This window comes from Narcine bancroftii, chromosome 1, assembly GCF_036971445.1.
Source record: "Narcine bancroftii isolate sNarBan1 chromosome 1, sNarBan1.hap1, whole genome shotgun sequence".
In the NCBI taxonomy this organism is placed as follows: Eukaryota; Metazoa; Chordata; class Chondrichthyes; order Torpediniformes; family Narcinidae; genus Narcine; species Narcine bancroftii.
The window spans coordinates 316014461-316158639 of NC_091469.1; the positions used below are offsets into that span (position 1 = coordinate 316014461).

The 144179-nt window shown below is 43.7% G+C and overlaps 1 protein-coding gene, 1 long non-coding RNA gene and 2 pseudogenes across 9 annotated transcripts in view; 1 reads left to right on the plus strand and 3 right to left on the minus strand.

Annotated features, from left to right (window-relative positions):
- Positions 1–1234: 1234 nt before the first annotated feature.
- LOC138747195 (zinc finger protein 91-like) lies at positions 1235–120843 on the minus strand (annotated as a pseudogene).
- LOC138747226 (uncharacterized) lies at positions 22459–30735 on the minus strand. The gene is made up of 2 exons (XR_011347380.1): positions 29448–30735; positions 22459–24393 (listed from the first exon to the last, which is right to left on the minus strand). It is a non-coding gene; the product is annotated as an uncharacterized lncRNA (long non-coding RNA).
- On the plus strand, positions 30763–35515 carry LOC138747114 (zinc finger protein 420-like; annotated as a pseudogene).
- A 7516-nt stretch (positions 120844–128359) lies between the features above and the next one.
- LOC138747238 (solute carrier family 12 member 7-like) overlaps positions 128360–144179 on the minus strand; it is a 252551-nt gene continuing 236731 nt past the window's right edge. For 5 of the 8 annotated variants that reach the window (XM_069906322.1, XM_069906295.1, XM_069906313.1 and 2 more), the window contains 3 exons: positions 139141–139155; positions 133249–133382; positions 128360–129347 (listed from right to left, as the gene is read on the minus strand). In XM_069906322.1, coding sequence (XP_069762423.1) covers positions 129256–129347; positions 133249–133382; positions 139141–139155 — 241 coding nt within the window. In that variant the 3' untranslated portion in view covers positions 128360–129255. The remainder of the gene's footprint in view (positions 129348–133248; positions 133383–139140; positions 139156–144179) is intronic. The other 3 variants (XM_069906337.1, XM_069906327.1, XM_069906292.1) reach the window with 1 other exon arrangement.

Genomic DNA, 144179 nt, shown 5'->3' on the forward strand with positions numbered 1-144179 from the left:
GGTCTTGCTATAAGGTACAAACATTTTGGGAAAAGGTTAGGTTGGTTTTGGAGAAATTATTTAAAATTAAATTACCATTAGATCCAGTGATTTTTTTGTTGGGTTACATGGTTTCTTTGTCTGGATTAGGGTTGGATCAGTTTCAAATTGCATTTGTTCATTTGGTGTTATCTGTGGTATGAAAATATGTAGCAATTACTTGGAAAGACAATGTAGAGATTAATATAGTACGTTGGCATAATGAAGTGAGATCTTGTGTGTATATATATATATATATGGAGAAAATAACATACAATTTACATGATAATTACTCATTTTTTTGTTAAAATGTGGTCATCTTATTTAGAATATATGGGTTTGGAAATATCTTAAAATACTGTATATGTTTTATGCTTTTTTTTTGGCTCCCCTTACGGGGACTGGCTGAGGGAGAGAGAGGGAGGGTTTATATTATATAAAAATCTTTTTTTTTTGTTGTTGCTATTGATTTTACATTTGTTTTAAAAGTTTTTAAATATATATTTTTAAAGAGTTTGATCCTGTTTTCATGTTTAAAGATAATTAAAAGCAACTTTTGTTTTATGTAATCATTTGTCTTGGTGAATTTCTATTACTGCTGGGTTTAGGAATCCTCTGGGCCAATGACAACTTTTTTCAAATAAAATATTTCAATAACAATTGGGTCTAAAGCAGTGATTCTCAACCTTCCGTTCCCACCCACATACCACCTTAAACAATCCCTTACTAATCACAGAGCACTGATGGCATAAAGAACAAGGTTCAGAACAACTGGTTTAAAAGCCTTTGTAAAGTGGAAACACAACTTCTATATTCTGAGTATGTTCTTTCAAGACCTCTGCGGGGTAGTCGTCAACGATCGAATGGTTTGTTCATGATACTGCAACATCCCTCTACGCTGGGATTCTCATACGAGTTGGTAGTTAATCTGAAAACAGTGTACACAGAGAATAATTGAGCTGGTTTAGGAATTGGCGATCTGTGCGCTCTGTCAACTTCTGGTACTGTAGGCAGCAAGTCCTAACCAAACACTTCACAAAGAAATTCAGGAAAGAATTTGGCAAGGTGGCCAGATTCAGTTTCTTCCTTGATTCTTAAATTGTTTCTTCTGGTCCTGGCGCCCAAATGTGAGTTCCTTCAGTAAAATAAGATTAGATCTATTTAACACAGTATTATCTCGTGGCAAGCCCCGAAGTTGCACTTCCACAAGTTCACATGAAGTTTCCAGAACCTTTTATTTTATTTTTGGACTCAGCGAATTTCTGTATGAGCAAATACAAATATATAAAAAACTTTATCTTTAAAATGAAAATTGAGCCCAGAAATGACCCGTCTGTACCTTAGAGAAAGGAAAAGAAACGGTGGACAGAGGAAGAAAAAAGTAAAGGGGAAAGAGCTGGTATAAACATTTAATACAATCAAATAAAGAAATAAAAATATTAAATTACTAATAAGGGATGAAGATTAAATATAAAATATTTAATAAATAGACTAGACTATCTGGACATTTAAATAATTCAAATAAGACTGTCAAATATCAATACATTTCTACGATTATAAGTAATTTTCTCCAGGGGTTTACAACTTTGCATTTCTATATTCCAACGATCAAGATGTAAGCGCGAATTGGATTTCCATGTTACTGCCATATATTTCCTGGCAATTGCCAAATTAATTTTAATAAATTTGGATTTATTTTTGGGGGCGTTAACATTCATTACGGCAAATTCCCCAAAAGGAACAATTGCGGATCAAGAGAGATGTCCACCCCTGTCATTTTTGTTCATATTCCCCCAAATCTATCCAAAAGGGTCTTAATTTCATGCATATCCAGGTAGAATGTATAAAAGTACCAATATCTATGTCACACCCAAAACACAGATTTGTAATTTCCAATTTCCAATGATGTAACTTTGAGGTGTGAAATAGAGTTGATGTAAAAAATTGAAATGGATCATTCTATACCTTGAATTAATAAGAGCTGTCACACTATCTAAGCATAAATTTGACCAACATTGTTGATCAATAACAATGCCCAAGTCTGATTCCCTACTCTCCAGAGATCTATGTAACCCAATTTTTGGGCTTTGGGCAGGAAATACAGAGTAGAAAGGAATGTAATTGCATTGCCCTTTCGAACGAGAATCTCCATGTCTGTGTACATTGGCAGGGCTATTAGTCAAATTGTATTTATTTTTTAGTTTCTCAAAAGACACGAGTTGCCTCTGTCGATTGTAACAACCCTCAATACATCTGATACCATTTTGGAACGAGGAGCTTAAAATATTATTCCCAAAAGTCATGGATATCATATTATTTTGAAATAAAGGCATCTTTTAAATCCCTCTTTTAGTGCCGTAAATTGTTTCATCTTGTCCCAGACATAAAATACATGCCTCAATAGAGGGTTATTTGCTTTTTTCCTGATTAGTTTAGAGTCCCATTTATATACAAATTCTTCTGCCATCTCTTCTACGTTGCTCAACCCAATTGTAACCCAGGAAAGAATGGCCATCTGATTAAAAAAGGAAGCAGCAAATCCAGTTTGCAGATCCTAATTTTGGTATCATGAATATCATTAACAGTCCGTAACTTGTCCAGTTTATCGACAATGTGAGCAATAGATTTTTTGATATTTTTCCCATAATTTTTAGATTCGTTAACACCCTTCCTCAGGTCTTTAATGTCTTGCAGAATAATAGAGAACGATTCCCTAGAGGTGGAGATTTCCTCTTTTCTTTCCACCCTTTGAACTTATTTAAAAAGAGTTTTAGGGAGGAATAAAACAAAAGAAAGGAAAAAAAATGACTTTGGGGAAAAGGAGTGGAGGTTGGAAGGATTTAAAAGGTCAGGAGCAGCTAATAGAAGCTGTTATCCCATGGGCTGCCAACCGGGAACTCCCCCGGTGCCCACATTTAAGCCCCTGCTACCCCGTTCCCTTCACCTATTTATTCGGGGATCTGTCTCATTTTTGTAACTCCTGGCAAAAGGCTCAGCCCCAAAATGCCCACCAACTTTTACTTTTTATAGATGCTGAAACCATCTGAGAATCCCGAGGTGGCAGAGCTTCAAACAATCAACTGCAAACATCAAAGGGAACTTGCACGGCAAAGTCTCGTCAAACAGTTAACGACGCTGACATCTTCTCTCTGCTTTATGATCTCAACAATGAAGCCTAGCCACAGACCAGAGAGCTGAGTTAACACCTCCTCACACAGGGAGGTGAACAGCTCTACCCAGTGCAAATTCAACAGTGGGACTGCGGAGAGGAGGAATCGGAGAATCCCTTTCCGCACCTGCTGAGAGACAATAGTCTCTCCCCGGTGTGAACTATCCGGTGCATCTGCACATGGGAGGACTCAGTGAATCCGATCCCACACAGGGAGCAGGTGAACAGTTTCTACCCAGCATGAACCCGCTGGTGTGCCTGCAGGCCAGAGAGCCGAGAGAACGCCTTCCCACACAGGGAACAGTCGAACGGTTTCTCCCCGGTGTGAACATGCCGGTGTGCCTGCAGGCTTGAGGGCTGAGAGAACCCCTTCCCGCACAGGGAGCAGGTGAAAGGTTTCTCTCCTGTGTGAACTCGTTGATGTACCTGCAGGTTGAAGGGCTGAGAGAAACCTTTCCCACATAGGGAGCAGATGAATGGCTTCTCCCCAGTATGAACCCGCTGGTGTGCCTGTAGGATAGAGGATTGGGAAAACCCCTTCCCGCATAGGGAGCAAGTGAATGGTTTCTCCCCAGTGTGAACCCGCTGGTGTGTCCGCAGGCTAGATACCTGAGAGAACCCCTTCCCGCAGAGGGAGCAAGTAAATGGTTTCTCTCTGGTATGAACCCGCTGGTGTGCCTGCAGGCTGGAGGACTGAGAGAACCCCTTCCCACACAGGGAGCAGGAAAACGGTTTCTCCCCGGTGTGAACCCGCTGGTGTGCCTGCAGGTTTGAGGGGTGAGAGAATCCCTTCCCACACAGGGAGCAGATAAACGGTTTCTTCCCATCGTGAACCCGCTGGTGTTTCTGCAGATTGGAGGGGTCAGAGAACCCCTTCCCACACAGGGAGCAGGTAAACGGTTTCTCCCTGGTGTGAACACTCTGGTGTGCCTGCAGGATGGAGGGCTGAGAGAACCTCTTTCCGCACAGGGAGCAAGTAAACGGTTTTTCTCCTGTGTGAATCCGCTGGTGTACCTGCAGGCCGGAGGCCTGAGAGAACCCCTTCCCACACAGAGAGCAGATAAATGGTTTCTCCCTGGTGTGAACACTCTGGTGTGCTTGCAGGTTGGAGGGGTGAGAGAAACCCTTCCCACACAGGGAGCAGGTAAATGGTTTCTCTCCGGTGTGAACCCGCTGATGTGCCTGCAGGCCAGAGAGCTGAGAGAACCCCTTCCCACACAAGGAGCAGGTGAATGGTTTCTCCCCAGTATGAACCCTCTGGTGCACCTGCAGCCCAGAGAGCTGAGAGAACCCCTTCCCGCACAGGGAGCAGTCAAACGGTTTCTCTCCGGTGTGAACCCGCTGGTGTACCTGCAGGCTGGAGGGATGAGAGAACCCCTTCCCACACACACTGCATTTAAAGGCTCTTTCCCTGGAGTGAATGTTCTGGTGCTTCATGAGGCTGGAGGACCCACGTGGCAGGTGAACGGACACTCGCCAGGGGGAACACACCCCTTCTCACACACGCGGCAGGTGAACGGACTCTCCCCAAAGGGAACACACCCGTGCTCCTCCAAGCCCTTGGAGGTTTGAAAGCTCTTCCCACAGTCAGGGCAGGGGAATGGGCTCCCCTAGTGGAGACATAATCGTGCTGCAGCAGTGCGTCAAAGCTGGCAAATCTCCCCACACTTGGAACAGGGGAACGGTCTCTCCCCAGTGAGAGCGCAGTGATCTCTGTCCAGCAAGTCCAAAGAAAGCCCCACTTCACCGCACACTTCACTTTGGAGTGTTTTATCTGGCTTATCACTGGTCACCTGATCCTCCACGTCAGCCAATCAACTGAAGTCCAGTTCAATAGCTGTAGAGATTCTCCCTGGAGTGATCTCTGTGCTTCTGATCCACCCCTAAATCTGGCTGATACCATGGTCCTGAGGTATCCAGTCGTTCACCCTGTGAAGAGAAGATGGTGAAGTGAGAGGGAGCAAGGCATTCTCTACAGCCAATGTTCCAGGACGACACACCCTGGAGGCAAGACCAGCTACACGACAAACCGTGGAAGTGTCCTGATCTGTGAGAAGGGTCAGTATGGACAGGTAGATACATGAGGGTGAAATTTAGCAGAGAAACAAGGGTGATACATTTTGATGGAAAGGAGAAGCTACAAACCAAGGAACATATTATGAACCCAGTGTATATTGTTATATGGGGGAGCAACATTTTAGTGAACCCGTGACGATCTGTGGGAGGGCACAAGAATTATTTCACATTTTTAAGCAGAAGGCTCAAGGTAGTTTTTGTTTCGGAGATTGAGGACCGCATTAATACCCAGAATCCTTAACAGTCCAGAAACCCTTCTGTCCAAAGAGCCTCAATGGCTCTCACATGTAAACTGTGTCCCCATGTCACTTTTCCATTGGGACGTTAAAAGGATGTGCAGCTTCCAACCAATCGGAACCACCCAATCCACCTACAGTCACACTATAGACCTGTCGCTGAATCACTCACTCCCCACTGTACAAAGGGCTCCCTGAGCAGCAATGTTGGGGGATGGGAAATGGGGTTCCTTTGCACAGACAGTGTTGGTGGCAGGAATTCAGAGGCATCCAGGAACTGAGTACGGTCAGGGGTCAGATAATGGGGTGTGGATGGGCAAGGAACGGGGAGAGTACACAGACCTGGATGTTGGCACTGTGAAACCCACTGTGAAAGAATATAATTAATTAAGGGAACAGGTTTCTGTTGTTGGGTGTAGGCTCATGAAGATTTGCTGGTGTTTGCAGATGAAGAACCATGATTAAGAATATACATGAACAAGGTTGTACAAATATTAGGTCGCACGATATGACTGAAAACAAAGCCACAAGACTATGGTGTAACTTGACAAGGATAGCTTGACAAGACCCGAACAAGATTAGTGCATCTGAAGTTGATACAACTGCATGGTTAAGATGTAACAAAAACAAGAATATCCAGATGCAAGATGAAGAACAACCAGCTCCAACAAACATGTACAGTTGCATGTAATACCCATCTAAAAATCTAAATAAGAGGAACTAAAACGCTGTATGAGTTCAGTAAGGCTCAGTGCAGGGAACGAGTGACATTGTCTACTCATAATAGGATTATCAGTACAGATGTTCACAGAACAACCGGCCCTTAAAATGCACACACAGATGAGTGCAAGAAGTTCAGCTTTTGGAGCAGATATGGGTGAAGAGAAAAAAGCACTTTCAGGACCTTCAGAATCAGAAGCACCAGCACAGACAAAGTATCGCTAACCAGTATCATCAATAAAAGAGCTGCCATCCACACAAAGGGTTAAGTCAGTCACACAGGGAGAAGAAGTTGGAGGAAAGGTTTCTCTCTCTTCCTCTGTGAAGTGACAAGGGAAACTGAAGGGGAACCAAGAATGACAGAAGCAGTCAATGCGGGGGGGCGTGGCAAAATGGCGTAAGGAACAGACATGCCTTCCAGTCCTCTCCTGACTCTTTGTTATTGTTTTGTCTATAAGTGCCCGTTAAAACTTTTTAAAAGCTTAGAAACAGTTAGAGGTGTTGAATCAGTTTCTAATGGTACAACTGCTAAAAAGAAGTAAAAAAAAACAGCAACAGATCGTTAAGAAACTGCATTTCCTGAGGTTATCTGAGCCTACCTGTTTACAAGAAGCCAGGACTCAGCGTGGAATGGATCCAGGAAGAGAGGTACAAGATTCGGCAACGGAGTTCCGCCCTTTATCGGTAGGGCTCTTTAAAGATGGCGCCTGGCAGCCCTTGGAACAAAGGGCTAGCCAGGCGCATGCACGTGAATCAACGCCTGCTGTGAGCGCTGTCAGTGAATCTTTGACAGTTAGAACAGCTGGGACGCTGCCAGCTGAAGACCCGACTCTGAAGACGCTTACCGATTGATGTAGCGGTGGCGCTACGAAATGCACCACCAGTAATGAAGACGTCAACAGACATCGATGTAATGAAGGCATTTGACATAATATGGGTTAAGGATAACCCTGGCCATCATCCTCCAGATACTGCTGAGGAGGTTGTGGCAGGGGTTTCCACACGCAGTCATACTGTAAGAAAAGCAGTTAAATCAAGGGAAGGAATAGAAGACCCTTTGGCTACACAGAAACAGCAGGATCCTATTTTGCCTGAATCTATACCAGTAGATATGCTTATTAAGAATCTTGAATCTAAGTTATCCTCTACAATAAAAGAAATAGGTAAGGCTTTAGTTCAAGTTAATACTAAGCTTAATACTTTGCTGGACATTAATACCCAACAGATGGTTGATTATGGAGCTTTTAAGCTTGAAACGAGCGAAAGACTTGATGTTTGTGACCAAGGCATAGTCGAGGTACGAGATCAAATACAAGATGTAAATAAAACAATTGAAATTTTACATATTCAGAATAAAAATTTAGCGAAAAAGGTTGATTATTTGGAGAATCAATCTAGACGGAATAATATAAAAATTGTTGGTTTGCCAGAAGATATGAAAGGATCAGATCCAAGAAAATTCTTCACTGAATGAATTCCACAAGTGTTAGGACAAGATAAGTTTCCGGAAGGCTTAATATTGGAATGTGCCCATGGAGCTTTAAGAAGAAAGCCTTTTCCAGGACAAAATCCAAGACCTGTTCTGGTTCGTTGTTTAAATTATTATGATAGAGAGACAATTTTGCGTGTGGCTATAAGAAACGCACAACAAAGAAGATCTCCTTTGATGGTTCAGAACAATCGTGTTTTTTTTTATCCGGATTTGAGTCAAGAAGTTATGTCTCAATTATGTGAATTTAATCCTGTGAAAGAAGTGTTGTGGAAAAAAGGATATAAAGCAACATTTAGATACCCTGCAGTATTGAAGATTTTTCAAGATGGCTATCAACCAAAATTTTTTGATAATCCTAAGGAAGCTATGGACTTTGCTCAATTATTGCCAATTACGCAATTTCAGGAAAGACGTAGTCCACCACGGTCTCCAAAGAGAGTGGAGACGCAAGATGGGAACCGAATTCCAAGAAGAAATGGAAACAATGGTGGTTGGAATGATAAAGTTGATTAAAAAAAAAAAAAAATTTCTGAGAAGATTTTAGACCATGATGATAGTTTAATATGAAACGGGAGTTGGGAGAGGGAGCTGGGCGGGCATCATTTTCCAGGAGTCATCAGCTACGTGTGAGTTATCTCATACCCAATACCTTGAGCGGTTGAGACAGGAGGAGGTGGTTGCAACCTCCTATCTGTTTTTTTTTCATCAATTTTTGGATTAAGGAGTGAAGTTTTTTTTTATTATTATCTTTAGATTTTTTTTCCTCTCTTTTTGTAGTTTTAGGAGGGGATAAGGGAAGGGGGTGTTTTTCTTTTCTTTTATTTTCTTTTTTTTCTCCTTCTCTTTTTCTTTGTGTTATTGTAAGTAATGTCTAAACTTAAGTTTGCCTCTCTTAATGTTCAGGGTTTAAATAATCCTATTAAGCGTAAGAAAGTACTTGCTTACTTAAAAAAATTAAAAGTTGATGTGGCTTTTTTGCAGGAAACTCATTTAACAGATAGGGAACATTTGAAACTTAAACGTGAATGGGTTGGACAAGTTTTCTATTCTTCATTTAGTTCAAAGGCGAAAGGAGTGGCAATTCTGGTGCATAAGAATTTACCATTTCAGTTACAGAATGAAGAGAAAAATGGAGGAAGATTATTAAAACTGAATTGTACAATTTTTAATGAGGCTTGGAGTCTGCTTGATGTTTATGCTCCAAATGTTGAAGATACAGCTTTTATTTTAGATGTGTCTTTATTACTTGGACAAAAAAATTCTAATGTGATGATTGGGGGAGATTTAAATGTGGTATTGGAGCCTTAATTGGACAAGTATCCAAGAGTAATTAAGAAATCTAAGATGGCAGTACAAGTGACTAATATGATGAAAGATTTGAATTTAGTTGATATCTGGCGAAGACTTAATCCTACAGAGAAAGATTTTTCTTTTTATTCTTCACGTCATAATTCCTTTTCAAGAATTGATTATTTTTTAATTTCAACACATTTGCAGGATAAGATTATATCTGTGGATTATAAGGCAAGGTTGGTCTCAGAACATTCATTATTATTATTAGAATATCAGAGTTCACAAGATGTTCAGAGAACCCCAAGATGGAGATTTAACACTATGTTATTACAAAAAGCAGAATTTATTAGTTATTTAAATAAACAAATTGAGGACTTTATTAGTAATAATGTTAATTCTGTTTCTAGTCATTTTGTTTTATGGGACGCAATGAAAGCTTTTTTACGAGGTCAAATTATTAGCTATGCATCTAAAGTAAAGAAAGAGAGAATTAGAGAGATTGAAGATTTCGAGAAAAAGATAACTGTTAGTGAAAAAGAATTTCAAAAAAATGCTACTGAAATGCAAAAGAACCAGTTAACTAATTTAAAATTAAAGTATAATGAATTACAAACATATCAATTTGAATGTTTAATGAATCGAACTAAACATAAGTTTTATGAATGGGGCGAGAAAGCTCATAAAGTTTTATCATGGCAGTTAAAAAAAAACTAATTATCCAGGATTATACCAGTAATTAGAAAAAAATTGGGTATTACTTTTAGACAAAAAGAAATTAATGAGGAATTTTGCAATTTTTATAAAAAATTATATACGTCTGAGTGTAAAGATGTAAGTAAAGATGCAATAGATTCTTTTTTGAAAAATATTAATTTGCCACAGCTGAATCAAGAAGATAGACAAGAGTTGGATAAATCTTTTACAGAGAATGAAATTGAAATGGCTATAAGAGATATGCCAAATGGAAAGGCAACCGGTGAAGATGGGTTTTCTATAGAATTTTATAAAACTTTTTATGTTGATATATCTTCTATTTATAAGAATGTAATACAGCAAATTTATAAAACTTTTCAATTACCTGAATCTTGTTCTAATGCAATAATTACGGTTATACCAAAAAAAAGATAAAGATCCTTTACAGGTATCTTCTTATCGACCAATATTGTTGTTAAATGTAGATTATAAAATTGTAGCTAAAGTTATGGCTAATAGATTGGCTCAATATTTACCTAAAATAATACATAAAGACCAAACAGGATTTATAAAAAACAGATATGCGTCTGATAATATTTTGCGACTAATTACTTTGATAAATAAATTTAAATTTCAAATGAATTATCCAATAGTGGTTTCATTAGATGCAGAAAAGGCTTTTGATAGAGTGGAATGGAAGTTTTTATTCAAAGTACTTGAGAAATTTTGTTTTGGTTCTTCGTTTATTGGATTTATAAAGGCTTTATATAATAGTCCGAAGGCTAGAGTTGCTACTAATGGACAGATCTCAGAATCTTTTGATTTAACAAGGTCTACTAGACAAGGATATCCATTGTCACCTGCTTTATTTGCTATAGTTATTGAACCTTTGGCACAGTTAATACGTCAAAATGAAAATGTTAAGGGTATGAGAGTTTTGAATGAGGAATATAAGATTAATTTATTAGCAGATGATGTTTTATTATACCTGGTGGACCCTAATATTTCTTTACCAGCAATTCAAGAATCTTTACAAAATTATCTGGCTATAAGGTAAATTGGGCTAAAAGTGAAATTTTGTCAATTTTTAAAGATGATTATTCGATATATAAAAATATTACGAAATTGAAGTGGACAAAACAAATTAAATATTTGGGAATTAATGTCAATACAGAATATCAAGATTTATATTCAATTAATTACCTTCCCTTAATAAAAAAGATTAAACTAGACTTGATTAGGTGGAAGGACTTACCTTTAGGTTTATTGGGGAGGATTAATACATAAAAATGAATATTTTTCCTCGGATGCAATATTTATTTCAATCGATTCCTTATTTAAAAAAAAAAGTTTTTTTAAGGATTTATACAAAGTAGTTAGAGAATTTTTATGGAAGGGAAAATTTCCGAGGGTAGCAATGAAAAAATTGATGTGGTACTTTCAATTTGGAGGTTTGAGATTACCCAATTTTCGATATTATTATGAGGCAGCTCAATTTAAATTTCTTAGTGCACTAATGAATATGGAGGATCTGCCCAGTTGGGCAAAGATAGAACTGGCAGTTATTTTAGAAAAATCTCCACATGAATTTTTGTTTCGATGGAATAAAAATTTGTTACGAACTTATGATGTACCAATATTGAAACATTTATTGAATCTATGGACAAGTAAACTTGATAAAATGGGGCTTAAAAATAAATGGTCTGGGCGATTGCCATTATATAATAATTAACTTGTTCCTTTTACGGTCTCCAATATCACCTTGAAACAATGGGAAAGGAAAGGAATAAAAAACTTATCTGATTGTTTTTTTGAAGGACATTTTTGTTCTTTTCAGGAATTACAAAGGAAATTTGGTATTAGTGGAAATTCTGTATTTGTGTACTATCAGTTAAGATCATTTGTAAAACAGATATGTGGTCGGCAAATGACTTTATTGCCCGAAACTAGCTTTGTGAAATATGTACTTTCAATACCAGAAAAGGGGTATATATCTGATTTGTAATGTATTTTACAAGAAAATAAAAGTAAGAAAGATTGGGATAAAGATAAGTTGAAATGGGAAAAAGATTTAGGTTCTACAATAGCTGAAGAAGCATGGATGGAAATTTGTCAAAACAGTATTCGGAAATTGATTAATGCTAGATTAGCGATGATTAATTATAATTTTATACATCAATTATATTTAACACCAGAAAAATTTAAAAAATTTGGTCTTAGTAAGTCAGATTGTTGTTTTCGTTGTGACCATACAGCCAGTACTTTTTTTACATACTGTCTGGCCCTGTGACCGATTACAACAGTTTTGGAAAGGTATTCAATCTATATTTAATAGATTATATAATATTTGTGTTGTATTAGATCCTGATATATTTTTATTAGGGAATATCCAATCATTAATTGATTCAGGATTAAATGATTATCAGATTTCTTTTATCTATTTAGCTTTAGCAGCGGCCAAGAAATGTATAGCGTCTACTTGGAAAGATAGAAATATACTAACTTTGGATAGGTGGTATTTAGAGATGAAGTCTTGTTTAATTATGGAAAGGATATCTTTTTCAATTCAAGATAAGATGTCTTTTTATAAGTTGAAGTGGACTCCATTTGATAAGTATATGCAATTAAGTTTGATTTAAGTATGTTCTTAGATGTGATATTTTAGATCTGATAAATCTTTTTATTATTTTTATTTGTCATTTTTTGTGTGTTTTTTTAATACATAATATTAATTTTACTAATTCTTCACTCTTTATTTTGGGGAGGGGAAGGGTGGGTTTTTTTAATATATATATAGATTTTTAGTTCTTGTATATGTAGGGGGGTTAAACTGAATTAAGTTAGGTTATTAATGTTGTATTGTAATTATATTATTTTATTTTATATCTTTTCTTTAAATGTAATCTTTCTTTTTATTCCTGTGAGAAAACCTTTAAATAAAGTTTTAAAAAAAGCAGTCAATGCAGGGAAAGCAGCAGGGGGAGCAGAGATACAGCAGAGCACAAACGAGGACATTGTGCACTTCAATGATCATCAGTCTGTTCCAAATCGCTTCCCTCAAACAACACAAGTGAGCCAGCCTTGACCGTGGGTTGGGATATCACGGTGATTTTTCCTGCCAGCATGGACCGGTCCTTTCTTTCTTGTGTTTTTTCTTTCCTGGTGTTTCGCACGAACCATGATCTTTGTCATCAAGCTCACTCAGCGTGTTCCTCACCCATCCTCCACCCCATCCCCCACAGGCCATACTTCTTAGCCCAGTCAGTCAGCGCTGCATTTAATCTCATCTATGTTCTTATCATATATTTTTCTCTGTATTCTCCTGGCTGCCTCGCCAAACGTCTCCTTATCTGGATCCTCTACCTTCTCTTTAATCTAGTAACTACACGACACCAAACATTATGAACTCACTGCCCAGTTATCCCCACTCTGAATAGACCAAATCCTCAGTCCAAATCCCCCAATAGTCTGAGTCCTGATTCTACCCCCAAAAGACTCAGTCCTCGACGCACTGTCCAATTCACCACCCACATAGACCAAGTCCCGATTCATTGTCAAATACCCCACCACAAGACTAAGTACCCTGACTCTCTGTTCAATTCCCCACCCCCCAAAACTGAGGCATCTGTCTCATAGACAATTCCCCAACGCCAAAGAAACCGAGTCCCTCAATCACTGTCTAATCCCCTCCTTACACCGAGTCCCTTATTCACTGTCCAATTTACCCCCCCCCCACAAAAGACTGCACCCCTCAGTTCACTGTCCAATTTCCACCCCCAAGAGAGTGGGTCCCCAACTCACTGTCCAATTCCCCATGTGAGAATTATCCAAAGTGCTGTTTCAGAAAAATGTAATAATCAGTGTTAACAATGGCTCTACAGAGATGAGACGTGAAAGAGGAAAAGGGGGGAGGGGGCGTCTGCTAGAATACAAAGGAAGGACAGTTCCTGCAAGAGATTGCAGGCAAGGCCAACTTGATATATTAAAAATCTGTGAAAGAACGGGAACATGTGACAAAGTATCATAAAAAATAAGGATAAGAATAAATAAGAGTTGGGGTCGCAAAAATCATGGGAATGGGAGAAGAAAACAAGGGTGGGCTTTAAGACAAGGAGCGGAACAGTTTTTGATAGGTTAAACTAACATATCAATTAATCAGTTAACTAACCAATTAAATTAACAAAGGAGTAGTTATGAACACAAAGAAATGTATAAACAGATTGTTGAGTATCAGTGAGTGTGCCTTCTCTGAAGGACACCCGTTCTTGCAAGAACTTTGAATAAAAGGTTATATCACGTCACCTACTGACTCTGAGAAATTATTTAATCAGTGAGCTGGGTTTCTCACAACCACCACCCAATAGACTGAGTCCCCTAATTCACTGTCCAATTTATCCTCCCCTCCCAGAGACTGATCCTCAACTCACAGTCCAATTCCCCTCCTTCCAAAAGAGTGAAGCCCATGACTCTGCATCCAATTCCCACCCCCCAAAAGACTGTCCCTAACTCACTGTCCAATTCCCCACCCTCCCAATAGATTTTCCCCTGACTTTCTGTCCAATATTCCCCCCCCTCAATAGACTGAGAGCTCTGACTCACTGTCCAATTACAAACCCCCCCTTTCGACTGATCCTCGACTCATATCCAAATGCCCCCCCCCCAACAAAAGACAGGTCCTTGACTCGCTATCCAATTCACCCCACCAATACATTGAGGCCCCTGACTCACTGTCCAATTCCTCCCCTATAGATGAGACCCCTTCTTTCTTTGGCTTGACTTCGCGGACGAAGATTTATGGAGGGGTATGTCCATGTCAGCTGCAGGCTCGTTTGTGACTGACACGGATGCAGTGGTTGCAAGGGAAAATTGGTTGGTTGGGGTTGGGTGTTGGGTTTTTCCTCCTTTGTCTTTTGTCAGTGAGGTGGGCTCTGCGGTCTTCTTCAAAGGAGGTTACTGCCTGCTGAAATGTGAGACGCCAAGATGCACGGTTTGAGGCGATATCAGCCCACTGGCGGTGGTCAATGTGACAGGCACCAAGAGATTTCTTTAAGGAGTCCTTGTACCTCTTCTTTGGTGCACCTCTGTCTCGGTGGCCAGTGGAGAGCTCGCCATATAACACGATCTTGGGAAGGCGATGGTCCTCCATTCTGGAGACGTGACCTACCAGCGCAGTTGGATCTTCAGCAGCATGGATTCGATGCTTTCAACTCTGCCAGCTCAAGTACTTCGATGTTGGTGATGAAGTCGCTCCAATGAATGTTGAGGATGGAGTGGAGACAATGCTGATGGAAGCGTTCTAGGAGTCGTAGGTGATGCCGGTAGAGGACCCATGATTCGGAGCCGAACAGGAGCGTGGGTATGACAACGGCTCTGTACACGCTGATCTTTGTGAGGCTTTTCAGGTGGTTGTTTTTCCAGACTCTTTTGTGTAGTCTTCCAAAGGCGCTATTTGCCTTGGCCAGTCTGTTGTCTATCTCGTTGTCGATCCTTGCATCAGATGAAATGGTGCAGCCGAGATAGGTAAACTGGTTGACCGTTTTGAGTTCTGTGTGCCCGATGGAGATGTGGGGGGGCTGGTAGTCATGGTGGGGAGCTGGCTGATGGAGGACCTCAGTTTTCTTCAGGCTGACTTCCAGGCCAAACATTTTGGCAGTTCCGCAAAACAGGACGTCAAGCGCTGGAGAGCTGGCTCTGAATGGGCAACTAAAGTGGCATCGTCTGCAAAGAGTAGTTCACGGATAAGTTGCTCTTGTGCCTTGGTGTGAGCTTGCAGGCGCCTCAGATTGAAGAGACTGCCATCCGTGCGGTACAGGATGTCAACAGCATCTTGATTGTTGAGGTCTTTCATGGCTTGTTTCAGCATCATGCTGAAGAAGATAGTAAAGAGGGTTGGTGCGAGGACGCAGCCTTGCTTCACGCCGTTGTCAATGGAGAAGGGTTCGGAGAGCTCATTGCTGTATCTAACCCGACCTTGTTGGTTTTCGTGCAGTTGGATAACCATGTTGAGGAACTTAGGGGGGCATCCGAGGCGCTCTAGTATTTGCCAAAGCCCTTTCCTACTCACGGTGTCGAAGGCTTTGGTGAGGTCAACAAAGGTGATGTAGAGTCCTTTGTTTTGTTCTCTGCACTTTTCTTGGAGCTGTCTGAGGGCAAAGACCATGTCAGTAGTTCCTCTGTTTGCGCGAAAGCCACACTGTGATTCTGGGAGGACATTTTCGGGGACACTAGGTATTATTCTATTAAGGAGAATCCTAGCAAAGATTTTGCCTGCAATGGAGAGCAGCGTGATTCCCCTGTAGTTTGAGCAGTTTGATATCTCGCCTTTGTTTTTGTACACGAAGGTCCTGAAGCAGCTTTCCTTGGTCCCAGCAGAGCTTGAAAAACTCATGCAGTTTGGCATGCAGAGTTTTGCCGCCAGCCTTCCAGACCTTTGTGGGGGATTCTATCCATACCTGCTGCTTTGCCACTTTTCAGTTGTTCAATTGCCTTATATATCTCTTCCTGGGTAAGGACCTCATCCAGCTCTAGCCTTGAGGGAGACCCCTAATGTTGTCTAATTACCCACCTATAGACTGATCCTTGACTCGCTGCCCCCATATGAGAATGTGGTCCCTGACTCGCTGTCTAATTCCCCACCTCTCAATAGACAGAGGCCCCTATCTCACAATCCAATTCCCAATCCCCAATAGACTGAGGCCCCAGACTCTCTGTCCAATTCCCCCCCCCCCAAAAAAAAGACCAAGTTCCTAATTCACTGGCTAATTCCCCATCCGCCAATAGACTGTCCCCTAATTTACTGTCCAATTCCCCAGCCTCTGACACGCTGACCAATTCCCCAGCCCCCAAAGGTCTGAGGTCCCTGATTCACTGTCCAATTCCCCCCCCAAAAGGCTGAGACCCCTGACTCTCTGTCCAAATTCCACCCCCCCTCCCCCCCCCGCAATGGTCTGAGGCCCCTGACTCACTAGCTAATTCCCTATCCCCTAATAGAATGAGATCTCTAACTCACTGGCCAATTCCCCAACTCCCAATAGACTGTCCTCTAATTCGCTGACCAATTCCCCCTCCCCCAATAGACTGAGGCCCCTGACATTGTCCAATTCCCAATCCCCCAATACAGTCCCAATTCGTTTTCCAGTTCCCTCCCATAGAATGAGGCCCTAAAAATCCACTGTCCAATTCCCCAGCCCCCAACAGACTGGTCCCCTGAATCACTGTCCAATTTCCCCCCCAATAGACTGAGGCCCTTGACTCGCGGTCCAATTCCAAATTTTCCCGCATAGACTGAGCTCTACCAGACTCACTATCCCATCCTTCCCACTGATAATAGGAGTCATCCTGCTTGCTGCCCAATTCCCAAATAGACTTGAGTTCAGTTCAATTGACTGAGTATCCCGAACTCACTGCCCCATTAAAATACACTAACCTCGTGCAACCCATATTCCTTCCTGCAGGTCCCATCAGGGCATTCCAGTCAACCTTGGGCAAGGGAATGTTCCACCAGGTGATTGACAGTGAGAGATATAATGCAAATTAATGCTGGATCCCTCTCTCCCTCTGTTTCTCCATCACTGGCCAGGCCACTTCCTCAGTCTGGCTTGATCCGTGATTCCTGTCTTGGGATCCTTCCGACTACACCAAATGTTGAAGGTGGACCTGAAGTTGCTCCAAAACAAATAAGAATACAGCTGTATAAACAAACTTTGAAAAACTTTACAAAGTGTGAGAAGTCTGTTACAGCAAGAAAACAGCCATGAGTTGCATAAAGGAGCTACTCGTGGCTTTAAAAAAAAAACACAGAATTTTTAGTTTCCTATCTTTAGTTTCTGGAACCACCAAAGAGACTGCTCCCTACACAAACACATTCCTTAAAATTCTCTCATGATTCATCAGTCTAAAACCACTCCAGCAAATGAGGAGTTCCATATCAGCTCCTTGAATCCTCTTTGGCCACAGGGAATCCTTCAACAGAGGATTGGAGAACGGCAAATGTAATCTCCTTGTTTAAAAAAGAATAAAAGACCAGCGAATCTAACATCAATGGTGCACAAACTAATGGAGAGGATTCTTAAGGATAGGATCTATGAGCATTTGGAGAAGTACAGTCGACTCAAGGATAGTCAGCATAGCTTTGTGAAGGGAAGGTCGTACCTCATGAGTCTAATTGAGTATTGTGAGGAGGTAACAAAAGAAATTGATGAGGGTAGGGTGGTACATGTAGTCTAAATGGATTTTAGACAGGCATTTGACAAGGTCCCCCACGAGAGACTCATCCAGAAAGTCACAAGACACATCAACTTGCCTGTGTAGATAAATAATTGGCTTGTCAGAAGAAAACAGAGTAGTAGTGGAAGGAAAGTATTCTGTCTGGATATCAGTGACTCGTGGACCCCCAGCACTTTGTGATTTTTATAAATGACCTGGATGATGAAGCAGAAAAATGGGACATTAAGTTTGCGGATGACAGGAAAGATAGAGGAATTGTAGATGGAGCTGAAGGTTGTTGTAGTTTACAAGAGGATACAGACAGGATGCAGAGTTGGATAAAAAAAGTGGAAGATGGATTTCAATCCAGATAAGTGTGAGGTGATGCATTTTGGAAGGACTAAGCAAATGATTGAGTACAGGGTTAATGGTCGGTTACTTAAGAGTGTGGATGAACAGAGGGCCTTGGGGTTCAAATCCATACATCCCTCAAGGTCACCACACAGGTTGATAGGATAGTGAAGAAGGCTGATTGGATGCTGGGCTTCATTAATAGGGGGATTGAGTTCAGGAATAGAGAGGTCATGTTGCAACTCTACAAATCTCTGGTGAGACCACATTTAGACTATTGTGTTCGGATCTGATCACCTCATTATCGAAGAATGTGGAAGCCATGGAGAGGGTGCAGAGCAAATTTACCAGGATATTGCCTGGATTGTCAAACAAGTCTAATGAGGCAAGGTTAGCAGGGCTGGGACTTTTCTCTTTGTAGCGTAGAAGGATAAGAGGAGACTTGATAGAGGCAGAGATAGGGTGGACAGTCAGCGCCCGTTTCCCAGGGCAAGATCAACAAACACAAGAGAACATATGTACAAAGTTAAAGGTGGTAAGTTTAGGGGAGACATCAGGGGTAAGTATTTTCTTAACACAGAGTGTGCCTGGAATGTCTTGCTGGGGATGGTGGTGAAGGCTGAAACATTGAGAGGAATTTAAGAGACTCTTTGACAGATGGATGAAAGGAAAATAGAGGGTTATAGGGTAGGGGGGAGGGGGTTGAGTACTTTTTTTTAAAAAGGAATAAACAGGTCAGAACATCATTGAGGGTTGAATGGTCAATACTGTGCTGTATTGATCAATGTTTTATTCTAAAGGTAAATAACAAGGAACGAACCCTAAAAGCAGTCTTCACCCCCAACAAAATGGCCCCCACCCACCAAGGCAGAAACCCCCCTCACCCACACCACCGCCAAGGCAATACCCCTTTCCCCTCCCAGTCCCCAGTGTAATGATCCCCCCACTTCCCCTCCCAGTCCCCAGTGTAATGTCCTCCCTTTCCCCTCCCAGTCCCCAGTGTAATGACCCCCCCAGTCCCCAATTTAATGTCCATCCATTCCCCTCCTAGTCCTCAGTGTAATGTACCTTTCCCCTCCCAGTCCCCCCATAATGTCCCCCCCTTCCCCAGTGTAATATCACCCCCTTCACCCCAGTCCCCAGTGTAATCACTCCCAGTCCCCAGTGTAATGTCACTCCCAGTCCCCAGTGTAATGTCACTCCCAGTCCCCAGTGTAATGTCACTCCCAGTCCCCAGTGTAATGTCACTCCCAGTCCCCAGTGTAATGTCACTCCCAGTCCCCAGTGTAATGTCACTCCCAGTCCCCAGTGTAATGTCACTCCCAGTCCCCCAGTCCCCAGTGTAAAGTCCCCCCTTCCCCTCCCAGTCCCCAGTGTAATGTCCCCCCCCTTCCCCTCCCAGTTCCCAGTGTAATGTCCCCCCTTCCCCTCCCAGTCCCCAGTGTAATGTCCCCCCTTTCCCCTCCCAGTCCCCAGACTAATGTCCCCCTTTCCCCCATCCCCAGTGTAATGACCCCCTTCCCCTCCCAGTCCCCCGTGTTATGTCCCCCCTATACTCCAGTCCCCACTGTAATATCCCTTTCCCTTCCCAGTTAATGTAATGTCCCCCCTTTTCCCCAGTGTAATATCCCCCACTTTCCCCTCCCAGTCCCCAGTGTAATGTCCCCCCTTTCCCCCATCCCCAGTGTAATGTCCCCCCTCTTCCCCCCAATCCCCAGTGTAATGTCCCCCCTATTCCCCCAATCCAGTGTAATGTCCCCCCTTTCCCCCCAGTCCCCAGTGTAATGCCCCACCCCACAGTGAACAGCGGACAGGGTGATAATAGGGACAGGGCCGATAGGAGAGCTGCCCTTGTTGAGCCCAAATTCCTGCCGGGAAGAAGGGCCCCGTCTCCGGGCCTTTGGACCCAGTGAAGTTGGGCCCAATGTGGGTTTATGTGGCTCAGACACAACCAACAACCGACCCAGTCACAGCCCCACGGATCAGCGGCTGCCCCTCGGACCACCCGCTCCCATCGCCAAGTAAATTCAAGCTCTTACACATCGACAGCGCTGACTCGCATCAAGGACCAGCGAAGCCTCCTTCCCCACAGCACAGAGGGACTAACATGGCCAGACCGACATGTGATCAGAAAGGACCAATCACATCAACGCTCAACCCGACCTGCACATACAAAGGGCGGCCAGCAGGTGGTGATGTGTACAAACAGGGTCCATGACGTCACCTCCTTCCTGATCTCACCAGTTCATTCAACCTCCTGCTCCCCACAAACAAGATCATCTCCCACTGTCACCGTGATCCCACTCTGAATCAATAGGGCTTCCCCACCTCCCCCATCTGCAAAATTCCCCTCCCACAAATTAGATCATCATCCACTGTCACCCTGACCCCACCCTGAATCAACAGGGCTTCCCCACCTTCCCAATCTCCAACATTCCCCTCCCCACAAACTAGATAATTTCCCACTCTCACCCTGATCCCACCCTGAATCAACAGGACTTCCCCACCTCCCCCATCTCCAGCATTCTGCATGGTTGTAGGTTGAAAATGAATGGGAATTAAAAACCTAGGGGTATAAGATAATTTGGAAGGACAGACAGGAAGATGTCGGAGGTGTTGATTCAGGGTGAAATCGGGGGAACAGTGGGAGATGATCTAGTTTGTGGGGAGGGGAATGTTGGAGATGGGGAAGCCCTGTTGATTCAGGGTGAGATCAGAATAACAGTGGGAGATGATCTAGTTTGTGGGAAGGGGCATGTTGGTGCTGGGTGAGGTGTGGAAGCCCTGTTGATTCAGGATGAGATCAGTGTGCCAGTGGGAGATTATCTACTTTGTGGGTAGACGAATGTTGGAGCCATCAAGGTAGAGATTAGAAATAATAAGAGTGCAAAACACTGGTGGGAGTCGTGCACAGATTATCAAATAATAGGTTTACAGGGGAGCAGGCACTGGCCCAGGCATTTTGCAAGGACATTGAGGCAGCTGTTGGGTCTGAAGATAGTGTCGCTCAGAAGGCGTTTCAGAAGTCAAGAATGAGGCCAAAATCTTCTCATTACAATTATTTTATTCAATATCCATCAAGGTCCAGGTCAGACAGGTTCATCTGTACCAGCCAGGCCAGCAAGTACAAAGGGGAAGTGACCCAGGAGATCTGATGCATTTTAGGTGAAAATGGCCAACTGGGGAGTATACAAACACACAGAGATCTGGAGTCTGCAAGGAAAACCCCATCGCAACAACAATCTGGACCCCAAATGTTGACATTTGGAAACTGGAGTAACCACCCTCTATATTCCGTCTCTGCAGTTTGCAACCAAATGGCACAAACATTGACATCCGATTTCTATTGGCCCCTTTTCCAAGTCTCTTTTTCCCCTCACCTGTCTCCTTTCCTTCAGCTCCCTACCCCCATCCCTGCCTTGCACTCTCCTGTATTGTGAAGGGTCATGGCTGTCACGTGACAGCACTGCCCACAACTTCTTCGGAAGACACACCACTTACCAATCAAGGTTTGGCACCAATCATTAGTGCACGCCTTTCCACTGGTCAACTTCAATTCTTTTGTACTTGCTCTTGGGCCATGATATCGGCCTAACCTTTCTGGCGACAAGCAATTGCCTGGGCTGGATTCTCCAGCCCTCCTGTATTTGGCCTTGGGCTGTTCTAATCAGAATAACCTTGCTGGCATTGAATTAATGACACTGTGAACAACCTGGGCTGGACCACCAAGGCCTACAAAGGGGGGAATGAGTACCACCTTCTGCCCAGTCCACAGTGGGGAGTGGGGGGAATGAGTAGCATCTTCTACCCTGTTGACAGATGGAGGGGGAGAATGAGAACCTCCTTCTGCCCTGTTCACAGAGGGGGAGGGTTTGACAACCAGCTTCTGCCCTGTCCACAGTGGGGATGGGGGTGGAGGGGGGAAAAATGAGAACCACCTTCTACCCTGACAACAGTGGGGGGGTGGGGGAATAAGAGAAACACCTCCGACCGACCCTGTCTACAGATGGAGGGGGAGAATGAGAATCTCCTTCTACCCTGTCCACAGTGGGGATGAGGGGAGGGGGAATGAGAACCACCTTCTACCTGACAACAGTGGGGGGTGGGGGAATAAGAGAAAAACCTCCAACCCTGTCTACAGATGGAGGGGGAGAATGAGAGCCTCTTTCTACCCTGTGTCAGAAATAAAACTTCTCACACATGAGTCTCTTTAAAACTGATGACACGACAAGCTTTATTTACAAGTCTGCAGAGTTGGACTCAACTGGCTTCTCACCAGTTAAGCCCCGATACATACAGTGCATTGATTTTTATACCCTTGTTGTTTGCCCTTCCCCTTCTTATTAATACTGTTTTAATTGGTTAGTATTGCAAAAGCATTCTAAGTACAACTGCATTTTTAATTATCATGTTCGTTACGTACGCTGCGAACTCTACATACACTAAATTCTGTTTCTCACCCTTCTTATCAATCTTTTGTCTCCTGCATGTCTCTCACTATGACCATGAAAAGATATGTTTAAAAAAAAACATATCCAGCTGAACTTTTTTGTCCTTGGCTGCTAGTAAGCTCCCTGTCCGTTCTGGCTTCCCTTTTTATGATTAATCATCACATTTTAACTTAAGCCATTTTAACCTAAATTCTCTATCTCTAACAATCCACCCCTTTCTCTCTTTAAAATGTGTGTATTATATATGTATATATATATATATATATATATATATAAATGGGGATTTTAACTCAGGGAAGAGAAACGTCTCATGATAAATTAATTTCGTGCTGAAGTAAAATTCTAACGGGATCTCCCAGTTCCCCTGGTTGCATAGCCTGTTGGACCATGGAAATCACCAGGCTGCGTAGACAGGGAATAATACAGGGCAAAACAAGTATTACCACATACCCAGAATAATCCATTTGGGGATACTCCATATCCCCGTTCCCAAACTCTTTTAAGAGTGGGGTTTGATTGGTATGGTCCTGTGATGGTGGAACTGGTACAATTCCAAAGCTGAATACTGCTATTAGACAGGGGTAGGCAATTAGTTTTAAAAACAGTGGATAAGAACCAAGTCAGCGGTTTAGGAAACCAAATGAAATTACCAGGCGAAATGCGAATCCATACAGCCTTGCAGGGACTTTTTCCTACTGGGTATTTGCTGGTTCGTGAGAGACAATAAAAACCAGAGGGGACGTTAGAGAGAGACCAAGTTTCTCTTGATCTCGTTCGGTTAGTTGTCCAAATTCGGGAAATCATGGTCAATGAATTGAGGGACTCCCCCCACCAAGGCCATTGCTCTGACATCCGTGGACCCCCGCAGACCCAACAATTGGTTACATTAAAAGTTCCTGCAATTCTAGTTGCAAGATCAACAAAAAGGTTATCTCCCCCAACTGCGTGACCGAAACTTTCATGGTTATTTGGATGGACTCGAACTAAGTCCGGCTGTCTTAAAGGGGCAGGCACTTTTGACTGTGGAGTGGAATTTCTTATTGGAACAGTACGCTGGTGAATGCAAAACCAGAGTCCATCAGGGCATGGTGGGCCTGAGTCACCCTTCCAACCGTTAAGAGGGAAAGGAGTGGTATTAGGAATCTGTATAAAATGACCCATATTATTTCCTTCTTTTTCCACACAAGGGGTATATAGATGTTGGGTGGTATTTTCTGCCCAGCATTTCTCAGGAACTGAGGTATGGGAAATAAAATTACCCTCCTTTCTTCCCCAAATGCGGTCCTGAAACAGGACCACTGTGTCTCTGCATTTCTTACATTTCACACCTGATAAAGACATAGGCAAACTAAGAAAAATCAAAGAACATAACAATAACATTGTGAATCAAGTCTTTCTGCGAAATCGCAAGGTAAGAGGTTTTTCTCCAGGAACAAAGTCCAATCTGAGTTCGTATCAGGGTCCTGAGGCGCCTCTACAGGTCCCTTAAATCTGGATGCGGTGTCCACCCCTTCTCTCTTGTTCGTGCTGCAGCCTCTGTAGTTAAGAGAACTTGGTATGGACCTTCCCACTGGGGCTGGAGTTTTTCAGTTTTCCAGGTCTTGATGAGAATCCAGTCTCCTGGTTCCACTTTGTGTAAAGAAAAGTCTAGAGGCGGTGTTTGTGCCAATAGTCCTCTCTTTCGTAAATCTGTAAGAGTGCGTGACAGTGCCTGTAAATAGTTCCTAACAAATATATCCCCTTCCCCCAAGGTGGGACACCCCTCAACTGTACTCCAGAAGGGAAGTCCAAACATCATTTCATAAGGGGACAACCCTACATCTTTTCGTGGGGCAGTACGAATTCTCAATAAAGCCAGGGGCAGACACTTTATCCAAGGCATTTTAGTTTCCACCATTAATTTTGTCAATTGCATTTTTAGGGTTCCATTCATACGTTCAACCCTCCCTGAGCTTTGTGGATGCCAAGGGGTATGCAATTTCCAAGAGACCTGTAATGCATTACAAATCAATTGCTGGATTTTTGAACAAAAATGAGGACCCCTGTCTGAGTCTATAGAATCCATTATACCATATCTGGGGATTATCTGCTCTAGGAGGAGGCGAGCTACTGTAGAGGCTGTAGCATTTACTGTTGGGAAGGTTTCCACCCATCGGGTAAAGTGATCTATTACCACCAACAGATACTTCCATCTTTGGACCTGAGGTAACTCTGTGAAGTCGATCTGGATACTTTGAAAAGGGCGTATGGCTAATGGTTGACCTCCCATGGTCCCTGTCCTTATTATCTTCTTATTAATTTTTGTGCATAGGTGACAGTTCTGCACCTCCTGTTGGGCCAAGGTGTAGATTCCCTTACACACATATTCTCAAAGCACTGTGTCACATAAGGCTTGGGTGCCCCAGTGGCTCTGATGATGCAGGTGTTTTAAAATATTGCGAGTTATTTCTTTATTTAGAACCATTCTTCCATCTGGTGTCTTCCATGTTCCATCAGGCAGCTGGCTTGCGCCCAGCTGAGCCATGTCCTTTTCTTCCTTAGCAGTGAAAATGGGAGCCTTCTTTATGCCTTGTCTTATTGGGATTAAGGTCAGCAAACGGACTTCTCATTGCATGGCTGCCCTTTTGGCTTCTTCATCAGCCAGTCTGTTTCCAATTGCTGTCGGGGTATCTCCCCTCTGATGACCTGGTATGTAGACCACTGCTATTTCCTGGGGTAATGTCAAGGCTTCTAAAGTCAGAGTAATCATCTGTTCGTGTGCCAATTCCTTTCCTCTTGATGTAATTAGACCACGCTCCTTCCAGATCTTACCAAAGGTATGCACTACCCCGTATGCGTATTTGGAATCAGTGTAAATCGTTCCAGTTTTCTCTGCCAGTATTCTGAGGGCTCTCTGCAAGACATATAGTTCACAGGATTGTGCTGACCAGCTTCCGGGTAGTCTCGTGGATTCTACTACTTTCCAAGTATTTCCTTCTATTATAGCATACCCACTTCTTCTCATTCCGTTAACACATCTGGCAGAGCCGTCAATGTAGAATTCATATCCTTCTCCCAGCGGAGTATCGCAAAGGTCTTCTCGGGTCTTGGTCTGAAGATCCGTCAACTCGACACAGTCGTGCTCCACCTCTCTCTCTGTTTCACTGCCGTATAAAAACTGAGCTGGGTTGCAGCTATTAATCTTTGCAAACTGTAAATCTTCTCCGACCATTAAAATGGTTTCATACTTTAATATGCGAGAATCAGTCAGCCATCGATGGGCAGTTTGTGTTAATAAAACACTCACAGAATGGGAGGTGTACACAGTCATCTTTCCTCCAAAAGTAAGTTTACGTGCTTCCTCTACCAACAGAGCAGCAGCCGCTACTCCCTGGATACATGTCGGCCATCCGCGAGACACTGGGTCCATCATTTTGGAAAGGAAAGCCACTGGGTGTCGCTGACCGCCTTTTTCCTGTGTTAAAACTCCCACAGCTGTTCCTTGGTTATGAGTGACAAATAGCTGGAAGGGCTGTTTTAAAGAGGGCAGAGTGAGTACCGGGGCTCGTGTCAGGCGATGCTTCAAGTCCTCAAACCATCCCTCCTCCTCCTGGGTCCATTTCAATGGATATTCATTTTCATTTGTCAGTTTTTCATACATAAACTTCACCAAAGCTGAGTAGTCCTCTATCCATAACCTACAGTAACCTAAGAGTCCCAGGAATTGTCTTATTTCCTTCTTATTACGGGGTAACGGCATTCTAGTGATTCCCGCAATCCGTTCAGGGGTAATCCGTTTCTGTCCTTTACTTATCTGGTGTCCCAGATATACCACAGTTCTCTCAACGAACTGTAACTTGTTCCTGGACACCCGTAGACCCTTTTTCCCCAGATAATTCAAGAGTCTAATTGTATCTCCCCTCATTTCTTGTTCCTTGGGTCCTGATAATAGTAAATCGTCCACATACTGCATTAGTTGGGAATCATCAGATTGTGGATAGTCCGCCAGGATTTGTTCTAGCATTTGTCCAAACAGGTTCGAAGATTCAGTGAACCCTTGGGGCAATACAGTCCACCGAAGCTGTCTCCGTCTACCTGTCCATGGATTTTCCCATTCAAACGCGAACATATCTCTACTTTCCTCTTCTAATGGACACGTCCAGAAGGCATCCTTCAAGTCGATAACACTAAACCACTCATGCTCTGGGGGAATCCGACTCATAATAGTATAGGGATTAGGCACCACTGGGTGGCGGGTCTGAACAATAGCATTCAAACTTCTTAGATCCTGAACTAGGCGATAGGATCCATCTGACTTTTTCACTGGGAGTATAGGGGTGTTATAAGGTGACATGCATTCTTCTAATAGTCCGTCTCATATTAGAGTCTCAATTACCAGCTGTAGCCCTTTTCTCCCTTCCAAAGAAATAGGATACTGACGTTTCCTTACCGGCTGATGACCTGGTATTAATGTGACATGTAAAGGTGGGATGTCCAGACCTCCTCGATTTTCCTCCTTATACCAGACTCTCTCGTCAATCTGCCGTTCATCCTCTTCCTTTAGAGCACAGAGGTGGACTCGCACTTCTCCGTCCACAGGGAGAGCACCCAAACCTAGGAGAGCCTGTAAGTCCCTTCCTAGGAGGTTAAATCCAGCCGACGGTAACAAGAGGTCTTGTACCCCTTCTCTTTCTTCCAGTTTCACTGTTACTTGGGGAATTATTGATACCATTCTGGCAGCCCCTTCTATCCCAGAAATTTTTAAATTACTTTTTACAGGTTCAGTCCCGATTGGCACAGTTATTACACTACTTCGTTCCGCTCCTGTGTCCACCATAAACACCACCTCTTCTCCCTTGGGACCAATTTTTAGTTTTACCAGGGGTTCCCTCTTATACTTGGTCCCCAACATTTGGAACCCCTGACCCCCCTAATCTTCTTCCATAAGTTCGAGGGCACGCAATTCCCTCTTGTATCGGGGGCATTCCCTCTTAAAGTGTCCTTCCTCATTGCAGTAATAGCACTTAACGAACCTCCGGGGTCTTCCCTCTCTTGGATATCTTGGATTGTTTAGAGGAAGGTTTTGTTTTCTTTCCCCTCTGGATTCGGCATTCATCTGTCGGATAGTCTGTACCATAACCTTTGTCGCCCTCTTTTGATCTTCTTCTTCTCTCTGCACATATACTTTTTGCGCCTTTTTTAACAGGTTGCTTAGGGGTTTTTCGCTCCAGTCCTCCTCCTTTTCTAGTTTCTTTCTAATGTCCTGCCATGATTTAGAAACAAATTCAATTCGAATAAGCTGTTCACCCATTGGTGTACTAGGGTCCACGCCTGCATACTGTTGGACATTCTTTCTCACCCTCTCCAAGAAATCAGTAGGGGACTCGTTTTTCCCCTGGTGGTTCCCAAATGCCTTGGTGAAATTGTGACCCTTTGGCACAGCCTCCCGTATCCCTTTAATTGTCCACTCTCTATATTGTCTCATACTTGCCAATCCCTCGGGTGTTCGTTTGTCCCACCTGGGTTCATTTAAGGGATATTTTTGTTCATGGGGTCTGGGGTCCCCAGGTTGTTCATATTCCCACATGAGGAGGGCAGCCCGTCGAATCATCTGCCTCTCCTGGGGTGAGAATAATGTTCCCATTATTGCCTGCATCTCTTCCCACGTATGTGTTTGGTCCCAGGAATTGGTCGAGCTGTTCGGCCAGTCCTATAGGATCTTCCAATAACTTTTTCATTTCTTTCTTAAATCCCCACACCTCTGTACTAGTTAGGGGAACATTCACATATCCCGTTCCCCCTCCCGGTCCTCCCATAGGAACTTCCCTCAGGGGATTTAGGCTTACTGAAAACTTTGATGGTCCTGGACCAGTCTGGGATCTTGTCCAGGGTCGGTTTACCGGTGGAAGTTTAGGGTCCGACTCCCTTAATTCATTCTTTTTTTCCCGGCCCCTTTCGGGGCAATCAGATTCATCACCTTTCCCCTCCGGTAATGAGCTTTCCTCGGGCGCAGTAGGCACCGGGGGAATATAAGGAGGGGGAAGGTTGTCCAGAGGTTCCCACTTCTTTTCTCCCGCTACCCTCAATTTAAAACATTTTGTTAAGGATCCTGGCCAGGGAACCCAACAAAATGCATATGCTGACTCTTCTTGATTCACCTTTGGTCTCGAATTTACATATATGTTTAATGCTTGTCTAACCCAATCCTCATCAGATCCAAATTTCGGCCACCAGACCGAGGAACCTTTAATAGGTTGTTTCGACCAAAGGAGACAATATTGAACCATCTTTTTCTTGTTTTTGTCTCGATATCTTTTACTATCCCAATTTTCAAACATTCTCCCCAAAGGGCTGTCAAGGGGAACTCCCAGGAATTGTCCTGAATTTTCAGACGAGCCCTTAGATTTTGATCCTCCCATTTTCCCACCTAGATCTGTTTATCGTTGCTGAGGACCCTCTCGTTCTGGACCCTACTCCCTTCTTCTCAGACGCCTCGTCGGAGGTACTGTCCCTCCTTCGGTTACCGCTGAGGTTTCCCTGGGGTCGACCCCTCTCTTCTCGGCACTTCGTCGGAGGTGCTGTCCCTCCTTCGGTTACCGCCGAGGTTTCCCTGGGGTCTATCCTAGAGTCCCACGACAGGGTCCTCACGCCACGACAAAAGCTCTATACCTGATCTATTACGTTAGGTTTTTTTTATCCAAACAGGTGTATCCCGTTACACCTGTTACCCAATCCCCACACCACAATCGTAAGTCGTCACTTACCGGTGTCTTCTCGGGGATTGAACCGTCACCCTTCTCCTCTCCGTTTTGTCGTGTCACCTTGTCCGGATACCACTCGCTCAAGCCGCCCGAAGCGATGAGCAAGGGACTAGGAGCCGCTGAACTCAGCGGGGTGCACCACCTCCGATGTCCCTCTTCTCGCCTCCCCTCACGGCTGGAGTGTAGATCCCGGACGAGCCCCCATTTGTCAGAAATAAAACTTCTCACACATGAGTCTCTTTAAAACTGATGACACGACAAGCTTTATTTACAAGTCTGCAGAGTTGGACTCAACTGGCTTCTCACCAGTTAAGCCCCGATACATACAGTGCATTGATTTTTATACCCTTGTTGTTTGCCCTTCCCCTTCTTATTAATACTGTTTTAATTGGTTAGTATTGCAAAAGCATTCTAAGTACAACTGCATTTTTAATTATCACGTTCATTACGTACGCTGCGAACTCTACATACACTAAATTCTGTTTCTCACCCTTCTTATCAATCTTTTGTCTCCTGCATGTCTCTCACTATGACCATGAAAAGATATGTTTAAAAAAAAACATATCCAGCTGAACTTTTTTGTCCTTGGCTGCTAGTAAGCTCCCTGTCCGTTCTGGCTTCCCTTTTTATGATTAATCATCACATTTTAACTTAAGCCATTTTAACCTAAATTCTCTATCTCTAACACCCTGTCCACAGTGGGGATGGGGTTGGGGGGGGGGGGGGGGAAGAATGAGAACCATCTTCTACCTGACAAGAGTGGGAGGTGGGGGAATAAGAGAAACACCTCCGACCCTGTCTACAGATGGAGGGGGAGAATGAGAACCTCCTTCTACCCTGTCCACAGTGGGGATGAGGGGAGGGGGAACGAGAACCACCTTCCACCCTGACAACAGTGGGGGGGTGGGGGAATAAGAGAAACACCTCCGACCGACTCTGTCTACAGATGGAGGGGGAGAATGAGAACCTCCTTCTACCCTGTCCACAGTGGGGATGGGGGGAATGAGAATGAGAACCACCTTCTACCTTGACAACAGTGGGGGGGGGGGGGAATAAAAGAAACACTTCCGACCCTGTCTACAGATGGAGGGGGAGAATGAGAACCTCTTACTACCCTGTCCACAGAGGGGATGGGGGGAGGGGGAATGAGAACCACCTTCTACCCTGTCCACAGTGGGGGGAAACCAACAATTAACCTGGAAGGATTGGTGACGCCCCGAGCGCTGCAGCTCCGATGATTAACAGCTCCCTCCACCTCCCTCCCAGACTGCCGCCGGCGGTCACGTGATGGCGTGCCACCTACCTGCGTTTCACGTCACAGCCGTTCCCTCAGCAACGGGCCTGTCCACGGACGAGTCCGCAGTGCGCGCGGTTGGAGGTGAGACTTGTTCCGTTGGATCCGGTTTTGCCGGAGGGTGAGGGCGGCCTTGGGGAGGAGGGCAGGGGGAGGGAGGAGTAAGGGGCATGGGGGGGAGAGGGGAGGGGAGACCCGCCTACTGCCGGTGTGGAGCGAGGGGGGGGGGGGGGGGTGCCATCAAGGAGAAGGGTCCCTGACAACGGGCAGCGAGTGTGTTCTCCTTTCCCCCCCCCCCCCCCCACTCCCTGGCCGCAGCCCCTGTCCCTCCCTCTTCCCCGCCTGCACGGGTTGGTGGGGGGGGGGGATGGTTGGAGCAGGAGTTGGACTGAGAGAGGGAGGGTGGGTAGAGACGGGGAGAGTAGAACAAGGGGGCAGGGAGGTATAGTGGAGAGAAGGAAAGGGAGGGTTGGGGGAATGGGGTGGGGGAGGGAGGAGGGGAGGGAGGAGGGGAGGGGGAGCAGATGGAGGGAGAGGGAGGGGGATTGGAGGAAGGAGGGCGACTTTGAGATGACTTATTCTAAGTTATTGATAGAACTTCTAACTGTATTTCCACTTTGGTAAATTTAGTGTGTTAAGTTGTTCATGTTTAGTCATAAATTTGAATTTTAATGCTAGTTGGACACAACAATCGTACCCAAAACAAAAACATTTTTTTCATTTATAGTTTTAGGGATCCAGCATGGTAACAGACCCTTCTGGCTCTCGAACCCGGCTGCCTGGCGCTGTGATACGGCTGGTCTAGTCTCTCCGCTCTGCTGGAGGAACTCAGCAGGTCGAGCACCATCGGTGGAAGAGGGAAAGAATCCCCAATGTTACGGGCCAGCGCCCTTTCAACGTTCCCTCTCCTCGCGTTGATACAAAATATTGCCTGATATTTTCCAAGGACGCACTGGGAAATAATCCTGGAATATTTATTCCTCAATCAACATGAAAACAATGACTGTCATCATTGACAGGATCTTTCTATGCATTGATTGACAGCTGTGTTTCCTCCATTGTAGCAGTTGCATTATGGGAGATTGATTTGGGAGACACTGGCCCGAGAACTGCTTTGTTTAAAGACAATCGCTCAACGCCTTTCATGGCAATGATCATTACTCAGAAATCTCTTTGCCCAAGAAAGTACCCCATCACCATGTGAAAGAAGAGAGGGTACAGGCACGCGTGAAGTGACGTCACGTGTATGTAAACGACCCCAAAGGCCCCGGCACTTGTTGGGGACTGCAGGAAATTCAGCACCGGGTGCCGGGTCTCTGGGAGTAGAGTCCCAGAACAGAGGGCTCTATGGTTCTGAGGCTTGCAACACCTGGCAAGAGGATGATTTTTCCCAGATTCCAGCCAAGTCCCAGCCTCAATGTTGATTTAATCCACTGTCCAGCTCTCCAAGACCCTCCATCAGTCTAAGCACGCACTGTGTACTGCATTGATTTATCCCCTGGTCACAACCTCTCGGCTCCACAGCAATGAACCCATTTCAGTGCTCCGTCTGCGAGAAGAACTTTAAGTTGTTGAGTGAGTTAACGAAACATCAGCGGGTCCACACCGGGGAAAAACCATTCACCTGTCACAAGTGCAGGAAGGGCTTCACTCGGTTCTCCAACCTGCAAACCCACCAGCGGCTCCACACTGGGGAGAGGCCATTTGTCTGCTCTGAGTGCGGGAAGGGCTTCACTCGGTTCTCCAACCTACAGACCCACCAGCGGCTCCACACCGGGGAGAGGCCATTTGTCTGCACTGAGTGTGGTAAGGGCTTCACTCAGTCCTACACCCTGCAGGCCCATCAATGGGTCCACACTGGGGAAAAGCCATTCATCTGCCATGAGTGTGGAAAGGGCTTCACCCGGAGATCCCACCTGCAAACCCACCAGCGGCTCCACACTGGGGAGAGGCCATTTGTCTGCTCTGAATGCGGGAAGGACTTCACTCGGATTTCCAACCTACAGACCCACCAGCGGCTCCACAGTGGGGAAAGGCCATTTGTCTGCACTGAGTGCGGTAAGGGCTTCACTCAGTCCTACACCCTGCAGTCCCATCAACGGGTCCACACTGGGGAAAAGCCATTCACCTGCCATGAGTGTGGGAAGGGCTTCACCCGGAGATCCCACCTGCAAACCCACCAGCGGCTCCACACTGGGGAGAGGCCGTTTGTCTGCTCTGAGTGCGGGAAGGGCTTCACTCAGTTCTCCAACTTACAGACCCACCAGCGGCTCCACACCGGGGAGAGGCCATTTGTCTGCCCCGAGTGCGGTAAGGGCTTCACTCAGTGCTACACCCTGCAGTCCCATCAACGGGTCCACACTGGGGAAAAGCCATTCACCTGCCATGAGTGTGGGAAGGGCTTCACCCGGACCTCTCACCTGCAAACCCACCAGCGGCTCCACACTGGGGAGAGGCCATTTGTCTGCTCTGAGTGCGGGAAGGGCTTCACTCATTCCTCCAACCTACAGAACCACCAGCGGCTCCACACCGGGGAGAGGCCGTTCGTCTGCCCCGAGTGCGGCAGGAGCTTCAGTCAATCCTCCAACCTGGTGATCCACCAGCGGGTCCACACTGGGGAGAGGCCATTCATTTGCCCTGAGTGCGGGAAGCGTTTCACTGCGTCGTACAATCTGAGGAACCACCGGCGAATTCACACTGAGGGGAGGCCCTTCACCTGCTCAGCATGCGGGAAGAGCTTTACCAAGTCCTGCGACCTGATGGCCCACCAGCGTGTCCACTCTAGGAAGAGGCCGTTTGTCTGCCTTGAGTGCGGAAAGGGTTTCACCCAGTCCTATGAGCTGCTGTCCCACCAGTTGGTCCACACCGGTGAAAGGCCGTTTGTTTGCCTCGAGTGCGGAAAGGGGTTTGCCCGGTCCTCCAGCCTGCTGAGGCACCAGCGGACCCACACTGGGGAGAGGCTATTCATCTGTCCCAGGTGTGGAAAGGGGTTCACCCTGTCCTCACACCTGCAGACCCACCAACAAGTCCACTCTGGAGAGAGGCCATTTGTCACCTTGAGTGCAGAAAGGGCTATAACCGGTCCTCCTGCCTGCTGACCTACCAACAGGTCCATACTGGGAAGAGGCTGTTCATCTGTTCTGAGTCCGGGAAATCAAAAGGCCTGGTGAAACACCAGCGAGTTCACATAAAGTTTGCAATGTGGAATATTTAAACCACTCGTTCAAACAGCAGGAGGGACTGGAGTCTTGTTGTTATTGAGGCAACAAATCAAAACAGGTCATGGTATTGTTGTCAATTTGCAATTTGTTTTCAGGTTCAAGTTTGTTGTCACATTTACAAAGGTGAGGAAGTTTGTTTTGGAGCAGTTTAGCTGGACATCCCGTACATAGTCCAGCAAATAAGTCACAGTGCAGGGACAGACCAGTTGGTACAAGGCAAAAGCAGCATTATTCTACTAGTATGAGGATCATTCAAGAGTCTGATAACAGGGGAAGGAACAATCTGTGAATCTGGTGGGTGTGAGCTCACACTGGTGAATCTTCTCCATGGGGAGGGGGTAAAGGGAGTGTGTCTGGGGAGGGGTGAGCCTTTTAGTATGTTGGTTGATTTTCCAAGTCAGCGGGAAGTGGAGGTGGAGATGGATTCTCTCCCTCAATGTTAGTGACTCCGATTAAATGCTTTAAAAAAAAAATTAACAATACAGCACGGTTGAAACCTGTCCTGCCCAATTAACCTACCAATCACAGATTCCTTTCAGGCAGGACTAGATTCAAACCTGGGTTGTTAGTGTTTCACTAACCATGTCACCAATTACAGGAATTGAATTTCATGTCCTGGATCTGTACCAAATGAAGCAGCTGTTTGAAAACTGCGTCTCATCCCCTTGTATCTCTGTTATACACTCAATGTAGATACTAAGACAATGCCATTCAGACCATCTGGGGCTACACTGGAAGCATCCTGGTATCTCCCCTCCTGTCCCTGTTTCTGCTCCATACTAGCCCCCAACCACCTCAACCTGCTGCGATACTTTTCAGTTTCTTTCTCCTCTCTGTTCACTGAGCTTCCACTTCTAGACACCTGCACTGTTCACCTCAAGGCAAGAAACAGGAGCAGGAGTTGAATATTGGGCCTGTCGAACCTGCTCTGCCATTCAAATAAGATCATTGCTGATTTGGCCATGAACTCAGCTCCTCTTACCCTCCCATTCCCCACAACCCTTAATTCCCCAACCATTAAAAATCTATCCATACATGTCGTAAAAACTCAAGGCAACCTCCACTGCTTAATTGAGCAGAGAATTCCACAGATTCACCACTCTGCAAGAAGCCAATTTCTGGTTTCACCTAGTTGGTGAGACACAAATGTGCTGGAGAAACTCTCCAGGTCATCCAGCATCATAGGAAGTAAAGGGTTTGGCAGCCCACTATCCAGCAAGAATCCTGGCACACAAGATGGTGTCCCAAAGTGGCAATTCTGCAAAGGCCATGTCAGCTAAATGGGCTATCTTCATGGGCTGCAATCCATACAGCTGGAAACAGTGAGCACCGGCAAGAATGCCGGCCTATCCGCAGTCGGTAAGCCAGTGACGTCATTTCCGTGAGAAGCAGTGTGACAACCAGTGAATGTTTGGACAGCGAAACAAAGAACCTTCCTGTCATATACATATTGTATATATATGTGTGATTAGAATTAGAAGGGGATTAAGTTAATAGTAATAAGTTAGATTGATATTATGTTTAAAGAAAATTAAAAGCAACTTTTGTTAAAATCACCATTGTCTTGGTGAATTTCTATGGCTGCTGGGTTTTGGAGTCCTCTGGCCTTGTAACAGTAAGGTCTCTCTTTTTGCAGATCTCTTATTTTCATTTCAGATCCAGTTGCCTCCCTCTCCATATGATGTCATAACTTTCACAATTGGTTGGGGGGGGGAGGGCGTAGCAAGATGGCGTAAAGTCTAGACGTGTAATCTCGACCTCTCTGGCCAGACTTTTAAGAATCAATTTTTTACTTTTTATTTTTAAGTTTAAACTTTTTTAAAACTTAGTTTAAAGTATCAAGGAACTGTTATAGCCATTAATGGTAAAAAGATTAAACTTCAAGTGCAGAAGAAATTACATTTTCAGAGTGTTGAAGATTTAAAGCCTAAAAAACCTGCTACAGCTTCAGATTAATTGCCTGTGGGAGCTGGAAAAAAAAATGACTACTACTCACCAGGAGAAGGATATCGCTGGAATTACTCATTCTCAGGAGGAAGGTGTGTGTTCCCAAGAAGTGGATTCTGATTCTAGCAGCCTGCCAACTGTAACAGAGAGAGCTTGTAGGAAAATGCCTCCATTGTTTAAAACCACTCAGACAGTACTCCAACCTGAAGACCTTAAACTTGTCTGTGAGTTCTTCAAACAACTGCGATCTGTGGGGGGAGATCAGCATCAACCTCCCGAGGAGGTTGGGGTGCCATTGCTGGGAGTTCAAACTCACAGTAAATCTGTTAAAAAATCTGTTGGAATGCCTGCTGTTGAGCTGCAGCAGGAGCTACAGTTATCTGGTTCTGACACTACGTTAAAGAAAACAGGGTTGAGTCTGAATTACAACTTAACCTGTTAAATACTGTTACTCAGCCGATTATGCAAGAGTTAGCTCAAATGAAAGAGAGTATGAGGTCAGAATTCACTACGGTTAATGCACATGTGGAAGTATTTTCTGAAGATTAAAAAAAAAATTCAGTCTGCTTTTTTTGGAATGTAAACAGCAAGTGGCCTCTAATACAGAAAAAGTGATGGAGGTGGAAAAATCCGTTAAAGAATTGCGAGAACGTGAGAAGGAGTTAGAGAGGAAAATAGATTATTTGGAGAATCAAAGTAGAAGGAACAATGTGAAGATTGTTGGTTTTCCAGAAGGTATGGAAGAACAAGATCCTCTTCGTTTTTTTACAGAATGGATCCCACAGATATTGGGGCAGGAATTTTTCTCTGGAAGCTTGGTCCTGGAAAGAGCTCATAGAGCTTTAAGAAGAAGGCCTCTGCCTGATCAATCACCGAGACCCGTGATAATTCAATGTTTGAATTATTTGGACAGAGAAACAATACTTCATTTAGCAGAGCAAAATGCGAGACAACGACAAGCTCCGTTAATGATTCAGAATAGTAGTTTTTTTTAAACCTGATTTGAGTCAAGAGGTTATTCAGCGTCGGCGTCGATTTAATTCAGTTAAAGAAGTTTTGTGGCGTAAAGGCTATAAGTCTACTTTTCGCTATCTGGCAATGTTGAAGGTGTTTTGTGGAGACTTTCAATCTTGGTTTTTTGAGAATGAGCGTGAAGCAATGATTTTTGCTGATTCGTTGCCAGATGTACGAGACAAAGACATAGTCCACCATTGTCTCCTAAAGAAAAATCTGGTTGTTCTGGAAATGGAAGAAATGAGAATGGAAAGAGTCTAGCTCCTCCTGAAATGGGGTTGCTAAGTGTGGAATCTCTTGGATGAATAGAAGAACTTTCTTATTCTTACTTTATTTTAATGTTATTATGATATTTTGTTGTTAGTCTTTGTTTGGCTGGGGAGGGAGAGATTTGCTCTATGTTCTATTAGTCATCAGCCACTGGTGGGTGATCCACACCCAATATTGGTTTAGGAATTACTACCTTGTGGTAGTTTTTTTTGGTTGTTTTTTTTTACTTTATCTTTTTTTTTCTTTTTTCTTTTATTTAGTCTTTAATTTGTGGTTTCTTTTTCTCCTATTAGAGGGCCTATTTACATTGTTTTGAGTTTTTATATATACTTATTATTAATTCTTAGTAATATTAGTAGATATGTCAAAGTTGAGGTTTGCTATTTTTAATGTTCGAGGTTTAAATACATCAATTTTTGTTTAGATGGAATGTAAATTTGTTATAGCAATATAATGTGCCTATATTAAAACATTTAATGAAGTTATGGCTCTCCTTAGGAGAGTTGGCTGAAAGGGGGGGGGGGGTTCTTTTTCTCTTTTTTTTTCTTTTTTCTTTTATATATAAATATAAATTTATATATATATATATAAAATATTCATGTTTAACTTTATTGTTATTTATGTTACTTATTATCTGTATTTTGAATGAATAAAGTTTAAAAAAAAAGAAAAAATAACTCACAATTCAGCCCATTTTCAGGATACAAATTGAACTTGCTTAAAAGTGAACTTCCACTGAATTCTCCTGCATGGTTCTCCTTTTAAGATTGTTAAAAGTCACTTTACTTATCTCAGTATTACAATTACAAAGAATAGTAAACATCTTTTTAAGGAGAATTATCTTGCTACGCTTATACAAGTGAAACATTCCCTGACCCAATGGTCACTTTTGTCTACAACTCTAGTTGGCTGTATCAATACTATTAAAATGATCATCTTACCTAAATTTCTATATTTTTTCATAAATTTTTGTTCTTAAATTGTTTTTTGATGCACTTGACCTGACTATATCATCTTACATAGGGAAGGGTAAACATCCTTACCTAAATAATGTTCTTCTACAGAGATCAAAGAGAGATGGTGGAATGGCTCTGTTTAATTTTGGATTTTACTATTGGGCTGTCAATTTACGGTCTCTTATGCTTTGGTCCTTTTTTCCAATGTCATTCTGACCGCCCATTATAGGGATCAATGGAGCTGAAATTCCCCTAAAGTTTTTCTAATTTAGAACCTCTCAGCTCTTCCATTTTAAATAAAGTTAATAGATAATCCTAATGTGATAATTTTGGCACAGTTTTGCATTTCATAATTTCTCTCTTTCAAGCCCTAATGAATCCAATCACTTTTTTAAATAGTTTAAAGGATCTGCTTATTGATGGATATTGTTCATCATTTGGTTAAATTTAATCTTTTATTCGATATTTGCAATTCTGACATTTTCTTGAATCACAACTATCTGATTTTCCAAGAGAGTCTGAATCAAGTTTTGTCGATGAGTTACAGCTGTATTTCCAATGAAGCTACAACCCAATCCAGTAACTGCTCTTTTTGGGGTTAATGAACCAGACCAAGATAGTTTATCTGAACCCGCACAATGAATTGTGGCCTTCTTTACACTGTTGGCTAGAAAAGCCATCGTTTTTTTTTAAAATTATTTAATATAAAACCACTCACAATATTTCAAACTTAATACATGTGGTATTTTATTAAAAAAAGTTTAAAAAAATGAAAGAAAGAAAAACCTATAATTCCCCCTCAACCCCCACAAACTAAGAAAAAGAGCGACAAGTAAATCACAAAGGTACTTCACTTTCTGATACTTTTACACATAAATATTGGGTATGTTTGAGAGTCATTTAAATTTTAATACTGTGACAGAGTATATAGATATGTTTTTGGGAGATAAATTGGGAAAGGTTTGTTAGAGTAGATCACATGCAAACACTTTAAAACAGATCTTATTTAAAATACTGGAGCTCTGCCCCATGGTAGATGTATCGGCTCAAGAGACTTCACTAATGGATTGTTGTTTGCAAAAGGCAACAGATAAAAGAACTTGTCAGAGCTGCTGCTGTCTGGAAGAGAACTTGCTTTTCTGAGAGGGCAAGCAGAGAGTGAGAGACACACACATACACACAGATCACTTGTACAGTGTTACAGCCAGCAGACAGCAGCTGAGACTGGAACAGGACAAGCTTTTGGAAAGCCCCATTTTGTTTTTTTTTAAACTTTATTTAAAATTTTATAACATGAATAACATATAGGATTACATTTAAAAAAATTAAGAATAAAATAATAAAAATTACAATACAGTATCCGTAATCTAAATAAACTATACCCTCCCCAATAATTATTACACATTAATAACCCAACTCAAATTAGTCCAACCCCCCCCTTCCCCCCAAAAATAAAGAGTGAATCAAGTTAATAATATGTGAGAAAAAAAACCCACTTACAAAAAAAACAACAAAAACATAACCGATTAAAATACTAACAAAAAGAAAAGTAATTAATACTAAAATATCAGACTTAAAAAAACATATTTAAATCAAACTTAAATACATATATTTCACAAACGGGGTTAATTAATATAAAAAATTAGTAAAGTTAGTAACATTATCAAAACTTCTTAAACAATAATCAATTCTTAAAAAAAATTGTAGCATGAAAAAAAATTGAAAAAAAACTTTCTCTATAGAGATAAACATTCACCAAATATCAACTAACTTCACATCTATAATCATATTAGTCACATAAACCACCATCTTAAAACAAAATTCAAACCTCATTAAGCATTGTACAATTCAATTTTAGTACTCTTCCACCATTTTTCCCTTTTACTCTTGAATAGTTATCCAATAAAAGCTCCAATACCACATTTAAATATCCCCAATCATTACATTAAAATTCAGATATCCAAATAATAAAAACACATCTACCACAAAATCTATATCTTCAACAAATGGAGCATAAACCACAAACAAAATTCAAGCCTCATTAAGAATTGTACAATTCAATTTATAACTTTCACCATTATTCCCTTCGTTCTATAACTAAAATAGCAAAATAATATACACCAGAATTTCCACTCCTTTCACCTTAAAGTTAAAGAAAAAATATAAAAACTTATCCATCCCATTCACATTTAAATTTCAAATATTCCTTATCTACTGAATAAACTTGACAAAAAAAACCACATCAATTTTTAGTTTTTTAAACAATCAAATACTTATGCTTTTTTTTATATTTAAACAAATAAAAAACCCTTCACTCTTTAATCTAATACAAAAAAAAGGAAAAAAGAAAACGGGTAGGAGGTTAAAAATACCCCCTCCCGTCTAAACCGCGCAGTGCGGTAACTCCCAAAAAGAAATGGATGTGAGATAACTCATACGTAGCAGATGACTTTCAGGAAATAGTGCCTATCCAGTTCTCTCCCCCAACTCTCACTTCATCTTAAACTAACATCATCATTATTTAATATTCCTTTTTTTTAAAAAAGGACATTAGAAAAAATAAGGACAACTCTTTTTTTAATCAACTCCAACTACCGAGTCACCATTACAACCATTCCTTCTTGGAGCACGGCTCTTTTCTTCCATCTCTTGTCTCCTTAGAGATCGCGGCAGACTATGTCTCTTGAAACTGAGTAATTGGCAGCTCTTGAGCAAATGCTATAGCTTCCTTTGAAGAATCAAAGAACTTTGGTTGGCAACCATCTTGGAAAACCTTCAAAACAGCTGGATATCTAAAGGTTGCCTTGTAACCTTTCTTCCACAACAACTCTTTAGCAGGATTGAATTCCCGTCGTTGGAACATAACTTCTTGACTCAAATCCGCATAAAAGAAAACTCGATTATTTTGAATCATCAAGGGTGATTTTCTCTGTTGTGCATTTCTAATAGCCACTCGTAAAATTATTTCTCTGTCGTAATAATTCAAGCAACGTACCAAAACAGGTCTTGGACTTTGACCTGAAATAGGTCTTCTACGCAAAGCTCTATGAGCACGTTCCAGTATTATACCTTCTGGGAAATATTCTTGACCCAGCACCTGTGGAATCCATTCAGTAAAAAATTTTCTTGGGTCTGGTCCCTCCATACCTTCCGGCAAACCAATAATCTTTATATTGTTCGGTCTGGATTGGTTTTCCAAATAATCAATCTTTTTCACCAAATTTTTATTTTGAGTTTGTAAGTCTTCGACCCTTTTGGTCACATCAAAAACTTGATCCCGTATTTCATCTATATCTTCTTCACACGAATTAAATTTATCTCTCACTTCAAGCTTAAAAGCTTCAAACTCAGCCATCTGTTGAGAATGTATTTTCACCAGAGTATTAAACCTAGTACCAAGTTCAGTCATAATCTTGGATAATCCCTGCATTGTATAAGATAATTTAGATTCAAGATTCACAAATCGTTCATTCATAACATTGCCGTCAGATGCTACTGCACATGTACGAACCTGAATAACTCTTTGTTCTAAAGGCTGTTTGGCGCCCTCTTTAGGGGGCTCTACCGATGTAACATTAATCTCTACATCCGAAAGCTGTATCTCTCTCCTGGGATCCATTTCAGGCTGAGTCTCGATGTTTTTCCTGTAGGTAGGCTCCAAAACTTGAACTTTTAGAAAATGTAGTTTTTTGATGATCTGTTGTCATTTTTTTTTGCTCTTTTTCACCAATTGTACCGTCAGAAGTTAAATTAACAGCACTGAAGTTATCTAAACTTTTAAAGAATTTTAACGGGCATTTCTAGACAAAACAATAAGATAGAGTCAGGAGAGGACTGGAAGGCACGTCTGATCCTTATGCCATCTTGCCACGCCCCCGAAAGCCCCATTTTGTAAGATGGTCTGGTCAAAGCCCTTGTTCATGCAAGAGGAGAGGACAGGCTGTCCAATGTTTCACTTGGAATAAGGGAAACAAAAAGGAATTCTGTGATGACCTGAAAAAAAGACGTTATCATCTGAAGAACTGTTACAAGATCAAACCAGCAACCACAAAGAAGGCATATCACACAGGGGTAAAGATGAACAATTACTTTATTCACAAAAATTACGCCTTCAAATTTTAATTCAAAATCCCCCTTTTATAACAATGTCCACTGGTTACTATGCAAATTTCTATAACAGTTTAAGAAATTGTTATTTTTTTACTTATAAATTCCCCAGCCTAAATATAATGTATGCAATTAAAGTCTAAGATATTTCCAACCAGCCCACAGAAAACTTAGACAAAAAAAACACACAAGACTCACAAAAACTTCGATCTCAACTGAAGCAAAGATCATAAGCAAAATTCAGTTGGTTTGGTAAACTGAATCAAAAGATCTTTGAGAGAGAGCACAAAATTCAAAGTTGTCTTGTGTTGCTTGCAGAGAGAGGAACCACTGGCTTGGTCCGGATCCTTCTGGCTGCCTTCGGAATGTTCATCCTTTTTGAAATCCCAACATTCTAAACTGTCCTCAAGACCATGACTCATGCTCACAACCTTCTTAACAACTCCACAGCACCCCCAGTGGTGGTTTATTTTCCAAGTCCAGAAATTTTTAGATCATTTTCTGCACATGCTCAGTTCGTCTCCTACTCTCTTAGCAGTCCACCTTCACCTTGGCTCTCTAAGGCAAACTGTCACTTTTTAACATAAAACCAAACAACACAGAACTCTGTAACACCTCCCCTGCTAAAAGAATTGTCCACAAGAACAAATTTTTAACAATTAATGGAAATATTACATAAATAAAATAAAATAAACACAATGTTTTTATAATAAGTATGTGATTAGATTCATATCTACCCAAATTAACATCTTGACAATCTGCTATTACTTTATCCGTCCTCTTTATGTGTGTAATAATTAAATCATACTCTTGTAATAGTAAGCTCCAATTCAATAACCGTCTTCTTATTTTTCATTTTAGACAGAAAAACTTATGGATTATGATGAGTATATGTTATTAATGGTTTTTGAGCAATACAAATATAAGATGCATAGGTTATCCGTTGGACTCACAATGTATGTACAAAGGTGGAACACGACGTTTTGCACGCGAGCTGCAGTGCTTCGTCAGGTGATTCGAGTCAAAGTTGGGTGCCGCATTATATGTGGTCTGGTCCGGAGCCAGCGGACCATCTGAGCTTGCAGGTCAGCCATGATTGGCCGAGGCGTAGTGGTCACCTGTGCAGAACTCGCGCCGATTAGCTGCCTGATGACCCGCGCTCTATTGCTCTGTTTGGCGGTTCTTGTGGACGAGTTGTGATTGGTCATGCCGGTGCGGTTATCAGTGCGAGACACATCCAAATTGACCGCATCGCTAAGCAGCGCCTCGTTGTGCTGATTGGACGCTGGTGCAGCAGTGTTCCTTTGTCTGTCTGGGCTGGTGCAGTCTGCTAAGATGTCTGATGGTCTTGATCCAAAAATCAGGCAATTCAATCCTGTTGTCCCTATTGATGTTATGCGGGTGGAGCCGAATGGCTATGGCTTTTTTGACGCGTCAGGTGTACCAATGTTTTTCTTGTGACAAACATCTGACACCATCCCAATTGGGTTGATGCTGTTCCTTCCATGCATGCTCTAACACTGCCGATCCATCAATCTGTCGTAGCCTAACGTCCCTCTGATGTTCCAAGATACGCTCCGTTATCGGGCAGGCTGTTTCACCTATATATTCCTTGTTGCAGTCCGTGCAAGGAATGCTGTTTATAGCGCCATCCTTCCTGTGTTGGGGGACCTGGTCTTTGGGGTGGACTAGCTGCTTCCTCAATGTGGTGTCAGATCAGAATATCGTTCTGCACTGGTGACCGCTACGCCTCGGCCAATCACAGTTGACCTGCAAGCTCAGATGCTCCACGGGCTCCGACCAGACCACATATAATGTGGCACCCAACTTTGACTCGAATCACCTGATGAAGCACTGCAGCTCGCGTGCGAAACGTCGTGTTCCACTTTTGTACATACATCGTGAGTCCAACGGATAACCTACACATCTTGTATTCACCGTGATAAGTAAAATCTTCAATTGGATTCATCAGTACAAATATGCACATCAAAATGTTGCAAAGCTAAAACAAGGGCTAATAACTCCTCAATGATTGAATAATTTCATTGATGGTCGTTAAATTTTTTCGAGAAGTACTAAATAGATGTTCTACTCCATCACCATCCTTCTTCTGTAACAGTACAGCACCAACAACTTTGTCACTGGCGTCCACGGCTAAAGAGAATGGCTTTTCAAAGTTAGGGGACACAAGAACAGGCTAATGGCTTAAAAAGGCCTTTAACTTAAGAAACGCTTCCTGGCATGCATCTGACCAGATGCATTTTTCTTTCCAAGTAGTTTTGTTAATGGGAGTGCCATTTCTGCAAAGTTTTTACAAAATCTACGATAGTAGCCAATCATACCTAGTAATGTCCGAAGAGCGTTCTTATTTCCGGGGATAGGAAACACAGTGATAGCCAATTCTTTCACTCCAACTGGTGCCACCTATCCTTGTCCTACCACATAACCCAGATAAATTACAGTGGCATGTCCAAACTCACTCTTGTGCAAATTCACTGTGAGGTGTGCTTCCGCCAGTCTCTGAAATAACTGCTCTAATTCAAGCATGTCTTCTTCCCATGTATCCGTACTAACTAAATCATCAATATAGGATCCTGTGTGCTCTAAACCCTGAATTACTGCATTACTCATTCTCTGAAATGTGCCAGATGTATTTTTCATCCTGAAAGCCATAACATTATACTCATACAATCCCAAAGGTGTAACAAATGCAGAAATCTCCCTGCCTTTCTCTGTCAAAGGAATACACCAGTATTCCCCTGAGAAACATTAAAGCAAAGACAATTGTGAAGGGTATGCTAAAATTTTTCATACTGTTTGGCCTACCAAGAGAAATTCAAGAGATCAATTTTTTAAAAGATAAATTTTTGTAGGAAACAGCCTTCCCAACCTTATCTATACAATCATCTATTCTGGGAATAGGGTACGCATCAGTCTTTGTCACCATGTTTACCTTTCGATAATCTGTACAAAACCTAATTGAGCCATCTGGCTTAGGCACCAGAACACAGGGTGAACCCCAATTTGAACTTGTTTTTCGGATGATGACATTTTTGAGCTTATAATCCACCTCTTGATCTAACAATCTACTCTTTTCCTGATTCTCAGTAAGGATCCTGCTTAATAGGCTTAGCATCACTGACCTCCAACGTCATGACAAGCCACAGTAGTTCTTCTTGGAACATCTGGGAATATATCCTTAAATTTCACAAGTAATGTCTTCATTTCTTCTCTTTCTGATTTAGTCAAATGCATTAACTTGGTGTCTAAATTTTGCAAAACTATAGAGTTTTCCAGCCTGGGGCTTATCACTTTCTGTAATCCATGACATTCCACGAAACTTATCTCCTCCTTACTTTCCTCAAAAACTAGCAGCTTGGTTAAATTCTAGTCTCCTCCTCAGTCATTTTCTCAAAGTAAAGTTTAAGCATGTTCACATGACAGATCTGTGTCTCTTCGATGATTAGGCGTCTCAATGACATAGGTGACCTGGTTAATATTTGATTTCACCTTATATGGTCCTGAAAACAGAGCTCTCAAAGGGGTTGACTGCATTGGAAACATAACCAATATTTGTCACCAGTTAATATCCCTAATTTTTGCTTTTTGATCATACTGAATTTTCATTTTTCGCTGAGCAGTTTTTAAATTTTTCCTTGCCATCTCACAAGCCTGATGTAATCTGTTTTTAAATTTGAAAACATAATCCAACAGATTTGATGGTATATCATTATGTATCCACTGTTCCTTCAACAATAGTAATGGACCCCTGACTTCATGACCAAACACCAACTCACATAGACTAAAGCCAAGAGACTCATGAGTTGCCTCTCTAATAGCAAACAATAACAAATGGATTCCTTCATCCCAATCCTTATTATTTTCCACGCAATAATCCCTCATCATATTTTTTACAGTTAAATAGAACCTTTCCAAGGCCCCTTGACTTTCAAGATGATAGGCAGACGGCACAATTTGATGGGCTCCAAATTCATTCACCACCTGTTGATAGATTCCTGACAGAAAATTACTCCCTTGGTCCAATTGAATTTCTCTTGGTAGGCCAATCAGTATGAAAAATTTTAGCATACCCTTCACAATTGTCTTTGCTTTTAATGTTTCTCAGGGGAATAGCCTCTGGAAACCTTGAAGCTATGCACATGAGTGTAAACAAATATTCATTTCCTGCTTTGGTTTTTGGCAATGGGCCAACACAATCCACTATCACTTTTGAGAAGGGCTCCCTGAAAGCAGGGATGGGTTATAAAGGTGCCACTGGTGGTCCTTGATTAGGCTTGCCCACCAGTTGACAAATTGATAGGTTCTACAAAAGTTCACAACATCCTTTCTTAATTTCAGCCAATAAAACTATCCTTATCTTTTCTACCTTCTTCTTCACTCCAAGATGACCTCCTAAAGGTGTACTATAAGCCAACTTTAATATTTCATTCCTGTAAGTTTTGGGAATTACAACTTGTTTTTATTACTTCCCAGTTTTCACTGGCAGGTATCACTTGTGGTCTCCACTTTCTCATCAATATTCCATCTTGAACAAAGTAACCTACTGGCACAGTTTCAATTTCCTGGTTAGACAGAATCTTATCTCTTATCCCAGCAAGATCAGGATCATGCTTTTGTCTAGCTATTAATTATTCTCTTGACAACAGCAAAGTTGGATCCTTAGGTTTGTTCTCAATGCTTGCCTCCACTACAGGATCAACACAGAATTTCTCTACTTCCACCTTTTTTCTAGACATGACTCTAGTAATGGGACACGCAGGGTAGATTTCCAAATCCTTTTTGGACTCATAAACCAATGGCTTACTTGTGAGTTTCCCCATAGGTATGACTCTACCTTCTGCTAAATCATTCCCTCACAAAAGAGAAACTCCATCCACCGGCAGACTTGATCTTATCCTTATCATAATCGAGCCATTAACTAAGTCTGATTTCATCACTATTCTATGCAAAGGTATCGGCTCTGCTTCACCACCAATGCCTTTAATTAAATTCACATCTCCAGTATTGGTCTCCTCACCAAAATTCAAAATGTTGCTTAATACAAGCGATTGAGCTGCTCCAGTATCCCGCAAGATTTTAACTGGCACTTGATTGGATCCATCTTTAACCGAAATGAAACCTTCAGTAATGAATAGTTTAAAAATATCCCTAACTTTCTCACTCTGAACACAGGCAGTTGGTACCACCCCTTTCTCTTTCTTCCTTTTCAGTACAGGACAATTTGCTATTATGTGCCCTGGCTTATAATCATATAACCATTTACAGAGCGGAAACAGGCTATGTTGGCCTTTTGAGTCCACTAGAACAACTCCACTAGCTCAAACCTCCCACTCACTGCCAATAACTCTCCAACCCTCTCACCTCCATGTACACATCCAACCTTCTCTTAAATGACAGAAGGGACCCTGCCGCAACTATCTCATTCAGAAGTTCATTCCATTCTGCCACCACTTGCTGAGTGAAAAAGCCACTTCTAATATTTCTCCAAAGTGTTGTCCCCTTACCCTTAACTCATGGCCTCTTATTCCAACCTCCTCTGTCCTCAGGGGAAGGAGTTTGTTTATGTCTAGTCTATCTATTCCTTTCATAATTTTAAATATCTCTATCTAGTCCCCTCTCAGTCATTTACGTTCCAATGAATAAAGTCCCAGTCTCCTTGATCTCTCCTTGTAATCCAGATGCTGTAAGCCAGGCAACATCCTTGTAAACCTTCTCTGCACCCTTTCCACCTTATCTATATCCATTCTATAATTTGGAGACCAGAACTGAGCACAGTACTCCAAACCTGGCCTCACCAATGCCTTAAACAGCTGCAGCATCACCTCCCAGCTCCTATACTCTATACTATGATTTATGAAAGCCAGCATACCATATGCCTTCTTAACCACCCTGTCTACATGGGAATCCACCTTCAGTAAACTCTGTACCATAACCCCCAAGGTCCCTTTGCTCCTCTGTGTGCCTCAATGCCCTCCCCTTAACAGTATATGTCCTATTCTGGTTATTTTTACCGAAATGCAACACCAGTGAATTGAATTCCATCTGCCATCTTTCAGACCACTCTTCCAAATAAACCAAATATTTCTGTAATCCAAGAAAATCTACCTCACTATCCACCACTCCCCCCTATTTTCGTATCATCTGCATATTTGCTTACCCAGTTAACCACACCCTCCTCTAAATTATTCATATAAATGATAAACAAGGGACCCAGCACCAATCCCTGAGGCACCCAACAAACTTCCAACCTGACATACAGTTGTCCACCATGACTCTCTGCTGTCTATCTCCCAGCCACCTCTGAACCCATGTCACAATCTCTCTACTAATTCCTAGTGACTGTTCCTTCCTTATTAACCTTCCATACGGAACCTTATCAAAAGCCTTACTAAAATCCAAGTAGATCACATCCACCACTCTACCTTCATCCACTTTTTTGTCACTTCCTCAAAAAACTCAACAAGGTTTGTCAAACATGACTTTCCTTTTACAAACCCATGCTGGGTGCCCCTAATCAATCCCTGCCTAGCCAGATATTCATGTATACTATCTCGAAGAATACCCTCCATAATCTTCCCCACCACCGAAGTCAAACTTACTGGCCGATAATCCTTTTTTGAACAATGGAACAACATTTGCAACTCTGAAATCCTGTGGTACCACCCCCTCCTCCAGTGATCTTTGGAAAATCACTGTCAGTGCCCCCGCTATTTGTTCCCTGACCTCCCTTAAAGTCCTGAGAAAAATCCCATCAGGACCAAGAGACTTATCCACCTTAATTGACCCTAGAAGTTCCAAAACTCTCATTTTACTAATCCCTATCCTTTCCATAACTAAGCCCTTTGCCTCTCTTATCTTGTATAGCCCAATGTCCCTTTCCCTCGTGAATATGGAGCAGAAAAAATTGTTCAATATTTCTCCCATCTCATACAGTTCCTGATGTAGTTCACTGGTCCCATCATCCAGTGGACCTATTCTATCCTTAACCCTCCTTTTACTGTTCATGCAGTTGTATAAACCCTTAGGATTCACCTTCACCTTATTAGCTATTGTCTCCTCATACCTTCTTTTTGCCTTTCTAATTTCCCTCTTAAGGTTCTTCCTGCAATCTAAGTAATGACCATACATCTCCTCAATCCCTTGTTATTTTATATTTGGTATAGGCCTTCCTCTTGTCTCGAATCAACTTCTTAACTTCACCAGAAAACCACGGCTCCCTCAAACCTTTAGTCTTCCCCTTCGGCCTGACTGGAACATAAAGATCTTGTACTCTCAAAATCTCACCCCTCAATGCCCCCCAAATTTCCTCTACATTCTTTCTGGCAAAAAGATCAGCCCACACAACTCTCTGCAAATCCCTTCTCATTTCTCCAAATCTGGCCTTCCCTACTCAAAGACTTTCAATTTCGGACCCGACCTATCCCTTTCCATCATTAAGCTAAAGCTAATGGACCCATGATCACTGGATCTGAAGTTCTCTCCAACGCTTACCTCCGTCACCTGCCCCATTGCATTCCCAAACAACAGATCTAAAACCGCTCCCCCTGTAGTTAGTGTCTCAACATATTGCTGCAAAAAGCAATCCTGAACACAATGCATAAATATTAAGCCCTTTTACTGACTGCGTTTCCCAATCTATGTTTGGAAAATTGAAATCCCCAACCAACACCACCCTATTTCTCCTGCACATTTCACCTATTTCCTTGCACATTTGCTCTTCTAGTTCCCTTTCCCCATTTGGAGGCCTATAATATACCCCCATAATAGTAACCTCACTCTTCTTATTTTTCAGCTCTACCCACACTGCCTCCGTCAATGAGCCCTCCAGTCTACCTTGCCTCAGCACTGCTGTAATATCCTCCCAGACAAGTAATGCCACACTTCCCCCTCTTAATTCACCAACTCTGTCACATCTAAAGCAGCAAAATCTTGGAACTTTCAACTGCCAGTCACAAACTTCCTTCAACCACGTCTCGCTAATGGCCAACAACATCATAATGCCAAATGTCAATCCACACCTTTAGCTCATCCAGCTTCCTTACTATGTTCCTCGCATTAAAATAAATACATCTCAGGGATCTCCTACATCCTACCTTCTGCATATCCTCCTCTCTTCCATTCTCATAATTTTCACTATAACATCTTTTTACTACTTCCTGCTTTCCTCCCTCAAATTATACAAACTTGTCTCTTTCCTTAGCCTACTAACCCTCACCCTGCTGTCCTGCCTAACTTGAAACCCAGTCCCCAACCATACTAGTTTAAACCACCTCTGACAGCCCTAGCAAATGACCCTGCCTGGAGACTGGTCCCTCTGGGATTAAGATGTAACCCACCATTACGGTATAGGTCCCATCTTCCCCAAAAAAGGTCCCAGTGGTCCAAGAACTTGAAACCCTGTCTCTTACTCCACCCCTTTAGCCACGTGTTTAACCTCCACCTAATTCTATTTCTGCCCTCATTGTCACGTGGCACAGGAAGCAATCCAGATTACCCCCTTAGTGGTCCTTCTTTTAAGCTCCCTATACTAATTCTGCAGGACCACCTCCTCCTTCCTTCCAACATCATTGGTACCAACATGTACCACAACCTCAGGCTCCTCACACTCCCATTTTAAGATGTTCTAAACGCACATAGTCACATCCCGGGCCCTGGGACCAAGGAGGAAAACCACCATCCGGTTTTCCTTATCGCATCCACAAAAACCTCTGTCTGTCCTAACCATTGAATCCCCTATAACTATCGCCTTTTTCCTTTTATCCCTACCTTTCTGTGTCACAGAGGTTGACACCACAACTCTGCCCACCATAGTCTGATTATTCCCCTCCTCAGTACTCAAGGTGGAGTACCAATTTCTGAAGATTACAGACTTGGATCCTTGCACATGAACCTGACCCTTCCCTTTCCTCCTCCTAATGGTAACCCACTGCCCCTCCTCCCATGGCCCCTGTGTGACCTCCTGTCTGTAGCTCTTGTCTATGATAGCCTAATTCTCCCCAACCAGAGTAAGGTCATCGAGCTGCAGCTCAAGTTCCTTGACCCAGTCCTTCAGGCCACACTCCTTGTCCATTATGGCCTCATTCTCCCTAACCAGAGAGAGGTCATTGAGCTGCAGCTCAAGTTCCTTGACCCGGTTTCAGGCCACACTTCTTATCCATGATGGTCTCACACTCCCTAACCAGAGAGAGGTCATTGAGCTGCAGCTCAAGTTCCCTGACTCAGTCCCATAGATGCTGCAGCTCAGCCCACTTTGTGTACACATGGACGGGAGACGTAAAGACTCCATGACTTCCCACATGTGACACTGAGAGCAGAAAACTGCCTTCACACTCATCCTTCCTCCTTCTTCTCACACCTTACAAAGTAAAAAATAAACAGATATGTATTAAATTAACTGTGAATGTTTTACCTTTCATCCAGCATGCTCGTCCGTAGCCTCTCGAGCCAAAGCCTCAAAGACCCACTCCTTCACTGTGCCACTCACTCACTGGGCTGTTCCTCCCTGGCTGCTCCCTTATACTTATCCTCCTTTTATTTGCCCCTTGGCCAATTAACCCCCACACTCTCTCCAAGCTCCCCCTCCTCCAGATAGTCACACGAACTCAAGTCGCTGCCTCCTCCAGCCGCTTCTTACAATAGTGGCAAATAACACTCGAAAAATTTTCCTTTACCCATTTCTCTTCCTCTCTTCCTTTAACCTCAATTCTAGATTTTTTTTCTACTCTACTTGGATTATCGGTAGTATACACTTAGACTCGTGGGTTAAAGCATATTCCTCTGTGAATTTAACCAATTGTTGCCAAGTTTTTATATTTTTCTCTGCCAAGTATATTTGAATATCATCAGAAACACAATTTTTAATCTTCTCCATCAGAATGATTTCCCTCAATAAATCAGTTATTTTCTACTTTCATTGCGGAACACCACCGATCAAAACACACAACCTTCCTATAAGCAAAATCCAGGTAAGATTGGGTTGTTGCTATTTTTTAAACTCCTGAACTTTTGTCTATAATCCTCTGGGACTAGTTCATAAGATCATAATCAACTGCTTGTTGTACAGTGAGACACGAATACACTTGTTGGGCTTTCCCTTTAAGAACACATTATAGCAGGAGTGACCACTGGTCTGTTGGCCATTTTAAATTTATAGCTACTTTCTCAAAATGCTGAAAATACTGGTCTATTTCAGCTTCCTCAAATGGAGGGAACTAACCTCACTTCTCTACTGACCAGAAACCTCCTGACCAGCATGTGGGTTTTGGGCTTCTCCCTCTCCTTGCATTAGGGACAGCTTTAATTTAGCTACTTCTAGCTCATGCCTCCATTCTTTCTCTCTCTCCTCTAACTCTAGTTTTCTCAAAGCCAACTTTACTTCCTCTGAAGTTTTCTCCTTTGGAAACTGTTCTAATGCAGCTTCTTCAAATACCCCCTTTCCTACATAGTGCTTAACAATCTTTCAGGCAATTTCCTTATTTTTTCATCCCAGTTCTTACTGTAAGAAGTTTTTAACTTGCCAACTATAACCATCAGTTCTGACTTTTTAGCCATTTTTAAATTAACCACTGAAGTGTTTGCAATGAACTGGTCAATATTCATAGTTACTGGTTTTTCTGCTGGTGATTTATACACTCACTATTTATTTTTAATTTCAAGCTGGAGGTTGAGCCAAGCTCAGACAAGTCAATCACCCCTAAAGCTTCCAATTTGGTTTGATCCCAGATGATGTCCCCAAATTGTGTTACAAGATCAAACCAGCAACCTCAAAGAAGGCATATCACACAGGAGTAAAGATGAACAATTGATTTATTTTCAAAAATTCATCTTCAAACTTTAATTCAAAATCCCCCCTTTTATAACAATGCCCACTGGTTACTATGTAAATTTCTATAACAGTGTAATAAATTCCCCAGCCTAAATATAACATATGTAATTAAAGTCTAAGTTATATTTCCAACCAGCCCACAGAAAAACTTGGACACAAAACACACAAGACTCACAAAACTTCGATTCTCAACCCAAAAATCATAAACAAAAGTCTTTTTTTTATAAACTGAAGCCAATAGAATTTTTAAGAGAGAGAGAGAGCACACAATTCGAAGTTGTCTTCTTGTATTGCTTGCAGAGAGAGGAACATTGGCTTGGTTCAGATCCTTCTGGCTGCCTTCAGAATGTTCACCCCTTTTAAAATGCCCAACATTCTAAACTGCCTCCCAGACAATGACTCTGCTTGGGCCTCCTTCCACTTCACAGCCACACCTGGTTTGTCTTCCAAGTCCAGAAATTTCTAGATCATCTTCTGCACATGCCCAGTCCATCTCCCACTCTCTCAGCAGACCACCTTCACCTTCACTCTCTAAGGCAAACTGTCACTTTCCAACACAAAACCACACAACATATAGACCAATACACAACACAGAACTCTGCCGATCTTTTCAACCTTCCACCATACACTCCTCTACGCTGCACTCCATCTGCCACTTACCTTGTCCAATCTTCCAACCTGTCTAAACCTTTCTGCAGACTTCAATACTACCTCCTTGTGGAGGTTCCTTGAAGAGACTTCACAGTGGAGCAGCTGAATGGAGTTAAACAAGAAAGTCTGCAGATGTTGGTTGAGAGCAGTGGATTCCAGAGGGGGAACAGTAAGAGGGCGTCTCACAAAATTCCCTTCAAAGAAAGATGTGTATATTGGTTCTTGAGTATGTATTCTCGATTGACAGTCTTCACCTCTTATCCACTGATGGAAAAGAACTGGTTATGAAGTTTGTTAAGATCAGCCAATACTGAAGAGTCTGGAGGGATGACATTGTGAAGAGAGCGTTGCATTCAGTTCTGGTTGCTTCATTACAGGAGGGATGTAGATGCTTTGGAGTGGGTGAAGATATTGGGGTGGCATGGTTAGCATAGCAGTTAGTGCAAAGCTATTACAGCGCCAGTGATCAGGACCGAGGTTCAAATCCCACGTAGACTATGTTCTCTCCATGTTTGCGTGGATTTTCCCCGGGTACTCCAGATCCCTCCCTCCCTCCAAAACATATGGGGGGGGGGGGCCTCTAGGTTAATTTGGTTGCATGGGCTTGTGGTCCTAGAGGGTCTGTTACCATGCTCTATATCTAAATTTAAATAAAAAATATGGTCCAGAGAAACGCTGTTTGTTCTGGTTGTATCAGTCAGATAATAATAAACTTGAACCTGTGCAACGAGAGGATTAATGACACATCTTTTGGTTTAAAATGGAGTTGTCTGCTCACAGTCCTCAAAATGAGCAGGCATGTTAACTGGGAAGATCAGCAAGTCGAGTCCTGATTTATGGGGTCCATTCGGCCTTAAACCTGCACACAGGACATAAAGCACCATGAGAAGATGAATTAGGTGAACAATGTAAGGCCGGTCTTGGTTTGGAGAGTTCTGGCCAACTAGAATGTGTAGGTTAGGAAAGAACCACAGACTCTTTGATTAGATCAGTGTGAGTAGTGAGCAGGTTCTTTCAACTTCTCACCCCGAAATCACAATTGGTGCCAGTTCCTCTGAGACTCTCCAAGCCACCATCCCAAACCAGAGTCCACGACTGCACTTTTACATCCTGGAAGTGTTCATTCTCCCTCATTGATTTGAATACTTGAAAACTTGCTATTTTCTCTCGTTACAACTTGAACTTGAAATGGACCATTTGGTCAAGGTGCTGAATTGCTCCCACACTATCTTTCAGTTTTTTTGGATGTACAGTATGGTAACAGGCCATTTCAGCCCATGAGCCCATGCCACCCAATCACATCCAATGAACCTACAACCACCATATGTTTTGAAGGGTGAGAGGACACTGAAGCCTTGGAGAAATCCCAGCCAGATACAGTGAGAACGTACAAAGATCACGTGGGATTTGAACCACAGTCCAGATCCCTGGCACTGCAACATTGTTGCCCTAATCACTATGCAAACTGTGCCACCAAATCCAATGAGTAATTCACAAGAAACTTCTTAGCTACTCTCTTAGCAACAATGTGAAGCCTGTTCTCACAGAAAGTGGTCAATCTGGCTTTGGAGACAGTGCCAAGGTTACCCAGGTATATTCCAGTGAGAAGGGGGTTTAGATTGAATAGCCTCAGTCTGTACTCATTGGAGTTTCAAAGGATGAGGATGGGTCTTATGGGGACAATATGAATGGAATTTCTTTCCAAAAATAGACTATTTACAATAAATTACTTACAAGAAAACTGTTCCAGACTTTTTACATTCATAGTGACAATCATATCGATACATTCTCATCATTGTACATGTTACACTCTTCTCTCTATGTCCCATTACCACCATTGTGGCACCTTGTCGTTACTCCCCCCTCTGTTGGTTGAGGGGCTTCCCCTCAGGCCTGGTGATGGCAGACACTAGACCAGTGGTTCTCAACCTTTTTCTTTCCACTCACATCCCACTTTAAGTATTCCCTATGCTATCAGTGCTCTATGATTAGTAAGGGATTGCTTAAGGTGGGATGTGGGCAGAAAAAAAAGTTGGAAACCCACTGTTTTAATCGTAACTCATTGACTCGTTATGTGTATGGTTTCAGATCTCCGAAGGAAATGGGCCAATGACAATATTTCTCAAGCAAAATATTTCAGTAATATTGGGTCTAGCGCAGTGATTCTCAGCCTTCCCTTCCCACTCACATCCCACCTTAAGCAATCCTTTACTAATCACAGAGCACCGATGGCATAGGGATTACTTAAGATAGTATGTGAGTGGAAAGAAAAAGGTTGAGGACTACTGCTCTAGACTGCACCAGACCTCAGTGTGTCACTCAGCTTGTAATCCTGCAGCCTGGAATGAGCCAGTCGGCAGCATTCCCTCACCAATGTCTATGTGTGCTGAAAGAACAGGTTTCAGGCCAACCAAAGAGCGTCTTCACCAAGTTGACTGACTTACAGCAGTTCTGGATGTTGGACTCAGAGGCTGTCCCTGTGAACAGTCTGTAGATCAGAGTCCTCGGTCACACTGCCACTGGGGATGAACTGTGACATGGACCCTTACATCCTTCTCCACACACTCTTTGCAAATCTGCATTCAACAAAGAAGTGGGTGACAGTTTCCACTCCACCACAGCCAAGGCTAACATGCATGGAGGGTGATGTTCCGGTTGTACAAGAAGGATCTGACTGGGAGGGCTCCTCTCATCGCCAGCCAGGCCAAGTCCTGGTGTACCTCTGATACATAGGGGCCGATTTAAATTCCAGGTGAGGAATCCTCTCCTGATGCTGCAAAGTTCACAGACGCGATGTCTGTTGCTGACTGTAATACAATAAGGGGGTTAGGCCATTTGGCCCTTTGAATGGCCCTGCCATTCTAACATGGCTGATTTATCATCCTTCACAATCCCATTCTCCTCCCTTCTCCCTCCCATTCCCTTTCTATCTATGGCTAATGAATTGGCCTCCACAGTCACTCGCGGCAACGAATTCCACAAATTCACCATCGTCTGCGTAAAGAAATTCCTCCTCTCTGTTCTAAAGGGATTTTTTAAATTCCAAAGCTGTGCCCTCTGGTCACAGACTCCCCCACCACAGGAAACATCCTATCCACATTCACTATATCCAGGCCTTTCAGTATTCCATGGGTTTCAATGAGACCCCTACCCTCATTCATTTAAACCCCTGTGAGTACAATCTCTGAGTCTTTGAATTCTCCTTATGTGAAAATCCATCTCTCCAAGAATCCTCCTTGTAAACCTCCTCTGGGCCCCTCTCCAACACCAACACCCCCTTCCTTTGATAAGGGGCCCAAATCTCTCACCAATGCTTCAGAAAGCCTCATTACATTCCTGCTTTTATTTAGACACAGAAACGGATCCTTATGGCCCACAGTCCATGACACCCATTGATAACCTAAAACCCCCGGTACATTTTGAACACTGAGAAGCAACCAGAGCACCTGGGGAAACCTCAGTGAAACATAGGGTACTAAATCCTTACAGACATTGCGGGATTCAATTCCATTTCCAATCGCAGTACCCTTGCTTTGTCTGCATCAAGCCTCAGTGCGGCCCTCAGTACGTACTCCTGCAGCCTGGAATGAGCCAGTCGGCAGCATTTTTTCACTGACATCTCTGTGTGCTGGAAGATTTTTGGGAACTCCAAAGAGTGCCTTTTACTGAGTCAGACTCAGCCTGCAGATCAGAGTCCTCTGTCACGCTGCAGCTAGGAATGGACCATGACATGGCCCCTTGCATCCTTTTCCATACACACTTAATAAATGTGCATTCAGTAAAGAGGTGAGCGACAGTCTCCACTCCACCACAGCCGTCCCAAGGGTGACGTTCCGGTTGTAGGAGGAGGATCTCACCCCCAGCCAGGCCAAGTCCTGGTGCTCGTTTGTGAGCCCTGGTGATGTGGCATTCTGCCAGATGAGCTGTACAGTCAGCTCAGGGAAGCATCCCACCGGATCCATCAAGTCCTCATCTCTCAATTTCTGCAGGATGTTCCATGCTGCCCAGTGCCTGATGGCCTTTGTGGTTGAAGGTGTTGCTCTGGAAAAACTTTTCCACAAAAGGAATAGGTAAGATAGAAGCAGGGAGGTTGTTTCCATTCGTAACTGCCACCCAGCCTCAAGCTACAGGAAGTAGCTTTAAGACAGGGATAATAAGGGCAATACATAGGGTCATGTTACGTCCATGGAAAGTGATAGGCAGTTTACATTCTGGACCTGAGCCCTTCTTAATTATGCCAAAAATCAGGCAAACATTGTAAATAAAGTGGGGGTAAGGAGAGGAGCTCAGACAAAGGTGGTAGAAAGAGCCAAATGATGATGGGGGAGGGGTCAGAAGGCTAGAAAAGATGCTCTCCGATAGGGGAAAGGAATGAGGGAGGGAGCTGGAGGAAGAAATTCAGATGTTGGGGAGAGACCAGAGGGAATGGGAAGTTTCCAAAAATTGGAAGTGGATATTGACTCTATATGTTTGGAGTTAAGCAAGAACATCCTCAGATACTGGGGTCGAGTGCAACACCCAAACTTCCTGGAGAAACTCCGCAGGTCACACAGCATCCATAGGAAGTAAAGGACCATCTGAGTGTTAGGGTTCCCTTTTACTTCCCATGATGCTTGATGACCTGGTGTTTCTCCAGCACATTTGTTTCTCACCATCTGGGTGGAACCGAAAATTGGCTTCTCACAGAGTGGTGAATCCGTGGAATTCTCTGCCCAATTAAGTAGAATCAGAATTTATTGTCATGAACAAGTCACTAAATTTGTTGTTTTCTGATAGCATCACAGTGCAAACATTTATATAAACCACTTTACAATAAATATAGTGCACAAAAAGTAAGGGAGTGTCTTTAGTTCATTGATCATTCAAGGATCTGATGACAGAAGGAAAGAAGCTATCCTTGTGCCGCTGAGTGCTCGTCTTTAAGCTCTGTATGCTTTTCCTGATGTTAGCAGGGTGAAGACGGCATGGCCTGGAAGGTGGGGGTCCTTGAGGATAGAGGCTGCTTTCTAAAGACACCGACTTTGTAGACGTCCTCTGTGGAGTGAAGTCTGGCACCTGCTAACCTATGGAATTTTTTCTTGTCCTGAGCATTGGCACCTCCGTACCAGTGATACAACCAGCCAGAACGCTCTCCAGTGTATTGTGGCTTTCGAGAGACTTCAGTGACACACTGAATCTCCTAAAACACCTCACAAAGTATAGCCACTGGCGAGCCTTCTTCACAATTGCATCAATATGGAGGCTCCAGGACAGATCTTCTGAGATGCTGACACCTTGGAATTTGATGTTCTTGACCCTCTCCACTACTGAGCTTTTGATGAGGACTGGATCCTGTTCCGACTTCCTCTTGAAGTGGAGGATGCTTGTGGAATGCATTTAAGACAGGTGTGGGTAGATTTTTAACGGATTGGGGAATTAAGGTTTGTGGGGAATGGGTGGGTAAGTGGAGCTGAGTTCATGGCCAGCTCATCCATGATCTTATTGACTGACAGAGGAGGCTCGAGGGGCCGGACGGCCGACTCCTGCTCCTGTGACTTACCTTCAGGTGAACAGCGCAGCTGTGTAGAAGTGGAAGCTCAGTGAAGATAGAGAGGAGAAAGAAACTGAAGAGTATCCCAGCAGGGTGAGGTTGGTGAGCTGGTATGGAGCAGAAACAGGGACAGGAGGGGAGATACCAGGATGCTCCCAGTGTTGCCCCAGATGGGCTGAATGGCCTTGTCTCTGTACTCTACAATGCATGTATTACAGAGATACAAAGGAGTAAGACAGTTTTAAAACACAGCTGCTTTATTTGGACATGAATTTCAATTCCTGTAATTGGGTGGCACAGTAACGAAACATTATCGCATCAACCACCCAGGTTCAGGGAGGAGTCACGCGATGGAGTAGTGGACGGACGGTGAACTCCAGCCCTCTCCAGAAAAGTCGGGAAAAACAAGAGAAAACACAAAGGCACAGAAATAAAAGTTACAGAAAAGTGAGTATAAAGGTGGAAAGAAGATGGCGACAAAAAAAGAAAAGTCGAAAGCAACGGTAAGAAGAGAGGAAGAGAAGACAAAGGAGGAAAAAGGTGAAGGCCTTACCTGTCCGAAGAGGCCCGCTGCGGAGAGAGAAACCCGCTCCCTCAGGTCGGTAAATAATGGACTACAAAAATGGCTCGCAGAGCCGAGCAAAAGTGCGCAACCGCGCATGCGCGAAGTTTCGCGCATGCGCGATGCGAATGAAAAAAAACACACCGACGGGAGGGGGGACCAGCTGGGGAGTCGATCTCCACAGCCGGCAACGACAGCTGCAGAACACCTGCAGCAATAAGAGACCACAGAAGACAATAGAAACAAGAAAGAAGAGGAGGAAAGGGCAACAAAGAAACAACAGATGGTCAACCCAGAGGAAGAAGAAGAGGAAGAGTATGGTGAAATAGAAGAAGAAAAGATAGGCAAGGTAAAGGATATACTTGCTCTTATTAAAGGATACATGGAGTCATTTAAAGAATGGCAAACACAGGAATTTAAGGATTTAAGAAAAAGAATAAACAACACAGAGGAGAAAATAATTAAAATGGAGATGACCTTAACAGAAATGGGAAAAAAAATGGACAAGATGGAAGAGCGGGCAGTAGCAGCAGAAATGGAGGTAGAAGACTTAAAAAAGAAATTGGAGAAATCTAATAAAAAAACTAAAGAGACACAAGAACTACTAGCTCAAAAAATAGATACAATGGAAAACCATAACAGAAGAAATAACATAAAGATAGTGGGCCTTAAGGAAGATGAAGAAGGCAAGAATATGAGGGAGTTTATAAAAGAGTGGATCCCTAAGACCCTAGGATGTCCAGAACTACAGCAAGAAATGGAAATAGAAAGGGCACATAGAGTATTGGCCTCTAAACCACAACCACAACAAAAACCAAGATCTATTGTAGTAAAATTCCTAAGATATACTACAAGAGAAAAGGTACTGGAGAAGACAATGGAAAAAGTAAGAGAGGGCAACAAACCACTGGAGTATAAAGGGCAAAAAATCTTCATTTATCCAGATATAAGTTTTGAACTCCTAAAGAAGAGAAAAGAGTTCAATACAGCAAAGGCGATTTTATGGAAGAAAGGGTATAAATTTATACTAAAGCATCCAGCGGTATTGAAAATATTTATTCCAGGACAACAAAACAGACTATTCTCGGATCCAGAAGAAGCACGAAAATTTGCAGAACAATTACAAAAATAGACTGAGGGAGGAAGACGGGTAATGAGAGTTAAAATGATCACGACTGATATGTATGTGGGTAAAGACAAAAATAGACTGAGGGATGAAGACGGGTAATGAGAGTAAAAATGATCACGATTGATATGTATGCAGGTAAAGAGGTATAAGAGTGAATAGAGACAATGAGCATACATGAATGTATCTGTACTTAGAGGAAAATATAGATAGTATAGACAAGAATTAATAAGGGAAGGTAATGGAATAGAGAGAATAAGGAGGGAATTAAAAGAGGGACCTTTGTGACATATGAAAAGTGAAATCTTTTCTGGGGGAGGCGGGGTGGGGGGAAATAGCGGTCACTGCAAAATCAGTTGACGCTTGCGAGTGGATTCGCAAATCCAAATGGAGAGGGGAGATGTGGTTGTCCGACAAGGGATAAAGGACAACTCAGGAGGTGAAGGGGAGATTGGGGATAAATAAGATAGAAATAGGAGAATAAGGAAAATGTTAGATGTTGTAGGAATGTTGTCTTATAAAGAGTTGAAAATAAGAAAACAGAAATGGAAAAGGAGGAAAGGTAATGATGGAAAAACGGAAAGAGAAGATAAACAAAATATAAAAGGGCTACGCTGAACTATATGTCTTTAAATATTAATGGAATACATAACCAAATTAAAAGGAAGAAACTACCAAATTTAAATGAATAAATGTATTCCATTAGAAAAAATAACATATTGGTTAAGAAATAATATTGAAATATTTGAACAAGTATAGGAGCCTTACATTAAATACAATAGCGAAAACCTACCGGGGACAAACATTACCTAAGTTGATGGAAGGAGAAGGAAAGAAAAGAATGGACTCAGTAGAATTTCTGGTGTAATTTTGTTGAATGGCAACATTGTCTGACTGGCTTAATGCAACCTAGATTGTATACCTAAAATGGATGAGAGGGGGGGGTGGGGGGGTGGTTTGGGAGGAAGGGGGGGGGGAGAAAAAGTCACTGTATATGTGTGAAAAGAAATAGTGTATATCATGGCTAATGTGATTTATGGTGTGAAAAATAAAAAAATTTAAAAAAAAAAAAAAAAAAAAAACCACCCAGGTTCAAATCCAGTCCTGTCTGTAAGGAGTCTATACATTTTGTTCCGTGATTGTTAGGTTAATTGGGCAGCACGGGTTTTATGGACCAGAGAGCCTTCAACCGTGATGTATTGTAAATATATATTTTTAAAAATTGGGATCACTAACATTGAGGGGGAGCATCCATTCCATTTCCCACTGCCTTGGAAAAGGAACCAACATATTAATGGACTCACCCCTCCCCAGACACACTCCCTTTACCCCCTCCCCATGGAAAAGAAGATTCACCAGTGTGAGATCACACCCCACCAGATTCATGGTCAGTTCCTTTCCCCTGTTATCAGACTCTTGAATGATCCTCATACTTGTAGAATAATGCTACTTTTGCCTTGTACCCACTGGTCTGTCCCTGTAACTCTGCACTCCTGCACTGTGACTTGTTTGCTGGACTATGTTCAGGATGTCTCGCTAAACTGCTCCAAAACAAACTTCCTCACTGCACTTTTGTACATGTGAAAATAAACTTGCACCTGAAAACAAATTGCAAATTGACAATACCAAGACCTGTTTTGATTTGTTGCGTCAATCACAAGACTTCAGTCCTTCCTGGTGTTTGAGTGAGTGATGTTTAAATATTCCACACTCTGCACACTTCATGTGTGAACTTGCTGGTGTTTCACCAGGCTGTTCGACTGGGTGAACTTCTTCCCGCACTTGGAGCAGATGAACGGCCTCTCTCCAGTGTGGACCCGCTGGTGGGCCAGCAGGTGGGAAGACTGGGTGAAGCCCTTCCCACACTCGAGGCAAACAAATGGCCTCTCTCCGGTATGAAGCAGCTGGTGGGTCAGCAGGTGGGAAGACTGGGTGAAGCCCTTCCCGCACACAGAGCAGGTGAACGGCCTCTCCCCAGTGTGTTGTTGCTGGTGGGTCAGCAGGTGGGAGGACCGTGCGAACCCTTTCCCGCACTCAGAGCAGATGAACACCCCAGAGTGGAGCAGCTGGTGGGTCAGCAGTTGGGAAGACCGGGCGAACCCCTTTCCGCACTCAAGGCAGACAAACGGCCTCTCCCCAGTGTGGACCTGCTGGTGCCTCTGCAGGTTGGAGATTTGGGTGAAGCCTTTGCCGCACTCAGGACAGGTGAAGGGCCTCTCCCCGGTGTGGACCCGCTGGTGTTTCGTTAACTCCCTTGATCTTTTAAAGTTCTTCCCGCAGACGGAGCACTGAAATGGGTTCATCACTATTGAATGAGAGGATGTGATCAAGGGATAAATCAATGCAGTCCTGCCCCAGGCCACACAGCAAGTGCTCAGCCCAATGGAGGCTCCCAGAGAGCTGGGAAGTGGGTTAAATCAATACTGAGACTGGGATTAGGGCTGGAACCCAAGGAGAACCATCCTCTAGCTGGGCATTGCAAGTCCAAGAACCACGGGCGTCCTTCGTTCCAGGATCGCTGCTGTACTAGGCTTCCGATGCTGAATTGCCTTCGGTGCTCAGAATGGCAGCTGCAGATCCCTTTGCCAAGCACAGGACATTGTGGTCACAGAATCCTCCGTGGATCAGGCGCTTTGTAAACGGCAAGCAAACCCCCGCCTTGGAAATGCAGGTAGGGAGAGTGATAGCCAGACGCTGGGAGCTGGGGTTGCCTCTGACACACAAGGGCTGGTTTATAATCCAGGTGAGGAAACTTCTCCTGATGCTGCGAAATTCATGGACGCGACGTCTGTTGCTGACTGTAATACAATAAGATCAGAAACAGGTTAGGCCATTTGGCCCATCAAACTTTCCCTGCCATTCCATCATGGCTGATTTATTATCCCTTTCAACCCCATTCTCCTACCTTATCCCCCCAACCCTTGATTCCCTTCCTACCACCGTTTTAAATATCCCCAATGAACCGGCCTCCACAGTCACTCACGGCAACAAATTCCACAAATTCACCATCATCTGCATAAAGAAATCTCTCCTCTCTGTTCTAAAGGGATTTTTTTTTTTTTTTTCCGAGGCTGTGCCCTCTGGTCACAGACTCTCCCACCAGAGGAAACATTCTCTCCACGTCCACAAAATCCAGACCTTTCAGTATTCCATGGGTTTCAATGAGACCCCCCAGCCTCATTCTTCTAAACCCCAGCGAGTACAATCCCAGGGCCTTAGAATTCTCTTGAAATGTGAAAATCCATCACTCCAGAGATCCTCCTTGTAAACCTCCTCTGGGCCCCTCTCCAATACCAACACACCCTTCCTTTGATATGGAGCCCAAAGCCATGATCTCACCAATGCTTCATGAAGCCTCATTACATCCCTGCTTTTATTTAGACATACAGCTCGGCAACAGGCCCTTTTGGCCCACAAACCTGTGCTGACCAATTACACCCAATTAACCTACAATCTCCGGTATGTTTCGGAGAGTGACAGGATACTGGAGATCCGGGGAAAACCCACAGATATAGGGAGAACATACAAGTTCCTTACAGACAGCGCCGGATTCAAATCCCGGTCCGTCGCTGGTGCTGTAACTGCGTTACACTAATCTCTATGCTAAATGTGCCACCCCAATAGTCTATAATATGTAGAATATTGGGGCGGGATTATATTCTATTGAGGAATTTTATTTTATCCCTCCTCTCAAAATAAATGAGAGCATTAGGTTTGCCTTGATTTTAGGAAGAAACTGAGGAGCAGCAGCAGTTCGAATTTAAAAAGGGGGGGCGAGGCAGCAGCAAGAAGCTGATTGGAGGAAGAAGCTGAGTATCCCTATAAAGGTGCGGGACTGTGTAGCGGAGCGGTCATCGTGGAAGTGGACAAACCGATCAGGTCTCTGGCACAAGTCTGGTCCTGTGGCTAAGAAGGGAAGGGAGAACAAGAAGCGAGTTGTGATAGGGGAATTCCACATTTCAGGAGACAGATAAGAGGTTCTGTGGAAGAGATCGAGTATCCCTGATGGGATTTTGCCTCCCTGGTGCCAGGGTCCAAAATATCTCACATTGAGTTCACAGCATTCTCAGGAGGAAGGGTGAGCAGCCAGATGTCGTGGTTCATGTAGGGACCAATAATGTGGGTAGGAAGGGTGAGGAGATGCTGCAAGGAGAGTTCAGGGAGTTTGGCTCTAGGTTAGAGGACAGGACCTCCAAGGTAGTGATCTCAGAATTGCTAGTGAGGTTAGAAATAGGAGGATAATGCAGCTTAACTCGTGGCTAAAGCCATGGTGCATCAAGTTTCTGGATTATTTGGGCTCTCTCGCATAGAAGGTGGGATCTGTTCCGACGGGACGGATTGCATCTGAACTGTAAGGAGACTAACATCCTTGTGGGAAGGTTTTCTGGTGCTGCTCAGGTGGATTTAAACTAGATTTGCAGGCGGATGGGAACTTGAGCGCCAGAGCAGATAGGAGAGTGGAGATGGGAATAGATGACATGAAAATTCCATGTGCCATTAGAGGTCACTGGGTTAAATGTGGTAGAAATGTTCTCAGGTGAATCTATTTCAATGCAAGGAGTATTTTAGGAAAGGCAGATGAGCTTAGAGCGTGCATTGACATGTGGAATTATGACATTGGGGCCATTAGTGAAACTTTATTGTAGGAGGGGCAGCTCAATGATCTGGGCTTTTGTTGCTTTAGATGCAATAGAACAGGGGGATGAAAAGAGGAGTGGCATTGCTCATCAGGAAAAATATCATAGCAGTGCTCAGGCAGGACCGACCAGAGGGCTCATCTACTGAGGTTATATGGGTGGAGCTGAGCAACGGAAAAGCTATGACTACACTCATGGGGTTGTATTATAGACCACCCAACAGTCAGCAAGAATTGGAGGAGCAAATCTGTAGAGAGATAGCAGACAGGTGCAGGAAACATAAGGTTGTGATCGTAGGAGATTTTAACTTGCCACATATTGTAAAAGGGCTGGGTGGCTTGGCGTTTGTCAAATGTGTTCAGGAAAGTTTTCTTAATCAATATATAGCTACCAACAGGAGATGGTGCAATACTTGATCTATTAGGGAACGAGACAGGACAGATGACAGAAGTATGTGAAGGGGAACATTTTGGGTTCAGTGATCATAATGCCATTATTTTCAAGATAATTATGGAGAAGGATAGGTCTAGATAGGTTGAGACTCTAAATTGGAGAAAGTTCAATTCTGAGGAAATGAGAAAGGATCTAGAAGGCATAGATTCAAAATTGTTTTCAGGCAAGGATGTGTGAGGAAAGTGGAAGACTTTGAGAGTGCAGAGTTTGGGTATGTTTCTGTCAGGATCAAAGACAAAGTTAGAAGGCATAGGGAACCTTGATTTTCAAGAGATATTGGGATCCTGGTTCAGAAGAAGAGAGAGGTATACAACAGGTATAGGCAAATGAGGTATTTAAGGAGTATAAAAAAAATGCAAGAAAAACTCAAGCCAGAAATCAAGGAGCCTAAAAAAACACAAGGTTCCTTTGGCAAACAATGTGAAGGAAAATCTTAAGGGTTTCTATAGGTATATTAAGAGCAAAAGGATAGTAAGGATCAAGATTGGTCCCCTTGAAGTTCTGAGTGGTTGGCTTTGGTTGGAGCCAAAGAGATGGGGGAAATCTTCATTTTTTTTGCATCAGTATTCACTCAGGAAAAGGGCACAGAGTCATGGGAAGAAAGGAAAACAAGCAGTGAGGGAGTGGAACCTATACAGATTGAAGAGGAGGAAGTACTTGCTGTTATTAAGCAATTAAGGGTGGATAAACCCCCAGGGCCTAATAAGATATTCCCTCAGTCCTTGAGGGAGGCAAGTGTAGAAATTGCAGGGCTCTAGCAGAAATATATAAAATAGTGGGGGGGTGTGCCACGTGAGGTTAGAATGCAAATCCCTACTCTCCTCCAAAAAGTAAAAAAAAATGAGTTAAAAAAGGTTTAAAAAGGTTAAAAAAAAATAACAGAAGGAAAAAGTGTTAGAAGACTTGGAAAGTAATTTAAAATGGCACCAAAGAAAGAAAAAAAGTTGAAACTGCACAAGAAGCTGAACAAGGCCTACTTTGAAGAAGGATCCTGGAGCTGTCTGGAAGGTAATTCCCCGTGGAGACAAGCCAGGAGCTGGGGAGACCTTGGACATTGCTGTACAAGGCCTCCCCTGACAATGGCCACCTGTTATGAGTGATGAAGTGGCTCTGCACATGTGTGACTCCTTGTGCATGCGCAGATCACAAAAAAATTGACCCAACTTTAAAAAAGACACTAGAGGCTTCCAGCTCCAGTGAACAAGAAAAGGAAAAAGAAATACGTTTAGAATGAGGAATTATAGCCAAAAAGGTGGGGAAAATGAGAGTCTTATGCATTTACAGCTGAAATTAAAAACTATATGGAGAATTTCCAGCAATCATTGATGTTATTAACAGAAAAAGTTAAAAAATGTGGAGAGAGTATAGTTGAAAATAAGAATTTTAGTGTAGGTCACATGCAAACACTTTGAAACAGAACTTATTTAAAATACTGGACCTCTGCTCATGCTAGACATGTTGGGGCCAACAATCTTTGCAAAAGCTTTGGAGAGTGCCCAAGAGACTTCACTAATGGATTGTTGTTTACAAAAAGGCAACAGATGAAAGAGCCGCAGATTGTCTGCAGTGAAACTTGCTGTTCTAAGAGGGTCTTGTGGTTTTGCAAGCAGAGGGAGTAAAACAGGCTTTCTCTCTGTGCGTGTGTGAGAGAGAGAGAGAGATATCAGTTCTACGTCAGCAGCAGCAACTGGAACTGGAGCAGGACAAGCTGGCAAGTTTGTGTAAAACCCCATTTGGAAGATGGGTTGCGAGTGCTTAGTACAGCCTGGTCAAAGCCCTTATAGTTCATGAAAGAAGAGAGGACTGGCTGTCTAATGTTTCACTTGGAATAAGAGAAAAAAAAGGCCTCTGTGGTGACCTGAAAGAAAAAGGTTATCATCTGGAGAACCCTGAGGGGGAAAGTTTCGTGAGCAAGACACTGAAGTGACTAATAGAAGTAAATCAGTTGTGGGTGTCCTGGAACAACAAATCTCTCTCTGAAAACCGACAAGAACCTTCCTGAGCAGTAACCATTTACCTTTCAAGCACTAAAGCCTGGTGAACTTTATAAATGTTAAATTCTGTGCACAGTGTAAGAATTGCCTGCAACCAGTGAACTTGGAGGATTGAGAAGTGAGATTGGTCTGTGATTAATGTAAGATTAACAATGAGATAGACAACAGACTCGCCAAGGCAAATAGCGCCTTTGGAAGACTACACAAAAGAGTCTCGAAAAACAACCAACTGAAAAACCTCACAAAGATGAGCGTATACAGAGCCGTTGTCATACCCACTCTCCTGTTCGGCTCCGAATCATGGGTCCTCTACCGGCACCACCTACGGCTCCTAGAACGCTTCCACCAGCGTTGTCTCCGCTCCATCCTCAACATCCATTGGAGCGCTTTCATCCCTAACGTCGAAGTACTCGAGATGGCAGAGGTCGACAGCATAGAGTCCACGCTGCTGAAGATCCAACTGTGCTGGATGGGTCACGTCTCCAGAATGGAGGACCATCGCCTTCCCAAGATCGTGTTATATGGCGAGCTCTCCACTGGCTACCGTGACAGAGGTGCACCAAAGAAAAGGTACAAGGACTGCCTAAAGAAATCTCTTGGTGTCTGCCACATTGACCACCGCCAGTGGGCTGATAACGCCTCAAACCGTGCATCTTGGCGCCTCACAGTTTGGCGGGCAGCAACCTCCTTTGAAGAAGACCGCAGAGCCCACCTCACTGACAAAAGGCAAAGGAGGAAAAACCCAACACCCAACCCCAACCAACCAATTTTCCCCTGCAACCGCTGCAACCGTGTCTGCCTGTCCCGCATCGGACTTGTCAGCCACAAACGAGCCTGCAGCTGACGTGGACTTTTTACCCCCTCCATAAATCTTCGTCCGCGAAGCCAAGCCAAAGAAGAAGAATGTAAGATTAACAGAGTACAGATTAGTATCTGATTATAAAGTTAATGTTGATAAAAGTGAAGTGATGCCTAGGTTGATGTGGATTATACACAACGTAAAAAAAAAGGCTAAGTTTAAGTAGCAAAAAGAAACTATTAAATATTTAGGAATAAAAATTGATAGAAATTTAAATAATTTATTTAAGTTAAATTATTTACCACTATTAAAAGTTATAGACGAGGATTTAAAGAGATGAAAAGATTTATCAATAAGTTTAAAAGGATGGGTAAATTGTATTAAGATGAATATTTTTGCAAGAATACAATATTTGTTTCAATCATTACCCATTTCAGTACCGGAAATTTATTTCCAGAGTTTGAATAAAAATAAATGAGAATTTATCTGGAAAGGTAAAATGCCAAGAATTGCATTTGAAAAACTAACTTGGAAATTTGAACAAGGAGGACTAAGATTACAAAATTTCAAAAATTATTATAAAGAAGCTCAATTTAGATTTTTATCCTCCCATTATCAAATTGGTGAGGAAACAGCTTGGGTTCAGATTGAAATAATTAAAATTGGAGAAATTATCCCAGACCAATTTTTTTGTACGTGGAACAGTGATTTGTTGAAAGGGAAAATAGTACCGATTTTAAAGCATTTATCAATGATACGGAATGGAATCCATGTGGAGAATCGAATTAAAAATTATCAAATACCCAAAATTATGTTTAGACAAAATCAGCTTATTCCTTTTAATTTGAATAATTTTTTATTTGATAGCTGGTACAGAAAAGGTATACAGAGGATAAAAGATGGATTTTTAAGATCTTTTTTGACTTTTGAACAATTAAAAGAGGAATATGACATACAAAATAATACAAGTTTTGTATATTATCAACTTAAATCGTATTTAAAAGAGAAATTGGGTGTGAATTTGAGACTTCCGGAACAAAGTCAATTTGAATATTTAATTACAGATACATTTATTAAGAAATTTATTAATAATATGTATAAAATTGCAAGATACTATGGGGAAAAGGACATATATAAATCAAAACAACAATGGGAAAAAGATTTAAATATACAAACTCGAGGAAATATGGTCTATATTGTGTCGAGAGTGTGACAAATACGATTAATGTTAGATATCAAATGGTTCAATATATTGTTATACATCAATTATATTATACTCCATATAAATTAAATGGACAATTCCAATTATTCTGATGTGTTTCCGATGTAATAAGGAAATAGGGACTTATTTACATTCGGTTTAGTCCTATTTAAAAGTGGAAGGGTTCTGAAAGGATTTGAATATATTACTAGAACAAATTATGAAGATAAAGATACAAAAAGATCTGAGAATATTTCTACTTGGAAATATATAGGAGGCAGATACAAAATTGAAGTTGGATAAATAGCAAGAAAAAATTCTGAGGCCTAGCAATAACAACAGCAAAGAAATGTGTAGCAATAACGTGGAAAACAGAGAATTTTGTAACAATAAAGAGATGGAATACTGAAATCCAAGATTGTAGACCATTAGAAAAAAATACTTATAGTTCAAAGAATCAGATCGTGAGTTTTTATAAGATTTGGGAATCGTATATGGATTTTTTGAATAAAAGTCGATCCACATCATCCACTTTACCTGCCTCTCTCAAGTGATAATTAACTAAAAAATAGTAAAAATTAATTATGATAATAATGATTAATTTATAGATTTAGGTGTTTTCCTTTTCTGTTTTCTTTCTTGGGGGTAGGGGAGGGGAGAAAAATAGAACAGATTATTGTATCATTTTGTACAAGTTATTATTTTCATTCAAGTTAATGTTTGTATTGATGCAAATGATAAATAAAATAGTCCAAAAAATGTCCTTAGTCATGGGTGTGGTGCCAGAGGATTGGAGGATAGCTTGTGTCATTCCATTGTTTAAAAAAACGCCCCAAAAGTAACCCTGGAAATTATAGGCTGGTGAGCCTGACATCAGTAGTTCTAAGAAATTGGATATACAATTATCTGAATAACCATGGACTAATTAGAGATAGTCAACATGGCTTTATGCATGGTAGGTCATGTTTAACCCTTCTTTTTCGAGGAGGTTACCAGGAAAGTTGACAAAGGAAAGGCTGTGGATGTTGTGAACATGGTCTCTACATGGGAGGCAAGTCAGGAAGGTTCAGATGCTAGGAATTCATGGTGAAATAGTGAACTGGATTCAACAATGGCTGGATCAGTGCTGGGACCATTCTTTATCTATCATCTATATCAATGAACTGGATGATAATGTGGTAAATTGGATCAGCAAGTTTGTAAATGACACAAAGATCGAAGGCATTGTGGACAGCGAAGGTTTTCAAAGCTTGCAGAGGGATCTGGACCAGCTGGAAAAATGGCAGATGGAATTTTATGCAGACAAGTGTGAGGTGTGGCATTTTGGAAGGGGAAACCAAGGTAGGACATACATGGTAAACGGTTGGGCACTGAGGAGACTGGTTGAACAGAGGGATCTGAGAATGCATAATTCCTTGAAAGTGGCGTCACAGGTGAATAGGAATTTAAAGAGAGCTTTTGGCATCTTGGCCTTCATAAATCAAAGCACTGAATACTGGAGCTGGGATTTTATGGTAAAGTTGTACAAGACATTGGGAAGGCCATTTGTAGTAGTGTCGTTTTGGTCACCCTAAATACAGGAATGATATCATTAAGTTGGAAAGAGTGCAGTGAAGATTTACTAGGATGTTGCCTGGACTTCAGGAACTGAGTTACAGGGAAAGGTTACACAGGTTAGGACTTTATTCCCTGGACCTTACAAGAATGAGGGGAAATTTGATGGAGATGTTTAAAATTATGAGGGGGGATCGACAGAGTAAATGTAGACAGTTTTTTTTTCCCACTGAGGGATAGGCAAGTCAAATCAGAGATAATAAAGGGTGAAATGGGAAAAGTTTTAGCGGCAACATGAGGGGGAACATCTTCACACAGAGAATGGTGGGGGTGTGGAACAAGCTTCCAGCTGAAGTGGTGAATGCAGGCACATTTTTAACATTTGAGAGAAATTTGGACAGGTACATGGATGGGAGGGGTAATGGAGGGCTATGGGACTGGGTGCAGGTCAGTGGGACCAGGCAAAAAAATGGTTTGCACAGTCTAGAAGGGCCAAATGGCCCTATTTGCGTGCTGCAATGTTCTATGTGCAAGTTCACCTTTAGGGAGCCTTGCACGAAAACTCCCAAGACCCTCTACACCTCTGATTTATAAAAGTCCACATCTTTAGGGTTAGCGTAGCGATTAGTGCAACACCTTTACACCCCCACCAATCAGGAATGGACCATGCTGTTTGTCAATCTGTGTCTGTGTTGGTTTACTCCAGGGGATCCAGTTTCCCCCCACCCTTCACACAAAAAAAAGTATCAGGATGTAGGTTAATTGGGTGTAATTTGGACAGCACAGACTCGTCGGGCTGAATTACCCTGTTACGGTGCTGAATTTTCTATTTAATTTATTCCTTCCACCAAAACCCATATGAACTGGGTGCAGGTCAGTGAGACATAGGGGAAAAAAAAAGTTCGGCACAGACTAGAAGGGCCAAAAGGGCCTGTTTCTGTGCCATAATGTTCTCTGGTACCTTCGCACTGACTCTACGTGCAATTTCACCTTTAGGGAGTCTTGCAAGTTCCTCTGATTTCTAAAAGACCATGCCCTTTATTCCTTCCACCAAAATGCATAATAATACATTGCACTGCACTCCATTTGCCATTTCCTTGCCCAATTTTCCAACCTGTCTAAACACTTCCTCAACACTACCCGCCCCTCCTCCCATCATTGTATCATCCGGAAAGGAAACCCAATTCAGGGTGGAGGTTCCTCGAACAGACCGCAGAGGAGCAGCTTGAATGGAGTTAAACAAGAAAGTCTGCAGATGGTGATTAGAGCAGAGGATTCCAGAGGGGGAACAGTAAGAAATGTCTCACAGAACTCCCTTCAAAGAGAGACGTGTATGTTAGTTCTTGTGTATGTATCTCGATCGCCAGTTTTCCCTTCTTATCCACTGACGTGAACAGCAATGGGAAAGAACCAGTCATGGAGTTTGTTAATATCAGCCAATACTGAAGAGTCTGGAGGGATGACATTGCGAAGAGAGCGTTGCATTCAGTTCTGGTTGCCTCATCACAGGAGGGAGGTAGATGCTTTGGAGTGGGTGAAGAGACTGGGGTGGCACGGTTAGCATAGCAGTTACCACAACGCTGTTACAGAACTAATGATCGGGATCAAGGTTCAAATCCCGTGCTGCCTGTAAAGAGTTTCTACATTTTCCCCATGTCTTCCGGTTTTCCATGGGGGCTCTGGTTTTCTCCGACCACTTGAAACATACTAGGGGTTGTAGGTAACTGGGTGTAATTGGGCGGCACAGGCCCGTGGGCCGAAAGGAACAATTACCGTGCTTTATGTCTAAAAAAAATTTAAACTACAAACACTGTACATTTTTAAAAAGTATAATGAATTCAGAGCACCCAGGGGAAACCCAGACAGACATGGGGAGTTTGGACAAACTCCTTACATACACTGCCAGATTGCTACCTGTATTGTCGACACTATAATACCATCGCGTGAGCTGCTGAGCTAACTGTGTCGCTGATAGGGGTGATGTCTTTCACAGGAATCTATAAGCAAGTCTGTGGATATTTGAAGATGAATTGGGAAATTACCCCAGAATGATTCACGGATGAGGGCCTTCCATTACCTGGTTTGACTGTGGAAACGCTGGGTAGCTCTGGAATAGAGGAAGTTGTGATGAGAGAGAAAGGTGGAAGAAAAGCTTGTTTGCAGTTAATTCAGATACTTGAACGAAAGAATCTGACATGTTCTTTCAGGCTTAAATTCAACCTTGTTTTTGGAAAGTAAAATCCTCTTTTCTTCCTCTGTAAAAGGATGTTACAAAGATATCAAGAGGTACGGTCTAACAATTCAAATAAAATCATGTTATTCTCACAGAAACCTAGTAAATACATGCAGTAGGAAGCCATTCAGCCCATCAAGTGTATATTCCTGCTTCCTCTCAGTATCCCTCATCCCTTCAGCCAATAGGGCCACATCCACCCCCCTTTTGAATTTATTTAATGAACCAGCCTCAACAATTTTCTGTGGCAGGAAGTTCCACAATTCGAAGATTCTCATTGCAGTCCTAAATGGTTTCTTCCTTCCCCCCCCCCCCCCCCCCACCCCAACAACCCCCAGTTTTGGACTTTCCCGAAACAGAGAAAATACTGGAAATACTCAATGCCTCAGGCAGCATCTGTGGACAGAGACTGGATCCCTGGACAGAACTCTTATTCTAAAACATGCCCTTTGGTTCAGGACTGTTCCAATAAAGGAACCATTCTCCAACCAGATTGCATCACTATCACCTTCTCCATTTTCCATTAGGACACTTTCCTCTCTCTCATTCCCAACTTGTTTAATTTCCTCCAGCTCCCCACCCCCTTCTCTTTCCATCCAGAGAACCTCTTCGTCATCACCTCTCTCCTATTTTATCCCCTTCCTTCTTCCACGCATCTCCTCCCCCAAATTTTGGATTCTGGCGCCTATCTACTTTTTGCTCACACCTTGGGGCAGGGCTCTGGGCAGAAATGTTGGTGATGTCCCTGAGCCTCCTGGAGACGCTGCGCGACCTGCTCAGTTTCTCCAGTAAAAGTATTTTACATTCTTTCAACAACAACTTTTGGAGAACCTCATCATCTTCAGTGAAATGACCTCACCCGGTTCCCAATTACTCTGCCTATTCGCCCAGACTCGCTTTCCTTCCTGGCGGCGGGGGCGCTGCTAGTATCACCCATGGCTGCTACTTTACCCACAATTCCTTTGAGCCAGAAACCCATCCATTCTGCTTGGTGATCCACAACGCGCCTGCGCAACAGTACTTTCCCTTTCCCTTCCCCTTCCCCCCACCCCACCCCACCCCATCCTGAGCCAGGTGCAGGAACGTTCTCGGACCCTGGTGCTGGGACTGACCCGAAGCGACAGTTTCCGGGGAATCGCGGCGACTGATCTCGGGCAGGAGTGGCCTCAATGCCGATGGAGTTGCCGCTCGGTTCCTTCCTGCTGCCAATCCTCTGGAGCCGCCTGTCTCCTCTGCGCATGCGCACCGCCTTCCCGCTCTACCTCCGGGTTCTGCGCGTGCGCGTTTGGAGAAGGCTGAGTAGTGGTGGGTGGGAGAAGGCTGAGGGGATGGGGAGTGGGGTAGGAGGAGAAGGCTGAGGGGATGGGGAGTGGGGTGGGAGGAGAAGGCTGAGGGGATGGGGAGTGGGGTGGGAGGAGAAGGCTGAGGGGATGGGGAGTGGGGTGGGAGGAGAAGGCTGAGGGGATGGGGAGTGGGGTGGGAGGAGAAGGCTGAGGGGATGGGGAGTGGGGTGGGAGGAGAAGGCTGAGGGGATGGGGAGTGGGGTGGGAGGAGAAGGCTGAGGGGATGGGGAGTGGGGTGGGAGGAGAAGGCTGAGGGGATGGGGAGTGGGGTGGGAGGAGAAGGCTGAGGGGATGGGGAGTGGGGTGGGAGGAGAAGGCTGAGGGGATGGGGAGTGGGGTGGGAGGAGAAGGCTGAGGGGATGGGGAGTGGGGTGGGAGGAGAAGGCTGAGGGGATGGGGAGTGGGGTGGGAGGAGAAGGCTGAGGGGATGGGGAGTGGGGTGGGAGGAGAAGGCTGAGGGGATGGGGAGTGGGGTGGGAGGAGAAGGCTGAGGGGATGGGGAGTGGGGTGGGAGGAGAAGGCTGAGGGGATGGGGAGTGGGGTGGGAGGAGAAGGCTGAGGGGATGGGGATTGGGGTGGGAGGAGAAGGCTGAGGGGAGGGGGTAAGTGGGAGGAGAAAGCCGAGGGAAGGGGAGCAGGGGGTGGGTGAGGAGGCTGAGGGGTGGGGATGGATAAGGCTGAGGGGAGGGGATGGGGGTAGGATAAGGCTGAGGGAAGGGGATGGGGGTAGGATAAGACTGAGGGGTGGGTTGGAGGAAAGGGTTGAGGAGAGGGTTGAGGGTAGGGGAAGGTGAGGAGAAGGCTGTGGAGGGGTGGGTGGGTGGAGGCCAAGGGGAGGGGTGGGTGGGCGGAGGCCAAGGGGAGGGGGGAGTGGGTGGGCAGAGGCCAAGGGGAGGGGGGAGTGGGTGGGAGGAGAAGGCCGAGGGGATAGGGAGTGGGTTGGGAGAAGGCTGAGGGGATAGGGGGTGAATGGGAGGAGAAGGCTGAGGGGAGGGGTTGGGTAGTAGGAGAAGGTCAGGGGGAAGGGATGGGTGGGAGGAGAAGCCTGAAGGTAGGGTGTGGGTGGGACGAGAAGGCCGAGGGAAGGGGAGCAGGGGGTGGGGGTAGGATAAGGCTGAGGGGAGGGGATGGGGTAGGATAAGGCTGAGGGGAGGGGATGGGGTAGGATAAGGCTGAGGGGTGTGGGGTTGGTTGGAGGACATGGTTGAGGGTAGGGGAGGGCGAGGAGAAGGCTGTGGGGGGGTGGGTGGGCGGAGGCCAAGGGGAGGGAGGAGTGGGTGGGAGGAGAAGGCCAAGGGTATAGGGAGTGGGTTGGGAGAAGGCTGAGGGGATGGGGTGAATGGGAGAAGGCTGAGGGGAGGGGTTTGGTAGTAGGAGAAGGTCAGGGGGAAGAGATGGGTGGGAGGAGAAGCCTGAAGGTAGGGGGGTGGATGGGAGGAGAAGGCCGAGGAAAGGGGAGCAGGGGTGGGTGAGGAGGCTGAGGGGAGGGGATGGGGGTAAGATAAGGCTGAGGGGAGTGGATGGGGGTAGGATAAGGCTGAGGGGTGTGGGGTGGTTTGGAGGACAGGGTTGAAGGAGGGGAGGGTGAGGAGAAGGCTGTGAAGGGGTGGGTGGGCAGAGGCCAAAGGGGGGGAGGAGTGGGTGGGAGGAGAAGGCCGAAGGGACGGGGAGTGGGTTGGGAGAAGGCTGAGGGGATGGGGTGAATGGGAGGAGAATGCTGAATGGAGTGGGTGGGTGAGAGGAGAAGACTAGGGGGAGGGGGTGGGGGGAGTAGAAGGCTGAGGGGATTGTGTGAGGGTGGGTGGGAGGAGAAGGCTGAGTGGAGGGTATGGGTTGGAGAAGGCTGAGGGGATGGGGAGTGGGGTGGGAGGAGCTGAGAGGAGGGGGTGGGTGGCAGGAGGAGGTGGAGAGGAGGGGTAGGTGGGAGGAGGGGTGGAGAAGGTTGAGGGGATGGGGAAGATTTGGGTTGGAGGACCTCTCGGGCATCAGCAGCGTCTCAGCACTGTCTGAGGTATACGCCTCTGAAGGTTTCTGTGACTCCCCATTTGCGTTGTGTGGTAGACTGCGATAATGTCCCAGAGACAAGTCCACTTTCTCTGCACTCGAATACAAGTTCAGATCATTATCATCTGTCTGTACATATACAACTAGATGTAACAGCATGTCTCCAGACTATTGGTCTGGCAATACCAAACATATAAAGTAAAAATACAGAGATTTTGTAATTATTGCAGATTGTGCTTTTTTTTTGCACTACTGTTTAGTGGTAATTCTGCCTGGCCTGCATGATGTCATGTATGTTCTCTGACAATAAATCAGAAATCTCATTCACTCCTTTTATTTATGAGAGACCCAAGGTTACAGGACACCTTTCAACAATCTCTCAGCCTGTGTGTTCTGGTTTTGATAAAAGTAAAAACATTGAATAAATGGTGCAGGAACTCAATTGGTCTTTTCAGTGTCTATAAATGTTGATGCTCCTCTACCTTCTGTAAAAATGGTCATACCCTGGGGAGATTCTTATGACCTGGGGGGTACAGAGACAGAGTACCCTGAAAAGTGGTGACTCAGGTGGACAGGGTGGTGAAGAAGGTGCTTAGCATTGAGTGGAGCACCAGGTTCCTTGGTGTTCACTTAACTAGGGACCTATCGTGTATATTCAACATCTCCTCGCTTGTCAGGAAGGGGCAACAGTGACTGCAGTTCATGGGAAGACTGCAAAGTTATCGGCCACCATTACATCAATCTTCTACAGGAGCTCTGTCGACTGTTCTGGCTGGCTGCATCACAGTGTGTATGGTTGCTGCAGAGAAATGGATGAGGTCAATCCACAGGACCATAAGAGTGACAGAGAAGATCACTGGAGTCTCCCTCACCACCCCCCCCCCCGATGTGATCAACCAGGATCATTGTCTGAAGACAATGCACAAAATCATTGAGGACCCCTTCAACCCTACACTTAGCATCTTTCAGCTGCTCCCATCAAGGAAGAGGTACAGGAATACCAGAGTCAGCACCACCAGGCTGAGGAACAGCTTCTTCCCTTGGATAGTGAACTGCTCACACTAACTATCCGAGACTCTCATTTGTACAAAATTATTTATTTGTACAGATAAAATTCTTATCCTGCATATGTATAGTTTGTCTCTGTGTGTGTGATGCCTGGTTGTGTGTCTGCGTTTTGCACAGAGGACTGTAGAATGCTTTTGTTGGGTTGTCCTGATAAAATCAGATGACAATGAACTTAACTTGAAAAAAACCCAAGACACCAGAGACTGCTGGAGTCTGGAGCTAAACACCATCTGCTGAATGGTCAACGTTTTGAGCCAAACCACTTTATCAAGCCTCGATGAGGGGTTCTGGCCTTAAGCACTCACAGTTATCTCCCACTGATAATGCCTGAACTGCCGAGTTTCTCCAACTGCCGGCATCTTTCATCCACTTCCATCTGATAGAAGATATCAGACCATCAAAATCAGGGCTGCCAGGCTGGGAAATAGCTTCTTCCTGCAGGCTCTGAGATGCCCTGTTTTCCACATGTCTACATGGGTTTCCTCTGGGTGTTCCCTCCAAACATACAGGGGCTTTGCAGGTTAACTGGGTGTAATTGGGTGGCATGAGCTCAAGGGCCAAAAGGACATGTTACACTGCTGTATGTTTAAAATTAAATAAATAATGTGGTCCAGAGAAACACTGTTCTGGTTGCATCAGTCAGATCATAATAAAATGGAACCTATGTCCTTCTCCTTCAGGCTTTGACACCCATACCAGGAACGCGGCTCTAGTGCTCACTGCAGTGAATAACATTTGATTTGTATGTACGGCACATGGACTATACCCCTGAAATTTGGCAACAATAAGTTCACATGGAACTTCATTCTTGCTGCTATGTCCTAGCCGTTGCTGGGTGCCGAATTCCTCAGAGCCCGCTCGCTGATGGTGGACTTAAAAGAGCACTAGTTGGTGAACACCACAAAGTTCCAGACTTCCTGCCTTTGAAAAGCCAAATGACCCACCCTGCACCAAGATGCCGTGGACTACTCAAACAACGAATTCACCAAACTTCCTGTGGAGTTTCCGGACATTGTCACTCCCCAGTTCTCCACTGCAACACCCAAACATGGTGTTGCACACCACATCCTCACCCAAGGACCTCCTCTACATGCCCGAACCCAAGGGCTGTCACCCAACAAGTTGTGGCTTGGAAAACAAGAGTTCCACAAAATGGAGGAACTTGGAATCATTCACAGGTCTGATAGCCCATGGGCTTCCCCACTACATATGGTGTTCAAAGCCATAGGAGGCTGGAGACCTCGCAGGGATTACAAGTGTCTCAACGATGCTACCACTGCAGACCACTACCACTGCAGACCACTACCCTGTGCCCCATATACTTGACTTTACAGCTAATCTTCATGGGGCCAGGTTATTTTCTAAAATTGTCTTGGTGCGTGGGTACCACCTGTAAATCCACAGGATGTGCCCAAGATCACCATCAACACACCACTTGGCCTCTGAATTTTTGAGAATGCCTTTTGAGCTCAAAAATGCTGCACAAACATTCCAGCGGGGCATGGCATGGACTTCCTTTTCATATACTTGGACCACATACTTGTCACCAGCCACTCCCACAAAGAGCTCCCACAGTATCTATTTACTGTGCCATCACCTACAGGAGTTCGGGCTAACTTTGAACCCTGCCAAGGGCAAATTTGGGCAGTCCTCTATCGAGTTCATTTTTTAAAAATATTTTATTTACAATTTTTCATACAGGCTTGTAGTCATAATCCACGACCTGCCAGTGATGGCAGTTCACAATCTCCTATACATGTACATGTATTCCTTTTCTCTATGACTATATATACAACCCCACGTCATTGCCCACCCCTCCCCCCACCTATAATACAAAACAATTCATTCATACTCCAATGTCGATAACAATAACGAACACTAATATTAAGGAAATGAATAAGAGTACAAATAATCAAAAGGAACAAGAAAAGAAACAGGGACTATCATGGCTCAACAGACGGCTTCCGGTTCGATGCTCATTCTTGACTTTCCTTGATCGGGATCAGTGCAGGAGAGAGGGAGCCGCAGCAGGGAACGATAGAACAATCACTTCCATGCACCCATGTAGTGCATGTATGGTTGCCAAATCTTCCGAAAGGTGCTGTACTTGTTATTTTAAAAATTATTTTCTCCAGGGGAACGCAACTTTGCATTTCCTTGTTCCATCGCTCGATACTGAGAAAAGAGTCAGACTTCCAAGTCACCACAATGCAGTTCTTGGTCACTGGCAATACGATTAACACAAATTGGATTTGAAATTTGGACAGTTTCATTGTTAGCCTTATGTCCATTATATTCCCCAGCAGGAACACCTCTGGGTCCTGAGGGAACTGTTTACTTATAATTTTTTCCAAAACTTGGTCTAGATCCACCCAAAAGGGCCTCACCTTGGCACACGACCAGGTTGCAGTACAAACATTCCGGCTGCAACACCACACCTGAAGCATTTGTCTGGAAGTTCTTGCTTTGATCTATGGATTTTCTGTGGTATTATGTACAACTGGTGCAAAACATTATACTGGACCAGCCTGTACCTTGCATTAACGACCGTGGTCATACTTTCCTGGCACAGGTCGGACCAGCACCTCTCATCAATTGTAATACCCAAGTCTGACTCCCATCTTTCTTTCGACCTATGAAGGCCCGGTTTGGGTCCCTCTGACTGGAACAGCTAATACATTGCTGAAATAAATTTCTTGCCGATCTCCCTTCGATTCAGGGCCTCTATGCTACTGCAATGAGGTAGGACCATACCTGAACCTAATACGTCCCGTAGAAAAGACCTTATTTGAAGATAGCAGTGGAATGTTTTATTCGGTAAATCATATTTATTTTTAAGCTGTTCAAACTACATTAATTGCCCTTGCTCGTAACAGTCCTCTGTACACCTGATTCCATTATGGAGCCAGATGTCCAGAAGCTTGTTACCCACTGTCAGTGGTATTAATTTATTTGGAGTCCAGGGCGTTTTTGTTGAAAGCCCCATCTTAATATCAAATACTGATTAGTTTTGGCCCAGATATTAATCAATCACTTGTTTTAATATTGGGCTGTACTTCTTCCCTGTCAACAATTTAATGTCCCATTTATAAATAAAATCCTCTGCTATCTTCTCACCCACCAGGTGCAGATCAATTTGTGCCCACGATGGTACATCTGCTCCCTGAAAAAGGGAGGCGATGCATCTCGACTGAGCCAATAATAATATTTTTTGAAGTCTGGCAATCCCAATCTGCCTAGACTATAGTCCCATGTTAATTTTTCCATAGAGACCCTTGGTACCTTACCATTCCAAAGAAACCTCCTAACAATATGTGATAACTGTTTGAAGAAACCCTGGGGTATCGGCACAGGCAATGTTTGAAAAAGATATTGGATCTTGGCAACACATTCATTTTGATGCAGTTGACCCTCCCTACCAGAGTTTTAGACAGGGGATCCACCTCTTTAAGTCCTTGTCGACTCTTCTCAGCAGGGGGGCATAATTTAACATATAAATTATTCAAGTCACTATCAATATTAAATCCTAGGTATTTGATCCCCTTCTGTGGCCACTTTAAACTACTAATTCGTTTAAATTGATTATAATTGCCCTCAGTGAGTGATATCACCTCACTCTTATCCCAATTGATCTTGTATCCAGAAAGTTCCCCATAGTCCTCCAGTACATCGTGCAGCCTCGGCAAGGAAGTCGCAGGGTCTGTAAAATATATCAGTACATCGTCAGTGAACAAGTTAATTTTGTGTTCCTCCTGGCCCACTCTATAACCTTTGATGTCTGGATCTTGCCAAATGGTTTCTGCCAACAGTTCTATAGCCAGCACAAAGAGAGCCGGTGAGAGTGGGCACCCTTGCCTACTAGATCTGGTAAGTGGGAAGGCTGGAGAGACCTGCCCATTGGTTACAACTTTCACCTTGGGCACGTGATATAGCACCCTAATCCAATTTTGAAAAATTGGTCCCAATCCTGCCTTCTCCAGCACCTTGAATAAAAATTCCAACTCCAGTCTATCGAAGGCCTTTTCTGCATCCAAGGAGATGGGCAGACCCTTCTCATTTCTAGATTGTGCCAGATGCATAACACTCAGCAATCTGCCAATATTATCTGCTGCCTGTCTTCCCTGCACAAAGCCTGTCTGATCCTTGTTTGGAATTTTGGAAAATGCAATGCCAATCTATTTGCCAAGGCTTTGGCTAGGATCTTGTAATCAGTATTCAGCAGAGAAATTGACCCATAGGAAGAGGGCATAAGTGGATCCTTACCCTTCTTCAAAATCATCTTAACAATTGCCACCACAAAAGATTGTTTCCCTAGCTTGGTCTACCACCTCCATATACAGAGACATTAGTAAGTCCTTAAATTCTCGATAGAACTCAGGTGGGAACCCATCCTCCCCCAGAGACTTGCCTATTTGCAGCACACTCAATGCTTTACCCAGTTCTTCCTCAGTAAAAGGAAGATCTAATCCTGCCTGATCCTCTGGGTTCAGGCAGGGGAGGTCTAATCTGGCCAGGAACTCGTCCTCTTGATTGAGGTCCCCAGACAATTCAGATTTATATAATCCTTCATAAAATTCCCTGAAGATCTCATTAATTTCCTTTGGTTTGTACAAGACCTGTCTATCCCCCATTCGTATTGCATTAATTGCTCTAGAGGCTTGTTCTGCCTTCAACTGCCAAGCGAGTAGCTTATGTGCTCTCTCCCCAAACTCATAATATTTTTGTCTCAACCTCATAATAGCCTTTCCATACTAAACCCCTGAAGCATGTTATATTCCATTTTCTTGTTTATGAGAGCTCTGTAATGGTCCTCTAGGCCTAATTCCTGAAAGTCCATCTCTAATTGGGTAATATCCTTTTCCAGTTCCTCCACTTCCGTCATATAATTTTTTCTTGACGACCTTTGTATATCCAATTATCTGACCCCTCAAGTACACCTTGAGGGTGACCCATAGAAGAAATTTATCTGGAGTAGAGGGGCAGTTGTCCTTACAAAACTGAGTTATTTGAGAGCTTATAAAGCGACAAAACTCTGGATTTTTCAATAGCAAAGTGTTAAGATGCCACCTATATGCCATGTCCTGCTTATCTGGCAAGTCTATAGTCAAGATCAGGGGGTAGTGCTCAGAGAGGAGTCTCACTCTGTACTTGGCTTCCATGATCCTACCCTCTAAATGGGCTGAAGCCAAAAAGAAATCTATTCTAGAGTAGGAGTCATGTTGTTTCGAGTCTCTCTCTCTTGGATGCATTCTACACCACACATCTATTAAATTCAACTCCCTCCTACAGTCAATGGTGGCTTTCACCACTCTAGTCCTAGTTATACGTTTTGTGGATTTGTCCAATACAACATCCAGGCATAAATTAAAGTCACCCCCTATCAAAATATTTTCACTTCCCTCTGCCAAATGTAGGGAAATGTCCTGTATAAATTTTTCATCATCAAAATTGGGAACGTGCACACTGACCAGGGTCCAGGACTCTGAGTATATTTGACAGGGCACCATTACGAATCTACCCATTTTGTCTGCAGTCACCCTCAGCACTTGCACTGGAACACTTTTCCTTACTAAAAGTGCCACTCCCCTTGCTTTTGAACCAAACGAGGAGGATATAACCTGGCCCACCCACTCTCTTTTTAATTTTTGATGTTCCCATTCAGTTAAGTGTGTCTCTTGAAATCCACCCCCATTTTTTAAATGTATGCCAAGACCCGTTTCCGTTTCACCGGACTGTTTAAGCCATTAACATTAAAAAAGACTACTTTTATTCTCTTAGTTATTATCCCCAGGTTCTTTCCAAGGTACCCCCTCCCTCAATGCGACCCCCACACCCCCAATCTCTTACCATCCAACCTTTGGTCTGTTCCACCTGAGCCGTGAGAGTAAGGAAATAAAAAAAACAAGGGGGAGGCAAATACAATAATTCAAATAACAGCATGAAGCCAAATGCAAAAGACATTCACAGTCATACTTCTCCTGAATCCCATACTACCTCCCTCCCCCCCCCTCTATTTTGTTGATAACCTTCATTAATTACCAAGAAACCCCTTGTACAACAGGTTGTGCCACCAGCACCCATCAATTCCTTTCCCCAACTCCTGAGCTCACCAGGAAAAACTACTATTACAACTTTTCATTCGTTTGGTCTAACCTCTTTCTCAACTTCTGTATTTATACAATTTAGATAACATTTAAAAAAAACCCACCATGTTATTATAGTCCAAGGCTTGTCTATATCCCCCTACAGGTCAAATTTGTTATTTATTAAAACTACCGCAGGCAGTCCCCTGACCAGACTTTACCTGTGAGAGATGAGTAACACTGATCTAAAAGAAAAGCGAGGATTGTGAGAGATGAGTAACACTGATATAAAAATATGAAGATGAGGAAACTAGTATAGATATATGTGTAATGAATAAAGCCAGTATGAATAGGATAAGAACAAATATTAGAATGTAGGAAGTAAAGTTAGTCTGAATAAGATAAGGGTCTTCTAGCCCTAGATAGAATTAGCAAGTTCTGCATATGAAGAGATTGTAGCCCTGAGAGTCAGGAAGATGTGAATTAGAACAAAGGCAGGTTTGTGAATAAGGACAATAAAGACAATGACATGATAGGAAACCGAAAGGATACCCCCTGGTCCTCCAAGTTCACAGAAACAGCACGTAGGCAGACAGGATTGCCTAATGCCAAACTCATCCAGGAGGCAAAAGAATGTAAGGGGGAGGGTATTCCTATACTGAAATCAACTGTATAAAAGTTGGGTGAGCCCCAGTATGTGTGTGTATTCCCAGGGTAAGGGGAAGCACCCAACTTTGCATTGTTGTATAATAAATGTTCTTCATTCTCAATTTTTGTCTCGAGCAATTTCTGTGAAGGTACTTCTGTTTCTAACAAATGGGGGCTCATCCGGGATCCCACTCCCTCCACTGACAGAGTGCCCGACGACGGGGGTAGGTGCACCTCAGCTGATTCAGCTGGACTCACGGACGAAGGGTGACTGGTCAGTGGATGAAGCGAGTGATATCCGAGAAGAGGCATTGAGAACAAACAACGAGAGGACGTTAAGGAAGCGCGCTAGAAATAGCTACTGGATCTCGGTAAGAGAAATTTTACTTACCTGTTAGTATGGGAGGTGTGAGTAGTAAGGAAGAGAGTCCTAAGGAAGGATGGGAAGATCAGATAACCAAGCAAAGTCCATTAGGATTAATGCTATCTGATTGGGGTGCAGGGAGAACCCGTGGGAAAGACAAACTGACCATGGTCAGGTATTTCTGTTTGGAATGGGTTAAAAGTCTGATAAAAGGGAGTTCAGTATATTGGCCAAAGCTCGGATCCGAGGATGACTGGATGTGCCAGGCATTGAACATCTGGCTCTATCAAAACCAAAGAGATAATCTTGAGAACAGGGAATATGCAGCCTAGCCTGCTGGCTCAGTGGATTGGTTGATCAACTGGTTTTGAATGAAAAAGAATATAAGGACAAGAAGGATGAGGAACCTTTTGTCCCTGAAACACAAGGATGGGATGTGTTACATTCCCTTCCTCCACCTTATGCTCCTCCTATGCCGGCTCCTATCTTTCCCCCCCTTCCTATGCTCTACCCTTCTTCACCTTCCCCTCCTCCCCCACAGCTAGAGAAAAGAGAAGAAGGTAGGGGTGGTATGATGACCCGTTCACAAAGTACTAGATTACCACCTCTATTGACAAGAGAGGGAGGTGACTTTAATTCAGAACAGTGTGAGACCCTCCGGGAAGAAAGGGCAGAACCCTTTGATTCATTTCCCGGAGAGCAGGAACCTAAACATAATAAGCCAGAAATTAACTGGATGAGACTTCTGCGGGAAGTTCCCATGGGAGAGGGTCTCGGTTTCGTAAATGTGCCCCTGACCAGTACGGAGGTGCGTAACTTTATGAGAGAAATTATCTCCCTGATAGAGGATCCTCAAGGATGTGCTGAACAATTAGATCAATTTTTAGGACCAAATATATATACATGGGATGAGTTAACATCTATCTTTAAAACATTGTTTACTTTGGATGAGCATGGAATGATTCGCCAGGCAGGGATTAGAGTCTGGGATAGGGAATTCCAAGGGGGACCAGAGGCGATACCTGGAGAAGCTAAATTTCCCCTGGCGAAACCAAATTGGGATAAGAATATTAATGATGGTCGCACATTAATGGAAGAATATAGGGTTAATCTGATAAAAGGAATCAGGGAATCTGTTCCAAAGGGACAGAAATTTAAGAAAGCATTTGAGGTTCCCCAAGGTCCCGAGGAGACCCCCTCTGCATTTCGGAATAGATTGCGCACGGCCATACAGCAATATGGGGGTCTGGATATAGAATCCCCAGCAGGTGAACAATTAGTATTAACGGGTTTCATTACGAACTCAGCCCCAGACATGAGAAGGAAATTGAAGAAGACTGAGAATTGGCATGAGCAGGGAATAACCCAGCTTCTACAGATCGCACAAAGAGCATTTGTCCAGAGGTCTGAGGATAAGCAGAAAGGAAAGGCTAAGATTTTGATGCAGGCAGTCAAGGGAGTCGTGGAGGAACAGCAAGGAAAGGGTAGGGATTGTGTGCCAGCTCCTGGACGTTGGGAGGAGAGCCATGGGTGGGCAAGTAGAGACCAGAGTAGAGGGAGGAGTAGAGGAGGATTCCGGGGATGACGACCATTCTCGGGTCCCTGTGGAGACCCAGGTAGAAATTGGGAAACAGGAGCATTAGTCTGCTACCATTGTAAAAAGGAGGGACACTTTAAGAGAGAATGCCCAATGCGAGCCAGGGAGACGCGATCCTACGCCCTGATGGAAGCAGATTATGAATAGGGGAGTCACGGTTCTCAATCAATACACCCTGTGGGGTTGCACGGAGAACCATTGGTAAATTTAAGCATAGAACCCCACAGTGACAAGATGACCTTTTTAGTAGATTCTGGGGCAGCCCAGTCTAGTATTTTACAAGGGTGTTAAGATAGAGGGGACAGTGATGATTTCAGGAGTAGGAGGAAGAGACTTTACGGACCCTGTATTAAGAGATGTAAGAATACAAATGGGAGAAAAGGTAATAACAGAGGATATTTTACTAGTTCCCCAAGCTGGAGTTTGTTTGTTAGGACGAGATTTACAGGACCAATTGGCTATCGGCACCAGACCACAGGAATCAGGTATCGGGGTTCAATTGTATGTATAAAGCACGGAAGATCGAGAACTAATAAATCCTGGAGTATGGGCAGAAAGAAGCAATAGAGGAGTGTTAGATATTCCTCCCCTGCAAGTTACTTTAAAAGATCCTGAGCAAGTAATTAGATGAAAACAGTATCCAATTCCTATGGCTGGCCGAAAGGGGCTGCAGCCAGTAATTGACCAGTTGGTGAAAGATGGTATACTCAAACCTTGTATGTCACCTTTTAATACCCCAATTTTACCTGTCCAAAAACCAGACGGTACCTATCGATTAGTGCAGGACTTGAGGGAGCTGAACAAAATTATTCTTACCCGTCACCCGGTTGTACCTAATCCCTATACAATAATGGGTAAAATCGATCCCCATAGTAAATGGTTTAGTGTGATTGACCTCAAAGATGCTTTTTGGACCTGTCCGTTAGCAAGAGAGCAGAGACATGTTTGCCTTTGAATGGGAAAATTCTTTTACTGGACGCAAGAATCAATATCGGTGGACTGTCCTTCCACAGGGCTTTACAGAATCACCAAGTTTATTAGGTCAGGTCTTAGAACAAATACTAGATGAGGCTTCTCGGAGAGAGAATTGCCAGTTGATACAATATGTTGATGATATGTTAATTACGGGAAAAACGTACGAATTAGTTAAACAGTATACTGTTGAACTTTTGAATTTTCTGGAGAATAAGGGTCTCAGGGTGAGTGAATCCAAATTACAATTTGTTCAATCAGAAGTTAAATACTTAGGTCATCTGGTAAGTCAAGGAACTAGGAAAATAAGTCCAGAAAGGATACGTGGTATTCTACAGACTCCCCCTCCCAAGAATGCCCAAGAACTTAGGAAATTCCTTGGTTTAGTGGGATACTGTAGAATCTGGATTGAAAATTATTCTAGCCTGGTCAGATTTCTCTATGATAAACTCACGATTCTAGGGGGCGAAGCTGTTGTCTGGACAGAGGAAGAGATTAAAGATTTTAACTTGGTGAAACAGCGCCTTATTAGTGCCCCAGTGTTGGCTTTACCCGACCTAAATAAGCCATTTGACCTATGTACCAATGCGAAAGGAGGTGTAGCCACCGGAGTACTAACACAAGAGAGGGCAAGCTATAGACAGTCAGTTGCTTTTCTGTCAAAAGTTTTAGACCCTGTTTGTCGTGGTTGGCCAGAATGTGTGCAAGCCATCGCAGCCACTGCTATTTTAGTTGAGGAAGGACGAAAGATTACGTTTGGTGCCCCGATGATAGTTCACACCTCTCACACAGTCTGCAATATTCTCTTACAACGTGCTGGAAGGTGGCTTACAGACTCTAGAATTTTAAAATATGAAGCGATCCTAATGGATAGGGATGATTTGACCCTGATTACGAATAAAGAACACAATCCAGCAGCTTTCTTGGTTTCTCCAAATTCTGACAATACCATAAATGAGTTAAAGCATGTATGTTTAGAGGTAATAGATTTACAGACCAAAATTAGAGAGGATTTAAGTGATGAGCCTTTACAGGAGGGTGAAAGGTGGTTTATTGATGGATCTTCTCGTTGCATTGATGGCACTCGCCATAACGGGTATAGTGTAGTGGATGGGAAAGAAGGAGTGGTGATTGAAGCCGGTCGCCTTCCTGGTCATTGGTCAGCACAATCTTGTGAATTGTATGCCCTCTGTAGAGCTCTCCAGGGTCTACAATGTGGGTAAGCCTGTGGCATATTCCTGGGTTTTTTCCGGATCTGTAAAAAAATTATTTGCACCTTCTGGCAATTATATTTTCAGGGTGGCTGGGTACCTCAATACACATTCATATTTCTTCTGCTTGAGCAATTTCTTAGCCATTTCAAATGCCTTCCTGGCCTTCAGGAGTGCCAAGCTAATAGCTAGGCAGAAAAAGATTTTGTTCCCCCCTAACTCTAGAGGGGATCCCCTTCTCTTTTCCCCAATCGCTGCCTCTCCTAATATTTTTACCCTGTCTTGGTACTGGAACAGCCTCACCAGAACAGAGGACGGCTTTTGTCCAGGACCAGGTTTGGGAAAGAGGGACCTGTGTGCTCTCTCCACTTCTATTCTTTCACCCAGTATCTCCTTACCTAACACCTCAGGGATCCAGGTTTGAAAGTGTGAGAGATGGGAAAACTGATCTAAAATTATGAACATGAAGGAAACTAAAATTCATACATCAGTTAATGGCTGTAACCAGTACAAACAGGATGAGCTTGGGAATTAGGATGCAGGAAAGCAGAGTCAGCACGATTAACATAAGAATCTTCTAGTCTTTGTGACAAGAGCCACCATAAGACTAAGATAAGGAGTGGTAAGGAACAATAGAATGTAGGAAGTTGAGGTAGTCTGGATCAGATAAGGGTCTCCTAGCCCTAGACAGAAGTACCAAGTCCTACATATCTAATTAGTTAACCTTACACAGATTTATACATATTAAATTAGCCAACCCTAGACAGGATGAGCCAACTCTGCATACCAAGAGACTGTAGCCCCGAGAATCAGGAAGGTGTGAATAAGGACAATAACATGAAGGGACACCAACAGGATACCCCCTGGTCCTCCAAGTATACTGAAACTGCACGTAGGCAGGAAGGATTGCCTATGCCAAACCCATCCAGGGGGCAGAAGAATGTAAGGGGGAGGGTATTCTGATACTGAAATTGACTGTATAAAAGTTGGGTGAGCCCCAGTGTATGTGTGTATTCTCAGGGTAAGGGGAAGCACCCAACTTTGCATTGTTGTTATAATAAATGTTCTTTGTTCTCAATTTTTGTCTCGAGCAATTTCTTTAAAGGTTTCTAACAAAAGAAACGTACTGGGTTCTGAACCCACCCCCTCCCTTAGCCCCACTATTTTAATATTGTTCCTCCTGCTATAATTCTCAAGGGCATCCAGCTTCTTCCAAATGCTGTCCCTTTCATTTATTAACTTTTACATTTTATTAGAGATTCTATGGATATCACCTTCATTCTTATTTATTCTTTCATCTGCCTCGGTCACCCTGCCCAGATAGGGTGCTCTGGATCCTGTCGAGTATTTTCCCCATGTCCTGGGCACTTTTGTCCACAGCTAGGAAGAGCCTGCCCTCTATCTGCCCCAGCTTGTTAATTACATCCTGCAGGAAGGGCTCTGAGCCTCCCTGCTTACTTTTCCTTAACAGTCCTTTTCCCCTCGAGCTCATAGCTTCACAGGGTCTCCCCTGGCCATTGGCCTCTTCCTCCTCTGAACTGCTGGACCCCTCTTCACTGCTGCTGGTGCTCCCTGCTCCTTTGATCCAGTGCTGGACTCACAGGCTGCTCTGCTTCCTCTGAAGTCTCCTGCTGTTGGGACTCCCATTGAGACTTGCAATTTCACTCCTAGCCCACTGCCAGGGCAGAGGTTTCACTCTCTCCCTTCGTGCAGGCAGCAATACTGGTTTCTTGCAGTTTCCTCTTTTGATGGGCAGGTCCGTTCCCCACGGGGGTTGCCGCTGCTATCCCGCACCTGACACCGACTTCACCTCAGGTCTGGCAGCCTATGCTAGCACGCCCAACTTTGCGATCCTGCTGTGGTAGGGGGGGACCCAGCACTTTCCTTCTCTCCAGGGGCTTCCAGAGGGATTTCCCTCCGTACCTGTCGGGCATTGATGATGGATTTGTCCAAGACCTGTTCTCCCCTTCTGGCGAGTTCCTCCTTTGGAGCTGCGGTTCCCATTTCAGACCCTGGGGTAGATTTTCATCACCACAAGACATTTCAAGCTTGCCCTCTCGTCTTGGTGGTGATTCTTTCGCACTCTTGCTTGCAGACTTGTTTTTTTTTGTCATGTTGCGTTAAAAAAAATTCTTCTCACATCCTTTTTTGCCGTTTTGGACTGGTCAGTTGAGGTTTTGACCTTGTTTGTAATCAAAAATCCTGGGAGCTCTTGGAATCCACCTCCTCTTACTCTCCCCGCATCATGTGACCTCCTCCTCTATCGAGTTCTTGGGATATCAGATCATTCCATTGCCTAGCAAGGTGGAAGCCATCCTCAAATTCCCAAGGCCCAATACGATCAACAGACTCTAAGACTTTGTGGGGATGGTCAATTTCTATCGCCACTCTCTACCCTCTGCAGCACATATTATGAAACGCCTCTTCAACCTCATGTCCAGTGGTGCCAGACACTTCCACTATTTTTTGGAAGGCAGTGTGAGAAACAGAAATACCTTCACAGAATTTGCCTGAGACAAAAATTGAGAACAAAGAACATTTATTATACAACAATGCAAAGTTGGGAGCTTCCCCTTACCCTGGGAATACACACATACACTGGGGCTCACCCAACTTTTCTACAGTTTATTTCAGTGTAGAGGTACCCTCCCCCTTACATTCTTCTGCCTCCTGGATGAGTTTGGCATTAGGGGGTATCCTGTCGGTGTCCCATCATGTCATTGTCCTTATTCACACCTTCCCGACTCTCAGGGCTTACTAACTTCTTATATGCAGAACTTGCTAATTCTGTCTAAAAGGCTAGAAGACCCTTATCTTATTCAGACTAACTTTACATCCTACATTCTATTATCTATTATCTAGCCTTATCTTATTCATACTGGCTTTATTCATTACACATATATCCATACTAGTTTTCTTCATCTTTCATATTTTCATATTAGTTTTACTCATCTCTCACAATCCTCACTTTTCTTTTAGCTACGCTTCGTGAATTCTCAACTGGAATGTATTACTTTTAAACTTGGTCTTTTTCCCAGCGGGTCAGTAAATGAACTGCAGTCTCAGCATCATCAGACAGAATTTGGGAAACATACATCTTTTGGGTTATAGTGATCTGACGAGGGGTCCATTGAATTAAATACTGCACACAAGTCTTTAGGCAGGGGAGCACCATAATGGCCAGAATAGCGAGTTCAGCTGCTATAAGGGCTGTGGGTATCAGACTCTAGTTACCAATAAAAAGTCTAGTCTATCCCACACCGGACGGACCAAGGTTGCCAAGTCTGAACCTGGGCATGGGAAGATTTTCGAACTCCTGAAGAAGTGTCTTTAACCGCCTGACCGTTGTGAACATTGTCATTAACCAGTCTTTCACAAACGCCGCCTTCAGCAGCCAACAAGTAATCAAGAGCCAGGCGGTTTTGTTGAACTGTGGCTCGTATCTGTCGTCTTTCTTCAGCCCATAAATTCAGGGCTATCACTGTTTGTTCGGTGATGATCTCCAAGGCTGGCATCTGATTAAACGATTTAAATGCCAAGCAGCTGTGGTGTTCTGGGTTAGGGTTAGGGTTAGGGTTAGGTGGTTCTTAACATTCCGAATGTCTGTGTGACCCAAAGGATGATTTACAGGAGACCAAATTGGGGAGGGATGTTTCTTGTCACTTAACCTGTGAGTTGCAGCTTGTCTGCGAACATTAGCATAAGTATCACTGAACCTGTGAGTTGCAGCCTGTCTGTGAACATTAGCATATGTATTCATTCTATCTCTGCTACATGTACAATCCTGACTAACATTCTGTCTGTCATTGTCCCATCATCTTCTTTGTGCTATCTCTTTAAAACTCCACTTTTTAATATCTGTAGAGGCTGGAATACAAACCAAGTCTACTCCCCTAGGGCTGTTCTGTCCCCTGGCCCATGTTGGGATCCTATATTTCTTTTCTTTGGCTTGGCTTCGCGGACGAAGATTTATGGAGGGCGTAAATGGCTACGTCAGCTGCAGGCTCGTTTGTGGCTGACAAGTCCGATGCGGGACAGGCAGACACGGTTGCAGTGGTTGCAGGGGAAAATTGGTTGGTTGGGGTTGGGTGTTGGGTTTTTCCTCCTTTCCCTTTTGTCAGTGAGGTGGGCTCTGCGGTCTTCTTCAAAGGAGGTTGCTGCTCGCCGAACTGTGAGGCACCAAGATGCACGGTTTGAGGCGATATCAGCCCACTGGCGGTGGTCAATGTGGCAGGCACCAAGAGATTTCTTTAGGCAGTCCTTGTACCTTTTCTTTGGTGCACCTCTGTCACGGTGGCCAGTGGAGAGCTCGCCATATAACACGATCTTGGGAAGGCGATGGTCCTCCATTCTGGAGACGTGACCCACCCAGCGCAGTTTGATCTTCAGCAGCGTGGACTTGATGCTGTCAGCCTCTGCCATCTCGAGTACTTCGACGTTAGGGATGAAAGCGCTCCAGTGAATGTTGAGGATGGAGCGGAGACAACGCTGGTGGAAGCGTTCTAGGAGCCGTAGGTGATGCCGGTAGAGGACCCATGATTCGGAGCCGAACAGAAGTGTGGGTATGACAACGGCTCTGTATACGCTTATGTGTATTAACCCATACTAAATAAGGTACCCCACTGACTATACTCGATACCTGCGCCCTGTCTGCATTCTAAAGGTAAATAATTGTCACCTCTGCTGCCCCTATTCCAGGAGGACTTAATACATTGTGAGCATTTTGGTGATTTCCCAAAAATTGGGAACCAACAAGTAAACAAAACAGCAAATGGTAAAAACAACATTACAGCACTTTTTCCCGGTGTAGTATAACTTTCAGATCAGAAGGATGAAGGACTGCACGCCAGGTGGAGGGTAGATTATCAATGTCTTTAGTCCGTGGATCAGCAGCTTGTTTAATTCGTTCTATGTGAGTCCACCCCTTTTCTTTCGTTCGCACTGCAGTGTCTGTAATCAAAAGTACACAATAGGGGCCGTCCCAGACAGATTTTAGTTGGTGATCTTGCCATGCTTTTACATATACCCAATCACCAGATTTAATAAAATGAATAGGATGCTCCAGGGGTGGGTTTTGAGGTAATAAACCCTTCTGTTTTAATTCGTATAGAGACGCAGAAAGTCCATTTAAATATTTGGATATGTTCTGGTCGTTCGCCTCAGGGGTAGGGGTATTAAAAGATGACATACAAGGTTCGAGTATACCATCTTTCACCAACTGGTCAATTACTGGCTGCAGCCCCTTTCGGCCAGCCATCGGAATTGGATACTGCTTTCGTCTAATTACTTGCTCAGGATCTTTTAAAGTAACTTGCAAGGGAGGAATATCTAACACTCTTTTATTGCCTCTTTTTGCCCATACTCCAGGATTTATTAGTTCCCGATCGTCCTCGGTTAATACATACAATTGAACCCCGATACCTGATTCCTGTGGTCTGGTGCCGATAGCCAATTGGTCCTGTAAATCTCGTCCTAACAAACAAACTCCAGCTTGGGGAACCAGTAGAATGTGTGCCGTTACTATCTTCTCTCCCATTTGTATTCTTACATCCCTTAATACAGGGACCGTAAAATCTCTTCCTCCTACTCCCGAAATCATCACTGTCCCCTCTATCTTAACATCCTCGGGTGGTTGTAAAATACTAGACCGGGCTGCCCCAGAATCTACTAAAAAGGTCATCTTGTCACTGTGGGGTTCTATGCTTAAATTTACCAATGGTTCTCTGTGCAGCCCCACGGTGTGTATTGACTGAGAACCGTGACTCCCCTATTCATAATCTGTTTCCATCTGTCGAACTCTGGCTTTACCCTACCCTTAATTTAGTCTATGTGAGGCGATGGAGTAGTGGCCGGACGGTGAACTCCAGCCCTCTCCAGAAAAGTCGGGAAAAACAAGAGAAAACACAAAGGCACAGAAATAAAAGCTACAGAAAAGTGAGTATAAAGGTGGAAAGAAGATGGCGACAAAAAAAGAAAAGTCGAAAGCAACGGTAAGAAGAGAGGAAGAGAAGACAAAGGAGGAAAAAGGTGAAGGCCTTACCTGTCCGAAGAGGCCCGCTGCGGAGAGAGAAACCCGCTCCCTCAGGTCAGTAAATAATGGACTACAAAAATGGCTCGCAGAGCCGAGCAAAAGTGCGCAACCGCGCATGCGCGAAGTTTCGCGCATGCGCGATGCGAATGAAAAAAAACACACCGACGGGAGGGGGGACCAGCTGGGGAGTCGATCTCCACAGCCGGCAACGACAGCTGCAGAACACCTGCAGCAAGAAGAGACCACAGAAGACAATAGAAACAAGAAAGAAGAGGAGGAAAGGGCAACAAAGAAACAACAGATGGTCAACCCAGAGGAAGAAGAAGAGGAAGAGTATGGTGAAATAGAAGAAGAAAAGATAGGCAAGGTAAAGGATATACTTGCTCTTATTAAAGGATACATGGAGTCATTTAAAGAATGGCAAACACAGGAATTTAAGGATTTAAGAAAAAGAATAAACAACACAGAGGAGAAAATAATTAAAATGGAGATGACCTTAACAGAAATGGGAAAAAAAATGGACAAGATGGAAGAGCGGGCAGTAGCAGCAGAAATGGAGGTAGAAGACTTAAAAAAGAAATTGGAGAAATCTAATAAAAAAACTAAAGAGACACAAGAACTACTAGCTCAAAAAATAGATACAATGGAAAACCATAACAGAAGAAATAACATAAAGATAGTGGGCCTTAAGGAAGATGAAGAAGGCAAGAATATGAGGGAGTTTATAAAAGAGTGGATCCCTAAGACCCTAGGATGTCCAGAACTATAGCATGAAATGGAAATAGAAAGGGCACATAGAGTATTGGCCTCTAAACCACAACCACAACAAAAACCAAGATCTATTGTAGTAAAATTCCTAAGATATACTACAAGAGAAAAGGTACTGGAGAAGACAATGGAAAAAGTAAGAGAGGGCAACAAACAACTGGAGTATAAAGGGCAAAAAATCTTCATTTATCCAGATATAAGTTTTGAACTCCTAAAGAAGAGAAAAGAGTTCAATACAGCAAAGGCGATTTTATGGAAGAAAGGGTATAAATTTATACTAAAGCATCCAGCGGTATTGAAAATATTTATTCCAGGACAACAAAACAGACTATTCTCGGATCCAGAAGAAGCACGAAAATTTGCAGAACAATTACAAAAATAGACTGAGGGAGGAAGACGGGTAATGAGAGTTAAAATGATCACGACTGATATGTATGTGGGTAAAGACAAAAATAGACTGAGGGATGAAGACGGGTAATGAGAGTAAAAATGATCACGATTGATATGTATGCAGGTAAAGAGGTATAAGAGTGAATAGAGACAATGAGCATACATGAATGTATCTGTACTTAGAGGAAAATATAGATAGTATAGACAAGAATTAATAAGGGAAGGTAATGGAATAGAGAGAATAAGGAGGGAATTAAAAGAGGGACCTTTGTGACATATGAAAAGTGAAATCTTTTCTGGGGGAGGCGGGGTGGGGGGAAATAGCGGTCACTGCAAAATCAGTTGACGCTTGCGAGTGGATTCGCAAATCCAAATGGAGAGGGGAGATGTGGTTGTCCGACAAGGGATAAAGGACAACTCAGGAGGTGAAGGGGAGATTGGGGATAAATAAGATAGAAATAGGAGAATAAGGAAAATGTTAGATGTTGTAGGAATGTTGTCTTATAAAGAGTTGAAAATAAGAAAACAGAAATGGAAAAGGAGGAAAGGTAATGATGGAAAAACGGAAAGAGAAGATAAACAAAATATAAAAGGGCTACGCTGAACTATATGTCTTTAAATATTAATGGAATACATAACCAAATTAAAAGGAAGAAACTACCAAATTTAAATGAATAAATGTATTCCATTAGAAAAAATAACATATTGGTTAAGAAATAATATTGAAATATTCGAACAAGTATAGGAGCCTTACATTAAATACAATAGCGAAAACCTACCGGGGACAAACATTACCTAAGTTGATGGAAGGAGAAGGAAAGAAAAGAATGGACTCAGTAGAATTTCTGGTGTAATTTTGTTGAATGACAACATTGTCTGACTGGCTTAATGCAACCTAGATTGTATACCTAAAATGGATGAGAGGGGGGGGTGGGGGGGTGGTTTGGGAGGAAAGGGGGGTGGGGGAGAAAAGGTCACTGTATATGTGTGAAAAGAAATAGTGTATATCATGGCTAATGTGATTTATGGTGTGAAAAATAAAAAAATTAAAAAAAAAAAAAAAATTAGTCTATGTGTCATCTGAGTCCAGCGTGTTCGTTAAATGAAGTGATAGGAGAAGGTATTCGGTTCAACAATCAGTTTATTACACAGCACAAGAATAAACCTTAACAGAGCTCTGGTTCAGTCGTTAGTTCATAGGTCACCTGCACAGTGAGCTATTCCCCAAGACTGACCGCTACTGTCCAGTCTCTACAGTTTATATAGCTCAACCTTATCATACAGAACAAAAGTTGGCTTCCTTTGCTAGATTTCATTATCATACAGAACAAAAGTTGGCTTTCGCTAGATTTCTTGCATGAGATTTATCACAAGTAATTTCCTGCTCTGCAGTTATCTGGGGTGTAGAGCTCCCATCTTAATCCTCAAGGTCAGAATATCCTGTTGTTTTGATCAGAAATCAATTCATACCCCAGATATTTCTAATTATTTCTTTGTTCTCATCTGGCCATATTCTTCTGTTCTTCTGTTCTACTCAACACCTCCTTCTGTCTTAGCCTTCTTACTTGAGTTAGTTTCCATTCTCTTTGTTTCTGACAGTCTCTGTCAGGATTCTCTTTGTTCTTGTCTGGCCATCGTTCCTGTGCTAATCAACACCTCCTTTGCCTTAACCTTCCTACTAAATTGTTTCATACATATCCTCTCTTTTGTATTTTGGGAGCAGGCAATTCTTTCTTTCTTTGGCTTGGCTTCGCGGACGAAGATTTATGGAGGGGGTAAAAAGTCCACGTCAGCTGCAGGCTCGTTTGTGGCTGACAAGTCCGATGCGGGACAGGCAGACACGATTGCAGCGGTTGCAAGGGAAAATTGGTTGGTTGGGGTTGGGTGTTGGGTTTTTCCTCCTTTGCCTTTTGTCAGTGAGGTGGGCTCTGCGGTCTTCTTCAAAGGAGGTTGCTGCCCGCCAAACTGTGAGGCGCCAAGATGCACGGTTTGAGGCGTTATCAGCCCACTGGCGGTGGTCAATGTGGCAGACACCAAGAGATTTCTTTAGGCAGTCCTTGTACCTTTTCTTTGGTGCACCTCTGTCACGGTGGCCAGTGGAGAGCTCGCCATATAACACGATCTTGGGAAGGCGATGGTCCTCCATTCTGGAGACGTGACCCATCCAGCGCAGCTGGATCTTCAGCAGCGTGGACTCGATGCTGTCGACCTCTGCCATCTCGAGTACTTCGATGTTAGGGGTGTAAGCGCTCCAATACCCACACTCCTGTTCGGCTCCGAGGCAATTCTAAACCTACTGTAATCAGCCAACTTTGCTACATACTGTGGCTGCCCCTTACTTACATTACTCTTTCCCTTCACCATGAGGTAAATATTAAATTGTTACATAGTACTGGATTCATGTAAACAAACTGAATAATACATAAGCATATATTCTATATATTTTCTATGATTAATTAACCCCTATATTCCAACACATCAGTGCGTAAGATCGCGTCTCCCTGGCTCGCATTGGGCATTCTCTCTTAAAATGTCCTCCTTTTTACAATGGTAGCAAACTAATGCTCCTGTTTCCCAATTCCTACCGGGATTACCACGAGGTCCCGGGAACAGTCATTGTCCCCGGAATTCCCCTCTACCCTTGCCCCTGCTCTGGTCTCTACTCTCCCACTCCCGGAGCTCCTCCCAATGTCCAGGAGCAGGCACACAGCCCCTACCCTTTCCTTGCTGTCCCTCCACGACTTCCTTGACTGCCTGCATCAAAATCTTAGCCTTTCCTTTCTATTTATTGGGCATTCTCTCTTACAATTACGCACCTCCGTACTAGTCAGGGGCACATTTACGAAACTGAGACCCCCCTCCCATGGGAACTTCCCGTAAAGGTCTCATCCAGTTAATTTCTGGCTTATACTCTCCTTTATAATGTCTAGATTCCTGCTCTCCGGGAAATGAATCAAAGGGTTCTGCCCTTCCCTCCCGGAGGGTCTCACACTGTTTTGAATCAAAGTCTCCTCCCTCTCTTGTCAATTGAGGTGGTAATCTAGTACTTTGTGAACAGGTCATCATACCACCTGTACTTTCTTCTCCTTTCTTTAGCTGTGGGGGAGGAGGGGAAGGTGAAGAAGGGTAGAGCATAGGAGAGAGGGGAAAGATAGGAGCCGGCATAGGAGGAGCATAAGGTGGAGGAAGGGAATGAAACGCATCCCATTCTTGTGTTTCAGGGACAAAAGGTTCCTCATCCTTCTTGTCCTTACATTCCTTTTCATTCAAAACCAGTTGATCAACCAATCCACTGAGCCAGCAGGCTAGGCTGCATATTCTCTGCTCTCAATATTATCTCTTTGATTTTGATAGAGCCAGATGTTCAATGCCTGACACATCCAGTCCTCATCGGATCCGAACTTTGTCCAATATACCGAATTCCCTTTTATCGGGTTTTTTTTAACCTATTCCAGACAGCAATACCTGCCCATGGTCTGTTTGTCTTTCCCACGGGTTTTCCCTGCACCCCAGTCAGATAGCATTTATCCTAACGGACTTTGCTTAGTTATCTGTTCGTCCCATCCTTCCTTAGGACCATTTCCCTTGCTACTCACACCTCCCATACTAATAGGTAAGTAAAATTCCTCTTACCAGGATCCAGTAGCTATTCCTAGCGCACTTCCTTAACGTCCTCCCGTCATTTGTTCTCAATGCCTCTTCTCGGATATCACTCGCTTCATCCACTGACCAGTCACCCGTTGTCCGTGAGTCCAGCTGAATCAGCCAGGGTGCACCTACCCTCGTCGTCGGGCACTCTGTCAGTGGAGGGAGTGTGATCCCGGACGAGCCCCCATTTGTGAGAAACAGAAATACCTTCACAGAATTTGCTCGAGACAAAAATTGAGAACAAAGAAAATTTATTATACAACAATGCAAAGTTGGGTGCTTCCCCTTACCCTGGGAATACACACATACACTGGGGCTCACCCAATTTTTATACAGTTTATTTCAGTATAGAAGTACCCTCCCCCTTACATTCTTCTGCCTCCTGGATAAGTTTGGCATTAGGCAATCCTGTCTACGTGCTGTTTCTGTGAACTTGGAGGACCAGGGGTTATCCTGTCGGTGTCCCATCATGTCATTGTCCTTATTCACACCTTCCTGACTCTCAAGGCTTACTAACTTCTTCTATGCAGAACTTGCTAATTCTGTCTAAAAGGCTAGAAGACACTTATCTTATTCAGACTAACTTTACTTCCTACATTCTATTATCTATCCTTATCTTATTCATACTGGCTTTATTCATTACACATATATCCATACTAGTTTTCTTCATCTTTCATATTTTCATATTAGTTTTACTAATCTCTCACAGCAGGGACTTCGTGGTTTTTTTACTGACCACAAACTGTTAGTGTTCACCTTTGCGAAGGCATCAGATCCCTGGTCAGCCCGCCAGCAACACCACCTATCTTACATATCCCTTTTCAACCAGGATTAAACATATCTCCGGTACGAGTAATGTGGTTGGTGCCCTGTCCTGCACCACCATTCAAGCAATACGTGCCCTCTCTCCGGGTGTAGACAACATGGCGCTTCCCGAAGCTTGGTACCAGGACAATGAACTCCTGGCTTACAGAACTGCTGTCACTAGCCTGCAACTCAAGGATGTAGCCTTTGGGCCACAAGATACCATTCTCCTGTGCAACGGTTCCACAGGTCACCCTCGCCTGATCGTCCCTGCTGCGTGGAGACGTTGCATTTTCAATGCCATACACGGACTGTCCCACCCTTCCATTCGAGCGATCGTCTGACGGATAGCTGAACTCCAAAAGGTCACGTTCTGAGCAAAAAAGTGCATGGACAGCCAATCCACAAAAGTACAAAGGCATGTGAAGGCGCCACTTCAGCCTTTCCAGCCACTGTAGCGCAGGTTTGACCATGTGCATGTCGACATTGTTGGTCTGCTTCCGGCGTCATGAGGGTCTAGGTACTTGTTAACGGTCATCAACAGATTCACTAGGTGGCCAGAGGTGATTCCTAAGATGGACTTATTGACCAGTTCATGCACCAAAGTTTTTATTTCTGCCTGGGTATCTCAGTTTGGCCTACCCACACATGTCCTCTCCAACAGAGGACCACAGTTTACCTCTGCACTCTGGGACATCTTGTCACAACCAATGGGAATGACAGTGACCACCCACAGTTGAATGGCCTGGTGGAGCAGTTCCATAGGCACATGAAGGCCGCACTGATGCCCTGCCTCCAGGGACCTGTTTGGGTGGATTAACTGCCTTGGATCCTCCTGAGATTAAGAACGGCACTCAAGGAGGATCTCAACTCCTGGGGAGTTCATGCTCACAGCAGGCAGACAGGAGGTGCTTCTGACCGGTCTTAGGCAGTCTGCGAGTGTGGGTTGGAAACTTGGTCCCATTCCCATGTTAAGGCATGGAACAACGACACCCTTCATTCCAAAGAAACTCCGAGACTGTGTTTGTGTTTACAGAGGCCATATGAGGGCCCCTTCAAAGTGCTATGAAACAAATGTACAACTTGTGTGCTGGACATTGGCGGGGGGGAGGGGGGGGGACATCCAGAGACATTTACAATTGACCGACTAAAGCCTGCTCATCTCGACCTTGATCGGCCCTTGCCATGACCCCCGAAGCAAAAGTGCAGACGACCACCCAAGATCAATGGACAGTAATGGTACCAGAGGTTTAGCCTCCTATGACCAGTTCTGGGGTGTGGGGGGGCCATGTAGTGGCTCACTGGAGGCCTTATCGAACCAGCTCGGGGCAGTTCTGAGTGATGCCATAATGTCACAATGTGATGACGTCATTTGGAACTGCATGGGATTTTAAAAAGCTGTGTGTGACTGTTTGACTAAATTACTTTTACTGAACTTTGACTTGACTACATCTGATCGTTTCTTGTTCTTCACTTCACACTGCGACACAGTTGCTACAACAATCTAGAAATAGAATGGGCCACTGGCCTCTCACTCCTGCCACCCCGCCTGCCCTGGGCCAGACCAACGGCCATTCTGGTGAGGCTCCTTCACTAACAACATAGAGAGAGGATTTTACAGGTGGGGGCAGTGGGTATGAAGGCTGTGGGGGGGGGGGGGTGATCCAGTGGAATGTGAGGGGGATGAAGGTTTTATTCTACCCAGACATAAGTTTGGCACTATTGAAATGCAAGAAGGAATTTGATCTGGTTAAAAAGAGCATTAATCAAAAAGGAATCGAGTTTATCCTCCTTGACCCGGCAACTCTGAAGATAATAATGGTGGGAGAGGAAAGAAAATGTTTTAAGGATCCATTGGAGGTAAGAGCCCTGCAACTGCTTCGGGATTAAATAAATAAGGTGGAAAGATGGACTGTAAATATTGTAATTGTGGTGACTACGAGGGAGGGCATCTTATTTTCATAATGTTACTGTTTAAAGATGAATGTCTATTTTAAGTAAAGAATGAATATGGGGAACTCAAAGAAAGGGAGGGAGGTATTAGTGGTAGATGGGTGCATTGGGCACTTCTAAAAATGGTGGGGGGATTGTCGCCAATAGCTTGGTCATTGGAGCCGGAGTGGGTAAAGGTAAACTGAGGGGGAGGGGGAAGGGGGGGGGGTCTTTCTGGGGTATTTTTCCTTTTTTTCTGAATTGTTGGTTCTAATTTTGTCTATTTGTTTAGCGTGGTTGCCTGCGTCAAAGATCCATGGATAAGAATCGGAACTGAGGTTAGGTATCAAGGGATGAGAAGGTAGGGGAAGGGTATAATGAGGTGGTCTGGGGGGGGTAATGGATAAATCAATAAAATTCAGAAGTTTTAATGGGGATGGGGGGGGGGGTGTCGTGATGGCGTAGAGAGAAGACATGGGGAAGCACCTCCCCCTGGCAGAACTATTCAAAACTCATTTCAAAGTTTTTAAATTATTTTCAGAAAATTATAAATATACTGTTTCTTAGTATCTTATAAGCAGTCATGAAGAAAACAAAAGCTCAACCTGCAAAGAAAATGACTACTAAACAGCTAGCAAGTGTTGAAGAATTTGGGCCTACCTTACAATTGGAGTCTTTGGACTCAATTCCTCCTCACCCTCGTCCACAGTGCCAGTTCTCCGGTAGGATTCAGTCTCCACTGGCACCGACCACGCAGTGCTGTGGAAGATGGCGCCAGCACCCGACATTGTCCCCCTCCGGACAAAGAAGAAAAATCACGCATGCGCATTATGTCAGGTGTGGCCCAGGCTGCGGGGGGACCTGAGCTCTCTTGGTCCAGTGATCCTGGACTGATGGGAGGGGGTGTCCGCACCCGTAGTCAGACTGATGCGACTTCCAATATCAACGGAGGAGGAGGAAGCAGACACAGGAAGACTGGAAGAGGAGGAAGACCAAGGTATGGAGGAGGAGGAAACTGTCATATACAAGGGTAGGCCCAGAGTTAAACAGGCTTTAAAGTTTAAGTCTGATTCTCATCATTCAGATTCAACTTTGCATATCGACTTATCTAAAGCAGATGGAGAATTTGGCAATTCAGATGAGTCAAGTGTTTTCATCTGTGAAGGAACAGCTTGTTGATATGAAAGGGGAAATATCTTCTATTAAATTGGATGCAAAATGATGGATAAGGTTCAGGATAAATTTAAGAAGATTGAAGAATAATTCATTGATTGTAAAGATGATGTGGAACAATGCAAAGAAAAGATGGATCAGATGGGAAATTCATTTACTAATTGGGAAATTCAGAAAAGTGGTTTGTCGAAGAAAATTGATGCTTTGGAGAATCAAAGTCAGAGAAATAATGTTAAAATTGTTGGTCTTCCGGAAGATTTTGAAGGTCTGGACCCGGTTAAGTTTTTCAGAAGTGGATTCCCGAGGTTTTGGGAACAGAATATTTTCTGAATAGTCTGGAACCGGACAGAGCCCATAGAACAATAAGAAGGAAGCCTCTTCCTGGTCAAGCTCCATGTTCTATTTTGATTAGATATGTGCGTTTCAAGATAGAGAGTTGATTTTAAGAGTTGCTGTTCAAAATGCAAGAAGTAATCAGGGCCTTTTATTAGTTAAAAATAATCGTTTTTTATGCTATTGAGTCAAGTAGTTATTAAACGTCGTAAAGAATTTAATTCGGCTAAGGCTGTCTTGTGGAAGAAAAGATACAAATTTGCTTTTCAGTATCCAGCTGTACTTAAAGTTTCTTATGGAGATTATCAATCTCAGTTTTTTAGTGATGACGCTGAAGCTCGTTGCTAATTATTGACCCAATAATAAGCAGGTGGGGTGACAAAAGGCAAAGGAGGAAAAACCCAACACCCAACCCCAACCAACCAATTTTCCCCTGCAACCGCTGCAATCGTGTCTGCCTGTCCTGCATCGGACTTGTCAGCCACAAACGAGCATGCAGCTGACGTGGACTTTTTACCCCCTCCATAAATCTTCGTCCGCGAAGCCAAGCCAAAGAAAAAAAAAGAATAAGCAGGTGCAAAGTCAAGAAAGATTTCCTCAACAACCTGTTTTGGTTCCGAAGAGGAAGAATGAAAAGCAAGAGATGGAATCTCAACAGTTAATTAATATTGGCATTGATGATGATCTGGTTATTTTTTATATATTACTCTTTGTTGTTCTGTTCATTAATCCTCTCGTTGCACAGGTTCAAGTTTATTATTATCTGACTGGTACAACCAGAACAAGCAGCATTTCTCTGGACCATATTTTTTATTTAAATTTAGATATACAGCATGGTAACAGACCCTCAAGGACCACAAGCCCATGCCACCAAATTAACCTAGAGGCCCCCCCCATATGTTTTGGAGGGAGGGAGGGATCTGGAGTTCCCGGGGAAAATCCACGCAAACATGGAGAGAACATACAAACATCTTAAAGTCTGCGTGGGATTTGAACCTCGGTCCTGATCACTGGCGCTGTAACAGCTTTGCACTAACTGCTATGCTAACCATGCCACCCCAATATCTTCGCCCACTCCAAAGCATCTACATCCCTCCTGTAATGAAGCAACCAGAACTGAATGCAACGCTCTCTTCACAATGTCATCCCTCCAGACTCTTCAGTATTGGCTGATCTTAACAAACTCCATAACCAGTTCTTTTCCATCAGTGGATAAGAGGGGAAGACTGTCAATCGAGAATACATACTCAAGAACCAACATACATATCTTTCTTTGAAGGGAATTTTGTGAGACGCCCTCTTACTATTCCCCCTATGGAATCCACTGCTATCAACCAGCATCAGCAGACTTTCTTGTTTAACTCCATTCAGCTGCTCCACTGTGAAGTCTCTTCAAGGAACCTCCACAAGGAGGTAGTATTGAAGTCTGCAGAAAGGTTTAGACAGGATGGAAAATTGGACAAGGTAAGTGGCAGATGGAGTGTAGCGTAGAGGAGTGTATGGTGGAAGGTTGAAAATATTGGCTGAGTTCCTCCAGCATTTCGCCATCTTTTTATTTTTATCAAAACCAGAACACCCAGACTGGGAAATAGCTTCTTCCCGCACGCTGTGAAATTGCTGAATGGTGTCCTGTAACCTTGGGTCTCTCATTAATAAAAAGAGTGAATTAGAGTTCAGATTCAGATTTATTGTCAGAGAACATACATGACACCATATGCGACCTTGAAATAATTTTTTCCTACAGGGCAGGCACTTAGCGGTAGTGCACAAAGACTGTACATGAAATACAATCATGACAAAATATCTCTGTATTTTTACTTTATTTATCTTTTTGTATATGTGTGCTGTGGGTTGTGTGTGGGCTGTGTGCATAGGATGTATCTTTTGAACAGCTGGCAAGTAAATATGACTTATCGAATATTCAATTTTTTAGATACTTACAGATTAGAAATGTCTTAAATACCATATTACTGGACTTTCCATTGTATATCCACTAGATAGAGTTGATAATATTTTTCTATTGAATCCTTCTCAGAAAATGTTAATTGGAATTATATATGAAAGATTATTGAAATTACATCCATTACTTCACAATAAGATTAAAAAAGGTTTGGGAATTGGAACTTGCAAGATCGATGGGTCAAGATTCTTAAACTGATGAATATATCTTCAATATGTGCCTAACATTCATTAATCCAATTCAAAGTGGTGCATCATGTTCACATGTCGAAAGATATGATGGCTTGTACCTTATCTAATACTTGTGACAGATGCCAATCTGATGTTGCTACATTGACACATGTTTTGGCTTGTTTATCCTTAGAAATCTTTCAGAAAGAAAGTTTTAACATCTTTTCAGCTGTATTTCCAGTGGAGCTACAACCCAATCCAATAACTACTCTTTTTGGGGTTATTGAACCAGACAAAGGGAGTTTTTCTGTACCTGTGCAATGGGTTGTGGCCTTCTCTACACTGTTGAAAGACTCAACCTCCAACAGTGGTTCATATTATGTCTTGTTTAAGTTTAGAAAAAAAAATTAGATGTGTATTTGATTCCTTGGTGAAATTTGAAAATACATGGCAATCTTTTATGTCTTATTTTCATTTGAAGTAAATGTTTTTTTTTAACTTTATTTAAAATTTTATGACATGAATAAAATAAAAATTACATTTAAAGAAATAATAAAAAATAAGATAATAAAAATTAGAATTTTCTTTGGCTTGGCTTCGCGGACGAAGATTTATGGAGGGGGTAAAAGTCCACGTCAGCTGCAGGCTCGTTTCTGGCTGACAAGTCCGATTTGGGACAGGCAGACACGGTTGCAGCGGCTGCAGGGGAAAAATGGTTGGTTGGGGTTGGGTGTTGGGTTTTTCCTCCTTTGTCTTTTGTCAGTGAGTTGGGCTCTGCGGTCTTCTTCAAAGGAGGTTGCTGCCCGCCAAACTGTGAGGCGCCAAGATGCACGGTTTGAGGCGATATCAGCCCACTGGCGGTGGTCAATGTGGCAGGCACCAAGAGATTTCTTTAGGCAGTCCTTGTACCTTTTCTTTGGTGCACCTCTGTCACGGTGGCCAGTGGAGAGCTCGCCATATAACACGATCTTGGGAAGGCGATGGTCCTCCATTCTGGAGACGTGACCCACCAGCGCAGCTGGATCTTCAGCAGCGTGGACTCGATGCTGTCGACCTTTGCCATCTCGAGTACTTCGACGTTAGGGATGAAAGCGCTCCAATGGATGTTGAGGATGGAGCGGAGACAACGCTGGTGGAAGCGTTCTAGGAGCCGTAGGTGATGCCGGTAGAGGACCCATGATTCGGAGCCGAACAGGAGTGTGGGTATTACAACGGCTCTGTATACGCTTATCTTTGTGATTAGAATTAGAATTAGAATACTACATCATTAAACTACACAAATTAACCCCCCCAATAATTATAACACAACATTAGTAATCTAATTTAAAATTAGTCCAACCCTCCCCCCAAAATAAAGAGTGAAGAATTAATTAACAATGTTGTAAATAAAATAGAAAAAAACCCACTTAAAAAAAAGGATAAAACTTAACAACAACAAAAATTACTAACCACAAAAAAAATATCAATACTAAAATAATACCCTTAAACATATATTTAAATCAAACATAATACATGTATTTAACAAATGAAATCCACTTTAAAACTAAGTTCAAATATTAAAATCATATATCAACCACATATCTGTTATACAAAAAATCATAATTAATAATACATAAATACAGAATTTCCATTAATACCAAGTTTCCTTTATAATTCATCATGAGAACAAAAACATCCCTTAGAAAAACAATCAGATAAACTTTTTATTCCCTTCCCCTCCCCTTATATAAAAAAAAGAAAAAAAAAAGTTCAAACTCTTATAAAATCTCCATATTCTTCATTTATAACAGGGATGTCAAACTCAAATTCACAGAGGGCCAAAATTAAAAACTTGGACTATGTCGAGGGCCGAACTAAATATTTATTGAAAATTTTCAACAACATCTGCATGTTTTCTCTTCTTTCAACATATGTAATGTTAAACTTTTGCTTATTAAAATAAATGTTTAATAATAGTTTTGGATAAACTCTTTCCAGAAGCATTAACAAATGAGAAATAAAATATTCAATAAATAATATTTCTCTACAGAGGATTTGTCAAATGTTGCTAGTGTGCTGTCGAATAGTAAAATCTGAGGGCTATTGAGAATGTGGGAGAATAACATGATTCCTGAAACAATCAAATGGGTGACTGATTGTGGGCATGAACCCTAGCAGGGTTATTTGCCATGCCCTTTTTCCATTGGTACAGATATCCTTTGATTTACACACTTTTCAAGTTTTATGTCTAATGAGCTTGTATCCAGGTGCAGGACCATTTTTAACCAGGAATATATTTATCACTGTGACATGAAACTATTGGAAGTTCGTTTTATCCTGAGATTAAAGTTCATAATACTTACTCAGGCCTGTGAGTGGGAGGGCGGGGTTTGCGGGCGATCGGGTCGGACAACGACAGTGCGGGGGCATCGGCTCTCCCTGCAGGGCGGCATCTCGGCGGATCAGCGGCCCTGTCACCGTGAGTCGTGGGTTGGCTTGCGGCAGGGAGGGGGAGTGGGCAACGGTCCTGGCGAGGTCAGGCCCGAGACCTCCGGTTCCGGGCACTGGGAAGTGGCCTTGGCTTCCCCTGACACCGGCCAGGCCCCAAAACCAGAGTCCACGGTGAGACCCTGCAACGTAAACAGAGGAGGTGGGGGCAATTAGCGGGCTGACGCCAATGCATTCTGGGATTTGTAGTATTAGCTGTGCATGCGTTATACTGGCGCGGCGGCCAGCGGGCCACCTCTAATACATTTTTGAAATGATCTTGCGGGCCAAATATAATTATATCGCAGGCCAAATTTGGCTCGCAGGCCAGAGTTTGACATGTGTGATTTATAACATCTTCAAAATTCTCTATCGAAATTAACTTAATTTTATTAAACTCTTCTCCCTCAATGTATTTGTACTTATTTTTCTTCTTTTTCTTCTATCACCTTTCCCCTCATCTTCCTCTTCATCTAATTCAACATCCTCAATTTTTGACATTATCTTCTGTGACATCATCCTCTTAAAAAAGAAAGAAAAAAGAGAGAAACCCCCCCCCAAAAAAGAGAAAAAGGAGAAAAAAAACCTCCTAATTCCCTCTCAATTACAATCAGAAAACAAAAAGAGTTAAAAAAAAATAAAATTATTTATTTTAAAAAAATAATTAAAAAAACCTTCACTTCTTAACCCAAAAATTAAAAAGAAAAAAAAACAGGTCGGAGGTCACAACTACCTCCTCCTGTTTAAACCCCCCAAAGCGGTAACTCCCCCAAAATATTGGGTGTGAGATAACTCACAGGTAGCTGATGACTTCTGGAAACTAGTACCCAACCAGTTCCCTCTCCCAACTCCCATTTCATTAAACTATCATCATTATTTAAACTATTTAAACTCTTCTCAAAAAAAAAGATAAAAGATTTATTTTTTTAAATCAACGTTGCCACTTCGGTCACCATTGCTTCCATTTCTTTTAAAAATCTGGATCCCACCTTACATCTCTACTCTCTTTGGAGACCTTGAAGGACTACATCGTTCCTGAAACTGCATGATTGGTAGAGACTGAGCAAAGTCCATAACCTCTTTAGGATTGTCAAAGAACTTTGGCTAATTTCCATCCTAAAAAATCTTCAGTACTGCAGAATACCTGAATGTTGCCTTATGACTTTTTTTCCACAACCGTTCTTTCACAGAATTAAATTCGCGTCGTTGAAACATAATTTCTTGACTCAAATCTTAATAGAAGAAAACAGGATTATTCTGAACCATCAAAGGAGATCTATTTTGCTGGGCATTTCTAATAGCCGTACGTAAAATTGTCTCTGTCACAATAGTTTAAACAACGGATCAAAACAGATCTTGGATTCTATCCTGAAAAAGATTTTCTTCTTAAAACTCTATAAGCACGTTCCAGTATTAAACCTTCAGGGAATTTATCCTGTCCTAACACTCGTGGAATCCATTCAGTAAAAAATTTTCTTGGATCTGGTTCTTCTATGCCTTCTGGCAAACTTGTTCCGTCTAGATTGATTCTCCAAATAATCAACCTTTTTTGCTAAATTTTTATTTTGGATCTGCAATGTTTCAATTATTATATTTTCATCTTGCAGTTGATCCTGTGCATCGACTAAACCTTGATCACACATTTCAAATCTTTCAATGGTTTCAAGCTTAAAAGCTCCATTAATGACTTCCGCCATCGCATTAATCTTGGAAATAAACAGGTTCACAAAATTAGCTAAGTGACTCGATACAGAATATATCTTATCTTCAAGATCCTTAACAGACATTTCAACAGAAGTAGATTCAGGCATAATGGGGTCTTGCTGTTCCTTAGAGACCACGGTATCTTCTGTCCCTTCCCTTAATTTAGTATCTTTTCTAGCAGTTTGACTTCGTATAAAAATCCCTCTCAAAGTCCCCCCTGCAATACCAGGAGACTGAAGATCAGAGTTATCTTTAAGGAAAATCTCTTTAATCATCTTCACTGAATCGATGTCTGGAAAAACCGTTGTAATTGAAGATGCATTTTGCAGCGCCACCACTGTAGTAGTCGAATGACAGCTCTTTAACTCTCCAGCTGGTGGCGCCCCAGCTGATTCAACTGTCAAAGTCTGAGTAACAGCACTCACAGTGACCGTTGTGTGAAATACTGGAACCCGTCCAGCTCTTTGGTCTGAAAGCTGTTGAATACAACCTTCAAAGAGCCTCACCGGCTTAAAACGGAGTTTCAATGCCGAACTCTGTACGTCTTCCTCTGGATCCATTCGACGCTGAGTCCTGGCTTCTTGTAAACAAGAAGGCTCAGACAATTTCGGAAAATGTAGTTTTTTAACAGTCTGTTGATGTTTTCTTTTACCCTTTTTTTTTGCATATAAACCATTGGGCACTAATCCAGCACCTCTTATTATTTATAAACTTTTAAAAGAACTTTAACGGGCACTTAAAGACAAAACAATAAATCAGAGTCAGGAGAGGTCTGGAAGGCATGTCTGTTCCCTACGCCATCTTGCCACTCCCCCGAAGTAAATGTTTTTAATGTGATTAGATATGCTCACTCTTCCAGATGAGATTTTGTCTTACTTACATATAACCCTCAGGATAAGCTGCTCAGATTTATTTTTTGGTTAGTTTTCTTTTTTTTTAAATACATTAAGTTTTTTCATATATAATATTTTTGCTGTCTTTTCTGTGCAGTGCAGTGGAAGGGGGACTGAGTTTATACTGTTTGAAGTTTTATCTTGAGATATATAATCATGTATTTCAGTTTCATTCCATTCTATTCAATTTATTATAAAAGCCAATAAAAAAGATTGGAAAAGTGTGTGTTATGTCTAGTTCTACATGTACAGACAGATGATAATGAACCAAACTTGAATTGCAGTGTAAAGAAGAAAGTCTTGCTTCTTGTTTATCACAGCCTACAACACACTGCTAATGGAGGTCATAGAAATCCCAGACGCTCTCCTTGAAATTGTTACAGAGTTCTGTGTTGTGTATTGGCCTATGTGTTGTGTGGTTTTGTGTTGGAAAGTGACAGTTTGCCTTAGAGAGTGAAGGTGAAGGTGGACTGCTGAGAGTGTGGGAGATGGACTGGGCATGTGCAGATGATATAGAAATTTCTGGACTTGGAAGACAAACCAGGTGTGGCTGTGAAGTGGAAGGAGGCCCAAGCAGAGTCTTTGTCTGGGAGGCAGTTTAGAATGTTGGGCATTTTAAAAGAGGTGAACATTCTGAAGGCAGCCAGAAGGATCTGAACCAAGCCAATGTTCCTCTCTCTGCAAGCAATACAAGAAGACAACTTCGAATTGTGTGCTCTCTCTCTCTTAAAAATTCTATTGGCTTCAGTTTATTTAAAAAAAATAATTTTGTTTATGATCTTTGCTTCGGTTGAGAATCGAAGTTTTGTGAGTCTTGTGTGTTTTGTGTCTAAGTTTTTCTGTGGGCTGGTTGGAAATATAACTTAGACTTTAATTACATATGTTATATTTAGGCTGGGGAATTTATTACACTGTTATAGAAATTTACATAGTAACCAGTGGGCATTGTTATAAAAGGGGGGATTTTGAAGATGAATTTTTGAAAATAAATCAATTGTTCATCTTTACTCCTGTGTGATATGCCTTCTTTGAGGTTGCTGGTTTGATCTTGTAACACAATTTGGGGACATCATCTGGGATCAAACCAAATTGGAAGCTTTAGGGGTCATTGACTTGTCTGAGCTTGGCTCAACCTCCAGCTTGAAATTAAAAATAAATAGTGAGTGTATAAATCACCAGCAGAAAAACCAGTAACTATGAATATTGACCAGTTCATCGCAAACACTTCAGTGGTTAATTTAAAAATGGCTAAAAAGTCAGAACTGATGGTTATAGTTGGCAAGTTAAAACTTCTTACAGTAAGAACTGGGATGAAAAAATAAGGAAATTGCCTGAAAGATTGTTAAGCACTATGTAGGAAAGGGGGTATTTGAAGAAGCTGCATTAGAACAGTTTCCAAAGGAGAAAACTTCAGAGGAAGTAAAGTTGGCTTTGAGAAAACTGGAGTTAGAGGAGAGAGAGAAAGAATGGAGGCATGAGCTAGAAGTAGCTAAATTAAAGCTGTCCCTAATGCAAGGAGAGGGAGAAGCCCAAAACCCACATGCTGGTCAGGAGGTTTCTGGTCAGTAGAGAAGTGAGGTTAGTTCCCTCCATTTGAGGAAGCTGAAATAGACCAGTATTTTCAGCATTTTGAGAAAGTAGCTATAAATTTAAAATGGCCACCAGACCAGTGGTCACTCCTGCTATAATGTGTTCTTAAAGGGAAAGCCCAACAAGTGTATTCGTGTCTCACTGTACAACAAGCAGTTGATTATGTATTTGTAAAGCAGGCTATACTCTGATCTTATGAACTAGTCCCAGAGGATTATAGACAAAAGTTCAGGAGTTTAAAAAATAGCAACAACCCAATCTTACCTGGATTTTGCTTATAGGAAGGTTGTGTGTTTTGATCGGTGGTGTTCCGCAATGAAAGTAGAAAATAACTGATTTATTGAGGGAAATCATTCTGATGGAGAAGATTAAAAATTGTGTTTCTGATGATATTCAAATATACTTGGCAGAGAAAAATATAAAAACTTGGCAACAATTGGTTAAATTCACAGAGGAATATGCTTTAACCCACGAGTCTAAGTGTATACTGCTGATAATCCAAGTAGAGTAGAAAAAAAATCTAGAATTGAGGTTAAAGGAAGAGAGGAAGAGAAATGGGTAAAGGAAAATTTTTCGAGTGTTATTTGCCACTATTGTAAGAAGCGGCTGGAGGAGGCAGCGACTTGAGTTCGTGTGACTATCTGGAGGGGGAGCTTGGAGAGTGTGTGGGGGTTAATTGGCCAAGGGGCCAATAAAAGGAGGATAAGTATAAGGGAGCAGCCAGGGAGGAACAGCCCAGTGAGTGAGTGGCACAGTGAAGGAGTGGGTCTTTGAGGCTTTGGCTCGAGAGGCTACGGACGAGCATGCTGGATGAAAGGTAAAACATTCACAGTTAATTTAATACATATCTGTTTATTTTTTACTTTGTAAGGTGTGAGGAGGAGGAGGAAGGATGAGTGTGAAGGCAGTTTTCTGCTCTCAGTGTCACATGTGGGAAGTCATGGAGTCTTTACGTTTCCCGTCCACGTGTACACAAAGTGGGCTGAGCTGCAGCATCTATGGGACTGCAGCTCAGTGACCTCTCTCTGGTTAGGGAGAGTGAGACCATCATGGACAAGGAGTGTGGCCTGAAGGACCGGGTCAAGGAATTTGAGCTGCAGCTCGATGACCTCACTCTGGTTATGGAGAATTAGGCTATCATAGACAAGAGCTACAGACAGGAGGTCACACAGGGGCCATGGGAGGAGGGGCAGTGGGTTACCATTAGGAGGAGGAAAAAGAGGGGTCAGGTTCATGTGCAAGGATCCAAGTCTGTAATCTTCAGAAATTGGTACTCCACCTTGAGTACTGAGGAGGGGAATAATCAGACTATGGTGGGCAGAGGTGTGGTGTCAACCTCTGTGACACAGAAAGGTAGGGATAAAAGGAAAAGAGCGATAGTTATAGGGGATTCAATGGTTAGGACAGACAGAGGTTTTTGTGGATGCGATAAGGAAAACCGGATGGTGGTTTTCCTCCTTGGTCCCATGGTCCAGGATGTGACTATGTGCATTTAGAACATCTTAAAAGGGGAGGGTGAGGAGCCTGAGGTTGTGGTACATGTTGGTACCAATGATGTTGGAAGGAAGGAGGAAGTGATCCTGCAGAATTAGTATAGGTAGTTGGGTAGGGAGTTTAAAAGGACCACTAAGGGGGTAATCTCTGGATTGCTTTGTGTGCCACGTGACAATGAGGGCAGAAATAGAATTAGGTGGAGGTTAAACACGTGGCTAAAGGGGTGGAGTAAGAGACAGGGTTTCAAGTTCTTGGACCACTGGGACCTTTTTTGGGGAAGATGGGACCTATACCGTAATGGTGGGTTACATCTTAATCCCAGAGGGACCAGTCTCCAGGCAGGGTCATTTGCTAGGGCTGTCAGAGGTGGTTTAAACTAGTATGGTTGGGGACAGGGTTTCAAGTTAGGCAGGACAGCAGGGTGAGGGTTAGTAGGCTAAGGAAAGAGACAAGTTTGTATAATTTGAGGGAGGAAAGCAGGAAGTCGTAAAAAGATGTTATAGTGAAAATTATGAGAATGGAAGAGAGGAGAATATGCAGAAGGTAGGATGTAGGAGATCCCTGAGATGTATTTATTTTAATGCGAGGAACATAGTAAGGAAGCTGGATGAGCTAAAGGTGTGGATTGACATTTGGCATTATGATGTTGTTGGCCATTAGCGAGACGTGGTTGAAGGAAGTTTGTGACTGGCAGTTGAAAGTTCCAAGATTTTGCTGCTTTAGATGTGACAGAGTTGGTGGATTAAGAGGGGGAAGTGTGGCATTACTTGTCTGGGAGGATATTACAGCAGTGCTGAGGCAAGGTAGACTGGAGGGCTCATTGACGGAGGCAGTGTGGGTAGAGCTGAAAAATAATAAGAGTGAGGTTACTATTATGGGGGTATATTATAGGCCTCCAAATGGGGAAAGGGAACTAGAAGAGCAAATGTGTAAGGAAATAGGTGAGATGTGCAGGAGAAATAGGGTGGTGTTGGTTGGGGATTTCAATTTTCCAAACATAGATTGGAAAACGCAGTCAGTAAAAGGGCTTAATATTTATGCAGTGTTCAGGATGGCTTTTTGCAGCAATATGTTGAGACACTAACAGTTGAGATGATATTTAAATATACTTGATAGAAAAAAATATAAAAACTTGGCAAGAATTCAGAGAGGAATTTTAACCCACGAGTCTAAGTGGATACCATAGTTGTGATTCAAGAAAATGTCAGAATTGCAAATATCGAATAAAAGATTAAATTTAACCAGAAAGTTGCTCAAATGATGCACAATATCCAATAATAAACAGATCCTTTAAACTATGAAAAAAGTGATTGGATTCATTAAGGCTTGAAAGAGAGAAATTAATGAAATGCAAAACTGTGCCAAAATTCTCACATTATTAACTTTGTTTAAAATGGAAGAGCCGAGAGGTACTAAATTAGAAAAACTTTGGGGGGAATTCAGCTCCATTGATCCCCATAATGGGCGGTCAGAATGACATTGAAAAAAAGGACCAAAGCGTAAGAGACCGTAAATTGACAGCCCAATAGTAAAATCTAAAATTAAACAGAACCATTCCACCATCTCTCTTCGATCTCTGTAGAAGAACTTTATTTAGGCAAGGATGTTTACCCTTCCCTGTGTAAGATGATAGTCAGGTCAAATACGTCAAAATTTAAGAACAAAAATTTATGAAAAAATATAGAAATTTAGGTAAGATGATCATTTTAATAGTATTGATACAGCCAACTAGAGTTGTAGACAAAAGTGACCATTGGGTCAGGGAATGTTTCACTTGTTTAAGCAGAGCAAGATAATTCTCCTTAAAAAGATGTTTATGATTCTTTGTAATTGTAATGATGAGATAGGTAAAGTGACTTTTAACAATCTTAAAAGGAGAACCATGCAGGAGAATTCAGTGGAATTCACTTTTAAGCAAATTCAATTTGTATCCTGAAAATGGGCTGAATTGTGTAAGTTATGACATCATATGGAGAGGGAGGCAACTGGATCTGAAATGAAAATAAGAGATCATCTGCAAAAAGAGAGACCTTACTGTTACAAGGCCAGAGGACTCCAAATCCGGCAGCAATAGAAATTCACCAAGACAATGGTGATTTTAACAAAAGTTGCTTTTAATTTTAAACATAAAATCAATCTAACTTATTACTATTAACTTAACCCCCTTCTAATTCTAAGCACACATATATATATATAATATGTATATGACAGGAAGGTTCTTTGTTTGGCTGTCCAAACATTCACTGGTCGTCACACTGCTTCTCGCGGAAATGACGTCACTGGCTTGCCGACTGCGGATAGGCTGGCATTCTCACTGTTTCCAGCTGTGTGGATTGCAGCCCATGAAGATAGCCCATTTAGCTGACATGGCCTTTGTAGGATTGCCATTTTGGGACACCATCTTGTGTGCCAAGATTCTTGCTGGATAGTGGGCTGCCAAACCCTTTACTTCCTATGATGCTGGATGACCTGGAGAGTTTCTCTAGCACATTTGTGTCTCACCAACTAGGTGAAACCAGACATTGGCTTCTCGCAGAGTGGTGAATCTGTGGAATTCTCTGCTCAATTAAGCAGTGGAGGTTGCCTTGAGTATTTACGACATGTATGGATAGATTTTTAATGGATTGGGGAATTAAGGGTTGTAGGGAATGGGAGGGTAAGAGGAGCTGAGTTCATGGCCAAATCAGCAATGATCTTATTTGAATGGCAGAGCAGGTTCGACAGGCTCAATATTCAACTCCTGCTCCTGTTTCTTACATTGAGGTGAACAGTGCAGGTGTCTAGAAGTGGAAGCTCAGTGAACAGAGAGGAGAAAGAAACTGAAGAGTATCGCAGCAGGGTGAGGTGTTTGGGGGCTAGTATGGAGCAGAAACAGGGACAGGATGGGAGATACCAGGATGCTCCCAGTGTAGCCCCAGCTGGTCTGAATGGCATTGTCTTTGTATCTACATTGAGTGTATAACAGAGATACAAGGGGATGAGATGCAATTTTCAAACAGCTGCTTCATTTGGTACAGATCCAGGACATGAAATTCAATTCCTGCAATTGGTGACACGGTTAGTGAAACACTAACAACCCAGGTTTGAATTTAGTCCTGCCTGCAAGGTGTCTGTGATTGGTAGGTTAATTGGTCAAGACAGGTTTTAACCGTGCTGTATTGTTAATTTTTTAAAAACATTTAATCAGAGTCACTAACATTGAGGGAGAGAATCCATCTCCACCTCCACTTCCCTCTGCCTTGGAAAATCAACCAACATATTAAAAGACTCACCCCTCCCCAGACACACTCCCTTTACCCCCTCCCCATGGAGAAGATTCACCAGTGTGAGCTCACTCCCACCAGATTCACAGAGAGTTCCTTCCCGTTATCAGATTCTTGAATGATCCTCATACTAGTAGAATAATGCTGCTTTTGCCTTGTACCAACTGGTCTGTCCCTGCACTGTGACTTATTTGCTGGACTATGTACGGGATGTCCAGCTAAACTGCTCCAAAACAAACTTCCTCACCTTTGTAAATGTGACAACAAACTTGAACCTGAAAACAAATTGCAAATTGACAACAATACCATGACCTGTTTTGATTTGTTGCCTCAATAACAACAAGACTCCAGTCCCTCCTGCTGTTTGAACGAGTGGTTTAAATATTCCACATTGCAAACTCGCTGGTGTTTCACCAGGCCTTTTGACTTCCCGGACTCAGAACAGTTGAACAGCCTCTTCCCAGTATGGACCTGTTGGTAGGTCAGCAGGCAGGAGGACCGGTTAAAGCCCTTTCTGCACTCAAGGTGACAAATGGCCTCTCTCCAGAGTGGACTCGTTGGTGGGTCTGCAGGTGTGAGGACAGGGTGAACCCCTTTCCGCACCTGGGACATACGAATAGCCTCTCCCCAGTGTGGGTCCGCTGGTGCCTCAGAAGGTTGGAGGACCGGGCAAACCCCTTTCCGCACTCGAGGCAAACAAATGGCCTTTCACCGGTGTGGACCAACTGGTGGGACAGCAAGTCGTAGGACTGTGTGAACCCCTTTCCGCACTCAAGGCAGACAAATGGCCTCTTCCTAGAGTGGACCCGCTGATGGGCCATCAGGTCACAGGACTTGGTAAATCTCTTCCCGCACGCTGAGCAGGTGAAGGGCCTCTCTTCGGTGTGAATTCGCCGGTGGTTCCTCAGACTGTACGACGCAGTGAAGCACTTCCCACATTCAGGGCAGATGAATGGCCTCTCCCCAGTGTGGACCCGCTGGTGGATCACCAGGGTGGAGGATTGACTGAAGCTCCTGCCGCACTCGAGGCAGACGAACGGCCTCTCCCCGGTGTGGAGCCGCTGGTGGGTCTGTAGGTTGGAGAACTGAGTGAAGCCCTTCCCGCACTCAGAGCAGACAAATGGCCTCTCCCCAGTGTGGAGCCGCTGGTGGGTTTGCAGGTGGGAGGTCCGGGTGAAGCCCTTCCCACACTCATGGCAGGTGAATTGCTTTACCCCAGTGTGGACCCGTTGATGGGTTTGCAGGGTGTAGGACTGAGTGAAGCCCTTACCACACTCAGTGCAGACAAATGGCCTCTCCCCGGTGTGGAGCCGCTGGTGGGTCTGTAGGTTGGAGAACCGAGTGAAGCCCTTCCCGCACTTAGAGCAGACAAATGGCCTCTCCCCAGTGTGGAGCCGCTGGTGGATCTGCAGGTGGGAGATTCGGGTGAATCCCTTCCCACACTCGTGGCAGATGAATGGTTTTTCCCCGGTATGGACCCACTGGTGTTTCGTTAACTCACTCAACAACTTAAAGTTCTTCTCGCAGACGGAGCACTGAAATGGGTTCATTGCTGTGGAGCCGAGAGGTAGTGACCAGGGGATAAATCAATGCAGTACACAGTGCGTGCTTAGACTGATGGAGGGTCTTGGAGAGCTGGACAGCGGATTAAATCAACATTGAGGCTGGGACTTGGCTGGGATCTGGGAAAAATCGTCCTCTTGCCAGGTGTTGCAAGCCCCAGAACCATAGAGCCCTCTGTTCCGGGACTCTGCTCCCAGAGACCCGGCACCCGGTGCTGAATTTCCTGCAGTCCCCAACAAGTGCCGGGGCCTTTGGGGTCATTTACATATACGTGACGTCACTTCACGCGTGCCTGTACCCTCTCTTCTTTCATATGGTGATGGGGTACTTTCTTGGGCAAAGAGATTTCTGAGAAATGATCATCGCCATGAAAGTCATTGAGCGATTGTCTTTAAACAAAGCAGTTCTCGGGCCAGTGTCTCCCAAATCAATCTCCCATAATGCAACTGCTACAATGGCGGAAACACAGGTGTCAATCAATGCACAGAAAGATCCTATCAACGATGACAGTCATTGTTTTCATGTTGATTGACGAATAAATATTCCAGGATTATTTCCCAGTGCATCCTTGGAAAATATCAGGCAATATTTTGTATCAACGCGAGGAGAGGGAATGTCGAAAGGGCGCTGGCTCGTAACGTTGGGGATTCTTTCCCTCTTCCACCGATGGTGCTCAACCTGCTGAGTTCCTCCAGCAGAGCGGAGAGACTAGACCAGCCGTATCACAGCGCCAGGCAGCTGGGTTCGAGAGCCAGATGGGTTTGTTACCATGCTGGATCCCTAAAACTATAAATGAAAAAAATGTTTTGTTTTGGGTAAGATTGTTGTGTCCAACTAGCATTAAAATTCAAATTTATGACTAAACATGAACAACTTAACACACTAAATTTACCAAAGTGGAAATACAGTTAGAAGTTCTATCAATAACTTAGAATAAGTCATCTCAAAGTCGCCCTCCTTCCTCCAATCCCCCTCCCTCTCCCTCCATCTGCTCCCCCTCCCCTCCTCCCTCCCCCACCCCATTCCCCCAACCCTCCCTTTCCTTCTCTCCACTATACCTCCCTGCCCCCTTGTTCTACTCTCCCCGTCTCTACCCACCCTCCCTCTCTCAGTCCAACTCCTGCTCCAACCATCCCCCCCCCCCACCAACCCGTGCAGGCGGGGAAGAGGGAGGGACAGGGGCTGCGGCCAGGGAGTGGGGGGGGGGGGGGGGAAAGAGGAGAACACACTCGCTGCCCGTTGTCAGGGACCCTTCTCCTTGATGGCACCCCCCCCCCCCTCCTCGCTCCACACCGGCAGGAGGCGGGTCTCCCCTCCCCTCTCCCCCCCATGCCCCTTACTCCTCCCTCCCCCGGCCCGACTGGGGGGGGACGAGGGCCCGACCGATCGCCCTCCTCCCCAAGGCCGCCCTCACCCTCCGGCAACACCAGATCCAACGGAACAAGTCTCACCTCCAACCGCGCGCACTGCGGACTCGTCCGTGGACAGGCCCGTTGCTGAGGGAACGGCTGTGACGTAAAACGCAGGTTGGGGGGGCACGCCATCACGTGACCGCCGGCTGTTAATCACAGGAGCTGCAGCGCTCGGGGCGTCACCAACCCTTTCAGGTTAATTGTTGGTTTCCCCCCACTGTGGACAGGGTAGAAGGTGGTTCTCATATTCCCCCCCCCCCCCCAACTGTTGTCAGGGTAGAAGGTGGTTCTCATTCACCCTCCCCCCATCCCCACTGTGGACAGGGTAGAAGCTGGTTGTCAAACCCACCCCCTCTGTGAACAGGGCAGAAGGAGGTTCTCATTCTCCCCCTCCATCTGTCGACAGGGTAGAAGATGCTACTCATTCCCCCCACTCCCCACTGTGGACTGGGCAGAAGGTGGTACTCATTCCCCCCTTTGTAGGCCTTGGTGGTCCAGCCCAGGTTGTTCACAGTGTCATTAATTCAATGCCAGCAAGGTTAATCTGATTAGAACAGCCCAAGGCCAAATACAGGAATGCTGGAGAATCCAGCCCAGGCAATTGCTTGTTGCCAGAAAGGTTAGGCCGATATCATGGCCCAAGAGCAAGTACAAAGGAATTGAAGTTGACCAGTGGAAAGGCGTGCACTAATGATTGGTGCCAATCCTTGATTGGTAAGTGGTGTGTCTTCCAAAGAAGTTGTGGGCAGTGCTGTCCCATGACAGCCATGACCCTTCACAATACAGGAGAGGGCAAGGCACGGATGGGGGTAGGGGGCTGAAGGAAAGGAGACAGGTGAGGGGAAAAAGAGACCTAGAAAAGGGGCCAATAGAAATTGGATGTCAATGTTCATGCCATTTGGTTGCAGACTGCAGAGACGGAATATAGAGGGTGGTTACTCCAGTTTCCAAATGTCAACATTTGGGGTCCAGATTGTTGTTGCGATGGGGTTTTCCTTGCAGACTCCAGATCTCTGTGTGTTTGTATACTCCCAAGTTGGCCTGCTGCACCTGTTCCTTGGACTTTTCACCTAAACTGCATCAGATCTCCTGGGTCACTTCCCATTTTTTAATCCTGATTTGAGTCAAGAGGTTATTCAGCGTCAGTGCCGATTTAATCCAGTTAAAGAAGTTTTGTGGCATAAAGGTTATAAGTCTACTTTTCACTATCTGGCAGTGTTGAAGGTGTTTTGTGGAGACTTTCAATCTCTGTTTTTTGAGAATGAGAATGAAACAGTGAGTTTTGCTGACTCGTTGCCAGATGTAAGAGGACAAAGACGTAGCCCACCATTGTCTCCTATAGAAAAATCTGGTTGTTCTGGAAATGGAAGAAACGGCAGGAATGGGAGAAATGGGAATGGAAAGAGTCCGTTTCCTTGAAATGGGGTCGCCGAGTCTGGAACCTCTTGGATGAATAGAAGAACTTTTTTATTTTTATTTTCTTTTTATGTCATTATGCTATTTTGTTGTTATTCTTTGTTTGACTGGGGAGGGAGAGATTTGCTCTATGTTCTACTAGTCATCAGCCACTGGTGGGTGATCCACACCCAACTTTTGTTTAGGGATTACTACCTTTTGGTAGGTTTTTTTTGGGGGGGGGGGTTTCTTTTTTATCTTTTTTTTTCATTTTATTTAGACTTTAATTTGTGGTTTTTGTTTCTCCAATTGGAGGGCCTATTTTTATTGATCTGATTCTTTATATATTGATATTATTAGTTTTCAGTAATATTAATGGATATGTTAAAGTTGAAGTTTGCTACTTTTAACATTTGGGGTTTAAACAGTCCGATTAAGTGTAAGCGTATTTTTATCAAGTTTGATCTTTGGTAAAACGTGTTCGGTAGAGATATGATTTTACTTGAAATGATTAAATTTGTGACTTTTTTTTAATGAGAGTACCAGAGAAGGGTTATATTTTAGTTATGTATCAAATATTACAGGATGGTTAGATGTGGTAACGCTGTTGGAATTTTTTTTTCTTATGCAGTTTGGGACTAGATAAACTTCAATTTGTTTTTGTGTATTTAGCGCCATCTGTAGCGAAAAAATGTATTGCTAGTATGTAGAAAGATATGAATATGATTGATATTAATAGATGGCTTAAAGAGATAAAATATTGTTTAATAATGGAAAAAATTACATTTATATTGACTAGATTTTAATATGTATGTTTTACTTTTCTTTATTTTTTTCTCTTTTCTCTTCGGAGAGTTGGCTGAAGGGGGGGGTTCTTTCTTTTTTTTTAAATAAAATATAACGTTCATGCTTTGTTTATTGTTGTATATGTTACTTATTATCTGTATTTTGAACAAATAAATAAAGTTTTTAAAAAAAGCTAAATAAGAATTCCACAAAATAGAAAAGGTGGGGATAATTTGCAGGTCCAACAGCCCATGGGCGTCTCCATTATATTTAGTCCAAAAATGCACCGGAGAGTGGAGACCATGTGGAGGTTACAGATGGCTCATGGCTGCAGGAGGCTGGGGTGTAGATGAGAGTCAATGGTCAAGGCCAAAAGCTTTGATGTTCAGGGGGCCGGTGTTGATGAGAGTCCATGGTCAAGGCCAGGAGCTCTGATGGGCAGGGGGCTAGGGTGTAGATGAGAGTCTGTGGTCAAGGCCAGGAGCTCTGATGGACAGGGGACCGGTGTGTAGATGAGAATCCACAGTAAATGCCAGGAGCTCTGATGGGCAGGGGACTGGGGAGTAGATGAGAATCCAATCTGGTGAACCACATTAGGGAACAAGTTAACAAGCTACAGGTACCTTCTGAGGTAATTCTGTGTGGTAATTTGTGGCAGCCTTTTTCTGGTTAGGAATCTGGCTTCCCCATGGGATATTGATTGTAACAATGGTTGGCTTAGTTCTTTGCTGTAAAAACTCAGCAGGTCTCGCAGCATCCCAAGAAAATAAAGATATATTACTGATATTTCAGACCCAAGCCCTTCTCCAAGGTGTGGACAAACAGCAGGCAAGTGGCCGAGATTAAAAAACTGGTGAAATGGGAAGGATGTGAAGGGGAGGAGGGCAAAAGGGTGTTAATTAAATATAGTGGGCAGGAGGAGAGGAAATGTGAGAATTGATAGGGGGAGGGGGTTTGTTTTTTGGCTCAGTGAAAGGAGAGGAAAATGAGAGAGAGAGCTAGAGGAAAGGTGTCATAGGGAAAGATTGGGAGGGGGAGTGATGGTAAATGGAAACCACAGAAGTTGATGATACTGCCATCTGGTTGGAGTGTGTTCAGAAGATGAGATATTTTTCACCCAAATTGCAGGTGACAGTGCATGGACAGACATGTAGGTGTAGAATTGGGCAGGGAATTGAAATGGGTGGCCACTGGGAGATCAACGCTAACGCGGCAGACAGAGCTGAGGTGCTCAACAAAGCCATCTCCCAGGCTGCGTCCAGTCTCTGGAGGAGACAGCAGGAGCACTAGGTGCAGTGATGTGTTGCTTCACTTGGAAAGGCTGTTTGGAACCCTGAATGGTGGTGAGGGAGGAGGTATGGGCACAAGTGGAGCATCTCTTGCGGTCACGGGGGCAGGTGCCAAGGGGACGATTAGTGGGGAGTAGTGGACAAGGGATTCACGGAGGGAGCAGATGCTATGGAGACAGAGGAATTGAGAGAAAGGAATGGAATTCTTGTTGGGGACAGAGTATGAAGTTAAGCGGGCTGTGGGAGTCGGTGGGTCTGAAGATGCCTGTCAAGAGTTTGTCTAGAGATGGAGATAGAGATGGAGAAAAGGGAAAATGTGGCTGGAGATGGACCAAGTGAATTTGAGGTTGGGGTGGAAGTTGGCAGCAAAAGTGATAAAAGTCAAAAGCTCATCATGGGTGCCTGAGGCAGCACCAAAGTAGCAGAGGAAGAGTTGAGAGGCCTTGCCTGTGTAGGATTGGAGCATGGATCACTCCACATGGCCAACAAAAAGGCAGGATTAGCTGGGGTCCATGCGGATGCCTATCCCTAAGACTTGAGAAAGTGGGATGACTCAAAGGAGAACCATTTGTGAGGAAGGATGTTTTACCTGGCAGAGGAGGGTGGTAGAGGAGGAGTGATTGGGTCTGTTGTCAAGAAAGGAACCCGAAGCCTTCAGTATGGGGGATGTCCATGGTAAAGATAAGGCAGTCGAGTTCATGGAACTGGAAGCTGTTTAAGGGATGGAGGATGTGATGTAATATTTGTAGATGTATTTGGGAGATAAATTGGTAAAATTAGAGTAGGTTACATAAACAGTTTAAAACATCTTATTTGAAATACTGAAGAATTCATATTCATAACTTTACAGAAACTACAGAGAATGCTATGCACATTTCACAAGTGCTAATTGAAATGTTGTCATAAAATGAATGGACTGGAGCTAGGTCATCTGTGTTTAACATTTTTACAAGACTTCTGACCTTTCTGCAAAGTGCTCACTCAAAAGATCACTTCTGGATTCTTGTTTACCTAAAAACAATAGATGGGAGCAGAAGACTAACTCCTATTGTTTGCTGGAGAAGGAGGGGGTTTTTGCAAGAGAGGGAGAGACTGAAAAGTCACAGCTGAAACAAGCATAAGTTTGTTGGAACTGAAACAGAAGCTCCAGAGCGGCGGATGGCTGGAAGTGCTATATCTGATGTTTCTCTTGGAATAAGTGGAACAGACAGGAACTCTGTGGTAGCCTGAAAGAAATAAGTTACCATCTGGAGAACCCTGATGGGGCAAGTTTCATCAGCAAGACATTGAGGTGACTAATGGTGGTCCTCAGTTGTGGAAATCCTTGAACAACAAATCTCTCTCTGCAAACCCTATGAGAACCTTCCTGAGCAATAAACATTTACCTTTCGAGCATCAAAGCCTGGTGAACTTTATAGTCGTTAAATTCTGTGCACAGTACAAGAATTGCCTGCAACCAGAGAACTTGGAGGAATGAGAAGTGAGATTGGTCTGTGAACCAAAGAACTTTTCTTAAATTTATACACACGCGGTTAGAATTAGAAGGGGGTTAAGTTAGTTAATAGTGATAAGTTAAAGTTTGATTCTGTTTTCACGTTTAACGATAATTAAAAACAACTTTGGTTTAAATAATTACTTGTCGTGGTGAATATCTATTGCTGCTGGGTTTTGGGGTCCTTTGGGCTTGTAACAAGGGTGTGTGGAATAACGTGGATGTCGGTGAGGAAGGACTGGACGGGGGGTGCAGTGGGAAGAACACAATGGTGTAGAGGGAAGTGGAAACAAGTTCGGTGGAGCAGAAGAGCATGTGGACACGGTGGGTCCATCAGGCCAACTTTTTCCATGAGCCCCCGGTACGTTTTGAAGTGTGAAGAAACCAGAGCCTCCCGGGGAGGACCCACACAGACACAGGGAGAATGTATAAACTCGTTACGGACAGCGTGGGATTCGAAGCCCGATCCCAACCGCTGGCGCTATAATGGCGTTGCTCTAACCACTACACCAAACCGTGCTGCCAAGGTTTGTGGACAACTTCTTGGTGTGCAGTAAAAATGTACTGCAATAATTTCAACTGGATAGATTATACATTGTTTTACCATTGTCCACGAATGGTAGAAAGATTTAAAAGGCCAGAGGTTTCAATTTATCAATGTTAAACGTTTCAAATAGCACACCCCAGAGGACGTGCACAAAATGAAGGGGGAGGGGTAGTTTGGGGGAGATATCAGGGGTAGGTTCTTTTAAACAGAGAGTAGTGGGTGCCTTGCTGGAGGCTGAAACATTGGGGGCATTTTAGATCAAAATAGAGGGTAACGGCGTAGGGAGGGATTATTCAAGGAATACATGGCTTAGCACAACATCGAGGGCCATAGGGCCTGTACTGGGCCGTAGTGTTTTAGGTTCTAAAATATACTTTGTAATTTATAAAGACAAATGTTAAATATTTTTTTCAACTGTTCCAGTTTGTTTTTGAACAAACCCTGTTTCCCTCACACCAGCTCCCTCCAGGAATATGGTGGCAATGAAAGCTCCCCAAAGCCAACGCTCCTTTTATTAAAGTTTTTTTTAGCAGAAAAACTATTCACAAGGAATATAACGTGAAGAGGAAAATATAATCCACGCAAGTCACCCATACGACCAACATAAAACGAAAAGAAAATCACCTGTTCTTTGAAATAGTCAAATGGTGCATCTGTTCCTTGTGGCTTTGAAACTAAATCACTTTTTATTTTAGAAAGAGGGCATTTTCAGTGAATTTATGCAGATTCCTTCCAAGTTCGATGGTTTTTTTAAACCTTGAACGCTATTACGCTTTGGAATATGTACATTAAAGCACTACTGCCATGATTCTATAGAAAGTGCAGATGAAATTCTAATTTCCACATCCCGAGTAACGCAATTTGTTTCACTCTTGCTGAAATAAAAAGTCCACTTTCATTGTTTTACACAGTTTGAAAAAAAAATGCAGGTTCTCCATCGGTTTAACTCATGGAACCCTATCCTCAAAAGGCAAAAAGGCACATAAAGCAACCACAGATACATTTCAATCTTGGACCTGTGCAGTTTTCACCAAAATAACCATAGATTTGCAAGTATGGTGGCATGGTCGACTGAGCACAGTGAGTCTTCACAAGGTTCAACACAGACATTATTGAACCAGCTCTCATGCCTAATTGATGCAGTGAGGAGGGGGGGGGGGTGGTGGGGTCTATGCCAACTTCATCTTTAGTGGGGGGGGGGAGAGAGAGAACAAATACATTCAGTACAATTAAATTAGTGTTCTGGTAATCCTGCAGTTCTTTCTCTAATGTTGAAATGCACTAAAGTTGGAAAGTTGCCAGAACAAAAACAAAATTATACTGACTGAAGGTAAATTTGTAGAAATCTAACCGCATTTCGCGTTGTAACCAAGCATAAGGAAGTACAAGTTGCTGCAAGATTGAACAGAGTGGAATGCAGGGCAGATGATCTCATCAGCAAAGAGAAATCAAACTCACATTTAGTTGAGAAGAGGCCAGGGGAAGGCGAGAATTTACTTTAAAATACAAAAGGAAAAGGGATGTAATTGGACCCTGGTGGGATCGAAAGGTCCACAGGGTTCAGGTTCAGGTCAATGGTGATCCACTCCGACTGGGTCTGGGCTGTCAGCGACATGGAACAGCAGCAGTGAAGGGAAGCATCTTCAGACAAGGAAGATGAGGGCAGGGGTGGAGGAACTACTGCAGGCACTTGCCTCTGTTTTGCCTCAATCTTCATCACAGCCTGAAAGTACTCTCCTTGGCAACCCAAAACCCTGTCCATGACCTGCAGAGGTTAACTCAGGGTCAGAGTCTGCTGCAGGTGATGCTCCCTCATTTCTGCAAAGTGAACACGGTGACTCAAATAGAACGTGAATGGGAGCGGCTGTGGACAAAGTCAGGCGATGGAAAGCCCGGAACTCGGAAACAGAAGGGAGCTTTTCTTCTCATTGCTGAGAACGAGTGGAAAATGGTGCAATTATATGAACTTGATGCTGTGGTTCATGATGTATAATGATCACACACATTAAATGAGGCTATGCAAGAGAAAACTGGTCATCCATTCCAGGTCAGGGACAAGCAAAATGCTTTCTCATCACAGAAATAATATACTGTCATCTCAATGAAGAAACTCCTACATGCATTCAGTTCGATACACAAGTTGTTATTTTTAATGCTGGTTTTTCATTTGTAGAAAATGTATGTGACAAAACATTATTTATAGTTCATTCCTACCAGTAAAATTCATTTACTCTGGAACATTGTGTGCATTTGTGGAAAGAAGGTGGGTTCTCAAACCTATCCTACTGCAACGAATCAGAGGACCTTTCAAAGAAACAAAAGAACGATGTGTCAAGGATGGCGGGAAGGGCCGACAAGCAGCCTGGCGCCCTGGTTCAAGATTACGTTCTCCCCCCTCCCCCATCTTTTAAAAACAATCCGCTTCTGAACGGAGGGGACATGTCTCAAGCTGCGTGGAAGGAAAGGAGCAAAAGGCCCCCTGGTGGTCAGCACTGGCAAGGGCCTGGATACCAGCTGCACATAGTCCCTTGTGAGAACACAAAACCAAATGCACACTTATTTAAACAAACAAAACATAGGCAGAATAAACAATCCCCCTCCCCCCCATAGTCCATCTTTCTCATACCCTTCTCCATTTTGACCAGTCTCTTGCTGTGGAAAGCAGAGGTATCACCGTTCTCCACTTGTGCCATTTTACACACCAGCGCTATTGACAGCAGTACACATTTAGATGGCAGGATTGATAAAGAACTGTTCAAAGAGTGAAATGAAAACACAAAACAAGCTTTGAGTGCGAGTTTTTTTTTGCTTCCATTAAGGAAAGTGCAGCAAATGACTCCAACCGTTTGGAGCCAACGGGAACGAACACCCGAGAAGTCCCTTCACTGTCAGGATGCTCTTCTGTCGTTACCAAAAATACCAGCAGCAGATGAAATACAAAAAGCTCCCCGTCCATGTCACTGATGAAATTTGTTGGCACCATTTGGTAAATATGCTTCAAGGCAAGCCGTGGGGTTGTGGGTCTAGGAGTAAATGGTGATCACTTCACTGCCCCCACCTCGCACCATCAGCACTCTGTTCAGGCCCTCGGTCAGCACCTCCAGGAACTCCATATCTGCCATGTACTGGGTTAAGGATGGTGTGCGTTATCCTCAAGTCGGCCATGTGAATCACCAGGGCCCCATTTAATTGGGCGTTGGGAAGGGCAGACCAAAGCTTCAGGTCAGGAGTCTAAGAGGGAGATGAGAAACACGGACCCAAGGCTTTTAGGGCTCCAGTGGCTTCTTATAGGCACAGTGAGGGTGAGAATAGAGGTATGGCGCTCTCCAGTAGAAACCCCGAGTGCCACAGCTTTCCACTTTGCCAACCATTGCTTATCCTTAAAAACACACCAAAATGTTAGAGGAACTTGGCCGGTCTTTTCAGCATCCATAGGAGACAAAGAGATATCAACAATGATTCGGGACCAAGCCCTTCCTCAAGGAATAAGAAAATTGAGCCAGAAGCAGGAACTCTCAGAATTCAGATGGTGCTGGGCTGGGGGAGGAACCCAGAGTACGAGACAGGGCTGAGGGAAGGCGAAGCGAGGCGGGCAGGTTAACGAAAGCCAGAGAATGGCAGAGGAGGATGTGTTGGATGCAGAGGCTGGTGGGGTGAGAGGTAAGGACAAGAGGAATCTTGTCCTTGTGTATGTGGGGGCGGAGGGGGCCAGGGCAGATATGTGGGTAATGGAGGATATGCGGGTGAGGGCCAAGTTGATGGTGGTAGATGGAAAGCCACGTTGGTTGAAGGAGGACATCTCTGATGATCTGGCATGGAAGTCCTCATCCTGGGTGCAGATGTGAGTTTGGGTGGTCTGGTTGGTGTCGTGGCCAGCAAACGGAACAGGATTCGAATCCTGTGCTGTCTGTAAGGAGTTTGTACATTCTCCCCGTGTCTGCGTGGGTCTTTCCCGGGTGCTCCAGTTTCCTCCCAACTTTTGAAAAGTACCAGGTATGTAGGTTAATAGGGCTGCATGGACTCGTGGGCTGAAATTACCTGTTACTGTCTTGGGGTGGACCGTGCCAGAGTGGACCCTGTCGGAATGATAAGACTTTGGCTTAGGAGGCTAACATTGTGGTGCAGGAGTTGAAGTCAGAAAGGGTATTCAGCAGTTGGCACAGGTCAGGGTAGGTTTTCCATATCATATATTTTGTTCCTCGTCATATACGGAGGGAATGGCATCCCAGGCAGGGGAATGCTCCTCTTGCAGAATGTGGGTCATCAGGGAATCCAGCAGGATCTGGCTCCATCTGGCTGGAGAAGGCCCAGACAGAAAATAGGATGTGGTTCCTCTAGTCAGGCTGGGACAGTACAAAAGGCCAGGGACAGACATGCAAGTCTGGGAGTGTGACTCAGAATTGGGATCAGTGAGGGGACTGATAGTCGGGACTGATGTCAGGAGAGGGTGATACAGTAGGATCAGTGTGGGGTCTGAGAGCGGGCTGTCGGGAGAGCGTGCGCGGGGAGTGGGATCAGTATGGGGTCTGAGAGCGGGCTGTCGGGAGAGCGTGCGCGGGGAGTGGGATCAGTATGGGGTCTGAGAGCGGACTGTCAGGAGAGCGCGTGCGGGACAGTGGGATCAGTGTGGGGTCTGAGAGCGGGCTGTCAGGAGATAGCGGGGCAGTGGGATCAGAGTGGGGTCTGAGAGCGGGCTGTCGGGAGATAGCGGGGCAATGGGATCAGTGTGGGGTCTGAGAGCAGCTGCTGGAAGAGTGTGGGTCAATGGGATCAGTGTGGGGTCTGAGAGTGGCCGCTGGAAGAGCGTGGGGCAGTGGGATTAGTGTGGGGACTGAGAGCGGCTGCTGGAAGAGTGTGGGGCAGTGGGATCAGCATGGGGATTGATAGTGGGCAGTCAAGAGAGCGCGGGGCAGTGGGATCAGCGTGGGAACTCAGAGTGCCTGTTGGGAGAGAGTGGGGCAGTTGAGTTTTCGAAAGCTCAATAAACTTTTCCCATATAAATTTATGGTAATTGCTTCATGCCATTTTGGCTTATGAAAGGTTTCACAGGAATGGTCTATTTTAAGACAGTGGGGGATATCTGTACATAATTCCCTGAAAGTGATGCCCACAGGTGGATAGGGTTGTAAAGAGAGCTTTTGGCATACTGGGAGTTGGGATGATATGGTGAAGTTGTATAAGACATTGGTTAGGCCAAATTTGGAGCATTGTGTGCAGATTTGGTCACCTAACTACAGGAAAGATAGAATGAGTGCAGAGAAGGTTTACTAGGATGTTGCCCTGACTTGAGTTACAGGGGAAGGTTAAATAGGTTAGGACTTTATTCCCTGGAGCGTAAAAGAACGAGAGCAGATTTGATAGAGGTATTAAAAATTATGCGGGGGATAGACAAATATATAGGCTTTTACACTGAGGGTCGGTGAGATACAAACCAGAGGACATGGGTTAAGGGTGAAAGGGGAAAAGTTTAGGGGAAACTTCTTCACACAGAGAGTGGATGGAGTCTGAAATGAGCTGCCAGCTGAGGTGGCAAATGCGGGCTGAATTTTAACATTTAAGAGGCATTTGGACAGGTACATGGATAGGAGAAGGATGGAGGGCTATAAACTGGGTGCCGGTCAGTGGGACTAGGCAAAAAATGGTTCAGCACAGACTAGAAGGGCTGAAGGGGCCTGTTTCTGTGCAGTAATGTCCTTTGGTAGGTTGAAACTGAGAAGGCTTGTACAGTGAATAGTAGGGCCCTGAAAAACCTCGAGATACACATGCACAGTTCCAAAGAAGTGGTGAAATGGGTAGACATGGTGGTAAAAGCATTTGGCGCATTTGTCTTCATTGGTCAGAGTACAGAGGGGAGGAGGATGTTTTGTGTGCAGGTTTGGTCTTCCAGCAAAATAGAAAGATATTGTTCAGCTCGAAAGGGAGCATAAAAGATGAACCAGACAGTTGCTAGGGACTGGTGGACATGAATTGTAAGCAGAGGGTGGATAGACTGGGACTTTTCTTTCTGGAGCAATATAAACCTTGTTGAGGCTCTTCTTATAATGAGGGGCTTGGACAATGCATAGCCTCTCTCCACACTACCCCCCCCTCCCCCAACCCACTCAGGCTTTAGACTTAAGGTGAGAAGGGAAAGATTTAAAAGGGGCATTTTCCACACAGTGGGTGCTGGTGGGTAAATGGGATGAACTGCCAGAAGATGAGGGAGAAGTGGGGACAATTGTAACGCTTGCCTTTTTAGACAGATACATGGATTGGAAATATCTGGAGGATTATGGGCTGGACATCGGCAAATGGGACTAGCATGGACAAGATGGGGCAAATTTCTGTTCTGTGAATCTCCTTGACTACAGTCGCTGAAGAGAAGCAGCTGCCTCGGATGTATAAGTAGGTCTGGAAGGGGACTGAAATGGCAACAGTTCAGTGGAACTATCTTGTAATACATGTCGAGCAATTATGTGCAAGATGAGAGGAGGAGACTGGGGTGCATGCAATGTGGTGTCTGGATGTCTGGCTCCAAGTTAAATGAAAAATGGGAGCCAGTGAGTCAACAAAACAAATCACCTGCATCTTTCTGACAAAGTTCTTCACAGTATCTGGAAATGGTGTGGACTTCTGTAAGATGTTGGCAATGCATACATCCAGCACGGTAACAGGCCATTTCGGCCCACGCGCTCGTGCTGCCCAATTAAACTACAGCCCTGGTACTTTTGAAACAGTGGGAGGAAACTGGAGCCCCGGGGAAAGCCCCCCCCCACCCCCCACACACACGGAGGACGCACAAACTCCTTAAACAGCGCAGGATTCGAACCTGGGTTCCGATCGCTGGCCACTTATGCCAACCGTACCTTTGATAAAGTGTTCAAAACATGGCTTTCAGAAAGAATAACGTGCTGAGGACCTTTCCATATAGGCACCATACAGCTCTCTGAGAGCCATTCAAAGATACATGATCACTAATTGCAGTGGTAATAAAAGCATCATCGCAATTTCTGTGGTCACTGAGATAAAAAGGATACAGTTTTCATCCCCCTGTTTGTTTTTCGGGGGACCGGGCATGTTCAGTAACACAAGCCTGGCATCCTGTGATTTGTTAACCACCACCTCATTGAGTCTCACTGCAGTATGCATCCGCCTGACATTCGATTGGTTCCTGAAACAGGGGAAGTGATGAATTATTGATGGTTACTCAGAATCAGATGATCAGAAGTTTTCGTCCACCTAACAGGTGGACAAGTTAGGAAGACAGAGGTTTAAAAAAAAAAATTAGAGGATAACAGTCCTGTTGACATTCAGAACACGCCAATAAAATAGCACTGTTTACTAGGCATTTAGGGGCAAAAAGATGAACAGGCAGGGCCGAGAACGCAGGCAGTTGTCGTGTCCCCAATACTGTTCCATGTTCTCGCATATTAAGTTATCCCAAAATAATCCCAGTTTGGGAATTGGAACAATACAAGATTGAAAATAGACCATCTTCATTTTTGTTCATTCAAATTCAATAGAAAAAAATTGCCTGTCTGTTTAATATAATCTTGTAGATGTGTGATGTTATGAAACCAGTTGCTAGTTGGGGGATTTGAGTTTGTAACAAATTCAGATTTCTGACTCCATAACAATGACAATTTTTCTCAAGCAAAATATTTCAGTAATGATTGGGTCTAGAGCAGTGATTCTCAACCTTCCCATCCCACCCACATCCCACCTTAAGCAATCCCTTACTAATCACAGAGCACCGATGGCCTAGGGATGACTTAAAGTGGGATGTGAGTGGGAAAAAAAAGGTTGAGAACCACTAGTTTTAAAAGCTCAACATTTCAGCTTTTGTCCTAACATGGTGTGTATGTTGCAGCCTTTGTTTGGTTTGCTGAAAATATTAGCTGAAAAATCAAGGTTTTCCATTCCTGGTTTGCAGCATGTAAGGATTCTTTATTGTGACAAGCTGTTGCTAGTTGCCCTGGACAATGCCAATCACTGTCATGAGAGAGGGAATTTACCCTAACGAGAAATTTGTGGGCAGCAAGTGCAGTTGTCGTCCCATGGATTAAAAATGTAGCGTTTAGTCTCTCCCATTCTTCATGAGATAACATTCAGCAATGCACCCCTATGTTCTCTCACCAGGTGTAAATCCAGTTTATCCCTTTAAAACCTCCATGTCTCTCATCTCAACAGCTCTTTGTGGCAACAATTCCACATTCTAATGAGGAAAAAGTTTTTCTTGAATTTACCAACAGAGTTGCTCATGTTCATCTTCAACTTAAGTCCCTAGTTTTGGAGCCACTATTGTGGAACAACTTTTTAAAATTTCATGCCAGTTAATTATACTCATGTGACCTAATTAACCCTATGTATTTGGAACGTGGTGGGGAAGCCCACGTGGTCACGGGGAGAACGTTCAAACTCCTTACAGACTGTGGCATATTCACACCTCGGAGATGTTGGCACCCAGGAATTTGAAGTTCTTGACCCTCTCTACTGCCGAGCCTTCAATGAGGACTGGGTCGTGTTCCCCTGACTTCTACGAATTTTCAACAGCCTGGCTAAAAACCACATACCTAATGGCCTCCACTCAGATAAACCATCCAAGAGCAGTGACATGACTAACTTACTAAAGCAAAGTAAAAAGGCCATCCCAAAGAGGGCATTTAAATAGGCAATTGCATGGGTAAGAATTACAGCCATGCATGAGTCAGAGCCAATCATGGATTTGGCCATTCCCCCTTCTGAGGAACATCCGTGGATCTGCCAACGCTTATCAGTTTGTTTAATTGGTGGGATCTCAACTCATTGCTACCACACAAATCATGGCTGATACTGGCTATGAAATAGCTGGGAGAATATAGATGATCCTGATCCCAATATCTTTTGTCTTTGGGCAACCTTTGTCGTTAACAAAGCTGCCATCAAAGAGTGGGTTTTTCCCTTACCATCTTCCTTCCAGTATGACATATTTTGAATGGGATCATTAGACTCTTATTTCAAATTTTCTAGAAACCAGGCACATTAAACATTCAAGTTTACATTGTGCTTAAGCAGTTCACTGTAACAACTAAAAATTATCTTTACATTGAATTTAAAATGAGTAAAATTTTGTAGAGACAAAATACATGCAAATGAAAAACATTTTAGTCCTTCCCAGCACACACAATCCAAAAGTTTAATGGCTTGTTCAAATCAAGGTAACTTAAGATATTATGTATGAAAATCTGCTCTCTTGTCAACAAGCCTTGCTCCGCTCCATCAAAGTTTAAAATTTCACATTCTGCTCCACAACAAAGCAAGTTAGAAATGATGTTAAATGCAACACAGTTGGCATAGTGGGTTAGCGCAACACCGTTTCAGCGCCAGTGACTGGGACTGGGGTGTGAGTCCTGCTCTGCCTGTAAGGAGTTTGTATGTTCTCCCCGTGTATGCATGGGCTTTCCCCCCGGGGAGGCTCCGGTTTCCTCCCTCCATTCCAAACATTTTGGTGGGGGGGGTTGTAGGTTAACTGGGTGGCATGGGCTCATGGGCTGAATGGCCTGTTACTGTGCTGTAGGTGTAAAAAAAAGTCTTAAAAATATAGCAGTCAACAAATGGAAAAGTCAATCTTTTTTTTCAACAAGCAAGAAAAGAGAATGCTGGAAACACACAATAGGTCAATGAAGAGAAATAGAATGGCCTTTTGTAGGTGATGATCTTTCATCAGAACCGGGGAAGAAAGACAGTACATTTTTTAAGGTGTGGAGAAGGGCAGGTGCAAGGTCTGTGATGGGAAGGAGGTGAGGAAACAATGTAGCCTGGGCTACCCTGTGGCGGTGAGGGTTTATTACTATAGCTGATCTGGCAGGCAAACGATGACAAAATAAAGCAGCCAATGCTCAACCTTTTCTTTGACTCCAAGTTTAGGAGCCCCTTCCCTCTGAAGCAGTCATTTAGTTGGTTTCTTCTGTACTCAAAGGAACACAAAGGATATTATATGATTTCAGTCTGTGGGCTCCCTGAAACGTACAGTGGCCCCTCGTCAAGCCATTTGAGAATGGGTGCCATAGAGATAAAAGCAAATGATTGTATCCAAAGTGGTGCTTTCTGTTGCTTGAATGCATAAGCGCTGACATCATGAACACTCAATGCAATATGTTAAATTGGAAATACAAATGAATCATTGCTGGAAGGAGTGGTTGAAACTCTGGATGGTGAAGAGATTGGGTAAAATGGCAGATATTGCACCTACCACGACTGTACGAGAAGGTATTGGTGGAGATGGCATTAAACTGGGGAATAATTGAGGAAACAATCCCTTGGGAACATTGAAAGGACAGTCCTGTCTGGTAATGGCATGATATTAACCATGGTGGAAATTATGTGATCAGAATCAGAATCGATGGTCCTGACCAAGTCATGACCTTGAGGACAGAGGCTACTTTTTTAAGACCCCGTCTCGTGTAATGTCCTCGATGGAGTGGAGTCTGGTGCCTGTGATGTTGCAGGCCAAGTTAATAACTCTCTGGGGTTTGTTCTTGTCCTGAGCGTTTGGATCTCCAAGCCAGGCAGTGATGCAACCAGTCATAATGCTCTCCAGTGACATGCCAAATCTCCTCAAACACCTGACAAAGTGTAGCCGCTGGCGAACTTTCTTTGTGATTGCATCAATATGGAGGTTCCAGGACAGATCCTCGGAGATGTTAACACCCAGGAATTTGAAGTTGTGGATCCTCTCTTCAACTGAATCCTCAATGAGGACTGGGTCATGTTCCCTGGACTTCCTCCTGAAGGCCACAATCATCTCCTTGGTTTTGCTGATGTTGACCACAAGGTTGTTGCTGTGACACCATTCCACAAGCTGATCAATCTCCCTCCTGTACACTTTCTCATTGCTGTTTGCGATTCTGCTGACAACTGTGGTGTCATTGGTAAATTTGTAGACAGCTTTGGAATTGTTCCTGGGCAGTCATGGATTTATAACGAGTAGAGCAGTGGGCTAAGCACGCATCCTTGGGGTGCGCCTGTGTTGATAATCATTGAGGAGGAGATGTTATTTCCAATTTATACTGACTGTGGTCTTCCGATGAGGAATTCAAGGATCCAGTTGCGGGGGGGGGGGGGGGGGGTGGGGGGGTACAGAGGCCCAGAGTTTGCAAATTCTTGACCAGTGCTGAGGGAATAATGGTGTTGAAGGCTGAGTTGTAGTTGATGAAGAGCAGCCATATGTATGAGTTGCTGTTTTTGAGGTGATCCAGAGCTGAGTGAAGAGCCAATGATATTGCATCTCCTGTGGAGTGATTATGACAATAGGTGAATTGCAGCGAGTTCAGATCTTTGCTTAGGTCCGTGTTAATTCTGGCCATGACCAGCCTCTCAAAATATTTAATCACTGTACAAGTTATTGCCACTGGAGGGTAGTCATTGATCTTCCTGGGCACCGGGTTGACTGATGCCCTTTTGAAGCAGGTGGGGACCTCTGACTGCAGCAAGGAGAGGACAAAAATAATTTTGAAGATGATGCATTGAATTTGGAGGCTATCGGCGTAGAAAGCAGGGACGAGAAAATGCTATCCTTGTTCTAGAGGGAGCGAAGCTGTGGTGTGGCAAATGCAACAGGTATGACGGATTATCTTATCAACTATGGTGGGGGAGGGAAGCAACAATTAAGAAAAAGGAAGACATTTTGAGATGTATCGGTAGAGAAAATGTCATGATAAGAACTAAATGCATGAGAAGCAGAGACTGGGAGGAGGGAATGGGAGGATGTGCGGTCAACAGGGCCAGGTGGATGGAGTTAGAGAGGGCAGGGAAAGGAAAGGAAGATGTGGGCCATGTGAAAGTGAAAACAGTGAGGTGAAGCCCTTCAGTAATGTGCAGACTCCCCACTGAATCAATGCCAGCCTTTCCGATTTGTATTAGGGACCAGTCAGTTGGTGAAAGGCCAGTGGCACAAATATCAACTCCATTTCCCTCTCTACATTTGCTTTCTGGCATACATTACCAACACTGCTTTTATTTGGGATATTCAGCAATTTCTTTTTGTTGATCCTTATTTAAAAAATTCACCCAATGGAATACTGGAAAAGTAGAACGGTGTACCTCTGAGTCATCAGTGTAAACCAATTGGCGTTGATGTCGCTGTGAGACGACAACAAGGCCTTTCGTCGATCATGGTACATGGGAGCAGGATGGGGAAGGAGTGGGAGTGCAGGAAATTCAGCCAGAGAAGGCGTAGAGGTGCACAGGAGGAAGAAGAAGAGCCACGTATGTCATTTCTTTGATATGATCAGCGTGTATCTAATCTGAAGGAGCCTAGCCTCCTTGTTTGTCAGCTTTAGCTCATCATCCTCATGCGCTAGGTCAGGAAGAGTCCTACGCTTGAGTGTGAATCCCCACCTTCACTGTCCAAGGTGATTGTGGCCAAGCCCATGAATACCAGTTATGCTCAAAGTGCTCATTTTCGACCATACGTGGTGGGGCTGGGTAAGGAGTTCAGGAAATAGATGGGGCCTTCAAGGAACATCGCGTGAAAATTTCATCAGACACAGCCAGGCATTGGCCCACAAAAAGAACCCTTGGTCTTAGCCCGAATACGCCTGGGACTGCCTGATCTCAGAAGCTAAGCAGGCTCAGGCCTGGTCAGTGCTTTGGAGGGGAGACCACCTGGGAACACCAGGGGCTGTAGGTTTCTATGAGGAATGCTGGACAAAGTGGCAACTCTCTGTCTGCCTCACAGTAGACAAAAGTTAAAGAATTTCATGTGTTACACTGTAAATGTAGTGTTACATGACAATAATAGAATCTTTAACCTTTTAATAATAAATCGAATTGAGAGCAAACTTTCTCAAAACTGGAGTAACCAAAGCTTTGGGTGGAGATATCATGTGCTGAAAAGTATTATTTACACACAAGAAATACAGATTAAATAAAGATGAAATGAAACTTACAGATTTCCCCATTCTCTAGAAGAAAGAGAAAAAAGACAACGTTACTGCAAAGTTCAAACATTAAAATCGCGCTAAATTTCACAGGAATTTACAGCGCAGTTAACAAGAGAGTTTTTGAAGAGTACATCGTTAAAAACAACAGGAGCGTACAATCGAGTGTACAGACACCTTGCCCATATTTCCGAACATTCTAATATTCAGAGCATTGCAAATATCCTTATGTAGCCGAACATCATCAAATTGTAATTGCTCTATTATGTTGAGAGATAATCAAGCCTTTGTACTGCCTGTGCTGGCTGCCTGTACTGTTTCCCCAGCCCTGCACACGACCTGGAAGCCCGACTTGCCATGGCTCTGTGCGTGAAGAGGTGCAGGCCTCGAGGGTAGCTGGACCCCAGGGAGCCTTCTCGCTCCCTGCCACCACTTGACAAATCAAGGACGTTCAGCATCAGTTCAGATTTAATAATGTTCAAAAATAATTGCTCTTTTTGGATCATTTCAAGATGGTGACATTTTAATGACTTCAACTCAAAATCAGATTTGACCTTTTGCTTCATTGATGGCCAGACGCGCATTTTTGATGAAATGGACGGATAAATCCCCACCCACTCATACACAGTGGTTAAATGATACCATGTCTTGTCTAAGATTAGAAAAAAAATAGAGTCAAATACTAATTTCCTAAAGACATAAAAGGCCCTTTTATGGACCATGGCCACAATCTGAAGGGTGAGGGTTGTTCTACCCTTCAATGCTGTGCTGCCTGTTTCCAGGTTGTTGTCCCCAACCTTGTCTAGTGGCCGGGGTTTTGAATTAGTGGGGGGGGGGGGGGGAAAGGAAGGGGGTTGGTTTTTCCTTTTTATTGTAATTTGTATTTCTATATATAATTGTATTGTTTAATTTTTTGCATTATTGCAAATTTAAAAGGAAAAGAAATGGATTGAAAAGAAAGTGAAACTTGTCCCTTCAGCAACCCACATGGTTGCAATTTCATGGAATTGGAGGGCCGTTAGAAGAGGGGGAGGAGGCTCTGTGACCCACTAAGTCTATCCAGCTTCCTCATAGAGATCTCATCTTGCCCATTCCCCTGCAAGGTACACCCTATCCAGTGTCGGTCCAGTTCCATTTGAAGGCACCGATTCTGTTCTCACCACCCTGATTAAAAAATACAAATTCCAAATCAGAACTATTCTTTGTAAAGATCACATCCACTTATAACTTTAAACCAGTGTCCTCCAAGTTCTTGAATTATTCCAGTTGATTCTCTATTTAAACCCCCAATGATCTTGTGCACCACTATGGTAGAACCACATTATAGCACAGTTCAGGCCCACAATGTTCTGCTGACCCAATGTAAACCTCCTCCATAACAATCTAATCCATCTCTACCTCACACCAATAACCCTGTAATTTTCTTACCTCCACTTGCCTACATGAGAACCTTTTGAATGACCCTATTGTACTGGCCTACCCCACCATCCCTGGCAATGCATTCGAGGCACCCACCACTCTCTGACATAGCTCTGATGTCTTCCCTAATCCTTCCTTCTGTCACCTTGACAGAGGTCCTCTGGTATTTACTCTTGCCCCCAGGAAAAGGTGCTGACTGTCTACCCCCTCCATGGCTCTCACGTATCCAGGTGCTCCCCTACTTACGATGGTCCAACAGCGCGACTGTCGTTATTTACTTTCATGTAATATGTTAAAGTACGGTCATCGCAACCATCATTGATTTTTCCAATAAACCTTAATAATTCCACCAAGGTGAATTCTTTTGCAGCTTCCTTGGTCAATCGCTTCTTTTAGTTCAGTCACATACATGTGCTGTCCAAATAAAAAACTGTCCAACCTAATCTGACGTCCTAACACTTGCGCAGGTCTCTTCAAGTAGACACCTACCCGCTGTGCAACTGTAAATGAGGGTTGGTGCCTCTGTAATCTTTGCAGAGTGAGGTTGAAGCTATGATGAAAATAAGACCAAAAGACTTTGGAGCAGAATGAGGCCATTCAGCCCATCATGTCTGCTCTGCTATTTAAGTCATGGCTGTTTTATTTTTTCTTTCAACCTGAATCTCTGGCCTTCTCCCCATGATGTCTGACTCCTTTACCAATCAAGAACCTCTCAACCTCTGCTTTAAATCTACCCAAACACTTGGCCTCCACAGCTGTCTGTAGCAACGAATTCCACAAATGTGCAACCCTCTCACTGAAGAAATCTCCTCATCTCTGTTCTAAAGGGGCATCCTTTTATCCTGAGGCCGTGCATGTGTCTCATCTCCCCCTCTAATTCTTTGACCCATAACCAAATTTATGCCTTGTGGTTTTGGCACATTGGCTAAGGGAACTAGATTCACCCCATAATGATCAGTTAGGACCAAATCATCTTATGCACTTTACTTATCTCCTGCAGTATCCTCTGTTCCAAAGTAAAGAAGCCAAGCCATTTCCTGTCAGCTATAATTTTCCAATCCTGCGACACCATTCTAAATTTCTCTAGAATGGGCAGAACCAGACGCTGCAGAGAACTGAGGGTAAATCGGCTAAAGCATCTGAAGCCATGCGGTGCTGAGACTTTCTACGTGCAGCTTCAGTTAGCCCGCCAAGCAAATTTTATTCTCGTTTGCAAGCTGGTGACTTGATTGGTCATTAGAAACTTATAGGACCATAAGACATTGGAGCAGAAATAGGCTACTCAGCCCATTGAGTCTGTCCCGTCATTTAATCATGAGCGGATTAATTTTCCAACTCAGCCCCACTGCCCGGCCTTCTCCCCAGATTCTGGCGAATCCAGAACCTATCAATTTTTGTCTTAAATACACCCAGCGACCGGCCTCCACAACCGCCCGTGGCAGCAAATTCCACAGACTCACCGCCCTCTGGCTGAAGAAATTCCTCCGCATCTCTGTTCCAACCTGAATTTATGCCCTCTTGTCCTAGCCTCTCCCAACCTTTCTATGTTGACTCCGTCCATGCCTTGTTTCAATGAGATCACCATCATTCTCCGAAATTCCAACGAGTACAGGCCAAGAGATGTCAAACACTCCTCGTATGATAACCCTTTCATTCCCGGAATCATCCCAGTGAAGCTCCTTTGAACCCTCTCCAACGTCAGCACATCATTTCTTAAATGAGGAGCCCAAAACTGATCACAATACCCCAAGTGGGGTCTCACCAGGGCCTTACAGAACCTCAACATCACCCCCTGGCCTTACAGAATGCTCTATCCCTCTTGAAGTGAATGCCAGCTTTGCATTTTCCTTCTTCATCACCATCTCAACCTGCAGGTTTACCTTCAGGCCGTCCTGCACGAGGACCCCCAGGTCCCTTTGCATTTGGGTATTTTCAATTTTCTCCCCCACTTAGAGAACGGTCTGCCCATTTATTTTTTTCCCCACCATGACTGTTCACTTTCTGACATTATATTTCATTTGCCACTTCTCTGCTCACTCTCTTGATCTGCAGTCTCTGCTCACTCTCTTGATCTGCAGTCTCTGCTCCTCCACCCACCTTTAGTGTTAATGCTGTAATAGGAAAGTTTCCCACTGACTACCATGTGTCCCGGCTGTGTGGAGCTCATCACATTATCACGTCTTCATAAAATGCTTGTCTTGCACAAAGGGACCCAGTTAAATCTTCCCGCACACTTCAGGGACAAATAAAAGTTCATCACCTATACCATGCAAATCCACCCACTGCTCCATCCCAGCCCGAGGTACTAACATCCCACGCAGTAAATAATAAATGCAGCATTACTTCACAGCCACCGATCTCCCACGGCCAACTAGAGAGCATTATTGCTTGTTATCGAATAGTTTCTGCAATTAATTGTGTTAATCTGCAGGATTTGTAAAAAAAATATTTGGGATTGAAAGGTATGCTTGGCTTTGTTCAGACACCTCCAGACTCCCCCAAAAAATACCGACCTAAAATTGGGAAGTAGTTCACAAACCTTGAGTGTGGCAGCATTCTAAAGGGATGAGGTGCCACATCAGAAATGTGAAGCTTCCTATAATGAGCACCAAGTGAAAATGACCAGCTAAGAACTGTACTAATTGGGGAACGGACCTGTACATGTCACGGAAAACACAAAACCTCAGGACTATTTTTTTTCAAATGCAAAAACTCTGGGTGAAAATGTAAAACAAGATTCAAGTTATATCGGATTTCTTTCTAAGTATTCAAGACCAATAATTATCTGAAGATTTAATTTTGTAATTTAAATGTAGACATACAGCATGGTTACTGGCCATTTCAGCCCACAAGACCGTGCTGCCCATTTTACACCCAATTAAGCCCCCCCCTCCCCAGTGCATTTTGAACGGTGAGAAGATCCAGGCAGACACGGGGAGATTGTACAATCTCTAACAGGCAGCGCGGGATTCGAACCCAGGTCCCGATCACTGGCGCTGTAATGGCGTTGCGCTAACCGCTAGGCCAACCGTGCCGCCCCCAAATTTATTATGCAAATATGGGTGGAAGTCATTTTAAACAGTAATGTGGCAGGAATATTAATTGAAACCTGATTGAAAGAAAATTATTTCAAAGCTTCACCTAGTTCACAACCTCACCTCTTCATTTGCCCTTAAGCCTCCAGACCTGGGTGGAACATCTAACACGACCACTGAAAATAAACAATTTGTGAAGCAAATCTAGCTCTCAGTAATCATATTCCCTGTTTGGATAGTGGCCAAATACATGGCAATAATGGATCCAAATTTTTTTCTCACCATGTAGTTCTCTGATGCGTGAACGATTTCAAGAAACTGAGCTCACTACCCCCCTCTACATCAAAGGTGCGGCAGTGGAAGTAGCAAAGGGTTCCAACGATGGTTAAATGGCTATTCCTAATCCCGACAGTGCATCCACTCACAGAGGATGCCCATCATCGATCCGCCCGGGGGGGGGGGGGGGGGGGGGTGTCACTTCTTTTTGTCCATCACCCAGGTGACCAGAGTCAGTTGGAAAATGGGACTTTGAGCTACTGGTGCCTTTTGACTCAGGGACGTGGCCGTCGGAAACCAATCACTGTAATCGAAGGC